The 122982-nt window shown below is 52.9% G+C and overlaps 2 protein-coding genes and 2 long non-coding RNA genes across 6 annotated transcripts; 2 read left to right on the forward strand and 2 right to left on the reverse strand.

Annotated features, from left to right (window-relative positions):
- Window positions 1-7329: 7329 nt before the first annotated feature.
- On the reverse strand, window positions 7330-68517 carry SLC37A1 (solute carrier family 37 member 1). Of its 2 annotated transcripts, XM_036094366.2 has the most exons (20): window positions 68172-68517; window positions 64764-64995; window positions 54938-55019; window positions 48085-48211; window positions 47360-47438; window positions 43878-44013; window positions 42444-42520; window positions 41348-41514; window positions 37141-37178; window positions 34688-34765; window positions 30360-30491; window positions 27876-27966; window positions 25375-25437; window positions 24779-24864; window positions 23748-23796; window positions 22521-22594; window positions 19957-20035; window positions 11944-12041; window positions 8641-8705; window positions 7330-8222 (listed from the first exon to the last, which is right to left on the reverse strand). In XM_036094366.2, exons 2-20 carry the CDS (start codon window positions 64817-64819, stop codon window positions 8207-8209), a joined length of 1593 nt encoding a protein of 530 aa, XP_035950259.2. In that variant the 5' UTR covers window positions 64820-64995; window positions 68172-68517; the 3' UTR covers window positions 7330-8206. The 2 variants fall into 2 exon arrangements, with proteins under 2 accessions (XP_035950259.2, XP_035950258.2); XM_036094365.2 differs by lacking the exons at window positions 54938-55019; window positions 64764-64995; window positions 68172-68517 and adding an exon at window positions 50284-51455.
- LOC144381595 (uncharacterized) lies at window positions 35290-54667 on the forward strand. Its single transcript, XR_013447054.1, has 3 exons — window positions 35290-35794; window positions 46112-47467; window positions 51824-54667. It is a non-coding gene; the product is annotated as an uncharacterized LOC144381595 (long non-coding RNA).
- A 6767-nt stretch (window positions 68518-75284) lies between the features above and the next one.
- LOC144381609 (uncharacterized) lies at window positions 75285-86283 on the reverse strand. The gene is made up of 3 exons (XR_013447134.1): window positions 86114-86283; window positions 79242-79303; window positions 75285-75556 (listed from the first exon to the last, which is right to left on the reverse strand). It is a non-coding gene; the product is annotated as an uncharacterized LOC144381609 (long non-coding RNA).
- RSPH1 (radial spoke head component 1) lies at window positions 86089-121023 on the forward strand. Of its 2 annotated transcripts, none has more exons than XM_036094372.2 (9): window positions 86089-86216; window positions 88430-88543; window positions 88648-88753; window positions 92069-92159; window positions 92648-92783; window positions 101396-101467; window positions 102772-102934; window positions 103696-103839; window positions 120779-121023. In XM_036094372.2, exons 1-9 carry the CDS (start codon window positions 86163-86165, stop codon window positions 120931-120933), a joined length of 1035 nt encoding a protein of 344 aa, XP_035950265.1. In that variant the 5' UTR covers window positions 86089-86162; the 3' UTR covers window positions 120934-121023. The 2 variants fall into 2 exon arrangements, with proteins under 2 accessions (XP_035950265.1, XP_035950267.1); XM_036094374.2 differs by lacking the exon at window positions 120779-121023 and adding an exon at window positions 106248-106422.
- The last annotated feature ends 1959 nt before the right edge of the window (window positions 121024-122982 follow it).

Consider the following 122982-nt stretch of genomic DNA (forward strand, 5'->3'; position numbering starts at 1 on the left):
GTTTGCTTGGTGCTGCAATCCCTTTCTGATGCATTGTCTCTGTGTCGAAGAAGGCATAAAACTGCCTGCCTTGCTCGTTTCTTAGCCTCGATTTCATTACTGGGCCTCTGTGCGCACGCAATAAAATTTTGTTTTCTTTCTCCTGTTTGTCTGCCTCAGGTCAGCTTGATTCTTAGTGCAGGCGAAGACCTGGGACGGAGGGAATCCCCACCCCTCCCCAGGGAGCTCAGCCTCTGCTCGTGGGTGAGGCCAGGCACGTGCAGCTCATTACGTGATCTTGTCTATTTTCCTGTGCTCAGGACAGTTCTGGGTGAGAAGTGGGCAACCCCTTAAAAGAAAGTCACAGGGAGGCTGGGGCCCTGGAAGCTACCCCTGGCTTCTGCGTGGTAACCTGTCCAGACGGAGTTCCTTCATCCCTCATCAGGAGGAGGGGTGAGGAGCGGCCGCACACGTGCCTGGCTGAGCCTGGTCCGCTCCGCCCTTCCCGCCCGCCTGCAGGCCTTCTGGGCTTTTGCACGCTGGAAGTGGGACAGGCAGACAGGTGGGCAAACAGCCCACACCCCAGGGAGGCCCTGGGAGGGGTTTGCTGGGGAGTGGGGCACAGCGGAGACCCCGAACAGGGGCCCGGATATGCCCTGCAGAGGAGCGTCCCGGGGACGCTGGGCTGTCCTTCCCCAGGTCCTTCTGTGAAACAGCGCTGGGGGCCCTCTCGTGGCAGCAAAGGATCTGGGCTGTATTAGAACAAAAGGAAACAAAACCTGGGGCCCAGCCTTTGCGGCAGGAGCAGCCCCGCGTGCCCGCCAGCCCCCCAGCGTGGGGCAGCCCCTGGTCCACCGTCAGTGGCCTTGCCCTGGTCATGCCACGTCTGCACTGGCACCAGGGTGTCTGGGCCCAGGACCCGCTGGCTGCCGCCTCCCGAGTGCCCGGCCCGGCCCCTGCACTGCCCTCCATCAGGGTTTCATGCCCAGGGGCCCCCCGCACCCTCTCTGAAGCCAGTGGGTTGTCTCGCCCTCACACTACCCCCTCCCCATCCCTGCACCCCTCTGCCCCCTCCCCTGGCCCTGCGTGTCCAGAGAACCCCAATCCCGGTTACCTGCCACCTGCCCTGGGTCCGCTCATCACGTCACTGGGCTCTCTGCTCAACTCTCCCCCCTCAAGGAAGGCCATCTGATCTCAGATAACGCTGTGCCCTCTGCCGTGCCCGCACCCCGGCGAGTTTCTGCTAGGGCCTGGCCTCCCTCAACCGGCGCTGCTGACTTGTTTGCTGGTTGGGGTGTGTTGCCCCCGCCAGGGTGCGGCCCCATGGGTGCACGGCTCAGGCTCCCCCTGCCTGTCGCCGTCCCCACGCTCACTCAGCACTGGGCAGTGGGTGTGTGTTGAGTGAATGCATGAATGAATGGATGGCACCAGTCTATCCGTCAGTTTGAAATCCCGCCGCCAGGCTCCTGGGAGCTGCCGTCACGGGGCTTGGCTTCAAGGACAAGGCGCTCCCGAGGAGAGTTTGTAGAGCTGGGGCCATCCCGGGTCCCTGAGGGGTGGTGGGTGTGAGCTCCGCCGAGCCGCGGCTGCATCGCATCTCGGACACACGGACTCCAAACACAGCCGCCCCGGGCAACGACGGCCTGCGGAGCGGGTCTCTCTACTTTCTGGTATCGGCCTCTGCTTTCAAAGTCAGCTTTATTCCTTCCTCGGATTCTAAAGGTGAGACACGTCCACGGCCAGACGTGTGGATGATACAGGAAGACACGTACGTCAGGGTTCCAACAGAGCGACGAGCAGGAGGGGACACACGTACCGCGCACACGCACCTGCGGCCCACAGGCAGGATCTCCTGTTCCTCAAGGAAACCTCAGTTCTGCTCGGAAGGCCTTCGGGCTGATTGCGGCGGCCCCCAGCTCCTCAAAGAGAATCTCCGGACTTGGCATCAGCCGCGTGAAGATGCTCACACATCCACCAGGGGCCTCCCGGCAACGCCTGCATTAGCGTCTGGCCACCCAGAGAGGCCGCCTGCGCGAGTCTGGAGGGCGGTATGCGTGTCTGGCAGAGGCCGGAGCACGGGCACAGCTGTGGGCAGCCCGATGGCGCGGGGGGCAGCCCGATGGCACAGGGGGGCAGCCCGCGTGGCCCACAGACACGCAGAGAGACACTCAACCTTGCTCGCTGAGCTCAATGCAAACCAGGTGCTCAGAATAGGGCTGACTGGTAAGGGCGGGTGGGCCCGGGGCTATTTCTGGGGCGCTGGTAACACTGTTTCTTGCCCTGAATACTGGCTCCATGGCCAAACAATTTATAATTTGTGACCTGTCCGTGGAGGCTGCGGGGCTCCCAGGGCCCGGCTCTGGCTCTCAGGGCGGGGAGGATGCACTTGTCTGTGGGGTCCAACAAGTTTATGGAGGAAACACCGGCTCCCGCGCCCTTTCAAACAGGCCACCTGCTCCTCGGGCGTCCACCCAAGCCCCGCTGTCTGGTGCAGAGGGCACAAACCCACGCAAGGGTCTCAGTCACAACTGTTGGAGGCATCAGGACGTGTTTTGGCCAGAATGATCTGCCTGTGTCAGGCCATTTGCTTAGTCTGACTCAGAGTAATAAATCAGGAGTCTAGACCGACCCTTGCTCAATCCTGGTGGCGGTGGGCATGGCGACACACTCGCGGCATGTCCCAGCTCTGACTGTGAGCCGTCGGGCGCTACCGGGAGATCACCAATAAATAAAACCCAGTGAGAAGAGGCAGGAAGGGGTGCTTAGGACCACTGTGTCGGGGCCTCGGCCTGGAAGGGGAAGGGGGGCACGTACACGTGCGCACACCGAAAGGCTGCGTGTGGGCGCCCGCAGCGCTGTTCCTGCGCACTCACTCTTCCTCGCGGTTCAGCCCGCGGAACTCACGAGGACCCTTCGGATGGGCCGGAAATCGCCTTCCCGTTGGGCCCCGGAAAGAAGTGAGGTTTGCCGGCTGTGGGTACGGGTGCAGGAAGGATCCGAGGACTTCCGAGTTCACTGAGCTGGTCTAGACGGAGCCGCCTTCCCTTGCTCAGCCCGCGCCTCCACCCGCGACATCCGGGGTTCCTACTGAGCCCGGTGGCTCTCCGTGCAGGCAAGGTGCATGCCGAGGTCTGAGTCCTTGCAAGTCCCTGCGCACGGCTCTGGAACGTGCCGGGAAACAGTGCGCTGTGGCCCGGAAACAGAGCATCCTGCTCCCGGGAAGTCAGGGGAAAGTGCGGCCTCCGTGCACGTGTCCCTGCCCCCCGTGTGGGCAGCAGCCCCGATGGACGCTTTGCTGCCAGGGGCCGTGGGGCTGTGGGGGAACGAAGCCATGGCGGAGGCTGGTGGGTGTGGAAGGGAGAAGCCAGAGCTGACCCCGTTCGTGGCCCACGTGGGACTCAGCGATGGCTCCAGGGACAGCGAGAGCTCGGGGAGGTCTTCCGGGGTCCCCCGCGAGGCTTCTCAGAGGAGCTGGGATAATATGATATGACAGCATGCTTTCATGGATTTCTTCACAATGTTTGTTTAACAAGTGAATGAATTAGCACATAAACAGAGGAAGTGCTAGTTTGCACATTTAGGTGCAAAAGGTGCCCTGGAGCCCATCTATTCGAAAACCCGCATTTTAAATGTAAAGGGCTTGGGGGAGGGGGGCCTGGGGTGATTGCTGAGGGGGCCCAGGGTGATGACAAGCTGTGAGACTAGAGAGGTGTGGTCGCACAGCATTGGGCACCCACCGAAAGCCGCCGAAGGACACACTGTACGCTGTTATGTGAATCTCACCTCAATCTGAAAATATAAAAGCGAAGCGCTCAAGGCAGGTGCACACGCCGCTCCTTCTGACGGACTCGAAGACAATCAGCGAGTGGCGTGGGCACCACAGCCCGAGCCCCTGGACCTCTTCAGGCCGTGGGCACCTTCAGGGTCTCTGGGCCTCTACTTGAGGCCCCTTTACCCAAAATGCCTTTAGGTACAGGTCAGAGAGCACCTGACTCAGGCCTCAGGTTAGAGCCTCCAACAGGGGCAGGGGCACCTGGGGCGTTAACCAGTCAAGGAGCCGCCCGGCCCCCCCCACCCCCGCAGGGACAACTGTGCCCGCCGGCCCTCGCCCCTGCCCGCCCCCTCAGCTGCAGGACGCGGCCCCTCTGCCCGCGGCCTGGCCTGCAGCTGGCTCGGCAGGGACAGGACTCTGCGACGGGGACTCATGCGGTCCCGAGTGGTGAGTTTGAAGGGGATGCTTCTGCCCTGTCATGGGGCTGTGGCGGTTGGGACTGGGACCGGGACTCACACGTTTCGTTCGGTCGGGATTCACATGTGACACGCGTGTCAGCTCCCCTGTGTCGTCTGGGGCCTGAGGAGCCCGGCTCTCTCGTCGGGAATGTGTCCCCGGGGAAGGCTTCCGCTGGTCTCAGACCTCTGCTCCCGCAAGGACTCCGTAGTGTCTCTGCGTTTAGCTAGCAGCTCTGTAAAGCGGCTGTGAAGGGACAGGCCCGGGGACGGGGACGGGGCCAGCGGCCCCAAACACACGCAGAGTACGAGCCTCCGAGGGCAGTGACCCCGCACCGGCTGGTGAAAGGGCCACGGAAGGGGACTGACTGGCTGGAGCCTGACAGCTGGGCTTCGAAGGACGAGCTCAGAGCCTGGAGACTAATCTTCAATGGGAGGAGTATTTGGAACGTTCTGGAAAAGGAAGCTCACGTGATGGCACAGAACCTGAACTGGCTGCATAGTATGAAGGCGGGACCGCCAGGGGAAGGGGAGACCAAGTGAGCACACCCCCGCCTTCCTGATGCCATCGCCGCCCTCGGTCACCGGCCCCGGGCGGTCAGAGACAAGGCTAGGACCCACCCACCCGTCAGTCTCCGTTCTAGGTCGGGGTGGAGTGTCAGTGGGACCCTGCAGCCACACGGGCCCTGCGCTCGGAAGGCCCGTGCTTGGGGTTTAACACTCCGCAATCGCGGTGCTGACGGCCTGAATAATGTGATCTCTGCGTTGTGGGTTTAAATTTTTTTTTAGTTTTAATTAATTAATTAATTAATTTTTTGATGTAGTGTTCCACGATTCATTGTTTGCGTATAACCCCCAGTGCTCCATGCAGAACGTGCCCTCTTTAATACCCATCACCAGGCTAACCCATCCTCCCACCCCCCTCCCCTCTAGAACCCTCAGTTTGTTTCTCAGAGCCCATCGTCTCTCATGGTTCGTCTCCCCCTCCGATGCCTTGCGGTTTCTAACTGAAGTCGGGTGGGACAGCGGCAGGTGCTGGGGGGCTGGAGCCCAGCCGCTCCCCACCCCTCCCCATGATCCCGCCTCCTACCGCCTCCCGCCACCTCCGAGAGCAGAAGAAAGGACATTTTCTATTTCAGTACCTTGAACAGCACCTTTTCCTGCGTTTTGAACGAAAGGCCCAGGTTTTCATTCGGCCTTGGGCCCGGGTTGGACAGACCCGCCTGTCGGCTCCGCTGCCCGCAGTCCCCAGCCCGGCAGGCCCAGGGGCGCCCTGGGAGTCGGGCTGCTGCGGCTTCTTGGGGACCCTCCGCGTGACACTCTGTGAGCAATTCACAGCAGCCCTGCGCACTGCGCCCGCAGCCCGCTGGACCCCAGCACCCCGGTCAGCACCTGGCAGGGCACCCTGTTGGCTGGGCTCTCCCTGCTCACGCCCGCCCACCAACCGTGAACGTCCGGTACACGGAGACCCGAGCAAGCATTTACAAGCCCCTACAGCAATTGGCACAATGTCTGGCATTAGGACTTGGGTTTTTCCAGTTCATTTTTTCTAGTAATTTGTTTTTATTGGGTCTCATGGGCAATTGGAGAGATGGTTCTGATTTCTGACTCGGAGGGTGAGCTTCCAGGCGCGTTACCTCGGAAGGGCTCTGCTCCTGAGCTCCGCCCTTCACTGCCCCTGTCACAAGCTCGTATTTCAGCTGTCCTGGGCATTCTTTTGGGTTTTTTCGTATTTGAATAGGAAAACTCGTGGAGGGCAGAGTCACATTTCCATGAGAATTCAAGCTTGCATGCATCACAACCGCTATTAGCAGAAGGAGATCATCTCGGCTTATTGCTCAGGATGAAATGAAGATCAATTCTTCTATTGAAATCAGATAACTTTTCCTTTAAAAGTGATGAGGAGATCTCCATCCATGGATCTGACATGTGTTTCAGCTAAACTGCTTTACACAGTAGCTGCGTGGACTCCTCCATGCGTTCAGATGTCGACTCCACATCTCACCAGGCGTGACTGGGGTTCTCCTAGCAGGCTCAGGGGTGCAGTGACCTTTCCTCTGTGGGTTGTGGAAGACTGTCTACTACCTCAGCCCCCAGAATCGGGAAGAATAATCACTCACAGCTTCCTATGGCTGAACCACACCCGATGGTGGGCTGCGCTTTGGGGCAGGGGCAGAAGTGAAGCGGGTCGACTGAAGGCCTTGCCCGGGGAATAGACCGAGTTCAGGCCTCAGGGAGAACCTTCTGGGGGGGCAGGGAGCAGTGGACTCCAGCATGTCATTAGCAAGGATTCTCTGTGCATCAGAGAACGCACGTTTGTGTTCGCCTCCGCCCTCTCCGTGTTGAGTCGATGCTGAAACGGTACATGGGGTGAGCGGGAGGCTGCAGGGGGCACAGCGAGCACCTGCCCTGGGGCCAGGTGGGGCCGGGTGCTTAAGCCCAGGACAGGGAGGGAAGGCAAAGGGGAGCGGCCTGAGGCCGGTGGGCTCAAAGTGAAGAGCAAACACAAGATGGAAGGAACCAGAGGGAAAGAGACCCCTGTGAGCAGAGGGAACCTTGTGTAAGGAACGGTACGATCTACTCAGTGCTGCCAGGAATTTTATTCCAGTTACTAGTGGGAACTTTTAAATGTCTAAGAGACTTTTATTGTTACACAAAGCAAGCCTATCTGGTGAGGACGATGGTCACCAGAAGAGCCCTCATCTCTGGCCCTTCTCCGGAGAGCCCAGAGCAGGACCCTCCATGGGCACGATGGGGAACCGGGCTGGATTCCCGGCCGTGGCCCAGGCACACAGACGGGGAAGGAACCCACTACCTGTGTCTGGGGAGAAGCTCTGAGAGCTTGCCCCACTCCGTGCAATTTCAGGTGCAGCCCTGCTCCTCCCGTGCGTTGAGGACAAATCTCAGGATGGCCCTTAAATCACACGATTTACAAAATACCCCGACTCTGTTTGCCGGGGCCTGGGCTCAACCCGCCCCTGAGCAGGATGACCCCTGCTTTGCTGAAAACGGCCTCAGCTTCCAGCAGCAGAACTGCAGGCTGTGTCCGACCCCGGAAAACCAAGAACATGTAGTGTTCGAAGTTCTCTTTTGTTAACATAATGGAAACGCAAGGAGACGTAATCAACATTCTGCTTGAGCATTTTTTTAAAAAACCACTTTATTTCAAAGAACAGATGAGTATTTTGCTGACGACAAGTGGGAAAACAAATGGCCAGAGGGCAGTTTGTCTTAATAAATAACAAAATGCCATTTATGTTTCTGAAACGTCTAGAACACATACCACATCTTCAATAAATAAACCCACGCTGGTGCTACCTCGCTAGAGACAGTTCCGGGTGTTCTGGCGTGTGGAGGGGTGAAGCACATCAGGGCACCGGGCCCGCCTGCCCCCGCCACGTCCTTCCCGAGACCCGCAGGACAGCAGCGGCGGCCACCTCGGAGCTCGGACCCCAGATGTGTCCAGGGGCTCCCAGGGCCTCTGCCAGGCAGGCCTGGACGGCTTCTCGGCTGCTCACTTCCCACCGGCGGGTGCTCAGGCCCGTGCAGAGCAGGACGAGGTGCTGGGAAAGTCTTCTGGGTGATGGGACGGCTCTGAGTTCCGTCTTGGTTCTGATCCAGGCGTCCGTTTCCTCCCAGAGGCTGGGCTCTGCGCCGGCTGCATTCTGGCGCCCACCGCGGCGTCGGCGCTCACCTGCTCTCCCATTCTAGACTGAGACACCTGAGAGACCCCGGCTCCCCTGAGCGCCGCCCGCCCGTCCCGCCGTGTGTCCCAGGCTCCGTCGTGGAGACTTCCCGCACCTCCTCGCTGCTGTCGTGAGCGCCACGGCTCGCCTAAAATAGGACCCGGACTTCTCACGGTGGCTTCTGTGTCTTTTCCGGGTGTGTGTGCAAAAGGCAAGGGTAAATCATTCTTTCCAACACAGGATCCTTTATTTGACCGTTTCCTTGACAGTTTGTGAGGGACGGGCCCAGCCTCCCTCCAGGGGACTCGAGGGGGTCAGTGTTCCTTGAACCTGGAAGAGGATGAAAGAGCCGCTGGCGACACGGCCGGCAACGGTCACAGGCCAGACGCTGCGTGCGGGCCGACGTGCGAACCCCGCCCAGCCAGCTTCTCACCCGTCTGCGGAGGGTCTCCGGAGCCACGTGGAGGGGGCAGCCCCCCGCCCACCCCGCAGGCCTGGGGGAGAGAGGATGGAAGGCAGGACGCCAGGCTGGCTCTGGGGCTATTTGTCACAAAGCTGCAGCTCAAAGACAGCAAAGAAGGCAATTTCCCTGACATTTTTCTCAGATTTTGAGGAGAGATTATGGCCATCGCAGCCCCACTGAGGCATTTATCAGGAAAAGTGAGTGTGAACGAGCCCTGCAATGGCAGGGACAGTGGGTGGGTTCATTAGAGCTGCCCTCTGACCCGGGGGGGCGGGGGGCACTTACAGAACTTGGTCCGTGGTCGCAGACCCCGGGCAGCTCAGCTCCTTGTGAATGAGGCGGATCAGGAACTGTGCCCAGAACGAAGAGGAGAGGCGGTTACTGCCGGCGGCGAGCCTGTCAGGAGAGGCGGCCTCCACGCCACCCGCTGGGCTGCCCCGGGGAGCTCCGAGGCTCCTTCAGGACACGAAGGACTCAGAGGCCCACAGGGCAGCGGGAGCCTGAGGCCCGGGCCCCATGGCGGGGCTGTGGGCCTGTGAGTCCCACTGAGGCCACGCTCCTGGAGGTAAGGCTGTTGGGACAAATTTCAGCCTAAAATTTCTGGGTCAAGTAACGTTTAAAATGAAATGAGTCCAGTCATAAAATATCCAGATCAGAAACAGAGAATAAGGACAAGGTGACCCACGACCAGGGAGACACTGGATGGGGGGGACTGGAGAGCCGCCAGGCGCTGTGAAAGCAGATGCGCATCTCCTGGGCCCCGGCACCGGGAGGCTGACCAGGCCATCTTTGGAACAGCCGCACTTTATCGGGAAGCTTCTGGGAGAGAACCTGGCTCCGCTGGGACCCTCGCCCGCAGCCTCTGCAGAGGCCGTGGGACTAAACCAGGGACAGCTCTGCCTCACCTACCACCATTCCCTCGAGCTCCTTTACCTGCTCACAGGGCCGAGTCAGTTTACAGAGCCGGACTAATGGCGGAACACCGCACCAGTGAGCTGGTTTTGCTTGTCTGTGGCTGTGGACCTGGTCTGCCCGCACGCTGACACCAGCCCCACAGGAGGGCCCCGTGCGCAGGGAAACAGGCTCTGGTTCTGGTGGCCCCCTTACAAGGGCAGCAGGTGCCCCTGGGCTCAGGACGGACCAGTGGGCTGAGAGAGGCCCAGCACGGGTTAAAAACCCACACAGCTCCACAGGACCCAGCTCAGGTCAGAGCTCTAGGAGGCAGGGACACTTATTGTCTTCGACGCTCGAGTTTCAAGCAGGAGCTTGAAGTCCCTCATATGACATGAGTTCAGGCTGAAGAGAACAGGTGTGTCTCCCACAGAGAAAGCGGAGGCCAGCTGCTTTGTTTGACCCTCAAGCAGTGCGCATGCGGTTAGAGTGGGAAAGCAGGGGGCATGTCAGGTGCTCAGTCCGGGGCTGGCGGCGACGGCAGCGACAGTGACATTTCTGTTGCGCAAGCTGACCCTGGGAATCTGAGCCTCCAGCCCACTAGCATCCGCCTGCTCAGCTGGAGCTGCTACCCGATCCGTACACATCCCCCCGCCACGTGCAACGTGTGAAGTGCAAGCAGGAGGAGCCTCTGGTTCCACGGGGCGGATCACAGGAGGGGAAGAGGGAGGAAAATGACAAGAGATTTATGTGGCCTGAAATACAGCACAGACGGTAGCAACGAATCTGAAGGTCAAAGGTGACTAAGTGCTGTCTGCAGGCGAGACCAGCCGCCTGGAGCCCCCGTGACGCGTGTCTGCGGGGGTAAGCCTATGCATGTGACAGCATGGCCACCAGGCTTTGGTCACACTCCACAGACAGTCCTGCAGGGCGCCCGGATCTGACCCCTCTGGGTGACCTGCCCGGGGACGCCGAGGTTCCCAGCATCAGACTGGGGAGGTCCCAGAAGAGGTATGGCAGGTGTTTACACCGCCCACTGCGGGGCGGCTCCTCTCCGACCTCGCATCTCACCCGGCCAGTCCAGCTTCCTTTCGGTTATTATCTGCCTGCGGGTATGTTCACGTTCTCATCTCTGTCCTTCCTGAACCGTGACACGTCAGTCTGCAAACTCTGCGGCTGACCGGCCGGCGCAGGCCGTTCCCAGTCCCATTCGGACGCGTGTGCTCACACTGGCTTCTCCGTCAGCTATTTTGTCTTCCCCTGTGCTCCATCCGGGTCTGAGATCCCTCCCCGGGGCTCGGAGCAGACCACCCGTGTGCGCTCCGTACTGTACTTGGTCTGCCTCTAGCGCTGGCCCCCGCCTCCCTGTCCGAGCTGCCCCTGGGCTTCCTCTGTCTGCTCCACAAACTCGCGTTCGGTGCTCATGGACTCCGTTCCTTCCCGGACATCTCCCGTAGTGTCTCGTGGGCTTATTGTACATCCATCTGGTCCCGTCTTCTTGGACCCACGTGCCAGTGTTGCCGGTAAGCCCCCCACTGGAGCCCAGCCCGACCCCTCATCTCCTCTCCCTGGGGGCAGAACCACCGGTCCCCCCATTCCCGAGTGGACGACTCGCCCTGAGGCTCCAGCCGGGGCCTCAGTACTTTATGCTGCCTCGACGCCGTGGGTCCTGTGGATACCCTGCCTCTCCTCGGGGTTGCTGTGCAGCTAGAAGGAAGCGTAAGGTGCATCCCCGACATTGGCGAAGGAGAGTGTTCAGTCTTCAAACAGCCCTCCTGGTGGGAGTCTCACTGCCACTTAGCAGAAATGAGCTGGGACTTAACCAAAACCCTCAGGCATTGACAAAAACAAATACTCTTAGGAACAGCCTCTTCAAACCTAACAGGCTCCTGGGCTGAAAGTTGACATTGAATTCTATCTGAAACAGCCCTGGAGTGAAAATACAGAACTTTCATGTGATTGACAGAGCTGAGATTTCCAAATCCTCAGCTCGCTCTTACTGGGATCAACGTCAGGCGTCTTCTGGGGAAGCGAGGGGAGGCACGTGGCTTCAGGTCAGGGACTCCGTGCCCACCAGCCACTCCCAGGGCCGCGCTGCACGCCTCTGACTTGTGCTGGGTCCCGTCTGTCCTGCAGCACACCCAGATCTCAGGGCAGCCACCAGAGAGCAGGGTCGCCAACAGAAGCGCTGGGCACCTGCCCCCATAGCCTCTGCTCCTTCTTTCCCATCCCTTTGGGTGCTGGGAGTCGGGCTGCTTCCCCAGGGCGCTGCCGGATGCAGGAGGAGCATGGGGGCAACGGGGATCGCCGTGTAGGAGTGGGTTTCGGCTTGCCATCTCCTCCAGTCCCCTCGATAGTCCTGTCTTGGGTGCTATTATTATGCCCATTTAACCACCGTGGAAGCTGCAGGACAGAGGCTGAGTCATCTGCTCCAGGCGCACACCCGCCGACGGATGACAGGGCTGGGGTCCCACGCCAGGGTACCCCTGCTCTCTGCCTCCCTACCATCCTGCCCAAAGCTGCAGAGCAGGATGGGCTTGCTTCTGCTCTGACGTTTGCTCAGACCAGAAAGAGGAAGGCCTCGGATCATGAGCGCTCAGGGAAGTCGGGGTCTGTCACAGGCCAAGCCTCCCTGAGACCCACAGTTCCCCTGGAAGAAGTGTCCCCAGCGTTCGGTCAACAATCAGAGAGACTTACCAGTAAGGCGCAGGCATCTGCGAACATCAGCATGTAGAACACGTTGTTCCATCCAGACGGCGACAGGAGCCCAGCCAGCAAAGGGCCCAGGGCTGCTCCTGGGAGGGGGCAAAGGGACACAGGTGAGCCGTGTGAGGAAGGCTCCGGAAGGTGGCTCCGGAATACCCAGGCCCCAGGAGTACACAGCACGGTGCTCAACACCACCTTCATGGTTAACAAAAAACGTGTTAAAACAACAAAAACTCATTCTCGCCGCTCAGGCTGGTGGGGATGGAAAGCTCACGAGTACCCAGTACCGTGAGGGTGCGGCCGGCACAACCTCTCTCTGGAAGCAAATCTAAAAACACATATTGACCTTAAAACGTTCATTCTTCGGACCCAACAATCCCAGTGAAAAACTTTATTAAAGAAATCTGAATCTAAAGCACAATCTTAGATATGTTTATGTTATGAGACGTATAATTGGTAAAATACGAGTAAGGTTTGTGGCACTAAATACTGTAAGAGTGCTAACGTCCTCATGCTGATAACTAGGTGCTGTGGTTATACCCTGGGCTTCTCTGTCTTTGGGGAATGCCCACGGAATACATAGCTCCTGGGAAAGGAGCAGCGTGTCTGTAATTTGCCCCTAAGCGGTTTGGGGAAAAATACACATATGTATATTCTTACGTGTGCGTGTGCATACATGTGTGGTACAAATGTGTGTGTGCACATGGAGCAGATGAAGCAGATGTAGGATATGTGAATTCTCTGTACTATTTCTGCAACTTTTCTGTAAGTCTAAAATTATGTCAAAACGATTTTTGAGAGACTATGAAAATGAAAGAAAGCAAATATTCCTCAAAATGCCCAAAGATATCCAAGAATGTTGCAGCAGTTTGGGCATTTATTGTCCTAAAAGAGACAGGAATAGATTATGATCTGTGATAGGGTGGGTCATCGTTTCGACACAGTCAAAAGTACGAAGAATCTACATCAAGTTTTCCTGACACTTCACCCCGAGAGGTAGAGTATGGGGGTCTCTTGCACTTCGTACGTACTAATGTTGTTCCAAGTGTTTACAGGTAGCCTTTACTACCTGTATACCTGAGAAGTGATTGCATGTGTGTTAAGTCTCAGGGGAGCTTCCAGGTAAACACGGTAGATTGCTCACGTGTGCTTATTTCTACACCTCCCAACACCACAAAATGCGCCACACGTGAATTTAACAAATTGTAAGCCCACAAAGAGAAGGGCAGATGAGAGAAGGCACCATTCTTAGAGGATGGACTTTCAAGGGCACGACTAGGACATGGGCTCCAGTCTCCTTGCTCGGAGAGTGACGGGTGAGGGCCTGAGGACTCCTTGTTCAGAGCCAGGCCCGTCCACGCACACGAGGCAGGGGAGGGTGGAAGGTGAGGAAAGGTAGGTCGTGGGTGAGAATCTTTTATGAAGAATTATTGGATATGTCCCTCCACACTCCTGATCCCAGGTTTCTCCTTCTCAGCATCACTCCAGGGACCACCCCCCACCCTCACAAGAGAGCAGCCCCTCAGCCTTTGGAGACTGTGAACCAGAGGCGCTGGGCTTGGGGTTCGCGTGGGGATGGGGCAGTGACTGAGTCAGGGAATGCGGGTAAACCCACCACTTCCACCAAGGAGGCGCCTCCCCACCCCCACGACGGAATGCTGTCTCAAGGCCCACACCCCAGCGGGCACTGGCGGTCTCCTCCTCCAGATTCCAATCTGATCCCATGACTGTGAAGATCAGCGGTTGATACGCCATCTCATGCAGAAAGAGCTTCCAGTAAGTGCTCAGTGGCTCATTCTTAAATACGAATATATGAAGGGCCGGCCAGATTCATCAGTCTGAGGAAAGTCCCAAACAAGCAGGGAGGAGGGGAACTCAGAGGAAATCAACAAACTGGGGAGGATAAAATGCCCAGAAAGCTGTAATACCCTCAAAGAACTGATAGAAACTTAAGTTGAACCAGACGATATTCTCACAGATACCTGAAAACCAGGGTCAGCAATTTCACGATTCAATCTAACACATGCTGCACCCAAGAAATAAGAACAGGATGCACTAGGCTTCCCCTCCCTCACAGTACCTCATGCCCTTCCTTTCCACCATGGCGCCGCACAAGGCTCCCGCAGAGAAGGGTGGTGGGAAGGGCCGTCTGCCATCAACAGCGTAGTGGTCAGAGAACACACCATCAACGTTCACAAGCACATCCATGGAGTGGGTTTCAAGAAGCATGCCCCTTGGGCATGCAAAAAGATCCGGAAATTCGCCGTGAAGGAGCTGGACTCTACATGTGTGCATTGACACCTGGCTCAACAATGCTGTCTGGGCCAAAGGAAGAAGGGAATGTTCCATACGGTATCTGTGTGCGGTTGTCCAGAAAATGTAACGAGGATGAAAATTCTCAAGCAAGCTCTCTATGTCGTTTACCTATGTACCTGTCACCACTTCCAAAAATCTACAGTCAATGCGGATGAGAACTAATTGCTGATTGTCAAATAAAGGTATAGAACTGCAAAAAAAAAAAAAAGGAAAAACCCAAAAAACAAAAAAAACCCCACAGAAAATGAGATGCACGCAAGGGGCAGAAAAACGTTAATGAATTACACAACCAAAGTGAAGGCTGGAAAGTAAAGTCAAGAACATCTCTGAGAAAGCAGAGAAAAAAGAAAAAGACAGGAAAGGAGAAAAGAAAGAAAAATATTGAAGGATTAACCCAGAAAGGTTAACCTCTGACTAATCAGTTTTCCAGGAGTTAAAAACAGACAGCAGTAGGGGAAACGTGTCAAAGAAAACACAGAGCAGGATTTTGCGGAGAGGAAGGGCATGTGTCTCCAGGTGAGGTGGGCCCCTGGGTGGGGGCCCCGGGCACACGGGATGAAGAAAGGTGCCCAGAAGTCTTTGGGGGAAGCAGGCAGAGGCAGAAATGAGGGCTGGGACGAAAGTGACAATGGACTTCACAATGGAAACCAGGGAAGCTATAAGACGCTGGAATCCTGAAGAAAACGACTTTTAGCCCGGGATTGGGATTCATATCTACAAGCTAGAGCAGAATCCAGACCGTGCAGACTCCCAACCCTCAAGCTACTACTCAGGAAGCCACTGGAAGTCTCCTCCATCAAAGAGGAGTGGAATTGGCGGCTAGAAGATGGGTGGGCACGTGATGGAAGGGGTCGCAGGAGGCGGGGGAAGAGGCTCTGGGGCGAGGCGCGGGAGCAGCGGGGCCAGGCGGCCCCTCACTGCTGATGGTCGGAAGCAAGGGAGCGAGCATGAGCGATGCTAACATGATGAGGGGTGCTGAGGAGGATGGGGAAGGGGGCTCGGGGGCACAAGAGCCGAGCCCCAGCCTCCTTCCTAGGAGGACAGCAGACAGTGTCAGCCTGAGGAATGGAGGAGCAGGTAGACTCGTATGCAAGTCAGACCAGGGGGACCAGCTGAAATGGCTGCTTCTAGGAGGGAGCTGGGGAGGGGGCGCACAAGGACCAACATTTTTCATCGTAATTAGCTTGCAAGGCTATCTGGCCTCGAAAGTGACATCATGTTTTACTTTGATAAGATACAAATTAGCTGGAAAAAACTCAGGGCTCTACGTAGTTGCTCTGTGTACGACACACAGACACAATGAGCCTCATGTCCCACGGGAAGGCCACTCAAGAGCGCTGGGAACACACCAAACGGGTAAACTGCGTCATTGGAACCACATGGCCCCAGTGAGCTGGCAGAAGACACGGGCTTATTTACCATGAGCTGAGCTCGGCCTCCGTCGAAACCAGGACTGGCGATATCGAACAAAGGCGTCAAGGTGAACGCTCTGAACGGCGTGCATTTCCACTCGAGCTGTTCCTTCTCCTGTGCAGCGGGGGCAGCACTTAACGGCGAGAAACGACAGGCGCCGCTTGCTGCACGGCGGCTGTTGCCCGGCCTGCGGGCTGGGGGCTGGCAGGGCTGCAGGCCAGGGGCCAGGTGGGAGACGGCTACCCTCTGCCGCCCTTCGTGGGGGAGGCGCTCCGAGCTGAGCCTTGGTTTCCACTGACGGCTCACAGACGCGCTCTCCATCCTCAGCCAGGCCCTTCCGCTCCCTCTTGTTTGGAGAAACTATCAGGAAAGACATGTTTTTTCACCTGACTCACAATTTCCCTCCTTGTAAACTGCCATCCTCTGCTAGAAAACAGCTATGGGGGCCGCCGGCAGGGTGCAAGTCTGCTTGAAGAAACGGCTTCACGGTGGCAGCTGGGCTGACTCGCCATCTGTCCTCTGGGGACAGAAGGTGGTTCAAAGTCACGAGGCTCATTAGAACTGAGCTCAGCCCAGAAGCGTCCCGACTTCTGACCGATGTGTGTGTCTCCCCGGCCGAGCTACGTGACTGAGCAGAGCCGTGGACCCTGCACGCAGACAGAGCCGTGCTGCCCCCCGCACACTCGCCACTACCCTCTCTCTGGACGCATCCCCAGGCCCCGAGGGGTGCCTCGAAACGTCAGAGGGGTGGCCAGCAAATTCACTGCCCAGCAAATTCAGTCACCTCCCCCCCCGGATCCAAAAATGGAGCAGGTATGACTTTGGAGAAAAATAGACGCTCAAGCCTGGCCCCCTTGCAACGGCGACTTTGCTTAGTGCATCTTGGAACACGCAGGACCTGCCACATGAAGCCAGCTGCCGGAGCCCCCGGGAATGGCAGTCGGAGCACGGACAGGGCTCCTGTGACCCAGAGGTGGGCGGCCCTGTCCCGATGAGTCGTGCGGGCTGCGGCGGGCCCAGGGCCTCGCTGGCCCGGCGCCTCCCCTGTGAACTCAACGGCCTGGGCAGAAGTGGCCTGGCCCCACCTGCGATCCTGGGTGTCTCAGAGCACCCAGGCCATTCATTTCACACTCGTTTACTCAGTGACTATGTCCAGGTGCTGTCTCTGTGCTGAGAATTCAGCAGAGATCGGAGCACACAGACTCCATCCAGGTCCACAGAGCTGACAGGCAGAATGTGCTGCGGACAAGAGACTCCAGGGAAGAGACACCCTGAGTGTGGGTGACGGGGGTCCGCCTTCCAGACAGGCTGAGAGGCCCCACAGAGGACCTGTGTGCTCTGTGCCGTACACAGAGCAACTGCGTAGAGGCTCATTGTGTCTGTATGTCATACACAGAGCAACTACGTAGAGCCTTCAGTTTTTTCCAGCTGTGATAGCTGAGCCAAGACTCCAAGGGCACGAGGGCACAGGCATGAGGTCCCCAAAGGGAGCTCCTCGGGCGCAGCACACAGTCCGTGCAAAGGCCCTGCACGGGGACACACTGGTGTTTGCGAGCATCAACAGGGAGGCCACGTGGCTTGGGAGAGCGGCGGGAAGGACTTCAGATTCTCCATTAGTAAGACAGCAGTGGGTCCAGGAGTGGACGGTGGCTGTCTCTATCCAGCTAGCACAAAGGGCCTTGGGGACCGCCAAGAGAAAAACCTCAGCTTCCCACAGTGGTGCGGAAGGACAGCCCCAGGAGCCAGGCTCAGGTGGAACTGTGCTCTTCCTGAGCCTTTGTCTGGAAAGAGCTTGGTTTTACTGCTGTGAGATTGTCCTAGATGCCCAGGTGTCCCTCCCCATCTAGCTTGCCCTCTCTCTCACGGTCCCCTTCCTGCGGGAGCCTGGGGCAGCAGGTGACACCGGGATGCCACCCAAGGTCCTCCTGGGTAGCCGTGGGCGCCACACCAACCAACCTCCCGAGCTTCAGCTTCCCACGTCTGGAGAGGGGCAGGCGTAGGACGGCAGGTGCCCTGTGCAGGGCAGGGCCCCTGGTAGGGGGTGGTCACAGCACATGTGCTCCTGGCAGGAAGGCTCGAGAAAGGTCAAGAATGTTGCTGTCAGCCTGCTGACTTGTCAGTAAGAACACGCTTGTCACTATATTGGTTCCCACCTGACCATCTCTGAGTGAAGGACTTGCTTATTTTGCCACCTTTCTTTCCTCCAGAATATGCTACTGAATGCTCTTCGAGAACCGTGATGAGGGGCGCCTGGGGGGCTCAGTTGGTTAAGTGTCTGACTCTTGGTTTCGGCTCAGGTCAGATCTCATGGGTCGTGGGATCGAGCCCCGTGTTGGGCTCTGGGCTCAGCGGGGAGTCTGCTTCGCCCTCTGCCCACCCCTCCCACTCATGCTCTCTCTCTCTCAAATAAATAAATAAATCTTTAAAAAAATAAAATGAGCCTCTTTAAAAATAAAAAAAGAACCATAACGAGGCTGGTAACAGCTGCATCTTGTATGCCTGGGGACCTATTAGTGTTCCTGCCGTTTGTATTGGGTTAAGGGAATGGTTAATTCCCGTCTTGAATGGGAGTGATAAACAGGGGACCAGTGACCGCAGTCGCAGTTTGCCAACAGCCGGCTTCGGTGAAAACCTGAGCGTGCGTTTTTTCCCACGGAGGGAAAGTACTTGCAACCAGTCCCGTGCCCGTCCTTCCTGTGGAGCCACCCGACCAGGGGACAGACGCCTGCACGCCCATGTACCCCAGATCTGCACATGCTTTTGATCTGATCAATTCTGTAAAAGGCCAAGCCGTCCCTTATTATTTGTTTGTAAAGTTTATGTGTCTTTTTTTTTTTTTTAAAGATTTTATTGATTTATCTGACAGACAGAGAGAGAGAACACAAGTAGGCAGAGCGGCAGGCAGAGGGAGAGGGAGAAGCACGCTCCCCGCTGAGCAGGGAGCCCGATGCAAGAGTCGATCCCAAGACCCTGGGATCTTGACCTGAGCCAAAGGCAGATGCTTAACCGACTGAGCCACCCAGGCGCCCAGGTTTATGTGTCTTAACTCATTTAATAAGCACACTGTTTATCTGTTTCTGAATGGGGACCGAGTTTTTTGAATACTGAAATTGATCTGAACATCCTATCTTGGAATTACGTTTTCTACTTGAAATTTTAAAAATCTGATCGATGAAAATTCTGTAACATACTGGAAACGCTATGGATGTGTTCGGGTGAGCTGGTGTCCTGCTACGCAGGGTCTTGCCCCTAGACTGAACGTGGGGACCCAGTCCTCACCCTTTGCTGCACGCTCCTTGAGTCGCGTGCGTGCCATGGTTTGGTCTTAGAAAACATCCGTTTTTCACAGTAACAACTGTTAGAGCTTTTTTTTTCATTAAACGATCTAAACTTGTCAATAACAATTATCTGAACTCTGTGGCAGCTGCACTAATCAAATTGCCCTTAGCTGGTTTTGTAATAGATGATTAACATACATTAGCAACTCTGCCGAAATACTATTTGAACTTTAAGTGATTATGAATACCGTACTTTTTCATCAGTAAAAATTGTAATTAAATTATTGAGTGCATGTAAGTACCATATTTACAACATGAGAGATGTTTTCCATTTTGTCAAGTTAGATTTTATATGTGATTATGTATTAGGATTAAATTTTTAATTAAGTTCCTTTTGTAAAATTACTAAGAAAGGGGAGTTTCTGTCTTTGCTTGTTGGCATTTTCCTTCCCTGTGTCTGTAGAGAACTGTCGTGTTGCAGGGGCTCTTTCTTCTGAACTCTGCCATTTTTAAGGTTCTGGTGCCCAAATCCCATATCAACCTTTATATTTTTAAATTACAGTGTTGCACTCATTTGTAGACAAAAAAGATACTTTTACTAGCGTGATGATACCATCTAACTAAAAAGAATCTTTGATTCTTGAAAAATAATCTTTTTTTTTGAATTTTATTTATTTTTATTTATTTATTTTTAAAGCTTTACGCCCAACATGGGGCTTGAACTCACAACCCTTGAGATCAAGAGTGGCATGCTCTACTGATGGAGCAAGCCAGGTGCCCCAATAATAAGCATTGCAACAATAGTGTAAAGAGTGTTTCATGCAGTTAAAAAAAATAAAAATTAAAAAAAAGTAAAGAAAAAAAGTAAAAAAAAAGGCCAGCCAATCCTAATATTACCAAAGCACCTGGAATCCTTGGCAATTGTTAATTAGGATGTGACAATCTGGTTTCCCCTATGACCACAATTAACCTCTTAGAGTTAAAAATATCCACGCACCTACAGACCCAGTCCCGTCGATGATGGCGGTCACAGTGGCGAGGGCATGGGAGTTTCCCTTGAGACTTTTGTGCGTGCCCTAGAAGAGAGGGGACAGCAAACGTGATGCACATCTGGGCAGCCTCAGTGAGAAACAAGCCTGCCCCTCCTTCAGCAATTTGCCCAAACAACTTTGCAAAGCAATTCAAAACATGGGGTGTTTTCCATCAGAAAATTTAAACTCTACTCCAATCCAAACTCATTTTGGAAAGATATACAAAGTTTAACGGTTTTCAACAGTAAGAAATCATCAGAAATAACTGTCCAAACATATTCTGGTTTAAAGAACTCTCAGAATTTTTCCTTAAGCAAATATTTACTCAGCACACCCCACCAGCCCATGTGGAAGATAAAGACATGGATGACACTCGTCCCTGTCCCTGAGCTGTGCCAGCATTGATGCCCACTTCCACGATCCCGCGAGGGCCTTTCTGTGACACGTGCCACATGGCTCCGTAGTACCTAAAAACCCACCCAGTTCTCAGCAAATGCCACGGAGGATGGGGAATGGGGCAGGACCCAAGAAGCCAATGTGGGGGTCACCAAGTCCTAAATGACAAACACACAGGAGCTCTGGTTTTCAGAAAGCACGACATAGAAGGTTGGGAGAAAGAAACAAACGGAGGACAATAAAAGAAAAAAAAAAATAATTGGGAGAACAGTGCCCGGAAGCCTAAAGCTACACAAATAAACCCAAGATGGCAACAACAGATGCTTGTGTGTGGGTCCACGTAAGTATACAAAATAAAGCACACACACGAAGTGATATCCACGTTTTCTGGAGTCTGGAGTCCCTCTTCTGTCCTCTGATCCCATGGGGCAGACGACTGTTAGTGGTCCGGTGTGGACCCTTCCAGAATTTTCTGTGCCCCGTGCAGACAGGAGCACAAAGGTGGGCCTGTTACCGGACTCCCCAGTGCTGCTCCGTCCGCTTCTCTTTGCTGACCTGGCAGGGCAGGGCCTCTGGTTGTCTCGGACGTGGAAGGGCCTGAGGTGCTGAGGACAGCACAGACGTCGCTGGGCAAGGCGCAGTGTCAGGGAGATGCCCGGCCCGGAGAGGAGGGTAGGGGGCAGGCGCGGGGTCCGCAGCCGCCCGGGCTTGCCACGGTTTCCAAGCAGGAGAATGAGCGAGGGGCTGGTGAGTTCGGGGTCTGATTCTGGGAGGACTTGAGGGAGGTGCAGAAGAGAAGCAGGGTCCCTGGAGGGGCCGCAAAGTTCCGGGGGCCTCGGGGGCCCGTCGGGGAGGGGAGGCCGGCCATCCGGCCCACGAGACGACGAACCAGCTCTGGGCAACTGCTTATGAATTTGAATGAGCTTCTAATTTTCGAACAGTCTTAGGTGCCCGGAAATTCTGCACGATCGTACACAGGGCTGTGTGCCCTGCACCCACTTTGTGTCACAGCTGCCACTGTGAGGGGCCCAGCACTGACGGTCAGCATCACCTAACACGCTGGGTGCTAGCTTCTGTCCACTTTGATCTCCTCTGTCCAGGGCCCCACGTGACGGTCAGCCCGCACGCCTCTGACGGTTCTCACGCTTGCTCTCTGGCCGACGCCGCCGACAGCCTCGAGCGGATCGCCCCTCCGCTGGGCCGTGTGCGATGCCTTCCTCGTGAGGAGACCGGGTGGTGGGTCTGGGGCGGGAGGCCACAGAGGTGCAGTGCCATCTTCGGGTACGTGCCCAGGGTGCAGGCTGTCACACGCCCCGTCACTGTCGGCGCTGGCCGCGGCCCCCTGGTGGGCGTGTCTGTCCAGTCCCCCCGTAGCCACCCCGTTCCCCCCCTTGGGAGGAATTCGCTGTGTGCAGCCCACACCTCAGGAGAGTGAGGCTCTCTGAGGACAGAGCATCCACGGAAAGTCTGCACGGGGCATCTGTCTCTTTTCTCCCATTCGTGTAGGGCAATGACCTTTTAAAGAGGACTTTGTATCTGGTGCGGCGTTCCCTACAGGTGGGGTATCTGACGACCGTGTGAAATGTCTCTCATGTCAGGTGGATGAGGGTGGCCCTGCCTCCACGGGGTCCGAGGAGCATGGAGGTCGGGCTCTCCTGACCAGGAGTCCAAGGTCACCTTGTCAGCACCCTCTTCCTCTGGGAAGCGTGGGGCAGCTATTCCTGTGGATCCCAAGGCAGACCCGCAGAGGGCCAGGCACAGAGGGGGCTGGATGAAGGGAGGAGCCGACCCCACTGGGTCTCCGATCTGGGCCCCGAGGCCGGGCTCCGGGGTGCACGGCCACCAGCCCCCGGGGTTAAGCAAGGGCAGCATGGAGGAGTGAGCCAGTGAGCTGGATTCTGACCCCGGGCCTGACACGAGCCCCTTCACCTCGACTCGGCGCCCTTGTGTATGGAACAGGGACAGTATCTCCCCGCATTCGCTTCAGAAGACTCTTAAAAGCATAGGTATCACTCATAGGGAAAAAGCTGCTTCTACAAAGACACGGTTTTACTAAAAGCGACCATCTCTGTCAAGAAGGGCCGAGAGGACCGTCCCCTGCCTCTGCTCCGAGCTCAGACGCGTGGCCACTCACCAGGTCGGCGGAGACGGCGGTCGTGATCAGGGCGTACGGCCCGCTGACCAGGGCCCCGCTGAGGAGCAGCATGGCTGTGGGAACCAGAAACGAGAAGGAGGGATTTAGTAGCAACACAGCGCCCTCCGGGAGAGCCTCCACGGCCTCGGCCGCCCCGGGGTGAGCAGCCTGCTGTCAGGCACGGGCCTGGCCTGAGCGGAACGCACGCAGGCGGGTGCTGGGAAGGCGGCCCGCACGTCCGGGGTGCGGTGACCGCCGGGCCAAGCGTGGTGAGCATCTTCCTTTAAACCTGCCCGGATGTGTCTGTAAGTCCTCTCACACCCCCGAAGGCTCCGGCTGTGTCCAGAGGGCCCGGTACTCCCGTTTCCTCGACCCTCAATGGGGGCAGCTGGGACGCCCCAGGAGCGAGCAGAACCCTGGTGCCCCGAGTGTGCCGGCGCCCCTGTCATCGGTGCTGGCCGGGTGCTACACCTGCATGGCCTTCTGTGCAGCGGAAGGGGCTCCCTCTCTCGGCGCCCACAGCTGCTGGCTCCCTGAGGGGCACCCGGAGACCCAGCGTAGCCGAGCACCCGAGGGCAGCATAACACGCTTATTTCTGAACACACGCTTTCTACACGGTCCTCCAGGCTCACTTTCTCAAGCTAGCCTCTGGTTCACACTCTGTGCAGAAGCTTCTGGACCACCAGGTCACGGGAAACCCCACGGTCCCTCACGTCAGCAACCTGCCTTCTGGATAACGTCTGATGGGATCACACACAGCCTGCTTCCTTCCCGATCCCCACGGCCAGCTTGTTACGACAGAAAGAGTATTTACCAACTGTCAGAGCCATCATCGGATAGCGCTGCCTGCAGGAAGTTAAAAATAGTCCCCCAGTGTCATGCAACTGCTCTCAGGATGGCAGGTGATGGAAGCCAGCTGGGAGCCTGTCCCCTGCCCGGCTCCGGCCTGCTCCCGCCCGCCAGGGCTGCAGGCCTCGGGCTTCTCTGGGGGCCTCCCCGCGGCCCCGGAGCCGGCGGCCTGCGCCCTCCCACGCCTGCGCTCAGACCTGCGGACGGGCAGGCCTCCCTCGGGGAGCAGGCGTCCCGCCCAGAGAGGGACACGGGCCTACTGTAGCCACACCAATGCTCCAGCCGTACCAGCCAAATCCGTGCCAATTTTCTACTTTGTCTCAGCAAGCTGTGTGGACAGAACCCGTGTGTGCAAGAAGAAAAGCCTCACGGACTCACCGATCGTGGCTTCGAGGCCCATTTTGCTGATGGTGGAGAATATGTAGAGCTGCCGAGGGTGTAAACACAGGGGAACCGTGGGTTAGCACAGGCGGCCGCACACCACCCAGGAGCCTGTCTTTCTGAAACGCCAGGCAGGGGATTCTCAAGCAGCCAGCGGGAGATGAAGACAGGTGCCCAGGAGTCCCCAGCCTCAGCCCCCGCACGCAGGGTCTCACGGTGCCCCCCACTCTGAGCTCCCAGGGCTGCCGGACGCGGCTTGGGGCAGCTCTCCCTGGGCTCCGTGTGACCGTCTGCTCCTCAGCCTGTCCCCCCGAACAGCTGCAACGGCTGAAGGGGGTCCTGCGGCAGGGGCCACACTGACGCTTGCTCAGTAAAGGTTTTTGGAGGGTCTGTGTTGGCCAGTGTCCCAGGCCCCCAGGTGACTGGCAGCTAGGCCTTGTTCTGGGGACACGGCCCGGCGGACTAGCAGATGGGCAGATGCGTACAATGCAAGTTGATGAGTCATGGCATTATTCCCCAAATTACCATGAACTGATTTAGAAACCCTCACAGTCCCTCTGGGAGGGGTGTAACCAGCACCCTCAGTTTTCGGATGAGCAAACAGGCCCGGAGAGGGAAGGTCACCTGCCCGAGGTCATGTGCCATCAAATGCATGAAAAGCAGAATCCAGCACGATGGTGGGCAGGGTCAGCGCTGCCTGGGGAGGTGGGGGACCCTAGAGGCTGAGCAGGAGCCTGTGGGGGAGGGGAGAGGGGCCGGGGAGGGAGCACCCCACAGGGAGCCAGGGATGAACAAAGAGGTGGGCCGGCAATGTGCAGGGGGCACAGGAGGCGTCTAGGGGAGTGGGCCCGGCAGGCTGAGGGGCACACTGAGGGGTCCGGAGGTTACAGCCGGCATCCAGAAACCATGAGCCATGAATGGAGCTGAGTCTGGGCGGGACCTGACAGTGTTTACAGGCGGGGAGGGAGCCTGCTTCTGGAGGCTTGGGGCCCGGACAGGGCAGGGGTGCAGCGGGGGGCCGGACTCACCGTCGGGGCCGCCAGCAGCAGCATCAGGCCACAGGTGGAGGCCCTTTTCTCCAGCCGGTCTGAGATCACACCTGCCAGGATCCCACCTGCAACACAGCGGGGTGAGGCCCAGGGTGCTTGGGTCCCCAGGGCAAGAGCCCATCGAGAGGAAGCAGAGTATACAAGAGAATCCGCTCCTTCCCCATGCCCCTGTCCATGTTCACCGTCTCAGTGAACAGGCCTCGTGGGACCGTGGGCAGATGTGGGCGACCCGGGGGCATCTCCCCGTGAGACAGAGGGCAAGTCTTGGGTTTAGTTCCAGGCTGGCCCTGAAGCCCCTTCGCTGTCAGGGCACCTAAACCACCAGTCTGCCGCCTGCTACGAGGCGGGCCCCTGCTCCCTGCTTCCGAGGGATCGCCAGTTTGGGCTCGGAGTCAGATGCGGGACAGGGGACCATCCCCCAGAGGGACGGCCATACGTCCACTCGGGTGATGTGACGTTTTGGGGATCCTGTGTTCCTCTCAATAGGAAGTCAGCTCAGAGAGAACACAGGCCCAGGCGTTCACCTACTGCGGGCAAAGTTTCCGTCCAAATACAACAGGGAGGGAAGGACTCACCGAAGATCCCGCCCACATCAAACAGGGTGGAGAGCTCCCCGGCTTGTCTGGCGTCCAGGTGATCTAACAAAACGACAAGCGTCCTTGTGAGCAAGTCACAGCAAAGGAAGACTACACGTGGCACTCGTTTGTGTCCTAAGGGTGACTTACACCAATAGCAGCTAGGAGTTGACTCTGCAGCCCCCTATGCAGGTAAACGCACAGAAAAGACCAAAGCCGCTCTTCACCAAGAAATGAGGATTTGCCCGGCTCAGCCTAATTACCATCCCGTCAGGTTCAGTGTCCCCCAGGGGTGGCCGTAAGTTGGGCGCAGCGGAGAAGGTGGTAAGAACTGCCTGGCACAGAGAGGCTCTTGCACGGCAGGAGGGCGGCGGACACTGGCCGGCTGACCCTGAGGCTTAGGTCTGGAGGGACTGGAGCTCCTCATACAGCAGAGGAGGCCACGCTGGGCTCCCAGGGGACTCAGGTTGGCCCGTGCAGGAGAAGAGGGCTGGGGAAGCATTTGGGACCGTGGGTCAAGTCCAGCCTTTCCTGGTGACCTCAGTGCCACATACAAGGGACTTGGCTTTTTTAATCACTGGGACTGGGAAAGCCAGCAATTCGTGACTAGAGTCCTGAAAATGTCACCCCTTCTGCAATCACAGGGAACAAAGGAAGAAAGAAGGTAGGACACCTGTCTACGCTGCATGTGGCCTGCCTGCCCTAATGGAGTCACGTGACAGGGAGCAGCTCCTTACTGTCCCCCCAATGTGGACGGTCCCCTTACTGCCTCACTGCTGTCTGTGAAACCCAGCCCTCTTGCCTCGGGCTCACGGCCACCTCTGCTTGTCCTTAGTGACCACCGGGAATATGCGGTGTTGGGGCCCAGGGCAGGCTGCCCCAGGACGGGCCACATTGGCATAAAGATTATTTTGAGTTAAGGGGGCACCTGGGTGGCTCAGTCGGTTAATTAAGCATCTGACTTTTGATTTCGGCTCAGGTCATGATCTCAGGGTCATGAGATCGAGCCCCACGTCAGGCTCTGAGCTTAGGGTGGAGTCTGCTTGAGATTCTCTCTCCCTCCCCCTGCTCATGCACTCTCTAAATAAATAAATAAATAAATATCTAAAAAAGTTTATTTCGAGTTAAAGCAATTAAAACCCAGCAGATTCAGGAAAAGCTCTCTGCCTCCCCCACAACGGCCTAGGTTTACACTGGGAAGACGGGCCTGTACCAGCGAGGGGGCTATTACCAAAGACTCCCCTTTATCTAAGGAACTGATCTGCGTAAGGGGGCAGCCCTGTGTTTTCCAAACACCTCCTCTCACCTGCCTGCTAGTGCGCTTTCGCCCCCCTGTACCCCCAGACCCAAGCCCGCTCCTGAGTTCATGTAAGCTTCATGTTGCCTCGCTGTCTTTGAACTGTCCCCGTCTGTGTGGATTCCCCGTACGCATGCTCTTAACTGTGATTTTCCCTGGGCATCTGTCACATGGCATTTTGATTCTTTTTTTTTAAAGATTTTATTTATTCATTTGAGACACAGAGATACAGAAAGAGAGAGAGCATGAGCAGGGGAAGAGGCAGAGGGAGAGGGAGAAGCGGGCTTCCTGCTGAGCCAGGAGCCCGATGTGGGGCTCGATCCCAGGACCCCGGGATCATGCCTGAGCTGAAGGCAGACGCTTAACCATCTGAGCCACCCAGGCGCCCCTGGCATTTTGATTCTAAGTCCAGCTAGAAGCACCACAGGGCAGAGGAAGGTCTTCCTCCCCGACAGTGGTCTGTGCTCTGTGAACCCCCACGTTCCAAATCTCTCCTCGTTGTCACATTCCCCAGAGCCCACATCTCTGCGGGGCCCTGGTTTCTTTCCTTTCTCCTTGCAATCCCTGGCTCCTGGGCCCAGAGGCTCCAGGGCCCTCCCTGACTGTCCCCCAACCCCCTTCAGCCATGGTTGCAGCCCCTGCACTCCAGCATCTTTTAAGAACAGCCGGTGACCCTCTTGACCTTCCCTCTGTGGTCACACACAGCACAGGGGTGCACGGTGCCGGTGGGCCGGTGCATTCTGTCCTATCCACGGCTTCAGCCACGGCCGGACTTAGGAAACAGGCTGTTGGCTGTCCCTAAAACTAGAGCTCACCTCCAAGGAGCAATTTCCAGGTCAGATGACTCAGCATTTATTATCTCAGATCCCCGGGGCCTCCCCTCCTCACGGGAGGGTGTGACCTGAAGTTCGATGTAGCCTAGATTGAAATGCAGGCCGCCCCAGATAGGAAGAGCCCCGTGGAGCTGGCAGCCACAGCTGGGAACACGGGTCGCCTTAAGCCCCATCAGCGTTATTATGGCAATACAGCTTCCACATCCGAATTCTCCTTTTGCCTCTATTTTTCTACTAATCCCGCTGTTTGATCCAAAAGTACGTCTCAACTCATCATGCATCATGAGGCTCTAGAAATCAGCACGTAAAAGGGAGTCCAGATCACAGCCCCTGCACGAACGTAACATCGGTGCTTCCAGCAAGGCACTCACCCACGTTTGTGATGTACAGAGGCAGCCAGAAGAGGAAGGTATAGCTGACCAGCTTTGCAAACAGCAAACACAGGGAGAACTCGATCACACCCTGGAAAAGAGAGAGCCAGGCTTTATCCCAAGTGCGTACACAGCAGGGTTACTGAAACGAACAACACAACTATGCGTTACTTCATTCCCATAAAAACAGCCGGCATGTCTGTCTGGTGGGGCACCTGCAGAAGCCGCGGGGAGGGGGGGCGGCGTCTGTGGGGCAGGGTGCCGCCCGAGGATGGGGGCGGCGGGGGTGGTCAGAGGACCCGGCCACGGCCACTCTTGCAGCACCTGCCTATCTTTGCAGATGGAGACCCAAGGTCTTGACGTCAGATCAGAGTCCATAAAAGTATGTGCTGATTTGATTCCCACACCACATCGCTCTGGAAACCTAGCTGTTAAAGGAGTTCTCAAAGAGCGTGCCTGGACGGGCCACCTTGTCACTGTGCACGCGGTGCTCTCTCTCCTTTTGCCGGAAACCACTGCAAACCACGCAGCGGCCGACACACACAGGACAGGCCTTCCGACCAGTCACAGCGCACACGCGTGCCCGGACCGGCACCCGACAAAGTGGGGGCACCGGGAAGACACCAGGAAGAGAACTGTGGGTCTCGACGAGGACCCCGGGGCCTGCTGTCAGAGTCCTGTCTGTGTTCTACCTGAGCTCTGCTCTTAGAAAGACGTGGCATCACAAGACACGCATCCCAGACATCTTCGGGAGGTCTGGGTGAGACACGGAGTCACACTAGGGTGTCACTCTGTGTGCGCACCAGGACACCCACCAAACTAGGCAGAGAACACAAATCTGAATTTATGCGATTCTGGAATTACCCGAGTTAGCGTCACGGTGGCTAGCTCGGTCTGAGGATGTGCGTGGGGCTGATGGCACGAGGACCACGCGCCCGGCGCGGCGCTCACCACTGTCCTGAGCGACCTCATTCAATCCTCGGAACAGTAAGTATTGCACCGGGCCCCGAGCCCCGCTGCAGATGAGGAAACAGAGGCTCCGAGTGGCTGGCACACTTGCCTGGGACCCCCAGCGCGTCTGTGGCCGGGCCGGGCCACGGCGCCACCTTCGCCCTGTAACTGTGCGCGTCCTACCCTCAGCCGAGCAGACGCACCGTAAGGCACCACCGGGAAAGTTACTAGTTGTTATTAAGGGTGACTTTTCATTTAAACGCAGCCAGCCCACATTCTCAGTGGCTCTGGGAGCCCCGGCCTGGCCTTCCACGCTCGCCACTGGCCGGACGCCCAGCTTCTCTGGGTGCTGCCAGGACTTTCTGTTCTCCAGCACAAGTTCTCTGAAGTTCTTTCACTTCGGTGACGTGATTCTCAGGTCCCGGGTGTACTGTTTATGTTTCCTGCCTCGCCCAGTCGCTAAAGGGCCTCTGGGCCTGTGCCCCCTCAGCCCTTTCTCACCGGGGGCTGCGCTGGTGCGGCTGACCGTGTCTGTGTGTGAGGTCGCAGCAGCTCTGCTGACATCACACCCAAGGGCAGGAGTCCAGACGTTTCTAGGCGCGGTCCACGGGCCTAGACTTCCTCCCCCACGTGGGCAGTGTTTGCGATCTCCCCTCTCCACCTGCTTCTGCCCTGGGCTCTGCCTTCATTGCCCACCATGGCTGGCCATGTGAGAAGAACACATTTTCCACGTGTCCTTTGTGAGCCCCCCAGATTCTCTGCTGAGGGAGCCCATGAATTTCATACAAGAAAAACCTAAAGCAACAAGAAATCTCACCACGGCACAGCTCCCTGCCCTGTGTGGAAAAACCTCTCCCTGGACCTCCTTCACGCCCTGACCACACACCAGCGCGCCCGCCAGCAGGCGCTCCGTGTGCCCGTCAGCCTGGAGCCAGGGCCCACCGCCTCCGCACGGGGCCCAGCACTCTGATTTTTAAACAACGAACAGAGTCTGCGGACCAGCAGCATTGTGTGCCCAGGGGCTTGTCTTTTCCCTCGGCTCTGCACACTCCCCCCCACTACTCCTTCTGTTAGCACGTGCAGCTCCAACACACCAGCTTTGTTCTCCTGAAAGCACGTTAAAGGGTAAAGCAAACCGAGTGGGCTCACCAACACCCCAGAGTGGGACTTGGGGACAGTGCCCCCCCGCCCCCGGAGGCTCACACTCAGGGTCTTCAGGCCCAGGGAGGGGCTGGGCCACGGGGCAAGGGGCTTGCTGGAACCAGACGTTCTGGTTTCCCAAGTGGAGATGGGAAGCCCTATTTGTCAACGAAATGGGTGAACTTCTACATGGAGGCAACTAGTTTTGAAAAACTGAAAGCTTAGTGTGAGGCAAACAGACATGGCAGCCCCACCCAGTCCCGAGACGGCCTGCTGGCAGCCTCTGGTTTGTGTGGCAGAGTATATGACCACGGGTTTGTTTTGTTAAGCTTGCTCACCAACAGGAGGCACAAATGCCCCTTCCTGAGACTCCCCCCAGGCGCGCGTACTCACAGGGATCCTCAAGGCCCCGGTGAAGCTGATGGGGGCCGTGCTGCCCCCGCCATCAGCTGGGAGGACAAGAACGTGGTTCTGATGGACGGGGTGCTTTCCGCCTGACAGCAACAAGCACTGCATCTCGGGGTCCTGGAGGTGAATCCCATTGGGAAGGAAAGAGAGAACAGGTGTTAGCAGGGAGTGTGCATCTGGCTGAGTGGGGCCAGAACTCCTGAGCAGGACGCTGCTCCCCTAGGTCATGGGGTCATCTGGGTAAGCTGCTCACAGGGTCCTCGCCTTAGAGGTCTGAACGCCCATGTGTCTCAAGGAAATGCTAACTAGAAACATGCAAAATCCTTTGACCCAGCAATCTAGGAATCTGTTTGTGAAAGATAATTTGAAAGGCGGAAAAATACCATAAACTGAACATTGCACCACCAGGGAGAACTGGTCAAGTGCACCCATATAAAGGACATATCTTGTTGCAGTCGTTAAAAAAAAAAAAAAAAAAAAGCTGGTGAGATTTTAATGCTTATGTCCCATTAACTGCATTTTCATTATGATCTTTAAAAACATTTTATTATATACCTATTACATATCTAGGTAACTAGAGGGATCTAATTATAGGGAAAAAAAGCAGATAAATTCTAAACTGACAATGGTTATTACTGAGTAATAGAATTACGTGTGATTTTTAGGGAAAGGTCAACAGGTCAATAAATTCTTTACATGGTCCTGTATTTTCTAAGGAGTTCACAATGGACACCCATTACCAGAAATAACATTATTTTAAAATTCATAAAGCACTTCCAATATTCTGTAAATTCCAATTCTGGACATTCCTAAAGGACAGTTTGCCTTCATTAAAGCAAAGAACAGTGCTGCTTCCATATCTTGGCTACTGTAAATAATGCTGCAATAAACATAGGAGTGCATGTATCCTTTGAATTAGTGTTTTTGTATATTTTGGGTAAATACCTAGTAGTGCGATTTCTGGATCATAGGGTAGTTCAATTTTTACTTTTTGAGGAACCTCCATACTGTTTTCCAGAGTGGCTGCACCAGGTTGCATTCCCACCAACAGTGTAGGAGGGCTCCCCTTTCTCCGCATCCCCGCCAACATCTGTCGTTTGCTGTGTTGTTAATTTTAGCCATTCTGACTGGTGTGAGGTGATATCTCATTGAGGTTTTGATTTGCATTTCCCTGACGATGAGTGATGTTGAGCACCTTTGCACGTGTCTGTTGGCCATCTGGATGTCTTCTTTGGAGAAATGTCTGTTCGTGTCTTCTGCCCATTTTTAAATTGTATTGTTGTTGTTTGGTGTTGAGCTTTACAAGTTCTTCACAGATTTTGAATACTAACCCTTTATCAGATATGTCAATTGCAAATATCTTCTCCCATTCTGTAGGTTGCCTTTTAGTTTTGGTGTTTCCTTCACTGTGCAGAAGCTTTTTAAAATTGAGAGGTCCCAACAGTTAATTTTTGGTTTTATTTCCCTTGCCTCAGGAGACATATCTAGAAAGATGTTGTTAGGGCTGATATCAGAGACATTACTATCTGTGCTCTCCTCTGGGATTTCTGTGGTTTCAGGTCTAGGACAGGTGTTTGTAAACACTAAAGCAGGCTCTCCAGGGGATGGCATGTAACCAGATAAAGAGAAAACACAGAGTGAACAGCTCCTGCTCAGGTAAGAGAAGAGGGGCTCTAGCCCGGAGCAGGAATTGCACACGGAAACCACCCCGGCCCTTCCCGGGTCTGTAAAGCGTTTCTGGGCCACTCGCTGGGCTGGTGGAAAGCCCCAGATCCAGCCCTTCAGCTCTTTATCTAAGCTTGGCCTTTGTTGGAAAGGGCCCCCTGCCCACAGTCACTCATCCTTATGCACAGCTCGGGGTCTCCCAGCTACCAAATTCCAGTCCTTTGCAGTGTCTAGAGGACACAGAGGGAAAGTGGGAAGTCACGGTGGGTTTTCCAAAACAAACCAGGAGAGCAAAGCTGCCTCCTTACAGAGCCAGACACCCCCTGGGTCGACCAGGACATGGGAAGCTGTGCATCAAGGGCCCTACAGGGTCTGATGGCACCTGTGGAGCCCTCGGGGCGGGGGGCCTTCTTCAGCCAGGGAACCCCACTCCTAGCCTTAGGAGTCAGAGAGCAACAGGGCTCCATGCGATTAAAACAGACACAGACACGCAGACACGCAGACACACACACGGCGGGGGAGGGGAAGCGTGTAATAATGCACTGATCTAAACGTGATAAGCCCCCGCCACGCCCTCCGCTGCCTGCAGCTACATTGTGCCAGAAGGTCGCTCCCGGGGATTTGTGGATTCCCACTGGTGTGCCACGTGGAGTCACCTTTAGCATTAAAACACCCACTCAGTGCTCAGGAAGTGTTTGCTGAGCCACAGCCAATCAGAAAGGTCCTCAGAGAAGCCAAGGATGGGCAATGACATGTGACTACAAGGTGACAAACTTCCACCATCCACGAGCCAATCATCATAAAGACCCGAAGGAGGGAAGAGGGTCCTCCTGGCTCCGTGAGGCCAGAGCCCCTTCCTCTTTGCTCATCCTTGCTTCCTCACCCGCCCCTTTCCTTTCGCCCTTCCTCACGAAGTTGTTCAGCATCCTGCCTGGCACAGAAACGGTGGTGATGGGGGTGCTGGTGACATTTAACTCCGAGCCCAAAGGATCTGAGCCGGGTCATTCTGGGAAAGGGGACACCAGGATGTCCGGCCGAGCTTGGGAGCATCCTGTCCAGTGACCCGAGAGCCACCTCCAGTGCCTGAGCCCTTCCTGCCACATAAGGGACAAGGGACCAAAACCTGCTTGGTCATGGGCACATCAGGGTCAGCCTGTGGTGTGGCCAGGCCCGAAGAGACAAGACCTGCCAAGGCCTCTCCGGTGACATGTTAGTCAACAGACTTTGGCAGAAGGAGCAGGAAAGGGAAGAGGGAAGTGACACTCAAGAAGACGGGGCCAGCTCGACTAGTCAGTACTGTGCCACAACACAGGGTCCAGGGTCTTGCCTCAAATGAAAAAGTAAGTCTTCAGTAACAATCAGGAGTTGCAGCTGTTTGGACATCGATTAACACCTGATGCTGTGGACCCACTATTTGTTCCTCCAAAGTTCCTGAGTGGAAGCCCAAGCCCTACCATGATGGGTGGAGCCCTCAGGATGGGGTCCGTGCCTTGTAAGGAGAGGCCCCGAGAGTTTGTGTCCCTCCCCGTGCTTTGTTTGTGAAGCGGCTGGCTGCAAGCCCGGAAGTGGGCCTCTCTAGACCCCAGACCCACCTGTGCCTTGATCTGGGACTTCCTGCCTCCAGAAGAAATGTGTGTTGTTTAAACCACACAATCTATGGTAATTTTGTTGAAGCAGCCCAAACTAAGACACCCAACCTTTTAAATGCACCCTCAGCAATGAGTAGAGAGGTTAGAGCTTTCCAGTTGGATTTCCCTAAATTCCAAGAACCATGATGTATGAGACATCATTTTTCCCTTTCCCGTTATTTCAACCACCACAAATAAGTTTCCTTAGGCAGTAAAGAAAAAAAAGTAAGAAGCCCATTTGGTATATTTATCCTTTAAGGTATTTGATTTAAAAAGAAAAGAACTTACAATATCGGTGAGTAAAACCGAGTCTGAGATGCCCCCACGGCTCAGTGCTGTGAAGCAGAGCCCCACGAAGGACTGGTCGGAAGTACCCCGAAGGGGAAGGGGCCCACTGCGCTGCCTCGAGGACTTCCTTCTGAGGAGGACCAGGCAGGTCCCTGAGCACTCTGCCTCAGTTTCCTCATATGGAACACGGGAGTGGCAGGGTGGAGGCTTGGGAGATGACTCTCTATGTTGCCTCTTGGGCCCACCTCCCATCCCCAGCCCTCCCTGTGCATCCCCTGAGCCCCCCCGGCCCAGGTGCGTGCAGACCCCCCCCTTCACAGCTCTATCCACGCCGCCTGCGTAGGGACGGCTCCCAAGACCGGACCTGGACCCGCGTCTGCTCACCCCTCGCTGGGCTCTGTGCCTGGCATTTAGCTGCTGCGGGAAACTGCTGGTTCCCCGTCTGTACCCCACCCTGCCCCCCAGGATGGGGGTCCACAGGAGCAGGGTGGACACTCTGGCTGAGGCTCCGGGCGCCGCCTGACCTAGAGCGTGTCTGGGACACCGAATGCTGCCAACAGTCGTGGAATGAGTGCATCGCTTTCAGGTTGATTACAAACTTAAAGTTCGGCCTGCTACCTAAAAAAACCGCACAAGGCACACACGGGTCTTATGGAAGAAATACGAGACCCAAGTTTGTCACCGAGCCTGGGCTCTGATCTCTGCCGAGCAGCAGAGGCTGGTCCAACTCACCAGAGGCTTGTTCTTGTTGTCCGTGAAGACCTGCTTCTGCAGTCGGAATCTGTGTGTGCCGTTCTCACAGCCCTTCAGCTTCGGGGAGAGGAAAGCACGGTGAGCAATTACCGAACCGACAGCCAGCCACCACCTCTAGCTGCAGGGTGGCAAGGGCGCTCGGCGCGAGCCCCACAAACAGCTCCCAAGCGCCACTAAGACCCATGATTCAAATAAAACACAGGCTCAGTCGGCCGAGCGACCAACTCTTGATTTCGGCTCAGGTCAGGATCTGGGGGGCTTGGGGTCGAATCCTGTGTTGGGCTCCACGCTGGGGAGTCTGCTGGAGATTCTCCCTCCCTCTCCCTCTGGCCCTCCCCCTGCTCACGCCCTCTCTCTCTCTCTAATAAACAAATAAAATAAAACAAAGGGCTAACTGGGGGCTCTAGACCCTCAGATAAAAGCAGGTGAGAAGAAGATCCTTTCGGGAAGAATGATCCAAGACTGAGGTGCGGGGACATAAAAAGCTGCTGATTGTGGCAACTTCACTTCCTTCATGCTCTGACATTTTTAAACAACCTTGAAAGGAAAGGCCTGTAGAAACAATATTGGGCAATGTTCTTCTCTGACGAGTGAGGAACCGAGGCCCCTCCTAGGTCAGGAGATGGTTCAGAAGGCAGGGTGTGTGCCCGCAGGGGACGCGTGTGTCCCCTCCCTTGGCTGGGCACCTCGGAGTGGAGCTGCTGGGCCAGCTCTAAGGGTTAATTCACTGCACAACTAAACACTGATCCCTGTAAACTCTGAGACTGAAATTCATGCTCATGGCAGGAAAAGGGCTTTTTAAAAAAATGTTATAAAATATCAACTATAGGTCTTTTTTTTTAATGTGGCCTTTAGCCTTCCTGAAGGAGGTGATTTTCAAAATTGAGTTTTGGCTTATTTTTGTTTAAGAATGTACCAGAACTCTTCTTTTCTAACTAACTGTGCTCAAAAGCTCCACGTATTGCCAATGGACGGCAGCAGGACGCTCTGGCCCCAGGGCCCTTGCACATGGCAGCCGCGGCCCCGGCAGAGAGCAAGAGGAGACCCTGCCCTGGGGTTGCCACCTTGAGTGACTGGCGGTGAGAGGTAAGCGGGATTTATGCTGCGGAAAACGGGGAGCCACGGGAGGCTATCAGTCAAGTCAGGGACCTGCTCTGACTCCTACTTCGAGAAAATCTTCCCAGGTGAAGTGTGAAGCATGGGTTTTGGAGGAGCAGAGGGGAATTGCTTGAGGAGCCTCAGAGGAGAGACGCCGATGCCATGGGCCACAGTGGTGGAGGGGACATCCCGCGTGTCTAGGAGGACTCCTGTGGATTTGGCCTGCCCATGGCGAGGACAGGGGTTCCCGACTGAGACAAGGAACGTGGGGCCCAGCAAGTTTATGGGGTGGAGAGATGACCCTAGCTGTGGCACATCTGAGCCCCCCAGAGCCCCCGGCAGGGATGGCAGGGGGGCGGCGGCACGTGTGACCGCGGAGTTCAGCGGGAGGCCCTGGCGCACAGGGAGGCGCGGATGGCCAGGGCCTGTGCGGATCTCCGGCGGGGAGGGCGCGGACAGGTGCTTGCGCATCGGGGGGCCGGCAGAGGCACGGGGCCGGCAAAGCGCTGTGTGGGCACGATGGGGGTGTGAGAACCGGGACAGCATGGCGTCTGGAAGCCCGAGAAACAGTGTCGCCCGGGGGAGGGAAAACGCGTGTAAATGCCCGGCAGCAGGCCGTGGGGGGGGGGGGGGGGCCAGAGGCTGAGCACACGTGGCCAGACGCTGCTGCTGGGACCGGCCGGGCTGTTTCAACGGGATGGTGCAGGCCTGAGGGAGGGAGAGGAGCCATGCAGCCGGAGTGAGGGACGGGCTGACTCGCGGGGTCCGCTCTAAGGTAAGCGGGGAACCAGGCCAAGGAGACTTCGTCCAAGGCGGGGACACCACCTGCGGGAGCAACGCAGGGAAGAGGGAGAACGACGCAGGGGGAAGGGGGACGGCAGGAGCAAGATCCTCGTGGCCAGGATGGGGCAGACCCGGCCTCATGTCAGCCTCTGCGGGGACAGCTGCCCAGGACGCACCACGCTCCTTGTCTGGGTTTCCGCCGCTGTGGTGACGACTGGCCCGTCTCTAGCACTGCCACTATTTTGAGGGCGGGACCTAGGCCCACACTTGTTACCCACTGACACTGCACAGACTGGACCAGGCTGATGACAGTCATCAGACACCTGGCCGACGGCACACCGTCCTAGGAGACACAGGTGGCGGGGGCTGGGTGGCTCAGGTCAGGATCCCAGGGTCCTGGGATCGAGCCCCGCATCGGGCCCCCTACTCAGCGGGGAGCCTGCTTCTCCCTCTGCCTCTGCTGCTCGCCCTGCTTGTGCGCTCTTTCTCGCTCTCTCTCAAATAAATAAAATCTTTAAGAAAAAAAAAAAGGAGGGGAGGGGGGTCCTTACCGCCGCCAGGGAGGAGGAGCAGGCAATGTCCTTCGGATCTGAAACACCAAACGGGAACAGCGGTGAACCCAGGGCTGGGCATTTCCACCACCCACGAAATTACACCAGAACAAGACACCACCTGATACTTGACCAAACGAGCAAGAGTTGAAGATGACGACAACGGGCGCGGCAGCACCCCGCCACGCACGCCCCACACCCCTGTCCGTCAGGCCCCGTGACACACGCAGGTGGAGGGGGGAGCCCCGGCAAAGGCAAGCCGTCGCACGTGTGAAAACGGCTCTGCACCTCGGGAAAGACTTCACATGGGACAAGTGCAAATGAGCAGAGCGTGTGCATACTACGGTGACGAGCCACGGAAGACACACTGATGCGCAAGGATCAGGAGGAACCGTGAAGACGTGAGGAGTGGGTGACCCGTAACATTTGTGGTGGGTTGTTCCACATCATGGAATTAATTACAAATACAAATTAGTGGGGACAAAACATCTATCTTGATAAAGAACAGAGGCCTTTTTATCTAAACGCAAAGAAGGAAGGACACGTGCGAAGTCACAGAACCGCCAGCCAGACCTACGGCCACGAGGAGCCGGGGGGAGCAGACCCCCTTCTTCAGAATCCAGGTGGCGGCCTCAAACAGCTCTGCCCTGCCCCCCGCCCCCCAAATCCGGGTCTTTTTGTAACTTTGGGTAGAAGAGCTTTGCGGGCACACCAACAGCCCGGCTGGGGCCCAAGTGAGGGGGAGGAGCTGGGGGGTTCTCTCTGCTCACGCACTGCTGCGCGGGGGCCCGGGGGCCCAGCATGAGGGGAAGTCGGAAGGCTACAGAAATGCCAACATGAGGCCAGCTCGTGGTGCTGCCTCCAGAGCAAAGTCACCGCGGAGCAGAGGGGAGCCGTGTGCGAGCCGCCCGTCCCGACCGCGGCTGCAGGGAGATGGGGGTGCATGGTGGGGTGAGGGCACTCCCCCAGACAAGCCACATCTGAGCAGACAGGCCTATGTGGGGGTCAGGGGCTGTACTGCGGTGAGGAGGTCCCCCTGCTGAGAGGTACGGTCTGGTCTGCACGCCAGAGCGATGGGGGCCGCGAGCCCCGTTGACCTCCTCACGGCTCCTGTTGGGGGGCCTCATCAGGGGCAGGAAAGAGAAGGGCCCGGAACACCGCGGGGCATCCACCTCTTCTCGCACAGATGCTCGGGCCTGCAGGGGAAGGAGGGTGGGAGGGCAGGCGAGGAGGAGTGGGGTCTGCGGCATACGCACAGCGAGGGAGTGAAGAGGGGCTGCGGTTAGGGCCAGCGCATGTCCCACGAGCAGTGGCCAGTCGTGCATTTAGTCGGCAGGGAGAGGCTCACATAGTGGAATGATGGCAGCTGAGAAGACACGGAAATGTGGTATTTCTCAGATGCTTTTTAAGTAAAGAGTTCCCACTGTCCCAGAGAATAATGTTCAACCCCCTGGGTTCTAGGGAACCCAGGTTTGAGAAACAGACTTCAGAAGAACCTACACTCCCCACTGCAAGAAAATGTCTTTCAAACGCATATTGTCTCTATGAGAAAAGGCAGTGTTTATAATATACAAAGTTTGTTTTTTTTGATTATCATCTAAGTGAAAAAACATTTTTTTAATTGAATCCATAAGAACACATCCTAAGGACCTAAGGGTCCATGGCCAAAGTATGGGAACGTCTGAATGGGTGAGCAGGCACCTGGTTACACCCCAACTTCACCACTTACTGTGTGACCTTGGGCAGGTCACCTACGGCCCCTGAGCCTCAAGACCTTCCCCTGGAAATCCGTGAAATAATATCCGCCCTGAGCCTGGCATCGTGCCTGGGACACAGGGAGCACGTGCTCCATGGTGGCCGCCTGGCCCCTGAGAATGTTCTCCTGGTGATGTGGAAGAAGGGCCACAGGGCACGTGTTCACAGATTACTAGGAGAGTCTGAAAGATGTCTTAACTCCGGTGCAAATAACAAAGTAAACCTCGGATTTTAATACAAGAGGGTAGATGCCAACACCAGTGGGAGCCCACAGTGAAGATGGGGCCCAGAAGGAGGACATCTGGTGGGAAGGCAGAGAAATGCCAGGGCCAGGTGTCCACGAGCCCCCACCCCCCGTGCCAGGAGCAGCAAGCCTCCCGGGACAGCCTCACAGGCACGGTCCCCTGGCCTCAAGGCTTGGTGGGCCTGGGGAAGCTGAGGGCTTGTGCTTCTGCCCCCCAGCAGGCCAGGGCGGAGAGAAGCAGCACTCCAGGGGCACTGCAGGAACAGGACGGGGCCACAGGCCAGCCCCTGGATGGAGCGGAAGGCCCCAACAAGTGGGGGGGGGCGGCTCCAGGAGAGCCCCATGGGGACCCCCTCCGCCCTGTCCCACCCCCTCGGAAGCCACAGGAGGGGAGGCTTGGTGGGAAGGAGGCTCTCATTTTATTACAAAAGACAAACCACAGCTTCCTTGTTCTTGGGAGCCCTGCCCTGAGCAGAGGACGAGGCCCCGCCCGGGAGAACCGGGCTGAACAGATACGAGTGCTAAGATCCGGGTCGGCCGGCAAACCCGCTCACATCTCCCGCCACACACCCCATTCCTCATCGCATTTCCTCTTTCCCCCAGAACCAACCCTTCATCAGTTGAGGAAGAGAAGAAAAGGGACCGTGGACTTTAGACCTCGGGCTGGACACACCCGGGGGCCCCTGTGCACGAGCCAAGAGGACACACACTGTTCTCCGGGTGATTAATGCGTAAGGAACAGGCTGGAGCGCCCCGTGACAGAGCTCCGCGGGCTAGAGAGCCAGCCTGGAGAACAGGTGACACAGGGGACCTTTCCCGGAACTCTGACACTCACTCCACAGTTAAATGCCACAGGCCGGTGATGTTGGTAAGCGGGCTCAAATACCCCCACCTGTCTCACAGTTCACCTGCTGCGGCCGCGGGGAGACGCTCGCCCCCGCAGGGCACGGTGGCCGCCCCTCCCTGCTTGCAGCGGCCGTCCACCTGAGGCCTCAGCGGACCATGGCCCCTGTCCTCACCGACAGAGGCTGGCCTGGAGCCTCACACCTGTGCGGTTAGACAGTCGTTCCTTTACAATGGAAAGGTTAGCGTTAGCCATGAGAAAAGGGAGAGCAGAAGCTGAGTAAAACACGCCTTAACGTCCTGGACGAAGCCGGCAGCTCGGGATGCAAAGCTGAAGCTGCACTTGACACCCAGCCCGGTTGGCGTAGTGGAGCTCCTGAGCTTCCCGGCCTGAAGTTAACGGCAGGCAGCTGTCGGCTACCGTATGGTTTTATTTTGCTTTAAGCCAAGTCGAAGAGGCAAATGCCCAATACAGCTCCTCAGAAGAGCTTGGGGGAGGGCGCCTGGGTGGCTCAGTTGGTTAAGCGACTGCCTTCAGCTCAGGTCATGATCCTGGAGTCCCGGGATCGAGTCCCACATCGGGCTCCCTGCTCGGCAGGGAGTCTGCTTCTCCCTCTGACCCTCCCCCCTCTCGCGCTCTCTCATTCTCTCTCTCTCTCAAAAATAAATAAATAAAATCTTTAAAAAAAAAAAAAAGAAGAGCTTGGGGGATCAGACGCCCTGCCCCACAACAGCTAAAGCGACGCTGGCTTTTCTAACACTGGACTAACTGCGAGGAATCCTTGTCCTGCCAGATCTCTGTTTCGAAAATTAATTTCAAACCCAATTAAATCAGAAGTTTGGTACTGAGTCTAGACGGGAACAAAGAATTTTGATTTTCTGGTAGAACCCTCTTCACCTGATGAGGATACATAGTCTTAAGTCATGCAATGATTTCATAATATTGTCTCAGATAGATCTTATCAGAAGGCAAGCAAGCTGGTAAGAGACCCGTTTGTGGCAGCAAGATGGGTGAAGGTGCAGCCACAGAGGTGAGCAACGTGGCGGGTCTCAGGTAGATATGACACTCCCAGCACGAGGCGAACCACGCACACCCGACGCTGCAGGGGCCGGGGTGGGGGGGGCGGGCAGGGTGCGAGGAATTTCCACATCAGTTACTCCAGAAATCAGGAGACAACAGAAAATCCTCCAAGAGCTGGAGAGACCGCTCACAGGAGAAGTCTACACCGAAGAGGGAAGTCTACCTGGCCAGGCAGAGAGCCAGGGCCACCATGGGCCTGTGCTGGACTGACACAGCCCTTTCCTGTAACAGCTGGCCCTCCCAAGCCCTCCCGGGGCGTCCCCTCCAAGGCCAAGGGTACTTACGCTCGATGAGAAAGAGAAAGCACACTATCCCCATGGCTGCCACGATGACCCCAGGAACGATGAAGGACAGGCCCCAGCACGTGGACACCCAGTAGCCAGCAATCAAGGAGCCCAGAATGTTGCCCACAGACGTGTGGGAATTCCAGACCCCCATGATCAAACCTCGCCTGCAACACAACAGAACACAAGATGGCAAATGACGTTGAGGAGCTTCAGTGGGCCAGCAGGTGTGGGACAGACCCCAGGACGTGAGAGGTACCACGGAAATCAGCGGGAGTGTGGACGCCACTCCCGGGAGGTAGCGGGCTGGAGACGTGCACGAGAGAACACTGTTCTTATCTTACCTCAGCGGAATAACTGCACACCTCTCTCAGAGCTTAGTGAGTCTACGCTTAGAGAGAGGAAAAGAAGCCTTTCCCTGAACTTCTTGGATGGCCCCAGATTTAAATCTGTGCCTCCATAATCTAACCACAATCATTTGAGGAAATATCCCACTCACAGAGCCCACCAGACGAACAAAGCGGAGAATCTAAACAAGGCTCGCGGAGCTGGGCTCTCGTTCTGCTTTCCCTGTCTTGCTGAGTGGCTTCAGGCACTTCTAACCCTGGGTCTGGCCACACTGTGTGTCACACGGACATCACAATGGGATCTGGACTGTGGTCCCGTCACCAGAGGCTGAGTGGGGCTCTGCCGCTGGGCGCTGGGTGACTACTCAGGACTTGCCACACTTCCATGTGCCTTCGAGTCTTGGGAAGATGTAGCTTCTGCTTCAGAAGATGTGGGGCAGGGCCCTAAGCTCCGTGTTTCTCCCCGGCTTGCAGGTGACCAGCTGCTGGTCAGCTGTGTGAAATGACAGGCTTGACCCGCCCACAACGTGGTGGGGGCAGCAGAGGGGGCATCTCCCAGGAGGAAGGGCCACCTGAATTCAGCACCCCAAGTCCCAGAGGTTTCAATCACCTTCCCCCATAGAGTGGACTAGTAAAAGTGGCTTTTTCTGCAGTAAATGTAGAGAGTAACTAAAAAGAAGGTGGTGGTCTGGTGTTCATCAGGATCTGAAAAGGTAAATGCTGCTGGAAGTGGGGCCACCTTTGCTCACCTTCCTTTTCCAAACCAGTTGCCGAGGCAGGTGACGACGCTGGGCCAGCCGGTCGTCTGCACCAGTCCGTTGATGATCTGTGACAGACGGGATAGAGGGCTCACCGCCAGCCAAAAAGGGTGCGTGCGCCCCGCCTTCAGGCCAGGCTCACCAAAGCTCACTCCTCCCTGTTCTTTTGCAAGTTTGGGGACACAGTGGGGACTCCCACAAAAAGAAGGCCACAAAACACTCTTTGATGTGAGCCTCAACAGCCAAACATGTGTTTTAAACTACACACATGTGCATGTGTGTGTAATCATGAGAGTGCGTACAGTGAAACTCATAGTCCACATGTTTCACTCCTTGTATCCTGACCCTCTGAAAGGGGCAGAAGCTGTACCCCGCGCTCGGGGAAAGCAATTCTCCACTTTTCGAGAGTACTCTGAGCTTAGGCTCTAAGAAGGGGCTCAGGAAGGGTGAGCAGGTTTGCTTTAGTCTCAGGAGTGCTGAGGGCAAGTTCACGACGAGATGGGAGACCAGGTCCAGCTGAGCGCTCCCTCCCACCGCCGCAGGGCTGGCCAGCCCTCCGGGAGTCGGGGGGGCTGTGGGTCTGGCCTCGGGGCCAGCCAGGCTTGCCCTCCCTCTAGGAATACGTTGGGACTCTGGGAAACTGTTCATTCCTTCCCTCTAATTTCCCCTTTTACTATAAAGTGTGAATCACTGTTGTAATTAAAACACCCAAACTTTTTCAAGTCCTATGGCAACATTTTAAAAAGCAAATTACATACAAGCTGCTTTGATATCACAGCACCCCCCAGGCTATGTGGGGAGCCTCGGAGGCTGAGCAGCAGTACTGCAAGTCACTTTCCACCTGCAGTCTGTACCCACCCACGGGGCCGTGGGGAGCAGCGGAGCAAGGCTGCAGCACGGACGGGGCCCCGCTGGACGGGCACAGCCACACGGCCTGCCCTGGCCTCTACTCCCCTCGGAGCACCGTGAGGCTCTCTCCTTTCCTCCCCGCGGACCGCCTGCAGCCCCGTCCTCCTGCCAGCCACTCCGGAGCCCTCCGTTCCTCCTACCCCTGCCACACCTCGCGTCCCTCCAACGTGAGGTCAAGGGCATCACAGGACACAACATCCCTAAGTCTTCCACACGAAGGTGGAAGGGCTCACAGGCTTCCTGCTTCCGTCCCCCTGCTGGGGTGCTGATGGGGGCGGGACTGGGGTTCTTTAAGAGACGACTCCTGGGACTGAGGAGGCCTCACGGCGGCTGCAAGGACGGAGCAAAGAGGAGGGGGCTTCCCACACCAGCGCCGACCCCGCCGGCAGAAAGGACACAGAGCGGCCCCAGCTCGAAGCTTTCTGTCGCGGCAGGGGTGGGGACTCGAGGCACAAATGTCCAGTCCGATTCGTCACGGACACCCCGGCCGTGCGCAGCCACGGACCCAGCCCTTACCTGAGTTACCACGTAGAATCCAAAACTGTGGATGTTGTAGAAATACCCGAACCCGAAGAGGGCGGTAAAAGCGCCGCTGGCTACCATCCCAAACGTGAGGTAATACCGAATGGGCAGGCGCTCCCCTATGATGCCGCTGAGGACAGAGGAAAAAGAAGCAAACACGAGAATGAGAAGACAGACACACCCATGATGTGGAGGGCCCGTGATCTTTCCGGATGTTTCCATGCTGTTCTCGGAGATTTCAGAACTTGAATGCACTACGGTTTTCAGGAAGATTTCATCACAACTGTCTCCAGCGCAGCGCTTTAACCAGAAACTGGCCATCGGCAACGTCTTTTAAGACTTTATTTCTAGTAAGAGCCACTTTCAAGTCCTAAACCTCAAACACTGTGACTTGCATATGACGGCTGCCAATTAAAACCACCAAAATCTCGGAATGCCTGGGGACTCCGTCGGGTAAGCATCTGACTCTTGATTTTGGCTCAGGTCATGATCTCGGGGTCCTAAGATCGAGCCCTGTATCAGGCTCCGGGCTCAGCAGGGAGTCTGCTTGATCCCCACCCCCCACCCCTCCGGCTCTCTCTCTCTGGAATGGATAAATAAAATCTTAAAAACAAAACAAAACAGCAAAACTTGTTCCGCTAGTTAATCCTGCTTTTATATAAACAACGTCCAGTAAATGTGCACAGTATTTAAAAATGCTGATGTTCAGACCGTAGACGTGTGTCATGAGAAGGGCTCACCTGCGGCCTCGGGAAGGCTCTCAGCCCGGAGCTGTGGCTGAGTCACCCGCGCTCACACACCAGGCCGGATGGGCTCTGCCATCAGCTGCCCTCCTCCCGCCACCACCGTGAACCAGTTTGAAGACAGATTTTCTTTACGTGAGGTCTGACACAGCGGGCTAGGGCCACTATGCTCCTTTCTCAGCAATGTCACTCGATAATGAGCTGGCCTCATGGGACAATTCCTTCCCAGAGCTGACTGGGTGCTCAAATGAGATTGAAGCGGGTGAAGGGCCTGGTCCACGGCTGTCTGCTCAATAAAGCACCTCATGCCACGGGAAGTAGATGCCTGACGGCCCGGGGAGAAATGCCACTGTAGAGCCACTTGTCATTGTCACGTATTAAGTGAACAAACCCCAGAATAATTACAAGGGATTGAAAACTATGGATCTTCTTTCCTTCCACGTAACCATTCCGGGAGTAAAATAAATAAGAAACGTAATGCCTGTGAGCAATACTTAGGGAACTATCTCCAAAATTCTGCCCTTCATCTCAAGAACCAATACATCAGGAAACTTTTCCTTTTCAAGACCCCAAAGAGGGACGATCTACCTAGCACCATGCAAATGACTAAAGCAGAGGAAGTAATTTAAAATTAGGAACAACATTCAGGTCAAATTTTAAGTTGGGTAGAAACTGATCACCAACAAACTCAAGAGCATTCTAGAGCTAAACAAGTGATCTATTTCAACTTGCTGGCTTCAGAGAAGAGAAAACGTGTCCCAGAGGGGCCGGCTGACCTGCCTGACGTCACAGGACAGGGCTAGTGCCATCGGCCAGGGCTGGCAAATTTCTCAGTCTTGCCATACAATATTGGGCCCAAATTTAGTCTCTACTCCAAAGTTTTTAAAGAAAAGGCCTAATGGAATGGACACCATTCCATATTACATCCAACTGATACAGGGACTAGGACTAAGGGCCATGCCGCACCTGCTAGGAAGGGCCTATGCTAATGAAGGCGCCCACTGTAGACGATTTACCTGACATACAATTCATTTCACCAGCCATGTGCCCTGATGTCACTAAAAGGCCACGCAGAGAAGCAGTGCATGCCCTCGTTACAATCACGAGTCTGCTCCAGATTCTACATTAGACAGAATTTTGTAATAACCCTCATTAGCGGGTTGCGTGACAAATTACCAATAAACAACAATAAAACCACCCTATTTAAAGGCTTCTTAACCTCAACACTCTTGATATGTTGCACGGGGTCATTCTCTGTGGTGAGGGGCTGTCCTGTGCTGGAGCGTGCTTAGCAGCCCTTCTCCCTGCCCGCTAGACGCCGGAAGCACCCCTTTCTCCTGTTGTGACAACCAACCACGCTTCCAGATCCTGCTCAGTGTTGCCTAGGGGAACATTGATCACTCCCAGCTGAGAACCACATGTAAATACTATTTCCTAGTAACTGAGAAAAACACATTCCAACCTTTGGATCTTTTTATACTATAGGTTATTGGTGTCCGGTAAGACTACAGTCTTTGGAGTATAGATATTTGACCTCAGGATGGAATATGGCCAGCCGCCTGGTTGCAACTCCTGCCCTACAAAGCCTAATGCTTACATCGCCTTCGCCTCAGCTGGGCTGTGTTCTGTTTTGCATCACACGCATCAGGCTTCCGTATCCGTCCTTATTCATTCGTTCACTCAAACAAGTTCTGCAGCGCCATGCCAACAACAATAAAGCGGAGGGACATCCACTCCATCAACAGAAACTGCCTGACTGGGCACTGACCACCCACCAACTGCCCTGAGCTGGGGATGGGGGGCAGGTCTAGATGATGCCGCACTCTGGGTGGATATCAGGGAAGAAGCTAACCATTTACAGGGATCCCCAAGATTCTCAAAGCTCTTGAGGATCTTTCAGTCTCTGAACAAAAGCCTCGTGAGCTAAGGGCCTTAGTCCCTACCATTTTTTTTTTTTTTTAAACCTGACTGGACTGAACAATGCCAGCTTTTAATCAGCCAATCACATGTCCTATTACCCACATACCATTTCCACCTTCCTAGGTCAATTCAGAATGGGGTAATGACCACATGTAAAGATGCTGGGAACACTCTGCGGGCCAGGCTCTGTTCTGAGCATTCTACATGTATTAGCTCATTCAGTCTTCACCATGATCCTAGGAGTTAACTACCATTCTCCCCATTTCACAAAGGGGAAACTGAGGCCCACAGAGGGGCAGTAACTTGCCCAAAGTTGTGTGAGCCAGCGCTAGAGTCGGGATTCATTCCCAGCAGCATGCCTCTGGGGTCCATGCCCCAAGCACAAGGAGGGCGGTGAGGCGCTCTGTGGGGCCGAGCTGGGCAGCCAGCATAAACAGCTCTGACGCTGGCGATCTGGGACGTGTGAAGAGATGGCAGCCCCAGAGACCAGAGCAGAGGATGCACTCTGCAGAGCATCTCCGGGAGCCACCAGCACCCTGTCCCTGGTGACCACATCAAGGCAGGGTTCACAGTGCACCTGAAACCCCAGGGCCCTGAGCGCCAACCCTGGACGGTCTGCCCTGATCAGCACAATACCTGGGACATCTAAAATGGGCAGCTTTGCGGTGCCTTGACCAACAGAGCACCCCGTGCATGCTGGCTTTCACTCTGCCCTTGCCTCTGAGAAGAGACGGGAAGGGAAGCAACCTGCAGACATGTTCTGCACCAAAGGGACGAGAACCAGCAAGGGACAGAGAACCCTAGTGGACCTACCTCAGGTACATGCCAATGGCGTAGGCGCACAGAAACGAGTAATCCAGGGCCCCGAGCAGCTGCTGGTAGTTGTCCTGGTCTACACGGGATGAAAATCAACAGGAGACGGTGAGTACTGTTTACTTTTCACTCAACACGGGTTTCTGTCCTGGGGCAGGACGATAAAACACGCACACAAGCCCTGCACAGTTGGGCAGGGCACTCGGACGGAGAATGGGGCCGTTTCCAGCGCAGAAGACCTGGCAGAACGTCTGGGCGGCTTCTTGACAAAGGGAAAGAAAGTCGCCACATTTTCAAATACTCACTAAACAAACATTTGGATTAGAGGAAATCCCCACCGCTCACTTGGCCCCAGGCCAGCCCCAGGCCAGCCCCCGCCCCACGCCTCCGGGGGTCCCCCTGCCGTCCCCCACGGCTGATGCTCTGCAAATCCTCTTTCAGCTTCGACACAGACAAAATACAAGGGATCTTCCGCAGATCCCCCAGGACGAGAATCTGCCAGGTGGCAGGGGCTCTGCACGCAGGTGCCGCACACGCAGTCGCGGCGGAGGGAGGGCCAGCTGACGGGAGACCGCTGTCCCCGGAGGGGCAGCCACACCCGAGATGGGCCAGGCCGGGGGTCCGGCAGCGCCCGTGCCCTCCATGCCCGCCGCCCAGCCGCGGACGAGCCGGAACCCCGGACCCGAGCGCGCCCGTGGGGCGGGGGGGACGGGCGGACAACTCACCGAACGGGGCCCAGCTGCAGTCTGTGTCGTTGTGTGCTGGCTGGCGGTGCGGGGAGCCGCTGGCCTTCTGTCCCCAGCTGCTGAACCCGACCTCGTGCAGGGTAGGGCAGTACCTGTGCAGCTCGCCCTAGGACGTCCGCGGGCGTCGGAGGCCAGAGGGAGGAAGTGCACTCAGGGAGGGTCCGCGGGCTCGCGGCCCAAAGCCCGCGCAGGGCAACCTCGCCGCGGGGGACTGAGGCCCCACGGGGGCGGCCTGTCTGCAGGACCCACTGCGTCCCCGCGGGGACCGAGGCTCGTCGGGCCCCTGGCCGCGCCCAGCCCTGAACACACACAGCCAACACAGGCCTACGCGGGGCCCCCAGAGCAGCCATATGGCTGGACGTGCCTGCTGCCGTCCTGGCAGCCCCTGTCGCGGTGGAAGAACGGACCCATCGTGCCAGACGTGTACAAACACTGCCCTGCGAAACACGAGAACAAGCCGCAGGTCCACGCGACCATGAGCACAAATCTCACAACAGAGGAAGCCTGACGCGGTGCAAACGGCAGGACTCCACTTGCGACACTGGAGAACAGGCCCCGAACCCTCGGTGGCACTGGTGGGGATTTGGTTACCTGCGGGAGGGTAACCATGGGAGACAGGGCACACGGATCCTGGAGCTGGAGCTGGAAGGGGGCCAGACCTGAGCCTAAGTGATGATTTCCCAGGCGGGCATGTAAATATTTGCCAGGCTAGATAGTTAAGATCTGTGGATGTTACTGTGTGAAAATCATACGTCAATAAAACACCAAGACAGCTGGGGCAGAAGGCCACCAGCCCACCAAGTTGTCCACGGCGCCAGCAGGCAGGCCAGGGGCAGAGGCGCTCAGGTGGAAGGGAAGCGTAAGGCTCAGGAGCTCTCTGGCTGACGGGTGTGGGGGCCTGAGTAAGCCGCTCCCACCCTGCCTCAGTGTGCCCGCCTGCAGACGGGGCGGCCCCTCCTCACCCACAGAACACTTCCTGGGATTGGCGATGCTGAACACGAGTCAGCACCGTGCTCGGGACGCGGCGCCCCGTGAGGAAAGGTGGCCGTTGCAGTGGGGCTTGGAGGTGCCAGGAAGGGCTGGACGAGCGGTCACAGGGGATGTGTGCAGGGCACAGGGGATGCAGGGTGCTCCCGAGGAAGAGGAAACCCCACTTCCAGAAAAGTGCCACACGATGGCCGGGGCCCATCTTGTTATGGGGGAACCTCCATGCATCTGGCAGTCTGCCATTCAGCCCATGTCTCTCCTCCCCTCCCCAGGGGCTCCCTGCCACCTGCTGTGCGTTTTCTGGGTTTTTCACTCCAAGTGACCCAGAGGAAGCAATCCTCCAGATGGGAGGGCAGAAAGGAGGCAGCCTCAAGGTCAGGGAGGTGGCCCTTAGGGGGAGCAGGGGCCCTAAAGGGGCATACTTTACTGAGCTGCCACCTGAGAGAGGCAGGGGGTCTGGGGGGCACCAGGAAAGCTGGCCCCAGGAGGAGCATTCCCCCCCAGGTCAGGACACAGGGCAGCGGGCAAGGAGCTGCACCTCGGTGCACCGGGTGGGGGGCAGCCAGAGTCCTGCCCACAACCTTCCTTTGCTGGCACCCGTTTCTTCAGAAGGGAGTCACCAAAGAGGCCGATCACCTCCAAGCGGCCGCCCTTGCCAAGGCTGTGGTCAGCCTGGGCTGGCCACCTCCTGGTTTTGCATGGACACACGCCGCTGAGACCTGGCATGGCACACAGGACTCGGCCACTCTGTGGTCCTGTGGCTTTGTCATCATCGTTGGCCATTCTGCTAGAATTCAAACATTGCCTAAAAATTAGCTAAAGGCTCCGCTTTACAAACTCAGTTAAGTCTTTGCTAAATAACTTTCCTCTCGTCCTCCTTGGATTACTCAGAGGCCCCTCTCCCCCTGCCTGTGCTCTGGGCTCACCCAGCAGGATGTGGCAGGGAACTGGGAGACTGAGGCCAAGCCCCTCCTTCCCGCATGCAGCGGGCAGTCTCACATTCCCCCATTCCCCTGATTCTATACTTGGTTCCTTCCCTTGGCCTGCAGAAGTCAGCCTTTCCCTGGGCCAGACCCTGCGCCTCACTGTCCTCCCCGTTCACCTCCCACGAAGAACGCTGTAGGCAGGCTGGGGCGGGGGGGGGTGTTGCTGCCTGCCGAGAGGGAGGGACCCCCATGTGCAGGGCCTTACATGGAAGCAAGTGGGGAGGAGGTTGCCGACCCCTGCTCCAAACGCGGTTTTCACATCCTCTCCCATCAGGTCAGATTCCCAGGGAGCAGCCGTTGTGAGAAACAGAAAAGATTGTTTCAGAAACAAGCAGAAAAGCGTTTCTGTTCTGGTTTGTCCCGCGGTGAGGGGACTCGGAGCTGGGACCCCGGTGCCAAGCTGCTGGCGGACCGCTCCTCCCCGTGGTGACCGGCGGCCATGGGCAGGGGGTCCCCCACTCACAGCCCGCCCCCTCCCCCTGGAAGCGCAATCTCCACCGCTCCGGGCCGCTGAAAGGCTGCATGGAAGCAAGGAAAGACTCCATACTGCCCTGGTACAGGGGCCTGGGGATGCTTGCGTCACCACACGCTGCATTTCAGCCACACCGCTATATTTTCATATTTCAGCGAGTTTTACTCCCCAATCTGGTGTTTGAGGTAAAATTAAGGATTAATTAGACCAAGATGAACCGATCAGAAAAACGCTCAGCAGGTGAATGGGCGCATACCTCGTGACAGCGTTCGGGACCTGTCCTTCACTTTCACAAAAGCAGTCGCCTTCGGCAGTGTTTACAGAGTGCTCCAACAGACCACAAGCACTAATCACACGGGGCAGCAGGCCGTCATTAAAAGCTGAGCAATCGGAAGACTACTGGCGCGTGGCGCGCCGAGTACACGATCCTCGAGGTCGTCTACCACTGTCCGTGTGGCCCACGGAGGAAGAACAGCAACAGAGTACACAGCAAAGGCCACGGGGACTGGAAGGCGGGGGTGGGGGTGGGAGAGGACTGCGTGCGCACGGGGGACACAGTGAGCAGCCACGGAGCCACAAGCAATGCGGGGCTGGGGGGAGCGGCGGGCAGGGGTGGCTGGGGGTGTTTGCGCCTGTCCCCCCCCCCGCAGATCCCTCTCCAGCCCTGCCCCCACCCCCCCAGTGGGCAGCGAAAGGGAACCTGCCGGGACCAGCGGGCAGCAGGGCCCTTCCAAGGCACGCACCTACACAGAGGTACCTGCAGGAAGACAGCTGTGGAAGCTTGGAACCGGAGCGACTACTCGACCAGAACCCCAGCCCGCCGGCACCCGGACCCGGGCCTTCCAGCCCCCAGAACCGTGAGCAGTAAATCTCCGCTGCCGAGAAGCCACGGGGGCCACGGGATTCTGTGAGAGCAGCCGGAGTGCCTGAGACCAGGCTGGCGGCAGGAGGACCCGCCGGCCGCGCCGCCCCCACGGCAGGACCCGCGCGGGGTCAGGTGCTCTGAGGGAACACAGGTGCCACGGGACAGCGGCGCAAACACACCCCACTGACAGGTGTACGCAGAGAGGGAGGGGAGCTTTCTGCTCATGGCTGATTTTTCAAAACTGGAATCCTGTGCAGACTTATGGACACCTTAACTCCTCTTACTCAACATATCCCTTTCTGAAATCTTTCTGTGTCAACTGATGTGGCTCTAATTCATTTTTTTAAATTGTTTCCTTATTTATTTACTTATTGATTTATTTTTTAAAGTTTTTTTTTTTTTTTTTAGGAATCTCTACGCCCAACGTGGGGCTCGAACTCACGACCCCAAGGATCGAGAGCTGCACCCTCTTCTGACTGAGCCAGCCAGGAGCCCCTCTTAATTCTAAGTGGTTGCACATGTCAGAATATGGACTGGCTATAATTTACTCAAACTTCCACCTGCTGATTAGGGCCACATAATACGTGGGTTTTTTTTTTTTTCCCTTTTTCCTTTTTTTTTTTGAATTGCAAATGCTACAATGAAGGCCACTTATGGAGATTCTCCTAAGTGTGGACGCTTTCATTTTCACGGGCCAGGGTCGCAGGGCTGAAGGGTGCATATAGGTGTTCGCAGAACGCTCCCCGGGAGCCTGCAGCCCTGCACTCCCATCAGCGGCGCCCGGCTGTCTTCCCCTCCTTGCTGCCCTTGCCGCCCTCTGGCCGTGACCTGGGCTGGCGCGCCGTCAGGTGTTCGGACGGTGGGTGTAAGGCGATCTAGTGCTGCTTTCACCGGCCTTCACCTTATCCAGTTTGGCAAGATTCCGGCTCCCTGTCTGTGAACTACCTCTCCACCCTCTCTGGCCGTCCTCCTTCAGGTTTGCCAGCCTCACACCCACCCCTCAGATGGACATAATTTTGTTCTTGGATTTTTACTTATTCACCACACTTAAATCTTTAATCCATCCATCGATTTTTATAAAATAGGGATTCAACTTTATTCTTCTAGACGAATAGCCAGCCGTGCTCATGCCATTTGCTAAATAAGCTACACTTTTCCCACCATCCATTCTCTTCCACTGACCTCTTGGTCTGTTCTCATGCAATACCATAAAAATTTGATTACAGTGGCTTAAAAATGCTATCTTTTCCAGACTTCCCTTGGACATTTTTCTACATAAATTCTTGGATGAGTTTGTTCACTGCCGAGACATTCCACGGGAGCTGCCTTCTGTTGCAGCGTTCGTCCCGGGACACTGGCCTTCCCGGAGAGCAAGCTTCCCACCCAGAGTCAGGGTGTGCCCCACCAGCTTTCCCAGCTGTCTTCCATCTGCCACGGAGCGCTTCACAGCTCCCTCCTTCCAGGCTGCGTGTGTGCAGAGAGGGCTGGGCACTCACACTCAGACCAGTCGGGGGTCGCTGATCCCGTGGGGGCACGTGGAAAGGAGGAGATGCACCTGCGACACGCCAGCCCCCCCCCCCCCCGGCTCCCGGCCCGTGTCCATCGCTACCACCTTTGTTTCTTTTGGCTACGCTGAAATGACATATGTCATGCCACTCTTCAAATGTCATTAAAGAACGTGAACCATTTTATAATTCACAACCACTGTGGATCAATTCCAGGTAAGCACAAATATTTTCATTTTGTTTTGCTTATCACGTTAGGAAATACAGGCTACAGATAATTCAAACTCCTCCTTGGGTCACCAGATTCACCCCTAGTTCTAGTTTTATAAATAAGATGCGCTAAAAGCATGTAAAAGCCTTGGAAGGCATTACAAAGTTTAAGTTGGCGTGTGTAGTGGGACATCCTTATCTATCTCAGGAGATCCCGCGTGAGGCCAATCCATGTCCAAGCACAACTAAGGTACTAAGTGTGAAGATCTGTGTGTGGAAGAAGATCCGGCTGTGGGGCTGCGGATACACTCGGGTAATTCAATGCCCTGCAGACCCCGTGGCATAGAGCTTGAGAGCAGAGACCCTGCCCAGTTCACCGGAGCTCGCACTGCCCTGCAGGAGGGGACTGCACGCCTGAGTCCCCGGCCGCTGTGAGGACTCCGTTAAATGAGCAGGTGCACTGTGCCGCGCCCCGGGCTTCAGCAAGCCCTGTGACTGAGAGAATGCTTCCAGAAGAGCCGACGGGACCCTGCTTCATCGTGACACCGCCCCAGTAAGCCCCAAGCTCCCTACAGCACTGCTACATCCATTCCTGGCTACACAAGGCCCTCGAGATACAGCATCCAATCCAAGTGTCCTGTCCTGCCGCAAAGATCCTCCGATGGCCGCCCGCCTTCCCCACACTGCCTGTGACCCAGCAGAGCCTCTGCCCACCAGGCTGCGGCTTCATGGTGAGGGCCCATCCTCCATCTGCTACTCCAGGCGTCCACCTCTCCCATCCAAGCTTGATCCCAAGCTGAAACCCCAGCAGGTTCCCAACCACTCCTCCTTCAGCCCCACGGTGCTCACTGGGGCCTCTCCAACAGTCTCCTCCATGAAGGGCATGGAAGGCTTAAGGTCAAGGAGGAATTGTAGGATCCTTTGCATAGATGGATGCTACTTAACGTCCACTGGGCATTACTGGAGAACGGGGAATACAAAACTGTCCATAGAAGCAACGGCCTTGCTTGGCGTTGCCTCTCCCATTGGCTGGAAGACCGAGGCCAGCACTCAACCACTCAGTGGGAGTGGAGGAAGCGTGGCCGCAGTGGTCAGAATTACAGTGCTGGATCCGTGTCCCTGCCCACGCCTAGGCGAGGGAGGAGGCAATCGGGCTATAAGTAAGCACTCTTTGGCACCGGACAATTTCCTTGTTCCTTCTACAGTCAAAAGCCTGTTGAGAGTTTATAGGCAAAATGATGTCATTCCTATGAGGGTAAGAAAATTATCCTGCTTCTTCCCCAGTTATAACTGGCTATTAGGTAGGATTGTCTACTTTAATCTTCTTCTCTCCAAGTGTAGTTAAATGTCTGCTGAGCAACTTCCTGCTCACCCATCACTCAAACAGAAGCTCGGGGTTCTAAGAATAATAGAGAGCCACCACCACAGCCAGACTCAGAATCAGAGCACAATGATAAGAGAGGCACTTTCGGGAACAATTTAAGACTGGCTATATTCAGAGGGAAAATTCACAGAATAAATACTTAATTAAGCTTTAGGATTCTGCAGCTGTCAATTAATATAACTGAAAGTATATCACCTCTAAAATGATAAACCTAAAAGCATGTCAAAGATTTTCGTTTCAGAAAAGAGAAACTAACAATCAAAGCACAATAACTTGCTTCTAAACCATTTTGTTTCTCCATTTATCTCACTGCCCTCCCCCCACCCGTTCCCCCACTCCCAAAATGGCTCCTAAAGTAACTACCAGTTCCTCATAGAAATTACAGGCAGGATATGAAATGGGGTGCTTTTTATGATTTCTTACCTTAACTATGCTGATAGGCTTTCGGGATAAGTGGAAACTTGCATACAGCAAAAATGTCAAAATAAAAATGAAGGCTCTGTACCTGAAACACAAAACAGAGGTAGGGGATGACATAAAATAATATAAGATGCAGTAAGAATACGTTATATTTCCCTTGCCTCTGGAGACATATCCAGAAAATGTTGCCAGGGCCGATGTCCAGAGAATTTACTGCTTGTGCCCTCTTCCAGGATTTTTATGGTGTCAGGTCTCACATTTAGGTCTTTCATCCATTTTGAGTTTATTTTTGTGTATGGTGTAAGAAAGCGGTCCACTTTCATTCTTTTGCATGTGGCTGTCCAGTTTTCCCAACACCATCTGTTGAAGAGACTGTCTTTTTCTTGTTGCATATTCTTGCCTCCTTTGTTGAAGATTAGATGACCATAGAGTTGTGGGTCCATTTCTGGGTTCTCTATTCCGTTCCATTGATCTATGTGTCTATTTTGTGCCGGTACCATGCTGTTCTGATTACTACAGCTTCTGTAGTGTATCTTGAAATCTTGGATTGTGATACCTCCAGTTTTGTTTTTCTTTTTCAAGACTGCTCTGGCTATTTGGGGGGTTTTGTGGTTCCACACACATTTTAGGATTGTTTGTTCTAGTTCTGTGAAAAATGTTGTTGGTATTTTGATAGGGATTGCATTGAATCTATAGATTGCTTTGGGTAGTGTGGACATTTTAACAATATTTGTTCTCCCAATCCATGAGCATGGAATGTCTTTCCATTTCTTTGTGTCATCTTCAATTTCTTTTACCAGGGTTTTATAGTTTTCAGAGTATAGGTCTTTCACCTCTTTGGTTCAGTTTATTCCTAGATATTTTATTGGTTTTGGTACAATTGTAAATGGGATTGTTTCCTTAATTTCACTTCCTGCTGCTTCATTATTATTGTATAGAAATGCAACAGATTTCTGACTGTTAATTTTATACCCTGTGACTTTACTGAATTCATGTATCAGTTCTAGCAGTTTTTTTGGTAGAGTCTTTTCAGGTTTTCTATACAGAGTATCATGTCATCTGCAAATAGAGAGAGCTTTACTTCTTCCTTACCAATTTGGATGCCTCTTATTTCTTTTTGTTATCTGATTGCTGAGGCTAAGACTTCCAGTACTATGTAGAGTAACAGTGGTAAGAATGGACATCCTTGTCTTGTTCCTGACCTTAGGGGAAAAGCTCTCAGTTTTTCCTCATTGAGTATGATGTTTGCTGTGGGTTTTTCATATAAGGCCTTTATTATGTTGAGGTATGTTCCCTCTAGACCTACTTTGTTGAGGGTTTTTATTATGAATGGGTGTTGTACTTTGTCAAATGATTTTTCTGCGTCTACTGAAATGATCATAAGGTTTGTATATTTTCTCTTATTGATATTACATATCATGTTGATTGTTTTGAATATTGAGCCACCCTTACATCCCAGGAATAAATCCCACCTGATTGTGATACATGATTTTTCTGATATATTGTTGGACTTGGTTTGCTAATATTTTGTTGAGGACTTTCACATCTATATTCATGAGAAATATTGGTCTGAAGAGATAAAAATCCTTGAAGAGAGCACATGCAGTACTTTCTCTGACATCGACCATAGCAACATCCTTCTAGATATGTCTCCTGAGACAAGGGAAATAAAAGCAAAAATAAACTATTGGGACTTCATCAAGATAAAAAGCTTCTGCACAGCCAAGGAAACAATCAATAAAACTAAAAGACAACCTACTGAATGGGAGAAGATATTTGCAAATGACATACCTGATAAAGGGTTAGTATCCAAAATACATGAAGAACTTATACAACTCAACACCAAACAACAAACAATCCAATTTAAAAATAGGCAGAAGACATGAATAGACATTTCTCCAAAGAAGACATCCAGATGGCCAACAGACACGCGGGAAGATACTCATCATCACTCATCATCAGGGAAATGCAAATCAAAACTACAATGAGATACCACCTCATACCTGTCAGAATGTTTAAAATGAATAAGTCAGGAAATGATAGATGTTGGCGGGGATGAGGAGAAAGGGGAACCTTCCTACACTGTTGGTGGGAATGCAAACTGGGTGCAGCCACTCTGGAAAACAGTACGAAGGTTCCTCAAAAAGTTAAAAATAAAACTACCCTACCATCCAGCATTGGCACTACTGGGTATTTACACAAAAAATACAAAAACACAAATTCAAAGGGATACATGCATCCCTACATTTATAGCAGCATTATCTACAGTAGCCAAGATAATGGAAGCAGCCCAAGTATCCACAGAGAGATGAATGGATAAAGAAGAAGTGGGGTGTGTGTGTGTGTGTGTGTGTGTGTGTGTGTGTGTGTGTGTAATGGAATATTACTTAGCCCTAAAAAAGAATGAAATCTTGCCATTTGCAATGACATGGATGGATCTAGAGAGTACTATGCTAAGTGAAAAAAGTCAAAGAAAGACAAATACCATATGATCTCACTGATATGTGGAATTTAAGAAACAAAACAGATGAGCAAAGGGGAAAAAAGACAAAAAGAGAGAGAGAGACACAAACCAAGAAACTGACTCATAACTGTAGAGAACACACTGATGGTTACCAGAGGGAAAGTAGGCAGGGGGATGGGTGAACTAGGTGATGGGGATTAAGGAGGAGTGCACTTATCATGATTAAAATAAATAAATAAACTAACAAATAATACATTATAACTGTACTTTAAATAGTCTTAGGTTATGTATTATTCAGTCAGTCCTATATCAATTATTTATCCTATTTTCAACATCACCATAATACTACATTTAAAAATTTTGCCACTTTTGCTTTGTGCAACTGAAACTGTTTAAATCTTCTTAAAAAAAAAATAACCACAATCAAAGAGAAATTTGGGACACAGAAGTGAACAGAGTTCACAAAGTAAACAGAAAGAAACCATTAACTGGTTTGTAAGAGAATTAACTGCAAATTTCTTGTAAGCCTGTATCCTGGGCATTTAAGGTCCTATCTATTTTTTACTTTTAGCTTCTGTGCAACTTTTTCGAAAGATACATGCAAGGCAGGAATATAAATATCTCACTGACCTCCATGAGAAAGTCAGTGACGCAGACACGCTATGAACAAGGCTGATGACATAAGAAAGCCTGGCCTAAGGCCCTGCTGCTCTTCTTGGTTTATGCGAAAAGCAGCCCAAGAGTAAGACTGAAATGAATCAGAGACTAGAGAAAAGAAGATACTTGGGCAAGAAGAGAAAGGTTCATTCCAGCCTCAAAGTTTGAACCACTCTCTAGAAAAGTACTTCTTGGGGAAGAAAAGAGGTCATCGGGAAGAGTAGCAAGAGAGGAGAGCAGGGCCCCCCCAGGAAGGCAAGGCCGGCCCCTCGTTTCAGGAGGCACAGCCCTTAGCCCCAAAGAACCTGCCTGTTTCTGGCCTAAGAAGGCCAGTGACTTTCAGACAGAGTGCCCGCCCGAGTGGACAGTCACCCACGGCGGAGGTACGGGTGGCAGAAGGGCACAAGGCAGGGCTCCAGCTCTGCGGGGACCCTGAGCTGACCCCACCTGGGCACAGGGTTCCCTTCTGCAATCTCCACAAGGAGCATGAACAACGTTCTGGGACTGAGTCAGCCCCAGCACCTCCCAGATCAGAGTCTCAGGGAAGAATCTGGAGCCCTCGAGGATGCTACATGACACCTGTTCACAGGTGTATTATCAACCAGGAGAATGTGAATTTCATTGTCACCCAGCTAAGGATTTTGAGAGAGTGGCTCAACTTCAATGGGCCCTGGGTTCATGCTCTCTAGTCTCAAACCAGACATAAATAGAATATTCTATGTACAAATAGTTGATCCTTATTGAATGCATTAATATATTTATTAAATAGAACAAATAAGCCCAGAAATAAAGAGCTCCTCTGTGTGTCCAGATCATGTATGAAGAGCCCCAGGGGCCCTGATACATGTGCATTCCTAGATGGTAAAGTCTGTCTAGGTTATCGGGACTTAGTGGCCCACCTGGGCCTCCAGGCTCCACCTCTGGGCTGCCGTCCTCCTTCCCTGGGCCTCCACGTTCATTCCCCGGGCTGCTGCCTCCTTCCCTAACGGGCAGCTCTACACGTAGCTCTCACCAGCACAGGGCCCGGTGGGATGAAGGAGGTTCCCCTGACTGTCCCTCGCTGGGGGACGCCCCATGAGTAAAGGGGCCACAGAGGGGGCAGTACACGGTTCCAGACTGAACTGAACTTTCCTTGATGAATCAGCCTCTTTGGGGCGGGTAACTGCCTACAGGTTGGCAGGGCTCTCTGGGAGAAGCTGTCCCGCAGTCAGGGCAATGGGTGAACCTACACAGCAAACTGGAATTTTCCTGGAGACAGAACCTACGGCTCCTAAACAGGAAAACCCTATCTATTTAGCCGGTATCAGGGCCGACTCTAGTTCCCCTATTTCCAAATCTGTCCTTCCTCCCTTCCTTTTCTCATCTTGCTTACATGGGATCTTGGGGGGGGGGGGTGCGGTGAGAAGAGCCAGCAGCCCAGGCTGACTGTTCCCTTCCAGAAGGTCTGACCACAGCAGCCGTGTCAATATATACCTGTCCTGGAGACCGAGCAGACATTTTACTTCTGTGTGATTACCCGGGGTTATGGGACCAAAGTCCTACACAACCTTCCTGACTCTTTTTCCCACTTTGTAATTAATTCTATCCTCATTTTCTGTCTTCCTATATCCTTTACGAAGCAGGATTGTGGATGATATTTGTTTTCTATTATCCATTTTGCGCTGGGTTGAACCCTGTGCCCCCCAAATTCAAGTCCATCCAAAAACCTCAGAACGTGACCTTATTTGGAAATTGAGTCCTGTGGATGTAATTAGTTAAGATGAGGCCATACTGAACCCATGTATGACCTCAGATCACATGAGATCCTAAATCCAATGACTGACGTCCCTATAAAGGCCGTATGAAGATGCAGGGACAGACAGGGAAGCCGGCCAAGTGACTGCGGAGGCAGAGCCAAGATAAGGAAGGCCAAGGACCGCCAGCCACCCCAGAAGCTGGAAGAGGCAGGAGGGATCCTTCTCTGGAGCCTTCAGAGACGCGCAGCCCCGCCGATGCCTGGGTCTCTAACTTCCAGCTTCTATCGTGTGGGCGGCTGTTACAGCAGCCTCAGGACACGAATGCAAGCCAACACTTGTATTTTTGTTCGGTGTCACATTTAGGCTTGGAAACATTAAACATGTACAATTACAGGTGAGCTACTGAACCCTTTCACTCCTCGGCGTGCCGCTTACTCTGTGGTTATGTCTGGCGGTAGCCTTGGTCGCATCTACAAGCACGACAAGACCAGCGCTGGGGTTAGCGCGAAGTTTCTAGCAAGACAAAAGCGCATCTCGGCAATGCCAGCCCAGGATAGGTGTGCACCTGCAGGGTCTCCTTAGACATGTTCTTCAACCTCGCACGTGCCCCCAGATGAACAGCAACCTGCTTCAACCTGAGCGATGCAGGGCACAGTATCTGTTTCCTCGCTGGGGTGTTATTTATTGGAGTCATATGCAAATGAGGAGAAACAAATGCTTTAGATGAGAGTAACTGGGCACTAGGATCTGGCATACAAATTAGTCCAAAGACATCCTTAATTTGGGAACAAGGAAACCACACACAGCTATGATGTGAGTCCTTCCCGGAGCATCCTAAAGCAGAGACAGGATGTCGGTGACGTTGGCACTGACCACCTGATTAAGGGGCTCTCTGCCCCTGTCCGCCCCTCAGGGAAGCGACACTTTTTCCCCTGTGTAATTAATAGGCAGTCTGTGGGGACATACGTGGAGCCGACACGGCTATCCTGTCCTCCAGTCTCCCCCAGTGTGTGCTCCTGATGGTCACGACACGGAGGCGGGCCAGGCGGGCCCTGTGGCTCTACTCAGCAGCAGGGATCCCCGGGGGGGGGGCTTCCTTTCTCCCCCTTGTGCACACACTTATTTACAGCAGTGCGTGCTCACGAGGTTATTTTATTCAACGGGCTAATCCATCACTAGTATCATTTGTTTTAAATCTCAAGTCACTCCAGACTTAGCCAGTGAGAGCCCCTTCATTTTCAAGCACCTCCTCATTTTCTGGTACCAAATATTCCCGGCTCATCTTACTTTGCCTGCTGCCCCAGCCCTGACATCGGCCCAGTCTCCAAGGCAGCCCGGCTCCCTCCATGGGAGACGGCACATAGAGACCAAGATCCGGCAGCGTGGTGCTCACCGCCACGGAGTGTTGCTGTTCCCACGGGCTCTGAGCGGGCAGGGGGTAGGGCACGTGACCCACATGCAACACACACAACCCACACACAGACAGCATACAACACACACACGCACACAACACACACCACACCACATACACACCACACACACCACACACACCACACGCACACCATAGACACACACCACACACACCACACGCAACACACACATCACACACACAAACACACCACACCACATATACACCACACATCACACACATCACACGCAACACACACACACACACACATCACACACATCACACACACACCATAGACACACACCACACACACCACACGCAACACACACACACACACACACACACACACACACACATCAAACACACGAGCAGAACCATATGTACCTATTTCTCCAGCGCTTCCTGATAACGTTATTTCCAAGCTAACACACCTGACCCATTCAAGCCCCTCCCGCACCCACGTTCGTAGCTCCTTCACCCAGCAGTGAGAAGTTACCTCCCTTCTGTGGTGTTCCTGACAAAAGAGCGTTAACTGAATCTAATCAAGAGGAAATACTAACTAGACACCCAAAACAAGGGGCAGTCTACAAAATAAATGGCTGGTACTCTTAAAAAATGTCAAGGTCATGAAGGACAAAGGAAGGCCAAGAGGCAGTTTCGGATTAAAGGAGACTAAACTCACAGGACAACTGAAGACAACATGTGATTCTGGATGGGGTCCTGGATCAGGGGACACTGGACAAGACATTAGGCGACATCTGATATAACTTCTGGATATGGACTGTGGATTAGATCATGGTATTACATCATGTTATATTTCTTGATTCTGACCTTCAGGCACAGTTACAGGAGAATGCCTTATTCATAGGAAATACACTAACCTATTTAGAAATAAAAGGGCATAATGCCCATAACTGACTCTCAAATGATTCAGAAAAAAAAGTGTGTGTGTGTGTGTGTGTGTGTGTGTGTGCTGTGTGTGTGTGTGTGCGTGTGTGTGTACACACACGCACACACACAGAGGGTGGAGGGAGAAACAAATGAGGCAGAATGTGAAGGTGTGTCTGCTAGCTGAGCCCTGGCCCCCAGCTGGACCAGCTGCATTCAATAGTCCCTCTACCCTAGGTTTACTCTACTCAAGACTCAACATCCCAGGAGAGAGACCCGTAGCCCACCCAGGGTCCTAGTCTGCTTCCTGGGGGATGTGGGCTAAGGAGAAAGGTCATGGTAACAGGGCCTCCGGAGCCACTGATGGCCGCCATAATGAACCCCAAAGTCCTGAGACTTACCCGCCTACTGAGATAGGGAAACTAAAGGAACCCCATAAAAAAACTGTTTTTCTCACTCTTTTTCCTGCGTCTATTTTTGCGAGGACCTACATCCCTGCCTTACATGTCTATGTCCTCCTTGTAACTATGTCCTCCTTGTAAATGTCAAGGAGTTAATGATTTCTTTGGAGTCTTCCAGCACAACAGATAACATCTAAGGAGTGACTGGGCGGAGTCGTCATGAACTTTTCCAAGACCACAGACTCACCAAGACCCCTGGCTCCAGGGCATAAGTGACTTTTGGAGGACAGCTGAACACTCGTCTTTGTTCCTGGATCACTGAGGAGATGTGGGCGCCAGACCATCATCAATAAAAACCCCAGGCCCCAAGCAAATATGAGACTTACTCTTCTTTCCTTTCTGAGTCTCCCAAACGCTCTGTCTGGATCCACACTCTCTCAGTATCTTTAACAGACTCTGTTCTTACTTCCTCTCAATTCATGTCTGATTTCTATCCTGCATGAAGCCGAGGGCCTTCTTGGCTGGTCCCGTGGGGCCCTCCTCTGGGTCACCTCCACGCAGCCAGCCTGCATCAGTCCCACAACTGCACAAAAAGGACGGAAGTCAGGTCCCCAAAGGAAATCAAGATGTTGTTAGGAAGGGCAAGGCCTGCTGGGAAAAAGATATAAAGCCCTTCAAAGGAATGTTAAAGCCAACAGGGAAGGAAGCTGGGATCCAGAAAGTAAAGGTCAAAGAGCAAGTCTGAGGCAGAGATGGAACACATACTCTATATCCTTGCTACCCAGAGTGTGGTCTGTGGATTCAGGGCACTGCATGCCCTGGGAAATGCAGACTCTCAGGCCCCACCCCACACCTCCTGAGTAAGCATTTGCATTTTAACAAGTTCTGGGGGGGGGATGCACATGTGTACTAAAGTGTGAGACGCCCTGCCCCACCAGTGCCTCAACCAAAGAAAGAAAGAAAGAAAGAAAGGATTTGTGACATACAGGAATTCCAGGGAGTTCTTTGTGATATTCTTACAATTTTCTTCTGTGATTTTGAAAATTGTATCAAAATAAAGTTACAAAACAGACAAGGAAACTGAAGGTCAGCACCCACTAGATGGAAAGATAAGTGTCTAAAGCTTGTGGCCAGGTTACTGCTAGACCTGAAATGACAAGGGAACTGCTCTGGAAGGGAGGCAGAGGTCTGCGGTCACACCTGAGGCCCTGTGGGTGCCCACCAACCAGCAGGGGCCTGAGAAACAAATAAGGGTGTCACAGCTACAAGTGGGTTGTCATGGCAGAGATGAAGGGATCCAGAATATGCCACTATGACGTAGAAACGATTTTGAGTGGGAGGCATTTGAGTTCCTGAAATTTCTCATCTGCCTAAAAGCACAGCCACCTAGAAGAACTCAAGTGTCATAAACCCCTCCCTAGGGGTAACCAGGGGAGAGGACTCTTCTTACTGGAAATGAGAAGTATCCCCAGCACACCTAAACGGAGGCTGCCACAGCACTATCTTATCTCCCATCTATTCCCAGAAGGGCCCATTTAACCTTTCCAAAGTCATTTGTTTTTCCATACATGCCCTTCTCCTCCTCCTTTTCCCTTATTAAGATGGCATATAAGACCTCTGAATCACATTTTTCAGCAACCTCCCCTACATACGTGATCACATCTGTTTTTTTGTAGTTTAATTCGCATGCCCCTAAGGAAAGAGCCTAAGAGGATAGAGGAAAACTTATTCCTTCCCAATAGAGATCAACAGGGAAGAGGAACTTTTAAGAGGGTGGGTTCGAGGATGGAGAAGCTGGTTCTAGACCCTGCCCTCGCCCTCTTCTTCCTCTAAGGAGGGTGGGAGTTCTGAACCCACGATGAGAAGGGCTGTCAGAGCATGCGAGGTGAGGTTGCTCTCAGAACAGGAAGCAGTGTTCTGGTCTGCATCTAACTTGTTTAGATTTTATTTTCTCTCAGCAAGTTCTGCCCCAGCTAAGCCACTCACTGGGCTCAGGGTTCATATACTTATCTCCCCCACAGCCATTTTATAATCCTTCCAGTAGCCAGTGGTCGTTTTTCTGGGGACACTGTGATTATTATAGAAACTACTGAAGACCAAAGACAGAGGACAACTTAGCAACGTTCCCGGTCACAGCTGCCACCACTGATAAGCCATTCAACAGTCACACAGGGAGGCCAGGCATCCGCGTGCATGTTATATAATGACATCGGGCGCGCGAGGGCCCACACGTCCACGCAGCACCAGGCCACAGGACTGACGAGCCAACACTCACCACTGATCCCGGGAGAATGAGATGATGAAGCGAATGCCGGGGGGGAGTGGAGCCATTTACACCGCACAGACCACGGAGCTCTGGTCACAAGAGAAGATGCTTCATGCAGAGGTGATCAACCCTGGCTCCAAGTATTTCTCTCTGGCCCCTGCAGCTCCGCGGACTGGAAGGTGCGTCGAGGTGTCCTGCTGGGTCTCGCTTGCCCTCTTCCTTCGGGCAGAGGCTCGGCTCTCTACAAGGAGAATGAGGAATGGAAAAGTCAGGTGTCCCAACAGAACGCTGTGGGAGTCCCTGGCAGAAGTGACATGCGGTGCGGGTGTCAGCCAACCCAGACCAAAGCGGGGCTTCCAGCGCAACAGGGAACTGCCCCCCATGACAGCTACTGGGTAGAGGCAGAGCGTCGACCCTCGGGATGGCTTGCTCAGCAATCACAGACATGAATTTCACATGGTGTTCTGATGATGAATAGACAGACCCAGAGTCCCTCTCCATCTGGGAGACATCTACAGATCATCCCATTCACTCTTAACCACAATACTCTACGGAACTAATATTAATATTCATGTGAAACCAGTAATGTGCCCAGTGGTTACACCATGTGCTCAATCACCAGAGCATGCCAGGGAACGGGACACTCTCGACTCCACCCGCGGTGGACCAGGCCACGCTGAACCACACTAGCAGAGAGGCACACAGGCCTGGGCAAGACGGCAGGTCAGCAAGCCCATCATTTCACTGTGGCCTTGCACCTGAACTGAAATGCATCTCCCGCTGCGGGGAGGTGCCTGACTGTGTTTCTGCCTCCTGATACCTCATGTCCTGTGTCCCTCAGAGGTCGTGGAAAATGAGCCCGTTCCGAAGTCAGGGCCGAAGGCAGAGCAAGACAGGAAGGAATGGGCAGGGAGGCCTGGGCTCCTGTCCCAAAGCCAACCTCAAGTCTATCCTCTGTGCTTGGCAACATGGAATCTTTTGGACCAATGTATTAGATAACACGGGACCCGGTGCACGCAGGAGCATGGCTCGTGCTGTCTTAGTACTTACTGAAAATTCACCGGTTATATGATGTTTTTTTTAAAAAAGCTACTTTTGAGTAAACATTCATCTCAATTTAAAGCTGCTGAAATTTATTTAATGTCTTCAAAGAACTTCTTTGGGGTTACAGACAAGCAAAGCAAATAGCTCTGTTGGAAGGCTCCAGCTAAATTCCTAAGAGCCTGGGCACCCCCCCTTCATTCTAGCCCTCCCCCCTCCACACACTGCGCCTTCTTCAAGGATCTCCCTGCATGCTTTTAGCAAAAAAGTCAAAATCCTTGGGGCGTTTCATCCCAGGACCCCTGACCCTGACCCCTCCATCTCTCTCAGGGAGGCGTGTGCGCCCCAGCCAGAACTAGACCTTTGCTTCGGCCAGCCAGCCAGCCTGCTGCCCGCCCCCCCCCCCCCGCAACTGCCGCAGCTGACCTCAGGCACCTACATTTTAGGGTTCTTAGGAAGAGGAAAGGAGATCATCCATGGAAAGCCCTTAGCACCAGGGCCTGGTGGGTAGAAGCAGCTCTGTAAATAGCAGCTAGAGAGGGAGCCCGGGCTGCAGGCGGCTGCCCCATTCCCGTGACTTAGGTTCAAACTCAGCACAGAGCAAGGGCTCCAGAGATGTGTTAAACCAATCCCCGCAAATGTTTCAAAGATGTTTCTGCTCAAAATCTAGATTTAAAGAATATTTTACTAAAACTCCGCTCAAAATGAGTGGGGTCCTGTTTGGGTCTCCATATACTTTGAGAAACAATTTTGTGATGGTGACTTCAGAGTAAAGGATTTGATTTAAGTTTTTCGGTGTCTGAAAATGGGTGGTCGGAGTCCACTTTCTTCCTCAGTCCACTAGGTGTGGCTTGTCTAGGAATATTCTATTGCCATCTGAATCAATCAATCAACCAACCTCAATTCTGGTAAAACCTGTAATTTAACAAAAAAATCCAGAAGGCCCTGGAAATCAGCAGGGAAGACAATCTCAATTTCTTTTTTAAAACAATTGCAGGGGCTTCCCCTGTGAAATGGGTGAAAGCAAGTGCTATAATTCTCAGAGAAGTGCAGTTAAGCTGCATAAAGGTAGTGATTTTACACGTGGGATGTTAAGAGCTCAATTTAATGAGGCTCCTTCCTCCAGAACCCGGGCAGTGACCCCCGAGAAGCACCGACTGAATCGCATGGAGAGCCCGCCAAGCCCTGTGAGGTCTGCCGTGAGGCACGGCACTCCCTTCTGATGAGAACAGGCAGCTTGCCCGGTGGGCCGGACACTGGGCAAATTCAGGTCAACATTCTCTCAGCCCCGTCCTCCCTCTCTTCCTCCGGCTTGTCCCGTGTCCTCTGGAGAGCACAGGGGAACGAGGCGGGGCACCTGCTTGCCACCCTGTGTTGGGTGTACAGCCCAATTACATAAAAAGCATACTTTTTTCCCTAGTCGCTCTTTATAGGGGCTTCTGGGACTCACCGATCCAGGAGAGAAGTCACACCATCCAGTGTCATTCTACCATCAGACAGGGACTTCAGCTCCCTCCCTCCTCCCAGAGCAGCTCAGTCAAAATCGTAACAGGCACGTTTTCATACCCATCTTCTGAAAGAGCCCCAGCCAGGCAACGAGAAGAGGAATGACCCGAGACAAACACACACTCCCAAGCCGCGCCCTCGGGCCGCCCGCGGGTGACCCACCACCCAGAGCAGCTCCCTGCACTCTTCCAACAAGAGTAAGACTGAAAGAAAGTCTTGGCACGAGTAACACTGAAAGGGTCTTCCCAGAATGGAACGCTGCTGTAAATCATCTCAGCAGCCCTGTGCAGATTTTAAATGATCTACTTAAAGACAGAGTTTCTAAAGTGGATCTTATTTTAAGGCAAAGTTGGCTGGGAGGTGCATGTCCCCCCAAAAAGTTATTTCTTTTTCCTGGAAAGACAGAGGAGAGAATGGGGTAGGGAGAGAATGAATACAACCTCCTTTTGAGAGAAAACACTCTCTATGGTTTGTACTTTAAAGGCTCTATTCCATATTAAACATTACTGACAGTGGCCACTATCTCTTTCCTGTGGTTTAAACACAAAAAGGACTCCTCGATCTGCACCACTGCCCTCTCCCCCACCAACACACTGAACGCCAAAGGGGATGCACAAAATAGAACCTGCGGATGGGGGTCCAAGACTACATGGTGAGACACTTAAGGTCTGGAGTCTTGACCTACAGGGAGACCAAGGAAGGAGCCTAGGAGAAAAATCTAACACACGTACCAACTCAAACAACTTCCCACAATTTCTGGTCCTAAGGCGGGAGGCACCTTCCCAGCAGCCAGCTGCCAGCTGCCAGCTCCCAGCCCCAGGAGACGGAAGGAGAGGCAGGCTTTGGAATTCCACCTTTAGAAATGCAAACCTGGGGGCTGGGAAAAGGAGCTTTCCGGTGTCCTCCGTTCAAATGCAAATCCGGACGGTCCCGCGGGTCACCGGGTCACCAGGAGCGGCCGGGAGGCTGCTAGGGCGGGGAGCGCCGGAAGGTGGGGGAAAGAGGAAGAAAGAGCCGGATGGTTGGAGGTCGGCAGGTGGGGCGCTTTCCGATCGATCCACAAGGATGCTGTCGCTCGTGCTGGCCGGGAGGCTCACGAGCTCCGGGGAGCCACCTGAGCAACAAACAGCCCAGAGGCCCAGAGCGCCAGCGCCCCGAGCCTCCGGACGGCTTTCAGCGCCGGCTCCTCCCCGGCGGCCGGTCCCCGGGGAAGGCGGACTCGGCGGCACGCCCACGTCCCCGGCGCGCGGCGGCCAATGCGCGGGGCTCCTCCCGCGGGCTCCCCGGACCCCCGCTGTCACCGCGGCCGGGGCCGGGTGGGGAGGGGCGCCCGCAGGACCGCTCAGCTCGCCCCTGATTCCACTCGCCCGGGGTCCCCGCGCCGCGCCGGGCCCTCCCGAGGCAAGGCAGGAGTCGAGAGTCCCCGGCCCAGGCCCAGGCCAAGCACAAAGGCCGGCGGCGCGGGGGACGCCGGAGCGCAGGGACCCGCCCGCCGCGGCAGGTGCTGCGCCGCCGCAAAGCTCGAGGCCGGCGGCCCGGCGGGTGCAGGCGCTGCGGAGCGTCCCCGCGTCGCTCTCCCCGCCCCGTCCCTGTCCCCGCGCCTCACCTGCGCCGCGGCCCGAGCCGGCCGCCGCGGGCGCTTCCTGCTCGCGACTTCCTGGGGCGGCGCGCGGTGGCCCCGCCGGCCCCGCCGCCCCTTTCACTTTCCTGCGGCCGGCGGGGCGCCGGGGCCGGGGCGGCGGCTGGCCGCTCGGCCCTCCCCCTCCGGCTCATCCCCCTCCTCCGACCCTCCCCGCCCTCCCCCGATCCTCGCCCGGCCCCGGGGCGCGCCCAGGGTCCCAAACAGCCCCGGGGGGGGGGGGGAGGGCCCACGCGAGTGGCGTTGCCCGCCCGCCGGCTGCAGGGGCCCCCAGGCCGCCCCCCACCCCCCGGGGCCCAGCTCGGGATTTTGGCGGCCGGCTCGTGTTCTTGCACCTGCCGGCGGGCTCCCGGTCAATCACTGGCTTGTTCTCCACTGGCCAACGGAGCTCCCCCTGGGCCCTTAGTCCTCAAGGTGGGTCTGACCCACAAGCAGTAAAGCGACGCGCCGCCTGGAAGGCCCAGCGCTAAAGAGGGTGTGCCTTGGTCTACTTGCTTTTCTTCCCACTGCCCCTTCTCAACGGTCAGAATCATAAAACTAGCATTCTACTGAGTGGAAAGGGGCCCACGGATAAGCTCTATTGAGCCTTTAATCACACCTGTGTGTGCATGACACGGAGCTCAGACGGTTAGGCTGGAGAAGGCCAGTCTGGCTCCAGTCACCTGCGTCCATGGCACCTCGCTGGTGCCCTCACAGACAGTTCCCATTACATCCCAGAACAGTTGTTCTCTGAATCCCACTCTCACTTAGGGCCCATTCTGACCTTGGGCAGCCCCCAGAAGGGCCCGATGATATTCCTACAGGCACCCACAGCACACACAGAGCATCCTAACTGGGCCCAGGCGCCCGGGTCCCAGAACTGAACCTCCCAGGAAGAGCAAACTGAAGCAGAAAACACATTTTGCAGATGAAATTCCAGGAAGGAGGCTGCCCCTGGTTATAAAAAACAAAACAAAACAACAACAACAAGAAAAACAATGCTTATGGCTAAAAGCAATCCAAGGCCTCACTGTAAATGCCCAGAGGTCTGTCGGGACAGTGGTCTGGGCACACAGCCTGCCCCGCCCAACATCTCCCTCAGCCCAGTCTGGAGAAGGTTTCCTCCTCCCCTGCCAGGCCTCACGGTTTCCCCTGCAGCCTGTTCTGTTTCTAGAACACTCTGCTATCCTTTTCTGTTCACTGAGTTGTGTAGAATACACCACTTCTCTGGCTTTTTTTCTTTTTTTGTGAGAGTGTGCGTGGGGCTGGGGGGTGGGGAGGTAAGGGGGGTGGGGCAGAGGGAGAGAGAATTCTAAGCAGACTCCCCACTGAATGCCCAGCCAGATGCTATGCGGGGCTCTATCCCAGGACCCTGAGATCATGACCTGAGCCGAAATCAAGAGTCAGACACTTAACCCACTGAGCCATGCAAATGTCCCCTTTGGCTTTTGAGAAGCGTTCTCCATGCAGAAAGGAAACCTGCCAGCCTCCGGGGGCCCCAAGGTTTCAGCCACAGGACACCTGCTGGGCCCCCTCCTCGGGCAAGTGAGATGGCCCCAGGCCAATCAACTTCTTTCTCCCTTGGGCCAGTTCTTTCTCCCTTTCCTTACTATCTGTTCTTGGTGATCCCCAAATGAGCCCCGTCCGGCTCCCATCTCTCCCCAAACCACCCCTCCTCTGGCGCTCCCATGGGTTCTACTCAGGGCTCCTGCTCTCTCACTAAAAGTGTGTACTAGCCCCCCACTTCACCACTCTCCCTCAGACACCCACTCACTGCCTCAAATTGCCCTCCTAAAGCAGCTGGGATCCTGTCATTCCTGATGAAACCCCTCACGGTGGTTGTCCCACAGGAACAAGACCTGGTCCCTTAGTAGCCGGATGAGGCCTGCCCCCACTCTTGCGGCTTCCTGCCCCAGCTTCGGGACAGTGCTGTCGCCTCCAGGAAGTGTGCTTTCTCACACAGTGACGCCCACCCCACCTCAGCCTTTCCTCCTGGGCTCAAGTATTTCTGTCCTCTCAGGCGGCCTGCTCTGCATTTCCTGGGGGCAGCTGAAACCAGTTTATCCTGACTTATCATAGTGACTTGGTACTAGTTATTTCTAAATGTAGTTGGGGAGATACTCAGGGTCATGCCCTGACTCAGAAGGCCGCAGTCCTTGTACGCAAGCTTTCTCAGAGGAAGTATTTGTATGGCACACTGTGGAAAACCAGAGGGGCCCAGGATGGTCTATAGCATATTTGCTGAAAATATTCAGTCTTTTAATTTCAAAAAGATTAAAATATTAATCTTTTATAAAATATTAATCTTTTATATGATTATAAGAAACACCAAAAAAATGTAGTAGGGGAGATAATAAATTTGTATAAAACTTCCAAATAAAACAGTTCACACTTTGAAATGAGAACCTGCGACTGCTTCGATGAACATTCCAGGTTTTATGGTTAAGTTGGCTGCATGCAAGCTCAGGGCAGAGGGAACAGCTGGGACATCACCACTGAGACACTTTCTCTGTGCAACTAAGTAACTTTTTAGAAATTTTTAAAAAATATTTTGTTAATTTATTTGAGAGAGAGTGGGGGGGCAGAGGGAGAAGGAGAGAGGAAATCTCAAGCAGACTCCCCTCTGAGCGCAGAGCCCAATGCAGGGGGCTCAATCTCATGACCCTGAGATCATGACCTGAGCCGAAATCAAGACTCGGTCACTTAACTGACTGAGCCACCCAGGTGCCGTAGGTAACTTTAAAGCTATTTTTTACAATCACAAGTTTTACAACAGTTGAAATGATAAAGAATCTAACAGCTCTTCCTTTTCTTTCATTGACATGTAATATGGAGATTTCTTGTGAGAATAGAGTGAATTCCAATCCAGCTGACCTTTTCCAATCCAGTGTTTCAAAGTCATGACAAGGTGTGCTAGGCCCTAGGTGGTGTGCCCTCAGGCTAACACCGATTGAGCCCAGGGCCGGGGTTCCAGATGGGTGAACCCAGTGGGGCCAGACATGGGGCTGTCAGCTGAACACACCTGCCCTGGGTGGGCCTCTGCTTTAACCCAAAACGTCCATGCTTGCTTTAACTTTGTTTTGACATTATTTCAGTAAAAGAGGAACAGACCAAATGAGAGGCACGTTCGTTCTTACCCAACAGGTGTTTACTGCCGATAGGGGCCAGCCCTGTGCCACTGAGGCCTCAGAGTCAACAAGGGGCCTTGACTTTGAAAAGTTCATAGAGCCAAAGCCGTGTGGCAAGAATAGGCCAGTCCCCTCAAAGGGAGACTCATGTGAGCGTGAGGAAGGGGCTTATATTCATGTCTCAGGGCTGCCGTGACAAAGTACCTCAAACTGGGTAGCTTCAAACCGCAATTCATGGTCTCACAGTTATGGAGGCCAGGAGTCTGAGATCAAGGTGTTGGCCGGGCTGTGCTCCCTCTGAAGTCTCCACGGAAGAATCTGTTTCAGGCCCTTCTCTTAGGTTCTGGTGTTGCTGGCCATCCTTGGTGTTTTCTTTTTTTTTTTTAAAGATTTTATTTATTTATTTGACAGAGAGATAGACAGAAGAGCACAAGCAGAGGGAGTGGCAGAGGGAGAGGGAGAAGTAGGCTCTGCACTGAGCAGGGAACCCGATGCGGGACTCGATCCCAGGACCCTGAGATCATGACCTGAGCCGAAGGCAGACGCTCAACCATCTGAGCCACCCAGGCGCCCCATCCTTGGTGTTTTCTTAGCGTGTAGATGCATGGCTCCGATCTGCCATCACACTGCATCTCCCACGTGTCTGTGCTCACTTCCCTCCATGTGTCTGTGTCTCTGTGTCTCCCCTCTTACAAGGACACTGGTCATATTGGATTTGGGGCACACCCTACTCCAATAGGACCTTGGCTTTACATCTGCAACCACCCTATTTCCAAATAAGGTCACATTCTGTGGTACCGGGAAGGACAAGAATTTGGGGGGGGGGCACCAGACTGGCACAGGGCCACTACAGAGGTCAAGCAGGGCACAGGGGGTAGGGAGGTCAGTGTGGGAATGCACCCTCGGGCTAGCAACATCAGGAGGCTGCTAGCATGCTGCGCCAGGGAAGTGAGCAGCTCCTAGGACTCAGGGAGCTGAGGCTGCGGCCAGAGCTGGGGACAGGCCGGGGATTGGGGGGGGATGTAGCTGCTGTCAGGCGGTGGCCCCATGTGGGAGGAACAGGGAGTGAACAGTCCTACCTCCCAAGTCACACTCCCCCACTGACCCAAGCCAAGAGGGAGGAAGAGGCAAGGGAGTCCCACTGCCACAAAGCAGCTCCAGGAGGCAAAGACAGATGTGATTTCCATCCCCCTCCCCCCAGAGAGAGCATCCGGTTAGGGAATAGGTCACACAGGTAACCAGCGATCACAACACGGTTACACGTTACAGCAGCGAACACACAGGGTGCAAAGGAGGGTCACCTGATCTAGACTAGCCGGAGGTAACATCTCAGGAGCACACAAGGGGTTGGCCAAGAGCATGGGCAGAGAAGGGACACGGTCCATGCAGAGGGAACCCAGCATGCACAAAAGCCTGGGAAGCAAGGCAGCAGGCTGGTCGAGGAGTAGTGACGGCCCAAGATTATGGTTGCTGGGGAGCAGGGGTGGGAGAAAGGTCTAGGGGGCAAGGAGAGAAGAGAGCCAGGGCTGGCCCCCAGGTGTCAGGCTTGGGCAGCTAAGTGAATGGTGGAGTCTTCATGGAGAGAGGGACACAGAACACAGACTTGGGGGGCAGGTGGGAGAGAAATTTATTTGTACCTGTTGAGCATCTGGTTCCCAGGGGACCTCTCAGTGGAGATGCTGACCAGGGCTGGAGGTGTGGCTTTAGAGTCCCTGGAAGAATCCTAGGCTGGTGAGGGAGGCCGGGTATGGACAGCAATGGACAGCAGAGGAGTAGAACCTTGCCCAGGCGGGAGGCTGAGACAGAAGCCAGGGGTACCGACTTTTAAGGGCCAGGCAGAGAGGAGGGGCTGCAAGCCGTGGATGGGGTAGTGGGAAAGGCCAGGAGAGGGTGATGTCCAAGGGCCCAAGGAAGGCAGTTTCCAGAAGGGGATGGAGGGGGCCATAGAGTCAGATGCTGCACAGAAGTCCGGGTTTACAGGCTTCTCCCAGCAGAGGGGGGACTGAAGCTTCCATGGGGGCAGGCGGACCGCTGTGGGGCAGGACCGAGTGGGGAGTGAGGAAGAGGAGGCAGCATAAAACAGTCATTTCAGGAAGGCTGGCCATGCCTGGGGAGGAGAGAAGGGTCCAAAGCTGGAGAGGGACCCGGGGAGGAAGAAGGATACGTTTTGAATGTCTGGACATTTCTGAGCATATGCGGAAGTCGAGAGAACACTAGAATGAAGCCCCAGGTGCCCATCGCTCAGTTTCATCAACTACCAATACACGGCCAATCGAGTTTCCTCCTTGTTCAACCCCTTCCTGCCCCAGGAGTATTTTGCAGCAAGTCCCAGACATTACAGTATTGGATCTGTAAATTTTCAGTATGTATCTCTAAAAGACAGGGTTTCGAACATCACTACAACCCAATCATCGTGGCTCCCCCAAACAAGAATAATCCCATAACAGCATCAAATACCCAGTCTGTGCTCTCAGCCTCCCTGCCGGTCCTACAAAGGTTCTCGCCCTCTATTTTGTTTGTTTTTAAATGGGGCTCCAAGCAGACCACGCACGTACTGCCCTGATGCGTCCCCCAGGTCTCCCCATCTGGACATTTGCCCTGTGCCTCTCTCTCTCTCTCTCTCGGCCCCTGACACTTTGTCCCTGTGGTTGCAGGGGCCGGGCCATTTGTCCTGCAGTTTCCCACACCCTGTGCAGTGCTGGCTCCGTCTTTGGGATGTGATCGAACATGTTCTTTCGCCCCCTGCCCTTCCTGAACTTGGCGGTGAGACCCTGAGGCGCAGTCAGGTTCGGGCAGTGAGGACCAAGGCCTGGGTGACAGTCGATGTTCCCTGCCTGAGTCCATTCTTCCCTGGAAGTTAGAATCACAGAAGTTGTGAAGGGATATCACAGAAGTCCTGTCCTAATCCCACGAGTTCTCTTTATTTGTAGCTCACTTCCAGAGACTTGCCCTCATCAGTTACTTAGCTAACTCTGAGGTGTGGTTCAGGTGGGAAAGGCAGGATAAGGTGGGGTGCCCTCCTTTCTCTGCCACTTGTCAAAATAATGACTTAGTTTTCTAGCAGTCTTCAAAAGTTATCAAGCAGCTTCCTTTCGTGTTGTTTCGGCCTTTTTGTTACATGCACTCATCTCATTTGCCCATCTTGGCCAGTGGGAGCCTCTTCTTTTTTTTAAGATTTTTAAAATTTATTTAGGGAGAGAGAACAGGGAGCAGGGGCAGAGGGAGAGAGAGAATCCTAAGCAGACTCTGCGCTGAGCACAGAGCCTGATGCGGGGCTCCATCTCACGACCCTGAGAGCCTGATCTGATATCGAGAATCAGATGCTCAACCAGGCTGCACCACCCAGGTGCCCCCGGTGAGAGCCTCCTCTCATTGGCTCCTGAGTCCTCCTGCCACGACCTGGTCCTTTGATAATGTCCTTGCTTTCCAGTGTGACACGATGTTCTGAGCTCATCTCACACAGGTGCCCCAGACCTGGAAGCAGCCACTTCTCTCAGAAGACGCCCGTCCTACAGAAGCCAGAAGAGAGAACGAGAGTCGGTGTGCACAGGGGAGAGGGCTGTCAGCTTAAAGGACACATGTCCCTCCAGAGGCAGAAAGACAAGGAATCCAAAGCACGTGAGGAGAAATGAGCCCCGGGAAGGAGAAGGGACAATTGAAAAGGACAGATGTAGACACAGGTCATTTTAGGTGGGTAAGCATGAGCTGGGAGTTCTTATCTACATTCCCTTGTTGCGGAAGATAAAGTCAGTTGCTGAAAGTGAAGAGGGAGGAGGTAGCCTCTGGCGTTTGAGGAAAATCAGGAGGATTTAAGGGAACCTGCGGCAAACACTGCCTGGAAGGCAGCAGGTGCTGCTGGCCATGAGAAGGAGAGTAATGAGATCATGAATTTCTATCGGTGCCAATCTGTGTGTGCGATGGAGTGTGTCTGTGGCCCGAGTGACACCGAGAGGACAAAGGTGGGCAGCTCCAACCTGAAGGGTCAGCTGTTGCCATGACCCCCAGCCCCCCAATTTCCAGGGAGGAGTCACTCCTTTCCCCTGGAGTTGAGAAAGGGGCGATTCTGACACCTTCTGGAAGGTTCGGTCTTTCATGAGAAAGAACCACGAAGTGTGAGACCCTACTGTGTGCAAAAGAAGCCGTGTGCTAGGAGCTGCGCTTGCAACGAGAAGTAAGGTTTAAAACAAGGACCTTCTGGGGGCGCCTGGGTGGCTCAGTCGTTAAGCGTCTGCCTTCGGCTCAGGTCATGATCCCGGGGTCCTGGGATCGAGCCCCACATCGGGCTCTCTGCTCAGCGGGAAGCCTGCTTCTCCCTCTCCCACTCCCCCTGCTTGTGTTCCCTCTCTCACTGTGTCTCTCTCTGTCAGATAAATAAATAAAATCTTTAAAAAAAAACAAAAAAAACAAAAAACAAGGACCTTCTGTCCAAGAGCTCCGTGTCTGCGACGGACACTGGAGGCGAGGCCAGGGCGCATCAGGGAAAGGAGCAGACATTCCCCAGGGAGGGCCTCCCTGGAGGGCACTTTGGCGAGTCCGGACTTCAGAGCTTGAGAGAATGCCCCAAGCTTAGAAAGCACAGAACCGCGGAACATTATTAGAGAGGGAGGGAAGGGTAAAATCAGAACCTGTTCGCTTAACGTGGAGAAGAGAAGCTTCATTTTTATCTCCACTCATCAAAAAGTCCAGCAGTATGGGGCGCTACCCGGCGAGCAAGGTGAGTATTGTTCAATTATTAATGTTGTTGGTAACGAACAGAATGGACAGCCTCCCACTGTTAAGCACGTCCTGCAGGCCCCCCTTACTGTGAGTCCCGTGGGGGGGCAGGAACATCACTGTCCTCTCCCCGAGCGCCAGCCGTCCTACCAGGACTTCCTGGGCTGGCGTGAGGGTGAAGGAGGTCACGTGTTGGGATGTGGGCTCCACGAGGGCAGAGATTTTTTTACCCGTTTGTCCATCAGTGAATCCTTCCTTACCACCCAGAACCAAGCCTGGCCCACAGGAGACACTCGAGAAAGCCTTGCTGCTGAGTGACTGCTCCCAAGTGGTGGCTACTCTAAACACTGGAAGGCACAGCGGGTCGGTACGAATACGGAATGATTCGCGACATGCCCTGGGCGCCGGCGTAAGAGGGAACGAGCTACAGAGCCCCTTTTAGCAGCGTGTGTGGTTGATCTGCCATTTTTCCTCTGAAAATGGAGTTTGATTTCCCGCCTATCTTTAATGTAAGCGCCGTTAAGGTTTGGTTATGTGGCATAAAGCTAACAAGAGGTTTGAAACCCAGATGTGCCTATAAAGTTCCCGTGGATTACGTGGCAGCCACCCTCCTGCTGGCAAACGCAGGAGCATCTGAGGGGACGCGCCCTGCCACGTCGGGGGAGAGGGAGCAGAGTGGCCTGGCCGCCTGCACCCACGGTCTCCCTGAAGGGGTGCTGCCCGCCGTCCTTGCTGCGCCCAGCAGCACGGACTAGATGTGTCACCTTGGAACACTCCTGACCCTCTTTATGCCTCAGTGTCTTCTCTAACGTACGGTCACTGAGCACTTGGCTCCGGAAGACACCGTCCCCGTTACGAAGAGGAAAAGGACAGATGCCATTCTCAGGGAGCTCGCCATCTAGTCGGTGTGAAACTACAGAGAGCTTCAAGCCACAAAACCCCCAAGTCCCCCCAAATCCTTAAACATGTTACAAAATTTCTGGTTACAACAATGTAAAAACTCTTTTAGGAAAAAAAAAATCACGTATTTTTTTGATATTGTAACTTCTGTGAGTCCAATACTATTTTGAACATACTAAGGAACTGATCAAAGGGATGCACTGGTGAGATGAAGTTATCTTCACCTAACTGAACTTGCTTCATCCCTGAGGATTTGTACATTTCCGTTCTTGTTCAGCGGGGAGCTCTGAGGGTCCCTACACAGAGGCTGTGCGTCCAGTGCCGGAAATAAACAGCACTAAGCTCCGGAGCTGGCAGCCGGGGGCCCGGCGTGGCCCAAAGTGGATCCCAGCCCGGTTCTCGGGGCCAAGTTCTAGTGCTCATATGGCGTGGACGCCAGTCCTAGGACACCTTAAACTACCAGCCCCGTTTAAAATCTTCCTGGCTCTCCTCTTTGTGGAGGGGGAGGGAAAAGATTTCTGCAGCTCTCCTGACTACTGTATTTGGTCCACAACTGCTTGGAGGCTTGCCCTATCAGCTGGATCATTAAAAGCCAGGCCCCGGGCTGGAGAGAAAGACATACAAACAAGCAGGGGTACCAGGGCCGTAAGCAGAGGAGAGGCTCGTGCCCAGCGCTGAGGAAGTGCTTTTGGTGGTCATCCCAGAGGAGGGATGAATGAGGTACCCAGAAAAGACCTTGACAGTATTTTCTTAATCATGTAAAAGAGTACAATCTCCTTAAGTAATGCTCCCTACCTCCTTCAAACCTGTAGGACACATTTCCATTCATTCTTTCATCAAACCTTGACTGAGTCAAGATAATGTCGACATATCCTCAAGGTGAAATACCGTTCAGTTATTTACAACACTTCTGAAGAAGTTCTGACGTGTTTACCATATAATAGCACGTGATAATGGCAGGTGATAAATGAAACCATTCCAATTAAGTACAAATATATATGCGTTTTAAAAGCCTGGAAGGATTCACGCCAAAATGCCAGTAAGCGGCTGTCCCAGGGAGGTGAGGGTTACTGGTCATCATTACACTTCAGTGCATTTCACCAATTTTGCCAAAAGCATTGAGTAATTTTTAATAATGTGAACCTTGACTGTGTGTCAGGCTCTGTGCTGGACTGCGGGGGCCAAGGCCCTGGGGCACGTAGGGAGGCTGACCTGGAAACACAAGTCACAAGCGTGCCAGGACTGCAATAGAAGCCGAGAGAAGGGGAGGTACCCAGGGGCTCGAAGCAGGTAGGAGAGCGTTCCCGAGGAGGTTACCTCTGGGTGAGGCGTTCAAGGTGAAGAACTGTTCACCAGGTAGAGAAACGGGAGAATCATGTTTCAGAAAGAGAGAACAGCATTCACTGATCTAGGAGGGTGTCCTGTAGAAAAATGATCTAAATAATTACCAAAGGTTAACGCAGGTGAAGAATAAGCCTGTGGGGAAAAGTGCTTATCCTCACAGACAATCCAGGAAATACAAAGGGAAGGCACCATGAGATGCTGTTCCACCCACCAAAGTAGCCAAGAAGAATGACTTACAGCAGGCGAGGGATCCTGGAGAATCAGTCACTCCGCTGGACAGCGGCACGGGACCCGCCATTCTAGGAGGCAACGCGGGGCAGTAAGCGTTTAGTCTCCCTGCTCCTCCTCCTGGCCCAGGAACCCTCAACTCCTACAAGGCTGAATTCTGCACAGTTGGATTTGAGGTGTGGACAGAGATCTTTGCACTCAGATCCTCACAATGATTCTATTCGTTCACTTCTTCATTTCGGGGAGTGGGTTCACCGCATTACTATGTTACATCACTGACACGTGGGAACATGCATTTTTTGTACAGATCAAGCAGTATGTGGTCAATGACTTAAAAGACCCGAGTTAAGTGTACACATTCCATTTCTACAGTACGTGGCCTTTCCAGTGCATTTCATCCTCCTGATCTCATTCGATCCTCATCACCTTCCCCCAAGTTGGGCAGGGCAAGCCTTATTCTGGGAAAAGCCACTTGGCTTGCAGGCTCCTCCCCCGCACCTGCCTCGGAGAACCTGATGCATCCTTAGGCCCTGGAAGGTGCAGCCCCTAGGACCTTGGCATCTCCCTCCACCACTGGCCACCACAAGCTCATGTGTAGCACCAGAGTAGAACCAGCCCTACACATCCACTAGGAGGGAAGAACGACATCCGTTTTAGAATAATGGATCAAGAGGAAGCCACAGAGGATCAGAGTTTTGGTGATTTTTTTTTTAATATCATGCATTAATGCTGAATTTGTCCCAAATGGGTCTGTAAATTTTTCTCATTTCCTCAGAGCCCCCTAATATACAGCCCAGGGGCTCAGCACACACTCAGCTACAACTACTTAACTGATGTATTGAGAGAGCCCCTGGAAAATCGAATCTGATTTAAGAATAAAAAAACAGGATCACAAACCAGACGAAAAAAGGAATAAAAAATTGATACGCTCTTTTTTCTCTTTTCCAAGTATTGCATAAATTACAGTTATGTTGCAAAATGATGTCTAACATGCAATTTGATAAGCACGTGTTGACTGAACACTCGCTCTGTGCTGTGTGGTGAGAGAGGGGAGCGCGGATGAGCTGCAGCCTCTTCCGAGTTGCTGTCCAACATGGAATGCTAGTCGGCCCAACGTCCAGACATCTCGTCTCCGCCCCGGCCGACTCCACTAAGCTCTCTGCCCCACAGGCTGTGCTGCATTACTGAACGGTTTCACTGCCTGGGTGGACGAGAATTTTTGTGTCTTGATGACAGCATCTTGACATCCTTCCATTAAACCACATAACACAGGTAGGTGTGTGTAGCTGGTTGTCTCCTCTTTGCCGGCTGCCATGAGTTATGAGAGGCGTAACTTCAGACTGTTCACTTTGAACTGCAAGGAACTGCGGTCTCTTCCTGCTCTCATATACGTCGGCGCTAACGAATACAAGTCTTCATCACAGACTAACTTCTGATCCCCACAAGCAATTACCTGGCTCAACCACCTTTGGCACTTTGATCCTCTTCAGGAAGAAACAATGATTGAAAATCACGAAGATCAACCGAAGAGCTACTGGTAGAAGGTGCTCAGCGGACTACATGAGCGATAGAGTGTAACTGTGAATCGCTTACGCCCACCTTCACTGTGTGCTTGGCGCTGTGCTAGGCTCACTGCAAACGTTTTACGTAGACATCACAACAGCCCTCGGAGGGCAGTGACCATATCTCCATTTTAAAGACGGGCAAAGGGACTTCAGAAAGTAGAAAACAGGGCTAGGATTCCAGCCTTGCATCTGGCTTGTATCCACTAAATGCTGTTAAACTCTATTTTAAAAAAAGAAGTTGCAATTCCTGTTTTTAGTATGTCTACTTATACGTCCACATCTCTGTACCTATTTATCTGTACCTACACGTGTATGTTCGTAGAGGTGTACACACAGTACGTGCTTACATTGCCAGGACCGAGGCAATTTTAACCAACAGCCTGACATTTCCATAGTTAAGATGGGTCTGAATTCATTTAGTTGAGAGCCCCTGCTTATTACCTGAGCAGCTGCCACAGCCTTAAACAAAACAAAACAACACAAAACAGGCCTGTTTGCATTCTTCTGACTCTGCCTAGTTCTCAGGGCCTTTTCAAGCGGGTCCTGAGGAACTCAGAGGGGACAGGCTCAGGGACACAGCTGGTCGCCATGACAACTGCCAGGCCTACACCCTCAGCGTGGAGGTGGTCAGAAAGGTGTGCAGTCAGGTGGCAGACCCCCGGGGGGGGGGTGCTTCCAAGACGCTTTCCTCCCTCTGGAGCAACCCCGTGGTAGAGGCTAAGGGCCCCCTGGCCGGCCTGGCCAGCCTGGGCCGTGTTTTCTTTACTCATTCTTTTTTTGGAGGAGGGCGGGTAGGTTGAGAGAGGTGGGTCTCCGTCATTTCTACTCGGGAAAGGCTAGAAGATAATTTCCTGCTGGGGAAACAGAGCTGGGCAGAACGGTGGGCCCTCCCCCTCTCCACTCACCCGAGGCCCTCCCTCCTTCACGGAGGGATGCATCTGCGCAAGCTCCCCGCTGGGGGTTGATGGGAAATCCCTCCAGGGGGATGATGGGAAGCTTCGTGGTGGGTGATGGGAAGAGCTCACTGGTAGATGATGGGAAACGCCTCCTGGTGGATGATGGGAAGGGCTGGCTGGGGATGATGGGAGACCTTGCAGGTGAATTATGGGAAGTGTCTCCCTGAAAAGGTTTTTAAGAGGCAGAAGAGGATTTCTTCCCTTTTTTCCAGTGAAGAAACCCGCTTCTGTTGATGTTCTCACCCTTTTGCCCCTCATGCCCACGAAGAAAGGAAGAGGACGAGTTAAGGAAGCATTTTGAGGGCCTTCCTTTGGAGTTTGAAAGTGCTGCTTTTGTGACTTCCGGGCACTTCGGGGTCACCTGGGAGTCAGGGGTCAGGGAGTCCGGGGCTGCCAGGAATCAGCCTGGCCTGATGAAGTCTTCCTGGTACTCCCTGGGTCTCTTAGAAGGGGGGAGCCTGATCTGAGCTCTTCTGGGCGGAGGGGTTTGGATCGGGACCCGTGTTGCTGGGGGAGGCTAGGGACGCGGTCCTGTTGTTACGCCGTCTTACCTTATGTGGGCAATTGTTAAACCTGCAGTGTAGTGAAATTACTGTAGATTGAAAGATTTTTGGGGGGAGGGGTAACGCTGACTAATTTGCACGAGATGTAAATCAAGTTGTAAATTTTAGAATTCACTAGTGCTATCTATGGCTAGGCACCCAGCTGCTTGCCAATGGATGTGATTCTGAACAGGCTTTGCTTAAGCCACTTCTGGTTTTTGTTTGTTTGTTTGTTTTGTTTGTTTCTTTTTTCAATCTAAAGCTAATTGAGCCAGTGGTTCTCTGCTTGGTAGATGGTTTAAGGCCACTCCCAGAAAAACCACAGTTATTCCTTTAAATCAGAGATTTGGGAGGCAGTAGAGTGTAATGATGAAGAGTAATGGCTTTGAATCCCATTGGCTGTGTGAACTCAAACAATGACTTTACCTCTCTGTGGCTTCCTTTCCTTAGCCGTACAGTGGGGGAATGACAGCAAGGATTTAATAAGATAATTCATATAAAACTCTTAAAACACAGCCAGCACAGAGTCAGACCTTAGCAAAACTTGATTATTGTCATTGTTAGAGCAAATCTGAATGTTGAATTTCTGACATTCATTTTCACATGCAAAAAAGCTAAAATGTATTTGAATTACCAATTACCATTCCAGACTTCTAGCATTTAAAATATTTTTGACATTTTATGTCCACAATAGCCAAACTGTGGAAAGAGCCAAGATGTCCATCGACAGATGAATGGATAAAGAAGATGTGGTATATATATACAATGGAATATTATGCAGCCACCAAAAGGAATGAGATCTTGCCATTTGCAACGACGTGGATGGAACTGGAGGGTGTTATGCTGAGTGAAATAAGTCAATCAGAGAAAGACCTGTATCATATGACCTCACTGATATGAGGAATTCTTTATCTCAGGAAACAAACTGAGGGTTGCTGGAGTGGTGGGGGGTGGGAGGGATGGGGTGACTGGGTGATGGACATTGGGGAGGGTATGTGCTATGGTGAGCGCTGTGAATTGTGTAAGACTGTTGAATCACAGACCTGTACCTCTGAAACAAATAATACATTATATGTTAAAAAAAAAAAAAAGAAGATAGCAGGCGGGGAAGAATGAAGGGGGGGAAATCGGAGGGGGAGATGAACCATGAGAGATGATGGACTCTGAGAAACAAACTGAGGGTTCTAGAGGGGAGGGGGGTGGGAGGATGGGTTAGCCCGGTGATGGGTATTAAAGAGGGCACGTTCTGCATGGAGCACTGGGTGTTATACACAAACAATGAATCATGGAGCACTACATCAAAAACTAGTGATGTAATGTATGGTGATTAACATAACAATAAAAAATAAAATAAAATATTTTTGACATTTTATTATAAAAAGACACCTACAGCTTCCCTGAGCCAACGGCCTCCAATGCTTAATTGTGGTAAATATGGCAACTGCCAAGTATAATGAAGATCATGATCATCTTTTTCCCAAACACCTCACTTTTCCCCACAAGAAAAACTGTTAAATTTTGGTGTTTACAATCTTTTTTCTTTGCAACTAACAAATAATGCTAATTGTAGGGTCTTGTGTGTTATTTGCTTGTAAATTGTTTCTTTTTTCAGTAAGTGATGTGTTTGGGCCTGAGATTTGGTTAAGATCACTACCTTCCATTATGTCATTGTTTCTGAGGGAAAGGCTGCAAAGTATGTGTGCTCTGGAAGATCTGTGGATGCTTCCCCTCATGGGTTTGGCATCTGTAAGGCTGTCGGCAAGATCAAAATGTTTCCTCAGCCACTCCTCCACCTACCCCCACAGCAACAACAAACAACACATCTTGGGGTGGATGTGAGGGGAACTTTCTTTTAATGATATGTGATTTCTTTGTAATATTTTTATTGTTAACATTAGGTAGCTATCATAATAAATAACAATACGTTAATAAAATATTATCTTTGATCCCCATGGCAGCTCCTTGAGATCGGAAGGGCTTATCCTCCCCAGTTTACAAAATAGGAATCCGAGGTTCAGAGCGCAGGTGAATTGCCTGAGATCACCAAAGCCATCGGAACCCAGAATTAGAACTTGGGCATTCTAGCTCTAGGAGAGTAATGTTTTCAGTGAACAATGATGACTTTAAGACCTGTTTCCCCTCCATTTAGCTCAGTTTTTTGAGTACTTAAATATTAGGTTTAAAGAAATAAAATGATTGGGTTATTGTTATTGTTCAAGGTATTAAAACTCAAAACCCAACAATATTGAGATTTGAGACAACACAGTTATTTGTGTAACTTGCAAATGTGTAATTATACAAATGTACAATGGCCAAACCATATAGAAGAACAAAACTCTGACCCATAAGCTACAGCCTAGGAAACCAACCCATTATCTACAGTAACCAGTCCAGGAAGCCAGCGTGCTGTAAGTCAGACTTGTAGGAAGTCAGTCTGCTATCTCCACCAATTGACCTAGGAGCAAACAATAACCCCTGTAACAATTGGCCAGGACTTGACTAATAACTGAGCAATTCCTTAATCTTTGTCCCCACTTCCAGCTTAGGACCAACCAGAGAAAGTTCAGTTTGCATTGCTAATCAATCATCTAGATAACCACTTCTAGATAACCACCTACAGCTTCCCTGAGCCAACAGCCTCCAATCAGGGCACACCTGGAGCCCCCTCTCGTTTCCACTGTAAGCTTTGCCGCCCCTCCACCTGCCTGTGAGTCTCTGCCAAAATGCAAGTGATGACGGCTGACTTCCTTGCTAGGGCAAGCTCTGAATAAATGGTCTTTGCGTGTTCATTTGGGTGGTCTTTGTCTATTTACACATACAAAATAGAGGTTCTTTTAAGTACCACTGATGAAGAAAGACCTCAACCATATTCCCATCTCACCCGGGATCTAAAGGCCCCGATGGACTGGATTTCACTGGCTTGGCTGAGCATCTACTGGGTGAAAAACACTTTTCTAGGTGCTGTGGGGGCTGATAGCTAGCTAGATGGATGATAGATAGGTGGATAGGTGACAAGCAGGTAGATGATACATGGAGTTGAAGTCCTTTCCTCCTTGGGGTATAGAGGGGACTGGACTCAGGCTCGGGGTGGAGAAGGGATGTCAAACTCTGAAGGGCATCCATGTGGACGCGCCTCTGCTAAGAGGTTAGAGCTGACTTCTTGCGTCAGGAGGAGGTTTATAAACACGAGAAAAGCTCTCGGCGGACGTATCTCTCTGGACTGCCAACACCGAAGGGTCAGAAGAGCCCAGAAGGTGAGGAGGAGGGGGCAGGGCCCACGGAGGGACCCAAGAAGCCAAGGGGACGGGTCGGATGGGGCAGTGCCCAGCGCCAGGCAGAGGTGAAGCCCTGTCCAGAGCTGGGCTCTGTGCGTCTTCTGTGCACCACGTCTTTATGGCCCTGGTGCAAAGGTGGCTCCTCGTTAGAGCATCACCCAGCAGCCGACTGCAGGGTCCCGGGGCCAGCCACCTGGGGTCCAGGTTAGACAGCTAGTGGGAACCAAGTCCGTCCCAAGTCCCGCCCCCTCCCTCTGCCCGGGCGGCGACTGGTCGAGGTACCCCTCCCGTTGCTCTGATAGCACCGAAAGCTGCCAGCGGCTCCGCCCCGCGCCTTCCCACCCCGCCCCTTCCCGCCCCAGGCCACGCCCCCTCCCTTCCGGGGCGGTGATAGGCCGGGGCGCCCCTCCCGTTGCTATGACAGCACCCGAACGCCGCAGTGGCTCCGCCCGGCGCCTCCCAGCCCTCCGCCCGCGGGGAGGCGGGGCAGGCCGCGTGTCCATGGCGACGGCGGACGCGGCGGTGCGGGCGGCGGGGACCTACCGACTAGAGACGCGCTGGTGGCGGCGAGGACCGAGAGCGGGGCGAGGCCATGTCGGACCTGGGCTCGGAGGAGTTGGAGGAGGAGGGAGAGAATGATCTCGGGGTGAGCGCTCCGGGCGAGGGGGAGGCTGCCCACCAGGGACAGGGACCGCGCCGGCCCCAGAGGCGCCGCGTCCTGGAAGTTGGCGGTGAGAGGTGAAACGCTGACGTCTTCTTGCCACATCCCTTCTCGCGTCTCCTCCCCTCCGCATCCCGCCTCCCATCAAAGGCAACCATTTCCGAGTCAAAGCCTCTGGAAGCCTCCTCGTCCCTGCTGCCACTCCCCATCCAGGCGCTCTCCGCGGTCGGCTGGGTCACCCGGCCTGCCGTGCTGTCCGGAGCAGTCCTTTCCGTCATGGAGCCTGGCCCCTCAGATCGAGGCGGAGGGAGGAAAGCTGCTTCGCGGCAGCCTTCAAGAGATGCTGAGGAGGTCTCAGCGAAGGCTTCCAGAAGATTCTGCCCGAGAGACCCGGAATCCCATGTGCTTTCTTCAGTCTTGTGGGAGCTGACCCAAGTCGTTGGGATCCCCCGGTTTGGGCAGCAGAGAGGCGGTGCCGGGTGCACAGCGTCCAGCCGTGTGAGCTGGGCTCTCTGCGGGTGTATATACACGCCCACAGATTAATCGCTCTACCCCAGAGGGTGACCATGTCCTGGCTGACAGGTGGGAACCCCAGCCATGGTGTACAGAGTTGAGATAGTTTCAGAGTTAACTGAGAAACCTATCACCTCCGCTGTGATAGATGGGTTGGTGCCTGCTCTGACCTTTTTGCGAGCTCTGTGTGTCCATCTCCCAGCTTCTGCCCCGGTTACTGCTCAAGACTAGCACGTCTATGAAGTGGAACCACCCGGCCAGTATGCAGGGCCAGAAGCCTGGGATCTACCTGCTCTCCAGATAGCCAGCAGCTGGTGCTAAAAAGCAGCACAAACTGCAGTGATTTACACTCCAGAATCCCCTGTGCAGTGAGGCCGAGTCTGGGACATCTCCTGACACCCCCCATGCTCCTCTTTCATATCTGTTTCCCCCTTTACTGAATCTCGGGGAGCACTTTTAAAAAATCACTTGCTCAGGGTCTGCTTCTGGGGGAACCCAGCCTACAGCATCTGCTGAGTAAGCCTTCGAGTTTGTCTCCTCAGGTAGCCCTAGTGTTTTGTAACTCTTTTGTGCCCATAATTTTAACTTTAAATCACAGCTGGGGTCATTTTAAAGAGTTCCCCTCCCGTTCAGTCACTCCAGCTCAGTACTGGGTGCATTGGGAGGTCTTCTGGGGGGGGGGGTGTAGCTTCTATACATTTTGATTTAGACTAACCCTGAAACAAATCTGTAAGGTCACACATTTTTACCTTCTGTTCCGAGCAAGGATTTCTGAGCTAGATAGTGCTAGGCAAGGGCAGACTGCAGAGGTGTTTGTTTCTGAAGTCCTGGTAGTGTTTCCGAGCTTGTGTTGTAGTAAATCTTTGCAGATACAACTCCATGTCAAATCATTACTCTGTGCCTTGGCCCTTTTATTATTTATTATGTGCACCCTGCACTCATGATTAGATGCTTGAGGAATGTTTATTTTGTGAAGGGTAGGAGAAAGTAGGTGAATTACAAGGCTGTGTTAGGTTTTTTTTAATCGATTTACTTTTAAGATACATAATTATTTCCGTATTAGTCTATGAGTGTTTCAAACGCAAGTCTCTTGATAAGGACTTTAAACTTGATAAGGAGATTAACTAAGTGGAGTTAGGGACTCTTGTGACAACTAAGCCCTAGTTACTCCTCAGCTCCCCCATGTGGCTTCCCCTCCCACAGGCCCCTCCTGAGGGTGAAAGCTGTCAGGAGGCTGCAGGCTCCCACGGATCCTTGAAAGAAGAGGTGTTTTTTTGCATTTTAAGTCCTGGATTATTGGAGGAAGCCACGGGGAGGTATTTCTGTGGCTTGAGACCTATTCCACCTGCATCTATTACTTCGCACGTGTTCCCATAAAGAACACAATTCAGAATACCTCGAGTTTTCCACAATTTGTCGATTTTGTTTACAGTGTAAAGGATTATCATGATAAATTGCAAGCTCAGATGTTGGAGAGAGTGAGGGAGGCTCCCACCAGTGACAGGTCCTAGGGATGTCACCTTGGACCAATGCTCCTCATCGCTCAGGTGTGGTTACCTACCTCACCTGTAAGATGGGGCTGAGGATTGGGAGGGATTCCGTGAAATACTATTTACAAAAATGCTTAACCCATCCTTAGTGATTAATACACGGTGGCTGTAATTATCCCTGTCTCTTCTGCCCAGGAATACGAGGGGGAGCGGAATGAGGTAGGCGAACGACACGGACACGGGAAAGCAAGACTGCCCAATGGGGACACGTATGAAGGGAATTATGAACACGGGAAAAGACATGGCCAGGTCAGAACGGGTGCCTTCGGTGGGTAGCTTTCTCCAGCTAATACTCTCGTGGTGAGCCCTGAATTCAGGAATGATACAAATTGTCTATAATCAATGTGTTTCAGGGGGTCTACAAATTTAAAAACGGTGCTCGGTACATTGGAGAATACGTTAAAAATAAAAAGCATGGTCACGGCACTTTTATATACCCAGATGGATCAAGATATGAAGGTAAGATGTGCTCACAGAGCAAAAGAGAGTGGGCAGACAGTGACTAACCCTCATTTTAAGTGGGAAGAGAGCTTCTTGGAAGGGCATTTCATTTCATTTTTGTTTTGTTTTATTTTATTTTTTTAAAGATTTCATTTATTTATTTACTTATTTGTTTGGGGGGAGAGAGAGAGCACATGCACATGAGCAGGGGTGAGGGGGCAGAGGGAGAGGGAGAGAGAATCCCAAGCAGACTCGAACCAAGTGTAGAGCCTGACTCAGGGCCTGATCTCACGACCCAGAGACCATGACCTGAGCTGAAATCGAGAGTCAGATGCTTGATTGGTGCCCCAGGGCATTTCATTTTAAACGGTCTTTAATCCCCAGAGCTCCAAACCTGGGAGCTCTGGAAGCCTGGGGACAGCCGCACGGTCGATGCACGTGGAGAGCTTTGTAAGGGGACAGTGCTCTCCCGGAGGAAAACCAACCCAGACTCCAGGCAACCAACTGTGGGGATTTCTCCCAAACAGAAATGTAGCTGGAAAACTCTGTTGACACGATCGAGAATGAGGAGAAAGTATAGGATTAGGGGTAGAAAGACTTTAAAAAACAAAGTGCACATTTAAAGCAACAGTAATACAGTTTCTCAGTGGCATGCAGTATAAAAAGGGAAACCTGCCTCATGGTTGTTAAAGACCTGCTCCAGGAGGCGACCTTTCCCTCACTTAGCTCCCTCACTTCTGCACCATTTCCTGTGGCCCGGTTACCATCTGCTCTGCAGGATCTCTAACAGCTTGTTTGTTCCGTAAACTGGGACTTTTAAAAAAAAGTTTCTGCACTGGCTTAAAATTTGGTGCCTTTTGCAGTTTAATTTTTTCTTATTTTTTTTTTTTAAGATTTTATTTATTTGAGAGAGAGGCAGGGAGGGGCAGAGGCAGAGAGAGAAGCAGACTCCTCGCTGAGCAGGGAAGACCGATGCGGGACTTGATCCCAGGAACCTGAGATCATGACCTGAGCTGAAGGCAGATGCTTAACCGACTGAGCCACCCAGGCGCCCCTCCCTCCCTCCCTCCCTCCCTTCCTCCCTCCCTTTCTTCCTTCCTTCCTTCCTTCCTTCCTTCCTTCCTTCCTTCCTTCCTTCCTTCCTTCCTTCCTTCCCTATTTTTTACATTTATTTATTTATTAGAGAAAGAACATGGGGGGGAGAGACAAAGGGAGAGGGAGAGAGAATCTCAAGTAGACCCCCACTGAGAGCGGAGCCCGTTGGACACGGGGCTCAATCCCATGACCCTGAGATCATGACCCAAACCAAAATCAAGAGTCAGATGCTCAACTGACTGAGGCACCCAGGTGCCCTTGTAATTTAATTTTTTTTCTTGAAAATTTTCTGCAAAATATTTACTACATTTTTCTTGCCATGCTGCCCTGGAGACCAGCTCTCATGGCCAAGAGAAGAGGATGGAATCGTTTTGTCATGGTCTTTTTTGGGGGAAGAAACCGAGGGACGTCTTGGCCCCCGGGGCCCTGCTTGCTCAGCTCCTGAGCGCTCACACAAGCCAGTTCTGGGCTGCTTGTCCCCAGCCCCGTACTCAGCTCAACCGTGGCCTCAGTGGGAATATTTACACCTCAGAAACCGGCCCGTGCTACACATCTGCCCTCCTCCTCCTTCTCCTCCTCCTCCTCCTCTTAAACTGGTAATTTACCAAGACACAGTGACCCCTTAAAGCCCAAGTCCTCCAGGACTTCTGCACACTCTCTCTATCCTCAGGGAGGCTTTAGGTTCGAGCCCCTGTGTTTGCTGGACTATTTCAGTTTGGGGGTTCTCCATCACCCTTGCTCATGCTGCTCCTGGCACACATCACGCCTCTTCCTTCGCTGGTACCAGTTCCCAGCTCCTTCTCTCTGGGCTGTTAGCTGCTTCCTGAGCACGCAGCTCTTTCTGCGGCTGGGGGTCGGCCTCCCGCCCGGGGCGAGGGCAAGCTCTCCCAGGGCGGCTCTGTTCCTGGAACCACTGCTTGTCTGTCTCACAGAGTGCTCGAGACCTGTGGGACTGATAGGGAAAACATGTAGATGTGCCCTTCTGTAGATTTGTTGTTGTCGACGAACATGGGGTTCACTCATGTAAACACATACTTCCTGGAAGATCCACATGTTCTTGGCATGCTGCGTACGCTTTCTCTTCATGCGGAAGCGGGTCCAGTTTTCTTGTAAGCCAGGAGCTTATGCAAGTTTCAGGGGCTCTATTTAAGAAAAAGAATATAACATTGGCATAAATGTGAATGTTTATTTGTAATAAAAAATCAAAATAAATAAAAACAATTTTAAAATACCACGAACATTACAAAATCTGAGGAAGTGACAAATGGATGTTTAAAAAAATTAACTGACATGCCTGCCACACTCCTTTTCCTTACCTTTCTAGCTAATAATGGAATGTCTGTCCGACAACAATTTTGTAATATCCCTTTCTACAGAGAAAATAGAGAATTCTATCTTTTGTCTTTGATCAAAAATTGATCAAAATTCATTTCTTAAAAAATTGTTCATAGTCTCGAAAAGCGTCATTCAGGGTAACAACTCGTTATTAGCAATACCATGTGTGTTTTTAGGAGAGTTGTCAACCTCAGAAACCTCTATTAAGTTTCTTTCCTGTGTGAGCTGTAAGACTGGAGGGCGTCATAAGTCTCCTGGTGCAGGGATCCATCCTCAAGGATCGACCGCATTCACTAACTAGTTTGCTGTTGTCATTATGGTAGAGGTGTCAGGCAGTTTATGGTATCTCTGCCAGTTCCAATATTTCTCAGCAAGTCGGCGGGAGAGTCGCAGGAGCCGGCACAGAGGTGAGGAGGCAGGGACAATTAGTGAGGGAAGGGTCCCAGCAGAGGCAGGGCTGCTGTGCAGGTGGGGCACCCCGGGCGCCCGGGCGGAAAGCTGTGTGGGAGCCGGGTGATGAGTGGGAATAGAGCGAGCTGCTGGCAAGGGGCCGAGGAGAGATCATCGAGCCTTGGTGCTGGTGCTGGATCGCTAAACATATGCAAGCAGAACGAGTGTGCGGGACAGCTGGGCAGACCAAACCCGGGTTCAAATCCTCGCTCTGCCACTGACCAGCCGTGATAGCTGCTGTTGGCACGCTCAGCTCATTGCAGCCCACCTGCCTGCCCCTGCCCAGACCTGCATCCGGGGAGCCCCTGGCTCAGCTTCCCTTAACCGGACCCCCACGCCACGCCATCCAGCCGGAGGGGCAGGGGGACAGAGGGGAGTCACAGAGGGAGGAGACAGCAGGTGAAGGTCCTCTCTCCCTTCTCACCCGGGCCTGCTTTGTGTCGTCCCTTCCAGGGGAGTGGGCGGACGACCAAAGGCACGGTTACGGCATCTACTACTACGTCAATAATGACACCTACACGGGGGAGTGGTTTGCTCACCAAAGGTTTGCGTTCTCTCTTCCGTTCTGTCGACTTACCTATGTAATGAGAATATGACGACGTCTTAGTATGGGGCCGAATCATGACAAAAGCCCATTAGCCAGCTCTGCCAGGCAGTCCAAACCCTTCGTGGCTTTAAGGTGGGCACGCCAGATGCGACATTACTGGGCAGGGGCAGACTCGCGGGGAGAATATGTGGTCCTTCATTCAAGAGCCCCCGGGGCCCGGAGGCCACCGAAGTACCCTCCTGGGGACACACAGCTCCCAGGAGCGCTGCCTCTTTCCACATGAAGCGGCTGATGCGCAGGACGGGCCTCGCTGTCCAGCAGGCGATGCCCCTCCCATGCTGGGCACACGGAGCAGGAGTGCGCTCTGATGGGGCACAGATAGAGAAGGAAAGTATAGGCCCCCCTCAATTTAAATGTGTCTTATAAACCTGGAAGGTTTTTCACTGTATCGGAACAAAACGCATTGTTCTCTCTGTCTTAACCAGGCAGGGGCAAGGCACCTATTTCTACGCAGAGACGGGCAGTAAGTACGTAGGTACCTGGGTGAATGGACAGCAAGAGGGTGCGGCCGAGCTCATTCACCTGAACCACAGGTACCAGGGCAAGTTCTTGAACAAAAACGTAAGTCGGTGGGAAACGATGTGCGCCCTCCTCCCCCAGTCTATGTAAATATGGTGATGGAGAATACTAAAAACTCAGGGAACCCTCCCACCCCCTCCAAATACAGAAAGTGGGGAGCCGAGCCTCTCCCCAAGCCTCTGACGCCGACAGAGGGCAGAGTGGAGGGGCACTTGGTTCTTTTCTCTGCATCTCACCGAAATCCCCCCTCTCCCCGGGCAGTGATCCATCCCGTCGTTATAACCCTGGGACATCCTGCCTCTCATATGTGCTCCTCATCATGAGTAGATCAGATGTGAAACATTTCCTGTGGTTGAGCATGTGGGTGTTTGGACTTTCTTTGCCCTGGGAGGCACGGGGCTGGAGCCCTGGGAAGGGAGACCCACGAGCTTCTTCCTTGCTGCAGCCTAGCCCACCCACCCTGGGCGTGGCCTTGGGCGTGAAGGTGTCCAGTCCGCAGTGCTCACAATTGGTCATTTCTGTTTGGAGGGCTCTGTGGCTGTGCCAAGCCTTGCTGGGATGCAGAGAAGCCCTGCATATTGAGCCCCCACCATGCTGGCGTTCCTCGTGGCTTTGAGCGGGCGTTGGCCAGAAACTCCCTGAAGAGTTTGCCGAGCAAATTAAGGCGGTAGAAGTTGACGTAGAAGGTGGGGCCAGGGTGGCACAGTTGATTAAGCATCTGACTCTTGGTTTCAGCTCAGGTCGTGAGATTGAGCCCCACATCAGGCTCTGTGCTCAGTGGGGAGTCTGCTTGAGGACTCTCCCTCTCCCTCTGCCCCTCCCCCTGCTCTCTCTCTCTCAGATAAATAAATCTTTAAAAAAAAGAAGTTGATGTAGGCAATATTAAACTAATTTAATGAAGTCACCTCAGACTCTCTTAAAACTCAGTTTTCATTTACATAAAATTCATTCCCTAATTACAGATTCTACTTTTAAGTCTTTGTAGAGCAGCACATCCTCCCCAAATCTATATGTTGCGTATGTAATTCTCAGCAAAATTCTCATGGGATATTATGGGAAAGAGAATTTGACAAAAGTTAATCGGGAAGAATCAACGAATGCAGCTGAGCGTAGACTAACCTGGAGAACAAGAGCTTTGTTCTGCTAGTTAGTGAAAACTATGCAAATAGCACACAAGTACAGTTGACCTTGAACAATGCAGGGGCCAGGGGCACTGACCCCTGATCCCCCCCTCTGCCCCCACACAGTTGAAGATCCACATAGAACTTTGACTCCCCCAAAACTTAACTACCAAGAGCATGCTGTTGACCGGGAGCCTTACTGACAACATAAACAGTCGACTAACACATACTTTGTATGTTACAGGTGTTATACGCCGTATCCGTACGTTACAGGTGTTACACGCCGTATCCGTACGTTACAGGTGTTACAGGTGTTATACACTGTATCTGTATGTTACAGGTGTTATACGCCGTATCCGTACGTTACAGGTGTTATACGCCGTATCCGTACGTTACAGGTGTTATACGCCGTATCCGTACGTTACAGGTGTTACACGCCGTATGTGTACGTTACAGGTGTTACACGCCGTATCCGTACGTTACAGGTGTTATACGCCGTATGTGTACGTTACAGGTGTTACACGCCGTATGTGTACGTTACAGGTGTTACACGCCGTATCCGTACGTTACAGGTGTTACACGCCGTATGTGTACGTTACAGGTGTTATACGCCGTATCTGTACGTTACAGGTGTTACACGCCGTATCCGTACGTTACAGGTGTTACACGCCGTATCCGTACGTTACAGGTGTTATACGCCGTATCCGTACGTTACAGGTGTTATACGCCGTATCCGTACGTTACAGGTGTTACACGCCGTATCCGTACGTTACAGGTGTTACACGCCGTATCCGTACGTTACAGGTGTTACACGCCGTATGTGTACGTTACAGGTGTTATACGCCGTATCCGTACGTTACAGGTGTTACACGCCGTATCCGTACGTTACAGGTGTTACACGCCGTATCCGTACGTTACAGGTGTTACACGCCGTATCCGTACGTTACAGGTGTTACACGCCGTATCCGTACGTTACAGGTGTTACACGCCGTATCCGTACGTTACAGGTGTTACACGCCGTATCCGTACGTTACAGGTGTTACACGCCGTATCCGTACGTTACAGGTGTTACACGCCGTATCCGTACGTTACAGGTGTTACACGCCGTATCCGTACGTTACAGGTGTTACACGCCGTATCCGTACGTTACAGGTGTTACACGCCGTATCCGTACGTTACAGGTGTTACACGCCGTATCCGTACGTTACAGGTGTTACACGCCGTATCCGTACGTTACAGGTGTTACACGCCGTATGTGTACGTTACAGGTGTTACACGCCGTATCTGTACGTTACAGGTGTTACACGCCGTATCTGTACGTTACAGGTGTTATACGCCGTATGTGTACGTTACAGGTGTTATACGCCGTATGTGTACGTTACAGGTGTTATACGCCGTATCTGTACGTTACAGGTGTTATACGCCGTATCTGTACGTTACAGGTGTTACAGGTGTTATACGCTGTATCTGTACGTTACAGGTGTTATACGCCGTATCTGTACGTTACAGGTGTTACAGGTGTTATACGCTGTATCTGTACGTTACAGGTGTTACAGGTGTTATACGCTGTATCTGTACGTTACAGGTGTTACAGGTGTTATACGCCGTATCTGTACGTTACAGGTGTTATACGCTGTATCTGTACGTTACAGGTGTTATACGCCGTATCTGTACGTTACAGGTGTTATACGCCGTATCTGTACGTTACAGGTGTTATACGCTGTATCTGTACGTTACAGGTGTTACAGGTGTTATACGCTGTATCTGTACGTTACAGGTGTTATACGCTGTATCTGTACGTTACAGGTGTTACAGGTGTTATACGCTGTATCTGTACGTTACAGGTGTTACAGGTGTTATACGCTGTATCTGTACGTTACAGGTGTTACAGGTGTTATACGCCGTATCTGTACGTTACAGGTGTTATACGCTGTATCTGTACGTTACAGGTGTTATACGCCATATCTGTACGTTACAGGTGTTATACGCTGTATCTGTACGTTACAGGTGTTACAGGTGTTATACGCTGTATCTGTACGTTACAGGTGTTACAGGTGTTATACGCTGTATCTGTACGTTACAGGTGTTACAGGTGTTATACGCCGTATCTGTACGTTACAGGTGTTACAGGTGTTATACGCCGTATCTGTACGTTACAGGTGTTATACGCTGTATCTGTACGTTACAGGTGTTACAGGTGTTATACGCTGTATCTGTACGTTACAGGTGTTACAGGTGTTATACGCTGTATCTGTACGTTACAGGTGTTACAGGTGTTATACGCCGTATCTGTACGTTACAGGTGTTATACGCTGTATCTGTACGTTACAGGTGTTACAGGTGTTATACGCTGTATCTGTACGTTACAGGTGTTACAGGTGTTATACGCTGTATCTGTACGTTACAGGTGTTACAGGTGTTATACGCCGTATCTGTACGTTACAGGTGTTACACGCCGTATCTGTATGTTACAGGTGTTACACGCCGTATCTGTACGTTACAGGTGTTATACGCCGTATCTGTACGTTACAGGTGTTACACGCCGTATCTGTATGTTACAGGTGTTACACGCCGTATCTGTACGTTACAGGTGTTATACGCTGTATCTGTACGTTACAGGTGTTACAGGTGTTATACGCCGTATCTGTACGTTACAGGTGTTATACGCTGTATCTGTACGTTACAGGTGTTACAGGTGTTACACGCCGTATCTGTACGTTACAGGTGTTATACGCTGTATCTGTACGTTACAGGTGTTACAGGTGTTATACGCTGTATCTGTACGTTACAGGTGTTACAGGTGTTATACGCCGTATCTGTACGTTACAGGTGTTACACGCCGTATCTGTATGTTACAGGTGTTACACGCCGTATCTGTACGTTACAGGTGTTATACGCCGTATCTGTACGTTACAGGTGTTACACGCCGTATCTGTATGTTACAGGTGTTACACGCCGTATCTGTACGTTACAGGTGTTATACGCTGTATCTGTACGTTACAGGTGTTACAGGTGTTATACGCCGTATCTGTACGTTACAGGTGTTATACGCTGTATCTGTACGTTACAGGTGTTACAGGTGTTACACGCCGTATCTGTACGTTACAGGTGTTATACGCTGTATCTGTACGTTACAGGTGTTACAGGTGTTATACGCCGTATCTGTACGTTACAGGTGTTATACGCTGTATCTGTACGTTACAGGTGTTACAGGTGTTATACGCTGTATCTGTACGTTACAGGTGTTACACGCCGTATCTGTATGTTACAGGTGTTATACACTGTATCTGTATGTTACAGGTGTTACACGCCGTATCTGTACGTTACAGGTGTTATACGCTGTATCTGTACGTTACAGGTGTTACACGCCGTATCTGTACGTTACAGGTGTTATACGCCGTATCTGTACGTTACAGGTGTTATACGCCGTATCCGTACGTTACAGGTGTTATACGCTGTATCTGTACGTTACAGGTGTTATACGCCGTATCTGTACGTTACAGGTGTTATACGCCGTATCTGTACGTTACAGGTGTTACACGCCGTATCTGTACGTTACAGGTGTTATACGCCGTATCTGTACGTTACAGGTGTTATACGCCGTATCTGTACGTTACAGGTGTTATACGCTGTATCTGTACGTTACAGGTGTTATACGCCGTATCCGTACGTTACAGGTGTTATACGCTGTATCTGTACGTTACAGGTGTTATACGCCGTATCTGTACGTTACAGGTGTTATACGCCGTATCCGTACGTTACAGGTGTTATACGCTGTATCTGTACGTTACAGGTGTTATACGCCGTATCTGTACGTTACAGGTGTTATACGCTGTATCTGTACGTTACAGGTGTTACACGCCGTATCTGTACGTTACAGGTGTTATACGCTGTATCTGTACGTTACAGGTGTTATACGCCGTATCTGTACGTTACAGGTGTTATACGCTGTATCTGTACGTTACAGGTGTTACAGGTGTTATACGCTGTATCTGTACGTTACAGGTGTTACACGCCGTATCTGTATGTTACAGGTGTTATACACTGTATCTGTATGTTACAGGTGTTACACGCCGTATCTGTACGTTACAGGTGTTATACGCTGTATCTGTACGTTACAGGTGTTACACGCCGTATCTGTACGTTACAGGTGTTATACGCTGTATCTGTACGTTACAGGTGTTATACGCCGTATCTGTACGTTACAGGTGTTATACGCTGTATCTGTACGTTACAGGTGTTACACGCCGTATCTGTACGTTACAGGTGTTATACGCTGTATCTGTACGTTACAGGTGTTATACGCCGTATCTGTACGTTACAGGTGTTATACGCTGTATCTGTACGTTACAGGTGTTATACGCCGTATCCGTACGTTACAGGTGTTATACGCTGTATCTGTACGTTACAGGTGTTATACGCCGTATCTGTACGTTACAGGTGTTATACGCCGTATCCGTACGTTACAGGTGTTATACGCTGTATCTGTACGTTACAGGTGTTATACGCCGTATCTGTACGTTACAGGTGTTATACGCTGTATCTGTACGTTACAGGTGTTACACGCCGTATCTGTACGTTACAGGTGTTATACGCTGTATCTGTACGTTACAGGTGTTATACGCCGTATCTGTACGTTACAGGTGTTATACGCTGTATCTGTACGTTACAGGTGTTACAGGTGTTATACGCTGTATCTGTACGTTACAGGTGTTACACGCCGTATCTGTATGTTACAGGTGTTATACACTGTATCTGTATGTTACAGGTGTTACACGCCGTATCTGTACGTTACAGGTGTTATACGCTGTATCTGTACGTTACAGGTGTTACACGCCGTATCTGTACGTTACAGGTGTTATACGCCGTATCTGTACGTTACAGGTGTTATACACTGTATTCTTACCACCAAGCAAGCCACATACTTTGTATATGTATTATATACAGTATTCTTATAATACAGTAAGCTAGAGGAAAGGAAATGTTATTAAGAAAATCATAAGGAAGAGAAAGCACATTTATAGCGCTGCTCTGTATTTATTGAAAAAAATCCGCATATAAGTGGACCGGTGCAGTTCAGACCTGCGTTGTTCAAGGGTCAGCTTCCGTTCCACTTGTAAAGCCCCCAGACGCTCGGCCCTCCACTGCCCACCTGAGTTCCAGCCCTCCCTTCTCCCCCTGGCGTGTGACCCTCCGCACATCTTTCTGTGCAGCACGTACGCAAACGTTTACGGACAGCACGGGGCTGTCACTATATAAATAGGATCACAGTACATCAGGCCACGAAAATACGCACAGAGATGTCTCTCTTTTTGCGCATTTGGGAATATTTACATAGGTTCGATACTGCCATTGCTGAGTCTACAAATATTGACATTTTGAATCATGATTGATATCACCACAACTGCTCTAAAGGGCTCTGCCAGTTCATACTCTGGTGAATAGACTCTGAGAGGTCACATAGTCTCCAACGTTGTTGGATGTCACCAGTCTTTAATGTTTTTGCAAATCTGATGGTTAAAAAATGTCTTCTTGTTTTAATGTGCATTTTCCCGATTCCTAGTGAAGTCCAGCATCTTTACACAATTTTGCTACTGGTTTGACTATCTTCCTCAGAGAATTACCTGTTCATATCCTTGCTGACAAGTTGTTAAAACATACTTTAAAGCTTTGATAAATGCATTACTGTATGCACTTGAATCTGTCCCTAGACTTTCTAATCTGCTTCACTGATCTCCATGGGGAAATCTGTAAGCAGATTAGAAAGTCTAGGGACAGATTCAAGTGCATACGGTGGTAATTTAGCTCCTGAAAAGGGCGTCATTTAAACTAATGAGCACATGATGGGGAGAAGTCAAGGAGCGGTGCTCAGACAACTTGATAACCATTTGGGAGAAAAACAAAGCCACTTTGTTATCCAGCGTGAGATGAAGACATGCACTAGAGGGAGTGAAGGTTTAAATGTAAACAAAACCACAGAAAAAAATAAATGTTCATTAACTTTGAAATGAGGAAAGAGGACTTTCCAAACAGAAATATAAAGGAAAACCCAACAGATTTTGCTTGCTAAAAATAATCCCTTATTGATTAGAACGCACCATAAAGAAAATTTAAGAGATAAATTACCAATGGGGTCAGGATATTTGTAACATTAAATATAAATACATAAAGCATTTGCATCAATCAATGTGATTTAAGTGGTCAAAAATGTTGAAAAAAATCCAACCCTACTAATAGCTTAAAGATGTGACTTCATGATGAGATCCTGTTTTATATGTCTTTAAAAAATGTAAAGATAGAGCAAAATGTTAATGCCCAGGAAAAATAAGAGCCCCTTGTTTGAAGACAAGGGGCTCTTAAGTGCTGTTGTGGGAAGGAGAATTATTGGAGCCTCATTCTGGTCAATATATAAAAAAATAGGGGCGCCTGGGTGGCTCAGTCGTTAAGCGTCTGCCTTCGGCTCAGGTCGTGATCCCAGAGTCCTGGGATCGAGCCCCGCATCGGGCTCCCTGCTCAGCGGGAAGCCTGCTTCTCCCTCTCCCACTCGCCCTGCTTGTGTTCCCCTCTCTCGCTGTGTCTCTCTGTCAAATAAATAAATAAAATCTTTAAAAAAAAAAAAAAAATAGGTGTGCCTATATATTTTGTGAGTATATATGTACACACTGTGTGTGTGTGTATACAAGAAATTCCACTTCTGAAAACTTCCCTGAGGAAAATATCAAGAATGTACATAAGACATGACTCCGAATGTGTCTCCTGCAGTGGTCTTTGTCCAAGGATAGCATCGGCATGCCAAATATTAACAATAGTAGATGGGTAAAATAGATTCTAATTCTTAAGTGAAAGAAAATACCAGATTGAGAACTGGCATTGTGGAAGACTATTGGTAAATATGGGAATTCATTTATGCCATGTTTCTAGGTAGAAGTAGAGTATGGGTCGGTGTGTGTAATTACGGTCAAACTTTTATTTAGAAAAATCTATGTACTAGAAATAAGGAATAAGGCTATAAAGACTATGTCACAATATACATTTTTTAAAGATCTCATTTATTTATTTATTTGTTTAGAGGGCAGCAGGGGGAGGGGCAGAGAGAATCTCCAGCAGACTCCACGCCTAGTGCAGAGCCTGTGAAGGGGCTCAATCTCATGACGCTGAGATCATGACCTGAGCCGAGATCAAGAGTCAGATGCTTAACCGACTGAGCCACCCAGGGGCCCCAAGACCATGTCACAATATTATTAGCACTTCTATCTCTACCTTGTTTGCCTGTGGGTCTGGACTTAGTGAAATTTTTGTAATAAATACATTACTTTTGTAAAGATAAAACTAAAGTTTAAATAACGAAGCAAACAGCCTCTATACTTGGTAATTCCATTGGCCATCAGTTCATAAAAGCTGTCTTTAATCCGCATTGGCTGTCCCACCGCCTGACTTTGGGCAGGTTTTCTGGAGGTGACATCTCCGCGGCATTTTGCGTGCTCCGTTGGGTGGTGAAGAGTGAAGCCCTTCTTGGTCTCTCCTTGCCCGCAGCCTATCGGCCCTGGAAAGTACGTGTTTGATATCGGATGTGAGCAGCACGGGGAGTACCGTCTAACAGATGTGGTGAGTGGCAGAGTGCATACAGCATCCTCTGTCCGTAGGCCAAAGAGCTGCCTGGGGGTATTGAGCCCACAGATCCCATCAGGTCACATGGAAGTCATGCCAGCTCTTGGCAACGTTTGTGCTGTCATCCCCCTGTGTGCGCGTGCCTCGGTCCAGACCCGAATTGCCGGAACTGAGCGGTATCACGTCACTGTTCCCGTGGAAGCCCCCATGCAGCTGCGGTCAGGGGGAGCAGCTGGCCATTACCATAAGCCCCCAGAACCGCTCCTGTTCAGGAATAAGCCTGGGGAGTTACACACAACCCGAGGGCCTTAGTCTAAGGCCGCACCTGAGCTTTCTGGGATGACGACCGGGGCTGTGATAAGCAGAGAAACCGGGTGTCACAGTGCACAGAGGACGTGAGACGGCGGCTCTCCAGGTGTGGTCCGGGGCCTGCAGCATCGCATCCCCACCCACGACGTCCTGACGCAGAAGCTCCGACCCCTGTTTTCACGAGCCCCCCGGTGATTCTAGGGCATTGGCATCACCCTTCATGGGGATGGAGCTCAGAAATTTGGCAACCAAGCCATCTAGTTCTGAGCGACTCAGTGGAAGTAATAGGTAGGTCTCTGTCACTCTTTGTCATAGGTATCATCCTCTATGTGACAGTGACATTTCCCACATTTATTGATACTCAGATCTTGGGAAATTTGTGACAGTTACAAAACGGGGGACTAGGCTGGCATGCTCTGCCCAATGGGCGTGTGCCGCTGCTCAGTTGCCGGAATTGTACTCTCTTACAAAAGATCCCACATTTAGAGAGATCAACTCTCCCTCTGCTTTCATGGGAGTTCATTTCCCCCATAATCCTTGATTCTACAGCTTTAGTATTCAGGCCCTTCCATGCTATATGGTCGTCTTAGGATGCCTCCAGCCCTTTCCTGCCAGGGAGGCTAGCTAATTATACACAAAGAATCTGAGACCCGGAAAATGTGACCGAGCACATGAAAGCCACACCCGGTCTCGGTCACTTCTTAACTGCTCCAGAAGGCTGGGAATGTCAAGTCCGGAAGCCGCTCACGGCAGGAGCGGGAACATGAATGTGCCACGTGGTGATGCCTGTCTGTGCCTCGTCTTAGTGATTCCAAGATCCACCTTTGAGCCGAGATCCCACCAGGGGCAGCTGACAACTGGGCTGACCACTGAGCTGTGCTGTCATGGTGGCCGAATGTCGTTCCCCCCCCCCCCCCCCGCCGCCCGGGGTAAACATTCCACCCCAAGTCTACACACATGCTGGTAATTTTACATTTTTGAACTTAAATTAGGAAAGAGGAGAAGAGGAGGAGGAGGAGGAGACGACAATGATGACCGTGGTTCCAAAATGGAAAGCCACCAAAATCACAGAACTGTCTCTGTGGACCCCAACCCTCCCCGAAGAGCAGCCACCTACGGACGGGCCTGGCCCAGAAGAGGCTCCAGGAACTGAGGGTACGGGGTGCCCCCAGAGTGCCGGCACTGGGCACCTCCTCTTTGTGGGCTTGGGACTCTGGGCCTGTTTTGTGTGCAGGATAATGTGGGGGGTCGGATCCTCCTGGGGGTGGAAAGGGGGGGCAGTGGGACTGACTGGCTAGATGGACAACCTGGTTGGTCCCCTGGGAAGCACTGCTGCTAAAAGCCCACCCCACTCGGTCTGCGACTGGCTGTGAGCCTGAGCCTGGGCCAGGGCTGAGAGCAGCCCGGTGACAGCCGCAGCTGTCCGTCCCCATCCCAGTGGTCTTCCTGAGAGGTAGCCAAGGTGCCGAGGGCTGTTGGAGAAGGTTACACTGGGCAGGAGTCCTAATGTATTGGGGTTCCTCCAGCTGGAGAGATCTGGGGCGGAGACAGCCCCAGGCATGGCAGGGTCAGGCCTCCCCTCTCTGGTCTCTGCTTGTGGGCATTCCCTTCCCTTTGGAGAGCAATGCTCATCGACTCTCTGGAATTGTCACCCATCAGCTTGTGAACCCTGGGGAACAGAGTGTAGCTTCTCGGTGGGAAGTAGACGTGCCCCATCTGAACCCCTTGCCGAGATGGGGCTCGGGCACTCCAGATCTGGGCTGGACTGGGTGACTTCAAGCAGGAGAGGGGGTCCCCGGAGGGGGTGGCGGGCACACTATCAGCAGGAGGGAGTGGGCGCTGACAGGCCAGGAAGCAGCCGCCTGAGACCCAGGCCTGCAGCCTACGTGAGAGTGGTTCCTGTGGCTTCATGTCAGGTGGCGGGGAGCTCTCGGAGGAGGGCCAGGCTCTGGCAGATGTTTCTGAGGGGGAGACTGACTCCCTGAGGCCTGGGGAGGACGATGGAGATGGCTCCAGGGAGGAGGGCCGAGAGGATTTCCGATATGACACCATCGACCAGGGTGAGCACGCACTCGGGCCCAGGGAGGGGGTGGGCGCACACTGGGGAGGGCTCTCGGGTTCTCCTGTCTTTGACCTTGGCCTCATGGGCTGCCCCGGGGACTGGGACGAGATCTCAGGGGCCGGCTGAGGACTCGCATGGGGCCGTGGGGTTGTTGCTCTCTCAGGCACTCCAACAAACCCCCTGACTGTGAGGGGGACGGCCTGCTGCCCTGCACGGCCTCTCGCTCTCTGTCACGTGCTAATTATCTCCATTTTTACCAAAAGAGCAGCCTCAGGCTGCAGAGTCTCACTAGAGATTTATAACATGGCTTCATTTTTTTTTTTTTTTTTTACCTGATTTTCCCACGGTCGAATCACAGGAGTCTAATTAGGGGCCAGCAGTGCTGGAAATCAGCCCTTTTTAAGTGGGTTTGAGTGTACCATTAATCCAGAAGCCTCTGCATCTGCGGGTCACAGGCCAGGGATTCAACCTTCAGTCTGCTTGGGGCTTCAGGTTCCTAGAATCTTTGAAAAATCTTCCAAGTGCTATGGGCACCCCGGGAAGTCAGAGAGGGCTTTCTTCTTGGAGCCCAGTTTCTTGTGTCTGGTTTAAGGCGGTATCTTGGTGGTGAGGAACCCAGTGGTCTGGTGGTTGCTGGGCTGGGGACCCCGTGCAGGTTACTCTGTCTCTATTGCAAATTAAGAACAAATATCTTTTTTGAACATTTGTACTCCCCATTTTTTTGAATATAATCTCTGCAATAATGAACTGTAAAACAGGTTTCCATCTCAAAGCGTTAGGCGCACACAGAGTTAGGCTTTTGTTGGCAAGTGAGTCGAACTACGTCGTGGTGCACCGAAGAAGCCCGTGCTGGTGGCTCGGCGGCCCGTGGCTGAGAGCGCAGGGGCTGATGCCAGGGGTTCCCAGCAGCAGCCAGAGGGACCTCCTGCTTGTACCCCCTGCATCCTGCATTTGTCCCCAGTGCCCTGAGGTTTGTGAGGATGGAGGAGGCCTGCATCCATAGAGCATTTAGATGGTATATGGATGCTCCCTACATGGAGGCTATGGCTGATCCTGAGCACGTCTGGTGGGGGTCACCTTGCTTGCCCAACCAGGGGACCCTGGAGGCACCAAGGGCTGATGGGAAGTGCGTGGAGAATCTGTGACTGACGGCGGTGTACCGGAAGGGGCACGGAGCAGGTGCGGCAGCGTCAGAAGTATTCCTGGGAGCGGGGCAGTGGGCGGGAGGGGAGGGATGGTGCTGCTCGCACCTCCCAGGGTAGGTGCCAAAATGTCAGAACGCCTTAAACGAAAAAGGGGCTAAGGTAAACAATGGGCCTAGTAGGCAAACGTTTCAGGACAATAACAAGAACTCAAGCTTTAACACGATTCCTACATTATGTCTGAGGTTCAGCCTACTAATCTCTTTTCATCGCCAGCAGTGAGGGTTATAGAGTTTACTTCACAATAAAAAATAACTCTAACTTTCATGATACTTTCAAGATAACATCAGAATGTAGCAAGTCCTTGCCTTTCTTTTGACTGAAGCAAGGGCCGAGCAGTGCCGCCTCACGTTTGTAAAGCTGGTCATATGTGGACAGTGTGTGCAGGCAAAGATAGTTACTGAGCTCACTCTCATGGGAATATTCTCAGCATTGACTTTGATTTATCTTTTGCTTAGTTTATTGCTGCTGTTACAGGATTTTTTGTCCCCTTAGGTCTGTGGTTCTTGGTCACACCACTTCGAAGGATGAAGAGGTGGACTAGTCGGAGAGTGGTGGGCAGCAAAGCAAAGTTTATTGAGCAAGAGTAGAAAGCTCCCGGAGAGGGAGGGGTCCCGAGAGATTTGCCCTCGGAGAGTCTAAGTTTAGGGGTTTTTATGAGTTCTTTTGCTATCTTAAGCAGTCAGGGTTTGCTGAATCGTGCCAATCAGGGCTCTGGTCACGTATCTGTCTACCTATTAGGTTAATGTCCATGTGCTGATTGTCTTTTTTTGCTGCCATCTGGGGGCTTATGTCTTAACTGCCCCTTGCCCATGATATTGACAAATGCTTTGGTAGTTAATTGTCTTATTTTAGGACATTTTGCAGAAGTCACTTCTGCAAAGGCTGCAAAGCAGAATGTTAGTCTGGTCCTGTCTAAGCTGCAAAACGAGATGTCAGTGCTATTTTATTTTAGCTGTCCAGACTCCATATTTTCTTGTTGGGGACCCTGGCCCTGACTCCTAACTGTCCAACGCACTCCTAACACTGGTACCGAAGAAAGACTACAAAAGTCTGTATAAGATAAAATTTAACATTGTATTTTTTGCCCAGTAAATGCTTAATATTTATAATATTATTCATTGCAAAAGATCTGTTAGCACACAGAATTTCAAAATAGAAAAAATGAGTGTGGAATATACTCATGTTTCTTTTCTCCCCTCAGGAATTGTTAGTTTTGAAGAAGAAGAAAGTAAACAGTCAGAGCTACTAGAGTGAGCTGAAGCGAGCAGGAAGAATAGGAGATTATATCCCCAAAATGCTCTGTTATTTGGCCAGTTGATGCTAATCCATTATTAATCTTTCTCATTAGTTGTTAAATAGTGCACAGTATGAATAAATGTCTTCCTCATCCTTTGTTTATGGATGAGCCTCTGCGAGTTCTTTAAGCTGGAAGTCTCCAGGTTATTTGGCTGTGGTTGTTCAGCCTTGTTTTCTCCTGGGATAAAGAACGAGGTCACACACCCCTAACACCACAGAAGACGGTTCATGGAGGTGGCCTTCTGGCCACGCTCATAGAGTAACACTTACTAAAGCTTCTCTCTCCAATCTCCCTTGAGAGAGCTACGAAGACCCTAGAAAATAATTCTGTGTGCAAGGGGCACAAAACAGCACAGTAAATAGACTTAGGGCGGGGCGCCTGGGCGTCTCAATTGGTTGAGCATCTGAATCTTGATTTCAGCTCAGGTCACGATCTCGGGGTTATGGGATTTAGCCCCAAGTCGGGCTCTATGCTCAGTGCAGAGTCTGCTTATCCCTCTGCTCCTCCTCCCAGCTCTCTCTCTCTCAAATCAATCAATCAATCAATCAAGTCTTAAAAAAAATTAAGTTTGGGCTCGGGCAAGAAACCATCAGCTACCACTGGAGGGGGCGCTCCTGCCCATTCCATGGCTTCAGCATCCCAGTGTGGATTTCGGGGACCCTGCAGATGGTTAAGGGGCAGGGCTTCCCACAGACATGGCTCTGACCTGTGGTGCATACCCCTCAGGTCCTCCGGTGGGCAGTGGGGCTAATGCCTAGACCACAGTCACACTGTCTGGGCCCCCCCTGGCTCGGCCAGCACCACTGTGAAGACATGTGATTCTGGAGGAGCCCCGTCCCCCCCGGTCTCCCATCTCCCCAGATTCACGTCATCCTCCTCCATCCCCAGAGTCGCTTGGAGGGTGGTGTCTCCAGTTCACCCCAGAATGGTCTCTGTAGTTGGTGTGCCCAGCACCATGTGCTGCATCTATGGTCATTAGGTCCCAAAACAGGGGGCTTTTTTAAGAACAATGCATTATGAACGAGGTATCCAAACCTCTTTACAAAAACACACAGAACATTATGAATATAAAATTGCATTAAGGCAGATACTATTTTAGAGTAAGAAATTTCAAAAAAACTACAAACTAAAAAGCTGGTGAATCCACATATAGCACATCTAAAAAACTATCAGAATACTGATATTCTAACACTTCTACATTTTTGCCAGGATACTCTTTGCTAGCCTCTTCTTATGACAATAATTTTGCAAGATTTCCTGTAGGGAGATTAGGGAAGTCATCACAGCTATTCCTTTAGTGTGGTTTATAATTACTGACCATTGAGGAGATAGAACACCCCACATCTTGGGGTTCACGAAACTGCGTCAGGATTGTGCGCTACCAACATGCAGTCTGATAAAATCCTACTGTGTGTGATTCACATCAAATATTGTATATGCTGCATCATCACGTTTCTGACAGGAGAGAGTCCAACTTTATGTGTCTGGTGATTGAAGTAATATCCACAGACTAGAGCCTGGCGCTGTGCTCCTCAAACCTCGTTCCTCCACTCCCATAGATGTGGTGCTGGATCCACGAGACAAGGGCAGGTGGAGATCTGACCTTTGACCCCATATCTATGTGTCAGAGTGCTGGGAAAGTCACCAAAATGGGTGGCAGGGGTATTTCTGGAAGCTATTCCAGAGCAGCTAGCAAGAACTGAATTACACGTGGAAGTTACTACAAATCAGGAACATGCATATTTTCCAGAAACCCACACTGCCAAATCCCTCCCCAATTCAACTTACTTGGTGCTCCCTTAGTGTGTTCTCAAAGTGCCTGTGTGCTCTAAGTACCACCCATCACAAGGGGACAGGTGTCTGAATGCCTCAGAGGGAGAAGGGACAGGGGACTTAGGTGGTTACGGTGGAGCACGCTGTGTGAGGCACGCTGTCAGGGTGTGGAATGGCCTTGCGCTGGGGAGTCTTATGCCCTTTATTGGGAGCAGTCCCTCCCGCATCACTGGTTTGCAAGACCGAGCCGCTGCCCGCAGAATGTCGCAGCTCCTGGATGTGTCTGGGCGCTCTTAGCTTGTTCTGCTATCCCCTGTATTTCTTATTCCTAGAAGTTACGGCTAAAGGCTTGGTGGATTCACCATTTGTGAATGGCTGACTAAATTCACCATCCTGTGCGTTGTGTACTTCCTGTGTCATCAGGTCAGAAGAGGAGTGTGTCTGGACTGCGTTAGTCCCCTGCCGCTAGAAGTGGTGTGTGTGCTGTTACTTTGCACCGTAGAGCCTCCAGTCTCCAGCCTCACTTACCTCCGTGTTTCAACACCGGCTAACGATCGTTGTCTGAATCACTTTCATTTTTGTGTTAGGGGGTTGGGGCTGCTGTCATAAGTTACCATAAACTGAGCGACTTCAATCAACACTTCTGTCACAGGTCTGGAGGCTGGAAGTCGAAACCTGAGGGCCATGCAGGGCTGGGCTAGCCCGGAAGCTGTAGGGGAGGACAAGTCCTTGCAGCTCCTGGGGGCCCCGGTGCTCCTTGACTACCTGACACCTCTTTGTCTGTATCATCACATCTCCTTCTGTCTCTCTCTTGTAAGGGCCCTTGAGAGGTTTAATCACCCCTGCAAAGACCCTTTTTCTGAATAGGCAAGATTGACAGATTCCAGGGATTAGGACCTGAAATCTTTGGGACCACCATTGTTTAACCATAATTGTAATGGTTACAATTTTTTCTAAATCTACTGTCCCTTCTACATTTATTAGGCAGGAAAGTTTTGGATTTATTTGGTTCCCATGAAATACAGTCCTCCTGGGAAGACAGGATAAATGCTTCTTTCCTTCTCTTGAATAATTTTAAAAGGAGGATGTTAGTTTAATGGATGCTCCAAATGCTGGCACATTGGTCTGTCCTGGATCTCTCTTTTTTGAGCGGTCCTCGTGGACTCATGGATTTTCATTGATTCAATGTGTTTCAACCCACTGTGATCCTTGTCTTTATCGTGCTTAAATGGACAGCTCTGGCCACTGGTAGCTCCTCATACCCACTTCTGGTCATTTTGGCACAACCCCATCAGTCCTTGAAAATTTCATTACGTTTTCCAGTGGTTTTGATGTTTTGTAATTTATTTTTATGTGATTTCAATCTTACAGAAAAGTTGCAAGAATAGTAAAAGGAACTTGTATATGCTTTACCCAGACTCCGGAATCATTTCTATCTTGCTCCATTTGCTTCAGAAAGAGAGCATGAAAAAGAGAGAAAGAACAGTATATGTGTGTATAAGCATATTTTTGCAGTTCCATAATCATCCTTATCTGCAGGCAGTATGTTCCCAGACTCCTGGCGGATGCCTGAAACCATGGGTAGTACCGAACTCTATAGACTTTGTGTTCTCCTATACATACATACATGTAATAAAGTTTAATTTATAAATCAGGAACTACAAGAGATTAGCAACAGTAACTAATAATAAAATAGAACAATTATAACAATATAGCGTGATGAAAGTTGCATGAATGTGGTCTCTGGCTCATACAGTATCTTTTTTTTTTTTTTTAAAGATTTTATTTATTTATTTGAGAGAGAGAGAGAGCGAGAGAGAGCACATGAGAGGGGGGAGGGTCAGAGGGAGAAGCAGACTCCCTGCTGAGCAGGGAGCCCAATGCGGGACTCGATCCGGGGACTCCAGGATCATGACCTGAGCTGAAGGCAGTCGCTTAACCAACTGAGCCACCCAGGCGCCCTGTCTCATACAGTATCTTATTGCCCTAAGCTCACCCGTCTTGTGATGACGGGAGATAAGATGCCCGTGTGATGAAGTGGAGTGAGGTGAGTGACATAGATTTTCTGACCTAGGGTTAGGCTACTTTTGACCTTCCAACGATACATCATCTGCTTCTGGTTGGTGGTTGACTGTGTCGACACAAAATGAATAAACCTTTTAGAATCTCTAAAAAAAGAAAGAGAGTTTTCTTCAGGCCCCGTTAGGACAGCTGTCCAGGAAACAAGCTCTTCACAGGGAAGAATGTGCTCTGGAGAATGAACAGTTTTTACAGAGTTATATACTTTTTTTTTTTGCATCTTGTGAGAGCCCAAGAGATTACAGATTAACATATAGGCAGGAATCACGAGTTTTATTGTAAAGGAATGTGGGGAGCAGGGGCATTGACGGGAATCTGAAGGACAAGATGTTCTTCAGATTACTCATTCACAAAGCAGGTGCACGATGTGTGGGTGGTGGGCCAGAAGTCAGATTTTGGTTTGAACAAATTGTACGTACCGTCATGCTGACTTAGAAAGAAATCTAAACTGGTGTTGTAGCTCAGAGCTTCAGAGGGTTTTTCTCTCAACTGCCGTAACTGTACCGTGGAGAACGGAACCACAGGTGAGGTGGGCTATGGTAAACAGATACTACTTTTTTTCAGAATCATTTGAGTGTAAGATACACCTAAATATTTCAGAGTATATTTTATAAAAATAAAGACATTCTCTTACGGAACTACCATGTAATTAGCAAAATCAGGAAATCTCACATTGATAGGATTTGCTAGAATTTCCCTAGTCCACACATCTTCATTCAAATTTCATCAGTTGTGTCCATATTGCTCTTTCTAGCTAAGGCAAGTGATACTGAGTGTTAATGCACGTGGTTTTTGGATGTTTACGCGTCATCCTTTGTGAAATGTCTGTTCAAATACTTTTCTGGTTTTTAAGTGGCTTATCTTTTTTTTTTTTTTTAAAGATTTTATTTATTTATTTGAGAGAGAGAATGAGATAGAGAGAGAGAGCATGAGGGGGGAGGGTCAGAGGGAGAAGCAGACTCCCTGCTGACAGCAGGGAGCCCGATGCGGGACTCGATCCCGGGACTCCAGGATCATGACCTGAGCCGAAGGCAGTCGCTTAACCAACTGAGCCACCCAGGCGCCCCTAAGTGGCTTATCTTATTTTTTGGATTGTAAAGATCTTTATTCTGGATACGGGTCCTTCCCCAGATGCATGTTTTCTGTCTGTCCGCAGCTTGCCTCTTTGTTTTCTTGGCAGAGTCTTGATGAGCAGAACTTTGCAGTCTGGTGAATCTAATCAGGCAGATGTATCCGCAGGATTTGAGTGTCCTTCTTTCTGGCTTTTTCTGCTCTTGGATTCTCCGCTCACTTTCCGGGGCTGTGTCTGCCCCGAACCCAGTCCTCTGGCCCTTCAGGCCAGGCAGGGGCCATTGGGACTGAGGTCGCTCTGCATGGTTGCAGCAGCTGCAGGCTGAGGCCACACGAATGGACGTCATGCTCACCACCTTTTCCTGCAGCTGTTGGCTCTCTTCTAGAAGCTGGCTGCCTTTTCTCCCCTCTCCACCGGCATCCGGGCCTTGTTTTGTAACTTGCACAGAGTGCATAGCTGTTATCCGCGGGAGGGCCGGGTCCAGAAGGAGCTCACCAGGTGTGGAACCTGCTGCGTGTAATGCTGGGGAGGGCAGAGTCCTGTTCGCCAAATGTCTTTGTCATGAGTGGAACAATTACAACATTCCTCTTGACCTCAAGGTGGAAATAGTTCATATTCCAGGATGTCCAACACTGGGGCTGTCCCCTGGCCTCCGCCAGCCCTGTGGCTTTGTCTCCTTGGCCTCGGCCCTCTGCTGGAGCCGTCCTGGGGGCCACATCCTTCCCTGCATGATTGCCTTCCTGGGTGAGGTTCTTGGGGCACCATCTCAGACAAGCTCCTCCACCTGCTCATTCAACCCAAAGGGATGGCCTGGAGCCTGTCTATGCCCCCCTCCCTAGCTAGGGATCCAGCCTCTCAGGGCTCTCTCTCCTGCCAGGTACACGAATGCCAGTTCTTGCTTGCTGTTTGGTTCGGTCTCAGTTTTGGGTGGGCAGGTAGGGCCATCTGGGAGCCATCCTGAGCCACCTTGTTAGAACAAGAGACACTCCTATCACCCAGGAAATTCCAAGGGAGTTAGGAGCTTCGTGTCAGGAACCAGGGTCATAAACCAAATATCTCTTATCACCTAAGAAACGACAAGGGTTTTAGGATGACCAAGAACAAAACCTCAACCGAGTAAATGGAAAGATCTAATTGGCTTTACTGGGGGATTCACGTATGGGGCAGCATCCCACCGGACAAGTGGAAGGGAGCTCCAAGGGATTGCAGAAAATGGAAGGCTTTTGTAGGCAGAAATGGGCAGGACAAGGGAATTATTAGCAAAAGACGAAGAGTGGTTTCAGGCAAGGTCACCTTCCCGTGGGAAGGCAGTGGGTCTCATCCTGCCGGCCACCGGCTAGTACTGATCAGGGAATTCCAGGCTGAGGTTGGAAATCCCACCACTGGGGAAGGCTGCAACTCTAGTTAGGTTGGTATGAAGTCTTGGGGGGCACAGCTATAGTTTTGCATAATGTGCATCTTGGTAAATACAAGGTAAAGGTAACCTATGTTCATAGCTTTTATTTTATCAAGACAGCGTCTAATCGAGCTGAAGCTTTCACTATATACTTTGATTTTGGGTTTCTGTTTTCTCTGGACTCTCTTTGGGTGGCTTTTCTTTGTCCCCTTGTCCTCTGCTAAGGAGAGCTTCCTGATTTATTTTTATAATGACCTGTGTAATGACTACTGCCCCCACAGGAACGGAAGGCCCACCGACCCATGGTCCTCTGAGATCGGGATCCCAGCAGGACACAGATGATACTCTCAAAACAGGGCAATTCAAGGGGGCACGTCGTAAAGTGTCTCTCTGGAGACGTGAGGACTGGGTGTAGAAAACTGGCTTCGGTCTGGGATCTGGGAAGGAGTCAGCAGACCAGGGCTTCTCATACCTGAACGTGTCACACAGCACTTGGTAGGCATCTCCTTCGTGTCCGGGGACGCCCGTAAGCAAGGAGCCACAACAACATGCCAGGTCACTGTTGTCTTGCCATCCGTATGCCTCCTCGAGGTGTTGGGGCCCGCCTGGTCCCTGGTGCTTGGGTGCTGCTCCCACTCTGGGATCCCATTATTCCTGCTGAGATCGGAATTCAGCGCCAGCTCTGTGCCCCCCAGCATCCCCTCCAGGCTGCAGAGGACAGCCCCCCAGGGCTCTGTAAGGACACCCATGCAATCTTGTCCTCTGGGCCCCGCAGGGGAGAGGCTGTGATGAGGACATGGCTGAGTCACTTGCAAAGAACACTTCTGTGTCCCAGAGCCTTTGCCTTCTGTCCTGTGTAGCAGGCCGGGACCCCAGACGGTTTCACCTCATTAATTCTACGCCACCCTTGTTCAGGCTTCAAGCAGTCAACCTGGTGACTTATTAACCGCACCTTTGGGGCTTAAGTCAACGTGTAAATCCCAGGCCAGGGCAGCTACGTCAAACACTTGAAAAAATCTCGACTTATGCCATCCCAGTTGGTCTGGCACTTGCTCCCGGGTTCCTGCTGGGCTGCTGGGGGACCCGCAGTCCTCCCCTGTGCGGGCAGCTCCCTCCTGGAAAGGTCTGTGCCCCCCCAACCTGGGCTCCCTTGGTCTCAACTCTTCTCTGGGACCGGAGCGATGAGAGGGGGTGAGTGTCCAGAGAACTAGCATCGGATCTGAGGCAACTCGCCCAGGAGCAGGTGTAGGAAGGCTTTTGTAGCAGAGAAAGGTGGTTCCCTTCCTTGGGGGAGGGCAGGGGCGAGGAGTGGAGGAGAAAGGGAGGAGGGAGAGGAGGAAAGGGAAAGGGCGGGAGAGGAGAGAGGGGAGGGGATGCTTCTTTGCAGACCTGCGGCTTCAGGGGAATTTGCAATTCCAAATCTTCAGCCTCTCATCCGTTTCCGCCCAAACGTCTCCACTGTGTGTCTCTCTACTTCTCACTCCCTTTCTCCAGCACCCTCTCCTGGAGTTGAACATTTTAATTGGCCCTCAGCTCTGCCTCCCTTACAAGCAGACCCATGCTTGGTCCTCAGCTCATCTGCCCAGTGATCACGGGAGGAGCACCACTGACTCCCTGCGCTTGCTCTCGTTTGTATGTCCACAGTTTTGCGTTTCTCTTTCCTGGGGTGTGTGCCTCCAGGGCCCCGAGAGGCCAGGGGACGTGCAGTCTGTGTCATTACTAGTAGTTATGGTGACGGACAGCCGCAGCTGGGGATGCCCCCATCCCTTGCCATCAGCCGTGCGAATGTGAGCGATAGGGACGTTACTGCACGCCGTGGGCGACCTACATCCTCTCCCAACCGGCAAGGAGGTGACCACATACGTGTTGCACGTGTGAGTAATCCTGGATCCGATAATGCGAGGAGCTGTTTCTTGAGCCACTCTTGTACTGATTACAAGGTTGTGGCAGGAAAGACCGCCCCCCCCCCGCCCCGCCCCGAGGGTAGCTTGAAAGGAACTATTTACAAAGATGAGGGAAACCTTGCAAGGGAGTGAGCTGTGGAAATAGATACCCCAACTCCATCGTCCTCCTTCATGCCATCGCCCCCGGGCTCCCCATCGGCCCGAGGGTGCAGGAGCCTGGGTGATGTGTCCACATGGGTCAGCCTGGGGACAGAGAGGCAAGTGGAAGCCATCCAGCTCAGCCACTGCGTACCTAGCCCTTGGCACAGAGCCTGGCACGTGCAGACACTCGCCAGTGAACGCTAAAGGAACACTTCTGGGAGGGGGAGTCTGGGGAAGAGCTGCCAGTTTTGTGAGCCCACCTGTGCATGCTGCACTGCTCGGGTCCAGCCCCGAGCCGGGCTGTGTGTGCACTCGTGGGGCCCCTCTCTGTTCCCCGGGCCCCATCCCCGGGTGCACATCTGTCCTGTGGTCCTCTTTCCCGGCCATTGGGAGGAGAAGAGAGTGACTTTCACGTGACACCCTACCCATGCCTCCAGCTTCCCTGTACTTTGGATTTTACCCAGGGGCAAACCAGAGGGAGTATGGTGGTTTGCTCAGGGTCCCGCCCGGGCAGCCCCACGTCCCACCCAGGAGGCCTGTCGCTTCTGTCACAGCCACGTGAGAGCAGAGCAGGCCACCGAGGGCAGAGGGGCCCACGCCATGTGGCCGTTGAAGCTCCCCTGTTGCCTGTGGGCAAATGGTGTGGTTTCCTCCTACATCTGGACTGGGCGGCAAGAACTTAGGCTCAGAGCTCATAGTGAGCCTCTGGGCAAAGCTGCAAACACCCAGAGGCCCCCTTGAGGATGGAGTCCCAGGAGCTGCCGTGGGGATGGGGCTACTGCCATGCAGAGCCTCAGACTGGCCTGGGAATTTCTGCGCAGTGAAGAACCTGCTATTCTTCCCCGAAATTATAAGAAGAAACAAATATGTATATAGACACACAAGTGCATGAATGCACACATGTGTATGAGTCTAAATAAAGTCACGGGACCATCTTCCCGTCATATAGGGCTCTTGCCTTTGAGCAAAGCTGACACCAGCACCTGGTCCGCGACTTCAAGGGGCCGTCTCTGTAAGGGATTCGCAGTGGGATTCCTTTACAAAGCAAGTTTTTCTACAGCAGGGGCTCACGCTCGGGCGAGCACCAGAATCACCCGGCGGGCTTGGTAAGCACGGATTCCTGGGCTCCACCCCAGAGTGTCTGATCCCCTGAGTCCGGGCCGGGACCTCCGTGGGTGCATTTGTAACAAGGCCTCAGGGGATGCAGGTGCTGCTGGCCTAGGGACCACACTTCGAGAACCCCCGGCTTGGAGCCCCTTTGACACGTCTCAGGGTCACAGCGGTCAGGACCCTCGAGCTGATGCGTCCAGGTGCCCAGCCTCCCAGCCGGCCGGCTTCCTGACGGTCCCTGAGTGTTCGGTGATGTCAGAGTGGCCCTGAGGATTCCACAAGATGAAGCAGGAATGTACTTAACCACCGACCTCCAAGGAATAAGCCTTCGCTTGGTTGTGGCCGCCACCGTCCGCCTCAGTCCACTCAGGTCCATTTTATCCAGCAGCGACCCAGAACACGTCTGCCGAGTAAAATAGATTGGAAAACGGGTGCCTAGAATTTGGGTTTGTGAGAGTGTGTAAAATAGGTTACACGACACTACTGGGTTTTATTGCCTTTTGCAGATGCAGGATAAATGTTTTTCATCGTGCCACAAAGTTATGAACTTTGACAGTCGCAGGGTATGTTAATAGCATAAGGAGGATTATAGCTGAGCGCCAGTAGGTTTATTACCACAATAAAAACAGCTGTGAAATACATTATAAGCCATTACACTCAGGGGAAGGGGCTCAGTCCGGTCTGAACGAGGAACAGGTGGTGCGTTTTTCTGGGCGGCACCTGCCATACTCAGCTCCCCGCTCACCGTCCCACCCACCTGCCCGCGGCGGGAGCTCCTCCAGGGCAGGGTCCGAGCCTGCGGTTCTGTCCCCAGGACCCCTGGGGGATGCAGGTAGCAGATTCCTATAACAAGACGGTATGTCCTCACCGTCGCGGGGTCCGCTCCCTGCTTTCCCCTTCTTCATCTGTGAGGGCGCTTCGCATTATACACACGGCAAGGCAAACAGCACTGCTCCTCATCGGCGGGCATGCAGACCCCCCGGGGACGGTGCTAAAATGCAGCTTCTGGTCCAGTGGGCCGGTGAGGGGCCAGAGCCTCTGCATTTCTAACAAGCTCCCAGGTGATGCCCCAAGGACCACGGGTTTGAGAAGCAGATTGGAAATGACGTATTTGGCGTTTCCTCACCTTTCCTCAAGGCTGGTTATAGTTCTCCCGGATAATGCGCTCTGGGGGCCCCAGTGTTTAACCATGAAGTGAACCAGGGCGCACACTCAGCCCTTCCTAGCTGTTCCCAGATCAAGGACGGCAAAGTGGTCCAAGGATCCCCAAGGGCAAATAAAACGCGCATTTTCCAAAATCAATCACTAAACTCAACTGGGCTGTCCTTCTGGGAGGCGTTTTGCGGGCTCTCGCTGCAGCGAGCTCTTCACAGGCATTTCTCCATCGGGGTTTATGTTGGTTTTGTGCTATGGCTTCTTTGGAAAATACTTTGGTTTCGTGCACTAAGGAATTGTTACCTCATTATGGGTGGCATGCAGTGAAAGATACTGAGTTCAGAGTTGAAAGAAATACACTTTTGCAGAGAGAAGGAGAAATCTGACATTTCCAGATCATTTTCCAAATGACTTCTTAGGGAACTTCTTTGCTTGCAGGCTTCACTAAGAAGATGTGTGTGTGTGTGTGTGTGTGTGTGTGTGTGTGTGTGTGAGAGAGAGAGATTCTTAGCTTATTTTTGTGGGGCTTAAGTTTTAGGAGCAAACGGTCCTCAACAGTTGGAAGTGGCATTTGCTTGGAAGCAAACGGGTGAAAAGCTAACGACTCTGGAAATGTTCTGCAGCAACTTACAAACATCTTTTGACATGGCTGGATTCTGGTTACACTTGTGATGGAGCATCTCTAAAATCCCCTACGTCTCTAAAACTTCAGTCCGACTTAATAGTTGGATGCCCGCCTGCAAATCTCAGTGGCACGGCATGCTGGCTTTGTGTGGCTTCCTCGTGTGGCTGAGCCAATGGGGTCAGAAGAGGCAGAAGCATCTCATTGAACAGGGAGGCTGGGGAGACAAGGCGTGAGGCCCCCTCCAGGCATGGTCCAGGCTCCAGAGTCGCTGGCCGGGTGGGGAGCTCAAAGGAGACGCAGCCTCGGAGGGATCCCAGGATCGAACAGTCTGCCCAGGCCCCAGACTTTCCCCTGCTGCCCCCCAGCTCTGCTTCCCTCCCGGCTCCAGTGTCCCTGTCTCCCCTCTCCTGACCCTGTCCAAGCCCACATCTCGCTCCCTCTTCCCTGCTTTGCTGGAAGTGGGCAGAGCCTATGGTGCCTACAGGCAGGCCTGTCCTGGCCTCTTCTCACTAAGAAGAGGGGGTGACCTCTCCCCACAGAACAGTGTGCATACCACCCATCACCTGTGGGCTGAAGCCGGCCCATCGCAGCTCATGAAGGCTGATTTCTACATTCTCAGGCATTTTATAAATCTGCTCAGAATCAGCCGTCGTGGGAGCATTTACACCCTGGAAACTGGCAGACCCCACAAGGACTCCAGCTCAGCCCACCGCTGCTCACTGCTCGGAAGATAGCACCTCCTCCAGAACAGAGGCTAGGCGGCTGTGACGGGTCGGCCCGCTGACAGTCTGCACCCAAGCCACACAGAGATCGTGCCTAAGGTCACAGTGGGCCAGAGACAGAATGGGGTACAAACTCAGGTCTCCTGAGACGCAGTGCAATCCTTCCAACAACGGTTCGAATAATGTCTTCTTCGTTAATGGAAACTATTTCTGGCATTCGCACCGATCTGTGTGCGGGCACCGTCTGTGGGCCCCTGGGGCACGTGGGGTGGGTATGGGACAGGGACTCCTCCGCCCTAGCGTCCTGCTGTGCTGGGATCGGCCCCGGGCCCAAGGACGCTGCAGCCTTCTGATGCTCATGGCACACTTTCCACATCTAGAATCTGGGTGGCAGGGGGCCGGTTCGTGCCTGGACTTCCTCTGTCCTCATGTCACAGGACCCTGCCCTTCAGAGCATCACACGCTGCTCAACTCGAGACAGACACATTTTTTCCTGATGTTCGTCTCCAGAATAGCGCGTCTACTCCGCGAGGGTGTGAAATAGTTATGCCGGGTCCCCCCTCGCCCCGCACCCCTGTGCTGTCATGGGTGCCCAAGGGCCTTGACAAATCGCCTGGGACCAGGGCTCAGCGAACACAGCAGGGGTTTTCAACGGGGGACGATTTTGCTCCCCAGGGCATATTTGGCAAGATCTGGAGACGTGTTTGGTGAGCGTGACTGTCAAAGGGGCGTGCTACTGGAATCTTACTGGGTCAAGGCCAGGGGTACTGCTAAACACCCCACAATGGACAGGACAGCCCCCGCCCCCCGCAACAAAGAGTTCCCGTCCCCAGATGTCCGCAGTGCTGAGGGTTTGAACCCTGGACACGCAGCTGTGCCGTGAGTCATGATCACAGGTGCTGGGCCCCCAGGAGGGCTCAGTGAGCACTTCGCAGTGCCGGGCCCTCCTACCCAAGGACCCAGTGTGCCTGTCCAACCAGACCCGTCCTCCTCCAGGCCCGCATGGCAGGTTTAGGTTCTCAGTGTTCTCCTAAGCATAGTCCTGGGTATCTTCTGTTCTGTTTCATTGCTGTGTACATGGGATGTTTTCTGTCACTGCATCTCCCAGTGACCTTGACGTACATGAGGTCTGTCGACGTCTGAGCTTTATCTTTGAGCTCAGGCACTTACTGATTCTCCTCTTGTGGTCCCAGGATCTCGACTGACTTTCTTGGGGCTCCAGGTCTGTGGTCCTGGCATCTGTGAGTACTCCCGCTTGCTTTCAGTGTGCAGGCTGGAGGGGGGGCTCTGCGTGGTGAGGAGGGGAGCCTGTGCTCCCCAATTCTACCCTCTGTGGCTCCTTGGACTGGTCTGGGGGCCTGAAAGATGGAGGTTCCGGCTAGGGCTGTCCGTGGGGTTTCGTGAGCCCCTGAGATCAGGTGACAAAGTGGCTCAGAGTGGAGAAGACCACCCTCCTTCCCAGCTTGGCTCTGCAGAGGAGGGAGGCTCTGGGAGCACTGGGGGGTGGCCCCAGGTGGATACCTGGTCTTCCTCCCGATGGGCGCGTTGGCAAAGCCACCAGTAAGCCCCCTTACTCGAGGGCTGAGAAAGGCAGTGGGCTCTGCGGGGAAGCTTGGGGACTGTGTCACACAGACTCCTTCCTGAGCACCTGCGAGCCCCTGGCGGCTTCCGGATGACCTGGGCGGGCGCGAGCCCAGGGAGCATAGAAACCATGTTCTTCCCCCAGGCGGGGAGCAGGACGGCACCTGGGGATCTGTGTTCTTGCCTTTAACCCTCCCACTGACCTAGCTGGCCCACAGGGAGCCAGACTTTTTTATGTTTAATGCTTAAAAATAAGTAGAATAAAGGAAAAAAAAAAGGTCGGGAGAGGAAGTGCATGGAGGTGGGTATCTAACCGGCTCGGTCGATGGTGCCGTTTACCACACGCCTTGTGCCAAGCTACACGACGTGACTGGTGCTCAGCCGCTCAGGGGTTTGTATTTTTTGGTGTTTATACCAAGGTTTTCTGGGTACTGTGTTGTCCGAGGGCTGCTGTGACGAGGGACTGCAGAATTGTATCTTCTCACAGTCTGAGGCTGGAGGTCCGGCGTCCAGGCGTGGAGCGGGCTGGCTCCTCCCGAGGCCCGTCTCCCGGGCACGTGGATGTGGTCCTCTCTGTTCCTCACGTGGTCGCCCTCTGTGCCTGTCTGTGTCCTGATCTCATAGGAACGCCGGTCAGATTGCATCAGGACCACCCTAGCGACCTCACTTTACCTTATCACCTCTTTAGAGCCCCGACCTCCAAATAAGGCTACATTCTGAGGTGCTGGAGGTCTGGACTTCAACTTATGAATTTGGGGGACACATGATTAGCCCATGAAATTCACCAACATGACCAGATCTAAAAAAAAAATTCTCAAATTTGGTTCTAAAATAAGACTTGCTTCAGTGGGAAATTACGATGGCTGTTTCTTCTCAGGTAACAGAGGGTGTTTGCCAGGGACCAGTGGCCCCAGACCCGTCACCACGCACGTGTCCCTCGGAGGCTCCAGATTCCCCATCAGGCCAGACTCAGGCTCCCCGATCCTTTGCTGCCCGGCCCCAAGGCCATGCCCGCCCCCTTCCATCTTCTGATATAGCGGGTGGTGGGTCGGGTCTCCCTCACCGCGCCACAGGCTCGTGAACACAAGTGACTATCCGCCACATCAGGGGAGTCAGCAGGCGTGTGGAGAGCTCCTTTCCAGGCCTGTTTTTTGAGGAAACCAGAGACGCGGTGGGTGGGCCGGGTGGGGGTCTGCGGTAACAGGAGGCCATTCCCAGAGGACGTCAGCAGGGGTCACTGTCGGCTTACAAACACACAGGTGCTGGAGCCCACAGAGAGCTCACGGATCTCTTTGTTTCTTGGCTTCTTCCTTGGTAGAATTGCAAACTTGCACCAACCCGTGATAAACTTCCATCCCTCCCTTTCTCCAGCGTGGCTCTGTTCTCAGGGCCCCCGTCCTGACAATGAGGCCCATTCTGGAAGCTAAAAGGGTCGGAACTGGGCTTTCCTGCCATTGCATCAGAATGGGGGGCTAGTCAAAACCAGAATTACAGAATTTAAAGAAAATGGAGTTTCCCTGCAGCAGGGAGCCTGCTTCTCCTTCTCCCCGCCCCCCGCCCCGCTTATTCTCTCTGTCACTATCTCTCTCTCAAATAAATAAATAAAAATCTTAAAAAAAAAAGAAAATGGAGTTTCTTGCTCTTTTGGCCTTGGAATCTGAGGTTCAAGCCCATCTCATCATCTCTTGCAAACCCCCATCAGCAGCCCGGCAAGGAGGAAGGCCCTCCCCTTCATTACCCAGGGGCAGGCGGCCCAGCAGCCTCACCCTCCACAGGGCGAATCCAGACACCTTGGGACCACCCCAAAGACGGGGCCACTTGCTTGATTTGTGAAGTTTATTCATCATCACGATTAGTGATGTTGGGGTGGCACCAGGGTATCTGGGAGGGAGGACAGGGAAGGCTTCCTCCCGACCGTGTACTTGCTGCAGAGAAAGGCAGCGTCCAGGCGCTCAGAGGCAGGCGTGGACTTCGTGGGAGGTGCTGCCCTTCCCACCCCCCCACCCCCCCAGTCCCAGGGGCCGGTTTGCTTTCTGGTCAGTACCTGTTGGGAGGCATGCAGGGTTATTTCCCTAAGACAGCATTGTGTTGGAGACCAGGTACGGGAGCAGCCTGTGAGTGGGCTGCCCTCTGCTCTCTGTTCTGCACCAACTGCAAACATCTTTATGTTTGGAGACAGAAAAACGACGTCACGAGTAAAGTAAAACAAGGGACAAACACTTTTATCTTTCCTTCGGGAGGCCCGGTTGGACTGCGCAGTGAAGAGCCTTTTGTGTGGCCTGTGTGTTCTTTGTGAGTGGCTGGTTCCCCGTCCAGGTTCCGGGGTCCACCCTCTCTGCTCCTCAAGAGCTCCGCAGACTGTGTCCCCAGCTTCGCCTGGGAGACAGCAGGGGAGAGCTGGGGGTGGGGCTGGCTCTTCCCTCCAGCTCCCTCTTTGCTCTGTGCAAGGCCAGGGTCAACCATGGTCCCAAACACTGGAACGGGAGCGTGGTGGGAGAGGAGGAAGGCCAGTCGGGTTCACTGCGCCGGGGTGGGACTTTGGGATGCTGAAGGCATTGGCTGTGGGGACAGGTGTGACCAGTGGGGGCTGGGTCGAGGACGCCACGGGAGAGACACCCATCACCCACCTGGACCAACAGCTGGAGAGTCAGAGGCACCACGGGATTGGCAGCATCTGGGCAGGAGTCCCTGTGCTGGTGGTGGGTCTCTCCTGTGAGTCGGGGCGGGACATGCTCCCCCCATTTGCAAGGCCACCTCCCCCTCTACTTGACCAAAAGGGAGAAAAGGAGAAGCTGGGGAAGGTCTGCACTGAGTGGGGTGTGTCACATCCTCATAGTGGGGCCCCGGTACAAGCAGCCCCATGTGTGGGGTGTGGGGGATGGAGATTGTCCCCAAAGCCATCCACATCCTAATCCCAGATCTGTGACTGTGTCCCTTACAAGGCAAAGGGGACCCTGCAGACAGAATAAGTTGTGGATCTTGAGATGAAAGGCCATCCTGGACTATCGGGCGGGCCCTCTGTAATCCCAAGAGACCTTACAAAACGGAATGGGGTCCGAGGCAGAAGGCCATGTGGTGGTG

Source organism: Halichoerus grypus, chromosome 1, assembly GCF_964656455.1.
Source record: "Halichoerus grypus chromosome 1, mHalGry1.hap1.1, whole genome shotgun sequence".
NCBI classification, from domain to species: domain Eukaryota; kingdom Metazoa; phylum Chordata; class Mammalia; order Carnivora; family Phocidae; genus Halichoerus; species Halichoerus grypus.

Coding starts and splice junctions, on each gene's coding strand:
- RSPH1 (XM_036094372.2), top strand. CDS start 86,163: ATGTCGGACCTGGGCTCGGAGGAGTTGGAGGAGGAGGGAGAGAATGAT. Junction 92,784..101,395: donor GCAAGTTCTTGAACAAAAAC/GTAAGTCGGTGG, acceptor CCTTGCCCGCAG/CCTATCGGCCCTGGAAAGTA. Junction 103,840..120,778: donor ATATGACACCATCGACCAGG/GTGAGCACGCAC, acceptor GTTTCTTCTCAG/GTAACAGAGGGTGTTTGCCA.
- SLC37A1 (XM_036094365.2), bottom strand. CDS start 50,673: ATGCAGCGTGTGGTGACGCAAGCATCCCCAGGCCCCTGTACCAGGGCA. Junction 48,212..50,283: donor TCCTCCCCACTTGCTTCCAT/GTAAGGCCCTGC, acceptor CGGACGTCCTAG/GGCGAGCTGCACAGGTACTG. Junction 25,438..27,875: donor TCTGTACATCACAAACGTGG/GTGAGTGCCTTG, acceptor TCGTTTTGTTAG/ATCACCTGGACGCCAGACAA.